The sequence below is a fragment of the Orbilia oligospora genome, assembly GCF_000225545.1.
Source record: "Orbilia oligospora ATCC 24927 unplaced genomic scaffold scaffold00097, whole genome shotgun sequence".
In the NCBI taxonomy this organism is placed as follows: Eukaryota; Fungi; Ascomycota; class Orbiliomycetes; order Orbiliales; family Orbiliaceae; genus Orbilia; species Orbilia oligospora.
In genome coordinates, this window is record NW_011645654.1 from 1,774,090 (window position 1) to 1,909,770 (window position 135,681).

At 45.1% G+C, this 135,681-nt stretch overlaps 44 protein-coding genes across 44 annotated transcripts; 14 read left to right on the forward strand and 30 right to left on the reverse strand.

Moving 5' to 3' along the window:
• Positions 1–2,590: 2,590 nt before the first annotated feature.
• On the reverse strand, positions 2,591–5,752 carry AOL_s00097g515 (uncharacterized protein; the record flags this gene model as incomplete). The annotated part of the gene is made up of 7 exons (XM_011126348.1): positions 2,591–2,925; positions 2,982–3,498; positions 3,582–3,731; positions 3,793–4,798; positions 5,254–5,382; positions 5,449–5,642; positions 5,708–5,752. 7 exons carry the CDS (start codon positions 5,750–5,752, stop codon positions 2,591–2,593), a joined length of 2,376 nt encoding a protein of 791 aa, XP_011124650.1.
• A 603-nt stretch (positions 5,753–6,355) lies between these two features.
• Positions 6,356–8,922, reverse strand: AOL_s00097g516 (uncharacterized protein; the record flags this gene model as incomplete). Its single annotated transcript, XM_011126349.1, has 5 exons — positions 6,356–6,482; positions 6,560–7,681; positions 7,753–7,905; positions 7,971–8,510; positions 8,609–8,922. 5 exons carry the CDS (start codon positions 8,920–8,922, stop codon positions 6,356–6,358), a joined length of 2,256 nt encoding a protein of 751 aa, XP_011124651.1.
• Positions 8,923–10,534: 1,612 nt separating this feature from the next.
• Positions 10,535–11,562, reverse strand: AOL_s00097g517 (uncharacterized protein; the record flags this gene model as incomplete). The annotated part of the gene is made up of 2 exons (XM_011126350.1): positions 10,535–11,367; positions 11,541–11,562. The coding sequence occupies 2 exons, from the start codon at positions 11,560–11,562 to the stop codon at positions 10,535–10,537; spliced, it is 855 nt and encodes a 284-aa protein (XP_011124652.1).
• A 2,239-nt stretch (positions 11,563–13,801) lies between these two features.
• AOL_s00097g518 (uncharacterized protein) lies at positions 13,802–15,525 on the forward strand (the record flags this gene model as incomplete). The annotated part of the gene is made up of 6 exons (XM_011126351.1): positions 13,802–13,844; positions 13,922–13,965; positions 14,056–14,995; positions 15,073–15,120; positions 15,208–15,330; positions 15,389–15,525. The coding sequence occupies 6 exons, from the start codon at positions 13,802–13,804 to the stop codon at positions 15,523–15,525; spliced, it is 1,335 nt and encodes a 444-aa protein (XP_011124653.1).
• A 1,154-nt stretch (positions 15,526–16,679) lies between these two features.
• On the forward strand, positions 16,680–18,339 carry AOL_s00097g519 (uncharacterized protein; the record flags this gene model as incomplete). The annotated part of the gene is made up of 2 exons (XM_011126352.1): positions 16,680–16,709; positions 16,777–18,339. 2 exons carry the CDS (start codon positions 16,680–16,682, stop codon positions 18,337–18,339), a joined length of 1,593 nt encoding a protein of 530 aa, XP_011124654.1.
• A 712-nt stretch (positions 18,340–19,051) lies between these two features.
• Positions 19,052–20,358, reverse strand: AOL_s00097g520 (uncharacterized protein; the record flags this gene model as incomplete). Its single annotated transcript, XM_011126353.1, has 2 exons — positions 19,052–19,825; positions 19,888–20,358. The coding sequence occupies 2 exons, from the start codon at positions 20,356–20,358 to the stop codon at positions 19,052–19,054; spliced, it is 1,245 nt and encodes a 414-aa protein (XP_011124655.1).
• A 1,531-nt stretch (positions 20,359–21,889) lies between these two features.
• On the reverse strand, positions 21,890–22,813 carry AOL_s00097g521 (uncharacterized protein; the record flags this gene model as incomplete). The annotated part of the gene is made up of 3 exons (XM_011126354.1): positions 21,890–22,147; positions 22,218–22,597; positions 22,696–22,813. 3 exons carry the CDS (start codon positions 22,811–22,813, stop codon positions 21,890–21,892), a joined length of 756 nt encoding a protein of 251 aa, XP_011124656.1.
• A 1,391-nt stretch (positions 22,814–24,204) lies between these two features.
• AOL_s00097g522 (uncharacterized protein) lies at positions 24,205–26,807 on the forward strand (the record flags this gene model as incomplete). The annotated part of the gene is made up of 4 exons (XM_011126355.1): positions 24,205–24,376; positions 24,457–24,810; positions 24,874–25,971; positions 26,035–26,807. The coding sequence occupies 4 exons, from the start codon at positions 24,205–24,207 to the stop codon at positions 26,805–26,807; spliced, it is 2,397 nt and encodes a 798-aa protein (XP_011124657.1).
• A 934-nt stretch (positions 26,808–27,741) lies between these two features.
• On the forward strand, positions 27,742–30,650 carry AOL_s00097g523 (uncharacterized protein; the record flags this gene model as incomplete). Its single annotated transcript, XM_011126356.1, has 5 exons — positions 27,742–28,095; positions 28,161–28,194; positions 28,265–28,392; positions 28,452–28,536; positions 28,597–30,650. The coding sequence occupies 5 exons, from the start codon at positions 27,742–27,744 to the stop codon at positions 30,648–30,650; spliced, it is 2,655 nt and encodes an 884-aa protein (XP_011124658.1).
• A 2,661-nt stretch (positions 30,651–33,311) lies between these two features.
• Positions 33,312–33,927, reverse strand: AOL_s00097g524 (uncharacterized protein; the record flags this gene model as incomplete). Its single annotated transcript, XM_011126357.1, has 2 exons — positions 33,312–33,579; positions 33,722–33,927. 2 exons carry the CDS (start codon positions 33,925–33,927, stop codon positions 33,312–33,314), a joined length of 474 nt encoding a protein of 157 aa, XP_011124659.1.
• A 5,989-nt stretch (positions 33,928–39,916) lies between these two features.
• AOL_s00097g525 (uncharacterized protein) lies at positions 39,917–40,870 on the reverse strand (the record flags this gene model as incomplete). Its single annotated transcript, XM_011126358.1, has 1 exon — positions 39,917–40,870. The coding sequence occupies one exon, from the start codon at positions 40,868–40,870 to the stop codon at positions 39,917–39,919; it is 954 nt and encodes a 317-aa protein (XP_011124660.1).
• Positions 40,871–43,617: 2,747 nt separating this feature from the next.
• Positions 43,618–44,645, reverse strand: AOL_s00097g526 (uncharacterized protein; the record flags this gene model as incomplete). The annotated part of the gene is made up of 3 exons (XM_011126359.1): positions 43,618–44,061; positions 44,136–44,246; positions 44,313–44,645. The coding sequence occupies 3 exons, from the start codon at positions 44,643–44,645 to the stop codon at positions 43,618–43,620; spliced, it is 888 nt and encodes a 295-aa protein (XP_011124661.1).
• Positions 44,646–45,140: 495 nt separating this feature from the next.
• AOL_s00097g527 (uncharacterized protein) lies at positions 45,141–47,024 on the reverse strand (the record flags this gene model as incomplete). Its single annotated transcript, XM_011126360.1, has 4 exons — positions 45,141–45,279; positions 45,350–46,205; positions 46,269–46,399; positions 46,465–47,024. The coding sequence occupies 4 exons, from the start codon at positions 47,022–47,024 to the stop codon at positions 45,141–45,143; spliced, it is 1,686 nt and encodes a 561-aa protein (XP_011124662.1).
• Positions 47,025–48,552: 1,528 nt separating this feature from the next.
• AOL_s00097g528 (uncharacterized protein) lies at positions 48,553–49,061 on the forward strand (the record flags this gene model as incomplete). Its single annotated transcript, XM_011126361.1, has 2 exons — positions 48,553–48,555; positions 48,633–49,061. The coding sequence occupies 2 exons, from the start codon at positions 48,553–48,555 to the stop codon at positions 49,059–49,061; spliced, it is 432 nt and encodes a 143-aa protein (XP_011124663.1).
• Positions 49,062–50,088: 1,027 nt separating this feature from the next.
• AOL_s00097g529 (uncharacterized protein) lies at positions 50,089–51,228 on the forward strand (the record flags this gene model as incomplete). Its single annotated transcript, XM_011126362.1, has 1 exon — positions 50,089–51,228. The coding sequence occupies one exon, from the start codon at positions 50,089–50,091 to the stop codon at positions 51,226–51,228; it is 1,140 nt and encodes a 379-aa protein (XP_011124664.1).
• Positions 51,229–51,531: 303 nt separating this feature from the next.
• Positions 51,532–52,649, reverse strand: AOL_s00097g530 (uncharacterized protein; the record flags this gene model as incomplete). Its single annotated transcript, XM_011126363.1, has 5 exons — positions 51,532–51,543; positions 51,603–51,730; positions 51,791–52,428; positions 52,486–52,549; positions 52,628–52,649. The coding sequence occupies 5 exons, from the start codon at positions 52,647–52,649 to the stop codon at positions 51,532–51,534; spliced, it is 864 nt and encodes a 287-aa protein (XP_011124665.1).
• Positions 52,650–53,823: 1,174 nt separating this feature from the next.
• Positions 53,824–54,816, reverse strand: AOL_s00097g531 (uncharacterized protein; the record flags this gene model as incomplete). The annotated part of the gene is made up of 1 exon (XM_011126364.1): positions 53,824–54,816. The coding sequence occupies one exon, from the start codon at positions 54,814–54,816 to the stop codon at positions 53,824–53,826; it is 993 nt and encodes a 330-aa protein (XP_011124666.1).
• Positions 54,817–56,783: 1,967 nt separating this feature from the next.
• AOL_s00097g532 (uncharacterized protein) lies at positions 56,784–57,698 on the reverse strand (the record flags this gene model as incomplete). The annotated part of the gene is made up of 3 exons (XM_011126365.1): positions 56,784–57,088; positions 57,164–57,274; positions 57,386–57,698. The coding sequence occupies 3 exons, from the start codon at positions 57,696–57,698 to the stop codon at positions 56,784–56,786; spliced, it is 729 nt and encodes a 242-aa protein (XP_011124667.1).
• A 3,389-nt stretch (positions 57,699–61,087) lies between these two features.
• Positions 61,088–63,456, forward strand: AOL_s00097g533 (uncharacterized protein; the record flags this gene model as incomplete). Its single annotated transcript, XM_011126366.1, has 3 exons — positions 61,088–61,433; positions 61,512–61,585; positions 61,657–63,456. The coding sequence occupies 3 exons, from the start codon at positions 61,088–61,090 to the stop codon at positions 63,454–63,456; spliced, it is 2,220 nt and encodes a 739-aa protein (XP_011124668.1).
• A 1,024-nt stretch (positions 63,457–64,480) lies between these two features.
• Positions 64,481–64,934, reverse strand: AOL_s00097g534 (uncharacterized protein; the record flags this gene model as incomplete). The annotated part of the gene is made up of 3 exons (XM_011126367.1): positions 64,481–64,617; positions 64,717–64,810; positions 64,899–64,934. 3 exons carry the CDS (start codon positions 64,932–64,934, stop codon positions 64,481–64,483), a joined length of 267 nt encoding a protein of 88 aa, XP_011124669.1.
• A 550-nt stretch (positions 64,935–65,484) lies between these two features.
• AOL_s00097g535 (uncharacterized protein) lies at positions 65,485–66,226 on the forward strand (the record flags this gene model as incomplete). The annotated part of the gene is made up of 2 exons (XM_011126368.1): positions 65,485–65,838; positions 65,912–66,226. 2 exons carry the CDS (start codon positions 65,485–65,487, stop codon positions 66,224–66,226), a joined length of 669 nt encoding a protein of 222 aa, XP_011124670.1.
• A 148-nt stretch (positions 66,227–66,374) lies between these two features.
• On the reverse strand, positions 66,375–68,001 carry AOL_s00097g536 (uncharacterized protein; the record flags this gene model as incomplete). The annotated part of the gene is made up of 2 exons (XM_011126369.1): positions 66,375–67,352; positions 67,468–68,001. 2 exons carry the CDS (start codon positions 67,999–68,001, stop codon positions 66,375–66,377), a joined length of 1,512 nt encoding a protein of 503 aa, XP_011124671.1.
• Positions 68,002–70,016: 2,015 nt separating this feature from the next.
• Positions 70,017–70,253, reverse strand: AOL_s00097g537 (uncharacterized protein; the record flags this gene model as incomplete). Its single annotated transcript, XM_011126370.1, has 1 exon — positions 70,017–70,253. The coding sequence occupies one exon, from the start codon at positions 70,251–70,253 to the stop codon at positions 70,017–70,019; it is 237 nt and encodes a 78-aa protein (XP_011124672.1).
• A 2,522-nt stretch (positions 70,254–72,775) lies between these two features.
• On the reverse strand, positions 72,776–74,273 carry AOL_s00097g538 (uncharacterized protein; the record flags this gene model as incomplete). Its single annotated transcript, XM_011126371.1, has 3 exons — positions 72,776–72,932; positions 73,011–73,142; positions 73,222–74,273. 3 exons carry the CDS (start codon positions 74,271–74,273, stop codon positions 72,776–72,778), a joined length of 1,341 nt encoding a protein of 446 aa, XP_011124673.1.
• Positions 74,274–78,780: 4,507 nt separating this feature from the next.
• Positions 78,781–79,611, reverse strand: AOL_s00097g539 (uncharacterized protein; the record flags this gene model as incomplete). Its single annotated transcript, XM_011126372.1, has 3 exons — positions 78,781–78,914; positions 78,983–79,232; positions 79,330–79,611. 3 exons carry the CDS (start codon positions 79,609–79,611, stop codon positions 78,781–78,783), a joined length of 666 nt encoding a protein of 221 aa, XP_011124674.1.
• A 655-nt stretch (positions 79,612–80,266) lies between these two features.
• Positions 80,267–81,288, reverse strand: AOL_s00097g540 (uncharacterized protein; the record flags this gene model as incomplete). The annotated part of the gene is made up of 3 exons (XM_011126373.1): positions 80,267–80,761; positions 80,844–80,917; positions 81,018–81,288. 3 exons carry the CDS (start codon positions 81,286–81,288, stop codon positions 80,267–80,269), a joined length of 840 nt encoding a protein of 279 aa, XP_011124675.1.
• Positions 81,289–81,967: 679 nt separating this feature from the next.
• On the forward strand, positions 81,968–82,882 carry AOL_s00097g541 (uncharacterized protein; the record flags this gene model as incomplete). Its single annotated transcript, XM_011126374.1, has 2 exons — positions 81,968–82,261; positions 82,676–82,882. 2 exons carry the CDS (start codon positions 81,968–81,970, stop codon positions 82,880–82,882), a joined length of 501 nt encoding a protein of 166 aa, XP_011124676.1.
• Positions 82,883–84,558: 1,676 nt separating this feature from the next.
• AOL_s00097g542 (uncharacterized protein) lies at positions 84,559–87,291 on the reverse strand (the record flags this gene model as incomplete). The annotated part of the gene is made up of 7 exons (XM_011126375.1): positions 84,559–84,831; positions 84,889–84,976; positions 85,034–85,493; positions 85,553–85,900; positions 85,961–86,039; positions 86,211–86,909; positions 87,163–87,291. 7 exons carry the CDS (start codon positions 87,289–87,291, stop codon positions 84,559–84,561), a joined length of 2,076 nt encoding a protein of 691 aa, XP_011124677.1.
• Positions 87,292–98,258: 10,967 nt separating this feature from the next.
• AOL_s00097g543 (uncharacterized protein) lies at positions 98,259–99,990 on the forward strand (the record flags this gene model as incomplete). Its single annotated transcript, XM_011126376.1, has 2 exons — positions 98,259–98,774; positions 98,881–99,990. 2 exons carry the CDS (start codon positions 98,259–98,261, stop codon positions 99,988–99,990), a joined length of 1,626 nt encoding a protein of 541 aa, XP_011124678.1.
• A 1,110-nt stretch (positions 99,991–101,100) lies between these two features.
• AOL_s00097g544 (uncharacterized protein) lies at positions 101,101–102,531 on the reverse strand (the record flags this gene model as incomplete). The annotated part of the gene is made up of 2 exons (XM_011126377.1): positions 101,101–101,735; positions 101,802–102,531. 2 exons carry the CDS (start codon positions 102,529–102,531, stop codon positions 101,101–101,103), a joined length of 1,365 nt encoding a protein of 454 aa, XP_011124679.1.
• Positions 102,532–103,337: 806 nt separating this feature from the next.
• Positions 103,338–104,546, reverse strand: AOL_s00097g545 (uncharacterized protein; the record flags this gene model as incomplete). The annotated part of the gene is made up of 3 exons (XM_011126378.1): positions 103,338–103,635; positions 103,698–104,365; positions 104,430–104,546. The coding sequence occupies 3 exons, from the start codon at positions 104,544–104,546 to the stop codon at positions 103,338–103,340; spliced, it is 1,083 nt and encodes a 360-aa protein (XP_011124680.1).
• An 854-nt stretch (positions 104,547–105,400) lies between these two features.
• Positions 105,401–106,204, reverse strand: AOL_s00097g546 (uncharacterized protein; the record flags this gene model as incomplete). The annotated part of the gene is made up of 2 exons (XM_011126379.1): positions 105,401–105,949; positions 106,049–106,204. 2 exons carry the CDS (start codon positions 106,202–106,204, stop codon positions 105,401–105,403), a joined length of 705 nt encoding a protein of 234 aa, XP_011124681.1.
• Positions 106,205–107,494: 1,290 nt separating this feature from the next.
• AOL_s00097g547 (uncharacterized protein) lies at positions 107,495–108,770 on the reverse strand (the record flags this gene model as incomplete). Its single annotated transcript, XM_011126380.1, has 4 exons — positions 107,495–107,757; positions 107,815–108,328; positions 108,568–108,659; positions 108,725–108,770. The coding sequence occupies 4 exons, from the start codon at positions 108,768–108,770 to the stop codon at positions 107,495–107,497; spliced, it is 915 nt and encodes a 304-aa protein (XP_011124682.1).
• A 539-nt stretch (positions 108,771–109,309) lies between these two features.
• AOL_s00097g548 (uncharacterized protein) lies at positions 109,310–112,990 on the forward strand (the record flags this gene model as incomplete). Its single annotated transcript, XM_011126381.1, has 8 exons — positions 109,310–109,360; positions 109,437–109,591; positions 109,718–109,878; positions 109,943–110,044; positions 110,108–110,168; positions 110,264–110,348; positions 110,406–110,719; positions 111,961–112,990. The coding sequence occupies 8 exons, from the start codon at positions 109,310–109,312 to the stop codon at positions 112,988–112,990; spliced, it is 1,959 nt and encodes a 652-aa protein (XP_011124683.1).
• A 1,492-nt stretch (positions 112,991–114,482) lies between these two features.
• Positions 114,483–115,795, reverse strand: AOL_s00097g549 (uncharacterized protein; the record flags this gene model as incomplete). Its single annotated transcript, XM_011126382.1, has 2 exons — positions 114,483–115,032; positions 115,095–115,795. 2 exons carry the CDS (start codon positions 115,793–115,795, stop codon positions 114,483–114,485), a joined length of 1,251 nt encoding a protein of 416 aa, XP_011124684.1.
• A 951-nt stretch (positions 115,796–116,746) lies between these two features.
• Positions 116,747–117,475, forward strand: AOL_s00097g550 (uncharacterized protein; the record flags this gene model as incomplete). The annotated part of the gene is made up of 1 exon (XM_011126383.1): positions 116,747–117,475. The coding sequence occupies one exon, from the start codon at positions 116,747–116,749 to the stop codon at positions 117,473–117,475; it is 729 nt and encodes a 242-aa protein (XP_011124685.1).
• A 500-nt stretch (positions 117,476–117,975) lies between these two features.
• On the reverse strand, positions 117,976–119,773 carry AOL_s00097g551 (uncharacterized protein; the record flags this gene model as incomplete). Its single annotated transcript, XM_011126384.1, has 7 exons — positions 117,976–118,451; positions 118,507–118,624; positions 118,678–119,070; positions 119,129–119,199; positions 119,257–119,417; positions 119,502–119,667; positions 119,728–119,773. 7 exons carry the CDS (start codon positions 119,771–119,773, stop codon positions 117,976–117,978), a joined length of 1,431 nt encoding a protein of 476 aa, XP_011124686.1.
• Positions 119,774–121,609: 1,836 nt separating this feature from the next.
• Positions 121,610–122,233, forward strand: AOL_s00097g552 (uncharacterized protein; the record flags this gene model as incomplete). The annotated part of the gene is made up of 1 exon (XM_011126385.1): positions 121,610–122,233. One exon carries the CDS (start codon positions 121,610–121,612, stop codon positions 122,231–122,233), a length of 624 nt encoding a protein of 207 aa, XP_011124687.1.
• A 749-nt stretch (positions 122,234–122,982) lies between these two features.
• On the forward strand, positions 122,983–123,702 carry AOL_s00097g553 (uncharacterized protein; the record flags this gene model as incomplete). Its single annotated transcript, XM_011126386.1, has 1 exon — positions 122,983–123,702. One exon carries the CDS (start codon positions 122,983–122,985, stop codon positions 123,700–123,702), a length of 720 nt encoding a protein of 239 aa, XP_011124688.1.
• A 139-nt stretch (positions 123,703–123,841) lies between these two features.
• Positions 123,842–125,149, reverse strand: AOL_s00097g554 (uncharacterized protein; the record flags this gene model as incomplete). The annotated part of the gene is made up of 2 exons (XM_011126387.1): positions 123,842–124,652; positions 124,758–125,149. 2 exons carry the CDS (start codon positions 125,147–125,149, stop codon positions 123,842–123,844), a joined length of 1,203 nt encoding a protein of 400 aa, XP_011124689.1.
• A 1,280-nt stretch (positions 125,150–126,429) lies between these two features.
• On the reverse strand, positions 126,430–126,816 carry AOL_s00097g555 (uncharacterized protein; the record flags this gene model as incomplete). Its single annotated transcript, XM_011126388.1, has 2 exons — positions 126,430–126,551; positions 126,666–126,816. 2 exons carry the CDS (start codon positions 126,814–126,816, stop codon positions 126,430–126,432), a joined length of 273 nt encoding a protein of 90 aa, XP_011124690.1.
• An 847-nt stretch (positions 126,817–127,663) lies between these two features.
• On the reverse strand, positions 127,664–129,106 carry AOL_s00097g556 (uncharacterized protein; the record flags this gene model as incomplete). Its single annotated transcript, XM_011126389.1, has 3 exons — positions 127,664–128,037; positions 128,121–128,631; positions 128,699–129,106. The coding sequence occupies 3 exons, from the start codon at positions 129,104–129,106 to the stop codon at positions 127,664–127,666; spliced, it is 1,293 nt and encodes a 430-aa protein (XP_011124691.1).
• Positions 129,107–129,784: 678 nt separating this feature from the next.
• AOL_s00097g557 (uncharacterized protein) lies at positions 129,785–130,958 on the reverse strand (the record flags this gene model as incomplete). The annotated part of the gene is made up of 3 exons (XM_011126390.1): positions 129,785–129,995; positions 130,067–130,574; positions 130,706–130,958. The coding sequence occupies 3 exons, from the start codon at positions 130,956–130,958 to the stop codon at positions 129,785–129,787; spliced, it is 972 nt and encodes a 323-aa protein (XP_011124692.1).
• Positions 130,959–132,650: 1,692 nt separating this feature from the next.
• On the reverse strand, positions 132,651–134,291 carry AOL_s00097g558 (uncharacterized protein; the record flags this gene model as incomplete). Its single annotated transcript, XM_011126391.1, has 6 exons — positions 132,651–132,814; positions 132,905–132,947; positions 133,060–133,586; positions 133,666–133,842; positions 133,925–134,111; positions 134,184–134,291. 6 exons carry the CDS (start codon positions 134,289–134,291, stop codon positions 132,651–132,653), a joined length of 1,206 nt encoding a protein of 401 aa, XP_011124693.1.
• Positions 134,292–135,681: the final 1,390 nt, after the last annotated feature.

The following is a 135,681-nucleotide window of genomic DNA, read 5'->3' on the forward strand; positions in this document are numbered from 1 at the left end:
AATTGCCATTTTTTCGAAATTTCGATTATAGCGTCACCATTTCAACTCCATTTAGAATTCTTGTATATATTGGACTTTCGTTTTTCCGGGTCCGAGTGTCTAAGATTCAGGCGTACATACATACCCGCTAGTTTCTTTTCGAGTGCTAGAGCGTGGCCTTACTTTTGAATCGAGGGTCTCCATATGGCCATTAATTCAACCTAGGAAAGCTTGAATTCCGGCTCAAAATGTGATAGAAAAAAAACATGCTCGGTTTGCAGCGTGTTTACTGACGTGCATAAGGCCCAGCCCAGCCGGATCTAAGATCCATCTTCGTCCCGCTAGCACATTTATCTCACGGCCGGACAACGTTAACATATCCCTCACCATTTTCGAGGGCGTGCAGTATACAGCATGCAAGCTAGCATATCTAAAAGTAACGAGATATAACTGTACCTGCTATTACCAACATCAACAAGTTCAGTTATTATAATACTACCTCACGGCTGAACTTTCTACAGTATGCCAAATGCACATTTGTTGCATACATTCAAAGAAGCAAGCTATATCTCGAGCAGGGTCTACGTACGTCCTTAGCGTTCTCGGGCTTCAGACGCTCAACATTCGTCCACACACGCAGTCCGGATTTCTAATATCAATAAAATACCTGAGATATGGTCCAGTGTCACAATTGCAAGCAGATTTGAGAAATTTTAACTTTTTCTGGAGTGCATAGTTTGTATGCGGAACCCGGATCTGTATGGTGTACAGGTATACAAGATTTGCTACGAAAAGATAATAAAAAAAACCAGAGTAAGGTTTCTTAAGCGCTGAAGTACAAGAGACCTGTACCGTTTCCCTGCCATACGAATTAGGATATTTCGGCGACCTCTAATTCTTCAAACGTTAGATCTGGTTTTTGAGACCATAAGATACCACGGTTGAAGTCAAGAAGCCATCTTCAAGCCTTGTTTTTTTGTTTGTTTTTTTTTTTTAAAAAAAAAAGATAACTAACCCCATAATGATCATCCTGTGCCTCGGCTTTCTTAGTCTGGGGCGGCTTTCTCCACCTTGAATATGCAGGTGCATGAAAACGTCTGGATATCTAAAGTCCAAAACTAGAGCCAGAGGCGGGCTATTTGAGTGCATGGCTGACAGTATCAGTGGTCCCGGCGGTAAGGCTGTTACACATAATCATGTTAATTCAATCAAATGGTCACCGACTTTGCCCAAAATTGATCGCAGGACCGCTAAAACAAGCCTATGTACGCACCGGCAGGTCCGCCGGCTGACGGATCCTGTAGGTAGTCTGGGGTGGAGGTGCAAACGAGGCTAGAAGAGTTAACTTCCCCCACATAATTATGTTGCCCCTCTGTCGTGATTCGTCACTTTCCCCGCTTCTTCCCGAAGGCTTGGTACTGCATACAAAGTGCATACATTTGTAATGCATCTACAGAGTTTGCATAAGCTGTAGCTATGAATCATGAAAGTAGTTGATTTATGTGAGCTTCCCTGATCGGAGCTTCCCTTGTGAGAAATCCTCTCGAATTCGCGAGTACAAAGAGGCTGTAGAGTTGTCATGTCATTGGCTTGCTTGGATCCGGGAGGTCTCATGCCGGCAATGGCGGAGTTAAAGATTTTTAATTTTTGTCCTCTACATATATGCTTACATACATACAGACATACATACGTACGTACATGTATACACACATTGCATTCAGCTACATATTGGTTCTTGTGATCGAATGATGCACATCTCGAGCTTGAGATTCGAATATTCCGGCCGTGTTTTGGCCGATCGAATTATCAATCGATCAGTCAGTCGGGTCCTCCTCCTGTGGATACTTACTGTGTAGGTACAGAACCGTACCAACATCCGATGCTCATGCAGCTCGGTGACGCTCCAATTAAATGTTGAGATTGAACGAATAGCTTCCAATGGGATGCTTCTAATTGCCGATCTCAGTCCGAGTCTAACCTGATAGATGAAAATAATATCTGACAACAGCTAGACAACGAAAAGGCAAACTAGTCTTAGCTGCATCTCAATATACAGTTGCAGTTGAATATTGCAGAAAACAGCTTTTTTGAGGCCACAATTGGATTAGTTATACGAAAATTGTCGACGAGGGAGTCCATTTTTCGTGCATAGACACCCATACGATATCAAACCAAGGGACCCTTCACCTATAATCTAGGGTGTCATCGAAGGCAAAAGGATATTCTTGTTACGTGAGTATCGACGCAAGATTCCGAGGTCTAACAACCTGCCGTTGGTTTCCAAGGCACAGGGTTACAACGATGGCTGGTCGATTTGAGGTTGCACAACCGCAGGCCCGAGTTGGCAAATATGCGGCGACTGTCTTGTGTTACACAGTTAACAGGGGTCTACATTCAATTCTAAACGGCCACTGCAGTGAATATCTTTCTCATGATCAAGTCGCTCCAGTTCCTTCTCTATTCCGTCTATCGTACATGCTCAAAAATAACGAGGTTTGATGCCGAGCAAATTGGGATATTCCAAGCAGGATGTTTTGGACCTGTGGGCAAAGATATGCCTCGTGACGATATGCGGCTTCTCTGCAGAAACCATGCATACCGGATGCGCATTCTAGTGGCCGACCTGGAGGTCTACAAATGGCGCAACCGTGTCAATTGCTCTCTCAAGGACAGCCATAATTCTTTGACGAAGTGCCTCAAACTTGCATTCAACTTCCAGAGGGTCGAATCGAACAATGGCTAGGTGTTCGTCAACTTGGATTCGTAGTTTGAGGTTAACCTTGCCTTTTGCAAGGTCGATTTCGTCCCCGTCGGGTTCGATAGGTTGAACTCCGTCTCCGAATTGGGCCTCCAAAAACCAGAGGATCCTATCAAGGCGGGTCGATAAATCAATATTGGCGTGGTCTGAAGGAAGGTCATGATTGTGACTATGTGGCTTTGTAGAATCTAGCGTCATGGTTAGCTTGCAGCCTTACCAACTGGAATAATCTCATAGAGCTTACACTTGACACTCGCTGGTGCACTTTCAATGCTTAGAAGAATCGCCAAAATAGCGTCCGCAATTCCATCGTTGTGGATGTTCCCTTCCCACTCGAGTTCAACATATCCAGAGCGGCAGGATACCGTGACACAGTCCATTACCCTGAAGGTTTCCTCCCGCGAGGCTTGGTCTTTTACATTTTTCTGCTCCCCATTTGCTTCTTTCGAACCTTCATCTTCGTCTTCAATATACCCGTTTGTTCTTTCTTTCTTAACGGTGACAATTCCTCCGAACATGCTCTCTAAACTCCATCGAACGAGGCCGGCACCTGCGGTGCTCAGTGGAACCCGTTGCTTGCACATCACTGTTGTTGTAGTAAGACCTGCGTATTCTCGTAGATCATCAGGGGACATCAACGATAATTTGAAGTCGTTCTGTACAAGGACACCAGCGAATATCTGTTCCTGGCCAGTCTTGACCAATGCTTTGTCGACGTCTTTTGATGGATGAGGGGGGTGTTTTGCGAGCTTGCCTACAACCTATTTGTTTTGTCTTCGTTAGATTGTGTGAAGGGTCGCGATCGCGTTGCTACTACCGTAGGGCCGAGATGAAATAGACTCACATTTGCAATTTTTTCTCCTTTAAATGGTATATTAAGTTCCTCGCAATTCTTTGGGTTGTAGATTCTTGGTTTATCCTTTCTATCGTGATATTTGCTTAACAGGGCGCTCTTCAGCCTGCCCATAGCATTCGTTTCTCCATGTACCAAGATCTATACCAATTAGTATTCTATAGTGGAGAATTCGTAGCTTGAGACCATCGACACCACTTACAATGACTTTCGCACCAACTTCTTCGATGAACGAGCTGTTTTGACCATAGTCAACATGTGCAGCAAAACTCAGTTCATCAATACTGCACCGTCTCGGGATCATAACCCTATCAGCTTCCTCTCTGCCGCTTCGACGACTCGTGTGCTCCTTCTTGAACGCTTGGATCTCCGTTGGCTCGTTCAAGATGCTCTTTGCCAAAGTCCCCTCGACAGAGTAGCCTGTCAATATGACACCGTTCTTCGGGTCTGGGCACCACCTTTCAAGTAGCTCTCTAGAAACTCCGTTTTGCATCATACCAGGAGCAGCCAGCATGACACATCCACCAACATCATCGAAGCGATCTAAGGATTTCAATGATCTAACCCATCTCATTTCGAATGGATTTGTGCCACCAATGACTTGGCCATCTTTCCCAGCAGCTTCGCCAATCGCAGCCATTTTGCTTCGGAAAAGTGCCTTGATGTTGTCATTCATGGCATGAATATATGTTTGGTATACAGACATACACCGTCTCGCCAATGAAGATGCGTAGTAGATTGGGTACTGTCTATATCTCTCATGGACTTCCCAATATTCTTCCAATATCAGAAGGAGTTCTTGAGCCCGCCCTAGCGCAAACACTGGCATGAGCACTCTACCACCACGATCTAGGATACTCGTGACCAGCGATATAAAGCGAGCCTCTTTCTCCGGTCGCGGCATATGCGAAGCTGTGCCGTATGTACTCTCCGTGATGAGAATATCAGGTTTGATATGCTTAGGCAGGCTCGCAGAAACGAGATGCCTATCGTCCTCGCGAGAGTAGTCCCCTGTAAACAAAATCTTAAGACCTGCAATTTCGATAAGAAACATCGCCGCACCAAGAACATGGCCGGCGGGGTATGGTGTAATCGCAATCGAAGAATGATGAAGTGTTTGGTAATAATCGATCGCCGATATTTGGGAAAACGAGGAAAGATGGTCGGTTTCGGAAAATAACTGGGTCGTTTGCTCTGATGTTGTGTTACTACATCATACATCGTCAGATATGGGATCAAGGAATATAATACTATACGGAAGGTCGGATGGTCCAGTTCCATATGCTATAGTGTACATGTACGGGAAGCTTCATATGACATTTCCGGGTTGGAATCATTGTATTCTTTGGCTGATACTACTAAGATACACTCTCTGGGGTTGGAGATGTGATTGGGAGGGGGGTGTATAATGTGAGAATTGTGACGGCAAAAGAAACAAGGACTGAACCTCCAGAGAGTCTTTTCCAACGCTAAAGAACGGACGAGTTCGCTAGGTAATAGTGCAGGATTGGATGGAAAGCAAGAGTTCCGAGGCTTCGGCAGCTCTTGGTTGTGATCGTAAAAGAAAGTAACAAAGAGCAATAATAAACGATGGAATATCTGACCATAACCTCCAAAAGATCGCTTTATACAGAGTAAAAATGAAAGAACTGTATAAACGTACCTAACACGAACGCTGTCGCTCATCAACCACTTGTATATCGCCTTTGTCGGGTGGGTCATAAACACTCTACCCCGGAAGTTCGTTTTCGTAAGGACATATGGGAGGGACCCAGCATGATCAAGATGGAAACTGTGAAAGTAATCGATAAATTAGTTCTCATGTTTAATCGTAACTTCATGGCCGGCCGGTACATACTGGGATATGAGCAAAATATCGACTGTACTAAGGTCGAAATCGTCGTAGAATGGCAAGCTGGAGATTCCGTCGTATGCTGGATGGACTCCAGCGTCCAACATCACCGTCTTTCCTTTGTATTGGACGATATGACAAGACCGACCGACTTCACTGCCTCCTCCAAGACATATAAACGAGAGCATATCGCTTGGGTCCTAGATATCAAAAGCGCCGCGTTAGAGATGGTAGCGAATACTCAGGTATGACCCCTTGGACTTACAAGCACCTCGTCAACCGACGCGTCCGCCTTACGTTTATTCGCCATGGTATCGATGGATACGAGAATTGTGTTTAGAAATCTAAGCTAGGTGATCCGGAATATGAGCTATACAGCTAGCTAGAACTGTATCTCCGAGGCATCGATGGTTGGGAGTCGTGCGACTTGGTGCGATGGTTCGTGGCGATCGAGGAGAAGAATGCTCAAGCAATTTAGACCTTAGTCTCGAGGCAGGAATACGCGAGACATTTCCAACGCTGGCAACACATCTTCATGTCAAGATCCAACACTTTTGAGTCTCCACAGCCTCTTGTGTTGGCCTACCTAGGTACATATCAGCCTCCCGAGACTACGCAAGGGTATCTTAGATACTAAGTAGCGGTACTTGATACTTATTATATTGCCAAACTCCATTTTTATCTTGTAATAAAGGCCACTGGTGGTTTTTGGATTGCAATTAGGTTTTAGCACGAGCATTGTGTACCTTTCGAACCCAGCATCTAAATTTAGCTAAATGATATATTGCTCAGCTAGATATTAACTACATGCTAAGTACGTAGGTACTTAAGATACTAGTAACTCCCTAAGTAGTATTCCGAACGGGGTCTCGGGACCGCAAAGACTTCATGATACTGTAAAATTTCAAGACTTCTACAGCTTTGACTTTGTTTCAGACCCTTCCTCCTTTAAGATATCAAGCACGATACCACGGGCCACCCACTCCGCCAAACCTTGGGTCGTTATCATCGGGTTTACACCTGAACTAGCAGGCATTAAACTAGTTTTTCGAAACAGCGGTTAGAAACAATATCCGGCATAAATATGGCTCGTATGGGGGAGTGGTAAAGAACGAACCTAGCATCTGCAACATAAAGCCCATTTCTTTCCCATACTTTGCCCTTCTCATTACAGGCACCCATTCGTGGTGTAGGTCCCATGCGGCAAGTTCCCATCTGATGGGCGCTTCCGTACGAACATCCATCATTAGTAAGTCCGATCTTTCTCAACTTCGCAACAACATCATCGAAAGCCTTTTTATCTTCGTCTTTGTCGTCGAGTCTCTCATATATTGGCCCGGCGACAACCGGTGTATATATCTTCTGGGCGCCCGCAGCATGATTGATTTTCATAGCAGCGACAAGTGATTCCATTAAGTGACTCTTGTCGAATTCTGAAACAGTGTATTCTACTCTTGCCTTTCCAGACTTGGGGTCCAGGATGATTCGCCCGGAATCTCGATCACGACAGATCACAACCAGGTTAGTTAGATGATTGTATCGAAGCATTCTCTTCTTGAAGTCGAGGGAGCTCTTCCAAGGTAAAACCGCAGTTCCAAGCCCTGGCAGCATGAGCATGCCCTCAATAACAGCACCATGCCCATCATTGTCTAGGTTTGTATGTTCAGTATTAGCGACGCTAATGATAGAGCCCTCCCATGGCCGAGTCTCTTCCTCCCACTCAGCCAAGCAGAAAACGACTGGGTGAAGATGGAGGTTTCTTCCGATCCACCAGTTACTTAATCCGCTTTTTTGTAGAATCACAGGGGTATTCAGAGTACCGCCGCTGACAACGACCTTCTTTGCGCTGATGAAGACCTTCCTCCCGGTTCCTGCCGGCTCACTTGGGTCAGCTCTCCACAAACCCTCAGCACCAGTCACGTTTCCCCTCTTATCAAATACCAACTTGGTGACATCGAACCCCTGCAAAAACCTAGCACCCCGTTCCCGGGCATCTGCAAGGTAAGTTTTGGTGACAGCCACTTTACCCCCACGACCCGCGATGTTGGCACCTGAGCCCTTGCACGTTAGTGCGCAGAACGCACCACAAATCTTGTTATGGGCATCCGCATCGCCAACAATATTTTGAGGGACGGTGACACATGCTTCTCCCAAACGATGGCTACCGTTGACAATTACCATATTAGAGGAATTATGTTCATTTTCCTTCCAAGTCTGAACCTTCCCCACATTCGAGACACTGCGGATATCTTTGTTAGTTTGATATCAATACTAAACCGACCGACTTTTCTCCAGTGGGTATTGACATACTAGTCGAGGCAATCCTGAAACTCCGGCGACTCTGCAAATTGAAGCCCATACTTTTTATTCCACTCTCTTCTTGTTCGAGCTGGTAGCTGCCAGGAAACTCCCCAGTTGATTGACGAACCACCTCCCCAGGTGCTACCGGCGAAAACTGCTAAGCTAAAACGGTGTCAGCCACAGACTTCTACTCTAATCATGGGCTCGGCCGTTCGAAATGCGGATACCTTCCATCATTGCTTTGTAAGGTGCCACCTTCTTCGTAAAGCTTGCTCAGACCATCTCTTTCGTTCACAGGCGCCTTATGTTTTGGATACCAGAAACCCTTCTCAACTACCATCAATTGGTGGTGTGGGAGCGCTTTTGCTAGGTGGCCAGCTACAACACCGCCGCCACATCCTGACCCGATAATCAATATCGAAGTTGACAATTGGATGGCCCCGTCAGCTGAAGGTGCCCTATGGCTTAGATCCTCGAAGACAAACTCTGGACTAGCCTCCGCCGTCGCAGCAGATTCCATTGTAACCTTTAACTCCTCCTCTCCTTCTTTCGAGAATGGGTAACCTGGAAACCCAGCTGCCGCATGCCAGGAAGCACTAGATCGAGCCCAAAGTAGGCGAGCGATTGTCGCAAATGCTTTGAAAACCTTTCGCAGCGCCGCCATCCTAGCTGTTGACCAACCAGAGATGATCTCTTCTCTTTCCTGTCTCGTTTTCTGATATAGCGGGATTGTCGTTCCTGTAAACGCGAGGGCACCAAGCCGTGTGCTACAAACGGCCACTCTGGTTAGGAAAGCTTTCACCAACATAAATGATAGATTTTGATACATCCCCATCGACAGAGGGTGCCGAAGGGCCGTACATACTCAAGGATATTTAACACAGTCTTGATCTCCGCAACTTTATCGGCTGGAACATGATTCTGAAATACGCAATCAACATCTTCCAAGAATTCAGGAAGATCCAACGCCGACTCTCGAGCATAAGCCTCCAAGAGCTTTTCATCGGCAGGATTTTTGGCGTGCTTATAGTAGTCTTTCTTAAGTTCCTCGGTCTCTTCGGGGGTTAATCCTGCGACGAATGTCTCGAATATATGTGCTAACATATTCCACTGCGCAGCATCGAACACGCATTTGTCCGAAGGACGTTTAAAGCGATATGTTGGTGTTTCGCTTGCCATTTTTTCTCTTTTTCTTCTTTTTTCTTTTCAAATACTAGTTTTAGCTCCTGCGACTTTAAATCTCTTAAAAGGGTTCGATTTGGGTTTGGAAGGTATTGACTCGGCCCACGAAACTTAAAGGCGGGAGCTAAGAGAATATATAGCTGATCGCCCACAGCTTCCTTCTTTGCCAGTTTAACGGGGTCGGGGTGTTGCCAACTTTCTGGCAAGATAGTCTGGGGTATAGTATCAGCCATTGCGGGGCCCTATGCTCATCCATGGACCCTATTATCCCTGCTGGTTAGAGCGAAACTGCGCGCCCTTGCACATGAAATTCCATGCCCATGCCGCTGAAGAATGCCACGGCACAATTACTACAGAGCCATCCATGCACACCGCTTGAACGCCGGGCCTCAGGGTACCCTCACTGACTCGAGATGTTCCAGCGAAGTTTGGGTGTAGATTTTCCGGTCGAAGTATTTATTAATATATAATAATACAAGTTCTATCCTATCATTCGATATGCCATTTATGAAGGATCCTGCAAGCCATCCGATTGCGACCCGCCTGTCAGTCATGGATGCAACGACTAAGCATTAAGTCTTCAAGAAATCCGAGATCGAAGGCTCCGCGGTCAGACGAAAGTCTCCGAGCATCTTTTCGCATTATTCGGAGAGAATGGGGGCACCATAAAATAGCGGTTGAAAATTCAAGATCTTGGACCCAGCTGAAGTTACCAAGTTCAATGCAATTGGTGTTTCGGAATTAATTTCCAACCTCCATCCACATATATAGCACGCCTCGTGAATCGATACGATCGTCACACCACCTTTACGTTTGTTAATACGACGATGATTGTACGTCCATAAATTCACATGCGGGGAATTGGGGTATTCGGCTCTGGGTTTCTGGGGCGGTATAGGGGCCCAAGCGGCGCCGACACAAGGTTCTTTCGCTACCGACGTATAGGCTTGTCGAATTTAGATCAACTTACGAGAGTTAGACGGCGGGATGCGAACGATATATATTGCGCAGGCATAGGTACATTCTATATATCGGTAATATATAAAATCAATCAGGTAAAGAAGCAAATTCCGCTCAAGGGTTTTCCTTGAAGTCTAGTTCAGAATCTGGTAGCGAAAGTCAGTGCTAGCTAAGCTACCCTGGCACTTAACCATGGGAATCAAGTCCCACCAACAATAACCAACACACCTTTCGATCGAGCTGGCCATTCATGAACTCACCATCTTCTCCCGGAGCATTCGAGTCCACATACTAATTCTGAAAGAGCATGGTTCGAATCAGGGTTTCTGTATGGTCCGACGTTATATTATAGCCCACTCCTATATTATATTTGTAAATGTGGGGACCTCGCAAGTAATTGACGACTTGGTCGACTGTCATCGAATATTTGTTATGCAATTACAAAGGCCACATATGCGCATTTGTGCAAAGTTGATTGGAATCCGATAACAGGCTCCAAAAAACGTTTCACTATCTTATCTGATAAGATAAACTAAGTAATTATTAAGTCTGACATGATTTTATAAGCACTTATCTGCGGTTATATGTTAAGCCATGGGATTCCCACCATATATGTGACTACATCTTGACATGTATGTTCCGGCGGCCCTTATACATCAAGCTGATTCCAGATATGTATGTTCCAGGATATTACCCATAGATATATTTCAAGTTTCAGGAGACCTAAAAGAATGAGCGAAAGTCCGAGAACCCGAATTGGCCATAGAATATATGGGTCCGCATGCGGCGGTTCCTCCAAATGGTGTCTGGTTATCACTGGCCTTGTTTGAACTTCTACGACTGGCTGATCAATCTTGGTAACTGCTTCTAATCGACCCTGTGGCTTTGGAATTGGGTTCATTTTGTCGGCGCCGGGTTTCTTAGGTGATTCGACTACAGGCGTCGAGATCACAGGCTCTTTTGGCTTTACAGGCTTCATCCACGGACTAGCTCTCGCGGGGCTCGCCTTTTTATGTTCATCTTCTCTCAACTTGGTTTTCTCTATATCTTCTTTCATTCGACTGACATTGCCGATAGTCCCGACCGGCTTCAGCTTTGCAATTTTACCGGGCATCTCCGCTTTCATCTCATCCAAGAGAGTTGGTGACTTTCGAGGCGGTTCTCTTTTGGGTTCTTCAAATTTTCTAAGCACCTTCTTCCCGAAACGCTGCTTAAGCTCATCCAACATGGCTGCTTGTGGAGGCATGTTCAATTTCGCTAAAGGTTTCGCTGGGACATTAGGATCCTTAGGCTTCTTCGGAGGAAGCTTAAATACTTCACGTTCGATATTTAGTATTGGAGCATCACCGGGAGGCGGGGGCGGAGGCGGGATTCCCTTGAAATCGCCATGTGCCATTGGGACTGCAGGATGTGGTCTTGGTCGGAGACCAACAGCCAAATCTGTAGGGGTTTCCTTCGTTACTGATGCAAGGTTTTTATTTTCTATAGATAATTAATCAAAACGTATTAGTCCATGTATTTTAGAGGAAATGAGCCTGCATTTATCTCGTAAACCAGAATTAATTGCTGTTGCGCAGCAACCTTTGGCGCTAATTTACCACCGCCATCTTTATTCTCTACAATTGGCCTATTATCCAAAGTTCCACCTAACTTACTTCCCGGTTGCGCTGGGGTCATAGCCACGGTTGATACCTAGCTTATAATATTGCCGGAATTTTTCCGTTAAGGTGAGATGTCTTAGATTCCTTTTCGAGGCTTACGTCCAAAGATCTAGTAGAAAAGAAGTTCTACTATGCAAGGATGGGTACGGCGGTATTCTGATTACTCGATGCTCTTAGGTTGTTTAGAATTACCACAAGTCATTTCGATCTATCCTGGGGTCCTTGTGAATGGAACTGTTTCTAAATGCTCTTTGAAAAGGCTGACACTGGGATGTAGGCTATAGCTAAGGTGAGACTCCGACAAGCGTGGCGATGTTGGTCCTGATATCGATGTGGCGAATAACTTCCCTAAAGTAGTTTCCCATCAAAAATATTTACTTTCTTTGAGCAATGGTATTTGCGTGCTTGCATCCAAAGTTTCATCTACCATTATACGATTTGTTTGCGAGCTTGAGTATTAGTAGCCGGGCCCATTTCAATTTCATGAATATTCGAATTCAAGGCAAACAAAATCTTAATATTATAGCACCCTTCGAAATTATGATAGATAGATGATGAAGCACAATAAAACAGAATTGATAACTGGCCTTGAGACAAATGATAGCCCACACGGTCTTTGCCACCCCCTCAAACAAATAACAGGGTTTCCGGGGCCTTGCATGCCCCGTAATCTGAATTTAGAAGCCGGAGTTTCTTTGTTCTCCAGCCGAGCCAATTACTACTAGTTATTACAAACTTGAACACACGGCTCTGTTTGTTTGACCCTTCGAATTCAGGCTGACTTCCCGACGTGAACGTGCAGGCAGGAACTTACAAGGTCGGTTATATATAGCCAGCAGATAATTGAACCTAAGACTCACAGGCCCATATACCGTTTCGATTTTTGATCAATCCTCGATACGAGCCGTCACCCCAGACTAGAGCTGTCAGAGCCTTGTAGTTAGCCAATCCTGGTCTCGTTGCCAATCCTATGACCATGTAACATTAGTCACGGCCTTGGTTACACAAGGGGGAACAACACGATATATCGACAAAATACAACATACTGCTGATTCACGTGACGTTTTTGGGTGACAGAATGGTTTTTTCGCAATCTGCGGAGCCGCTGAAATATGGCTTAAAAGATGCGCTAGCTTTTAGGGATTCTATTGATGCTAAAATAAATTGATTTGGAGTAGAATTGATCAATGCGGCGCTGGTTTTGTAGATTTTTTCTGGGATGCTGCAGGTTTTGATGGGTCAAGACCCTTACAATTGAAAGTCGCTCACAAACCTCTACAGCTCTAGCTCTGAACACTTCTATCATTCTACCCGATCACTTTTTTTTCCCCTTAAATCTACTTTTTTTTCATTATCTGGTCATATCCTGTAGAATCCCGGAGAGAAGGACTAGCCTCTTTATAGGACAGCGCGCAGGCCGCTATGCGTACATGTACTGCTGGCATCTCCAAAAGCATGTAGCAGTACAAGAACAAGAGCCTTGTGCAACCTGGCGTCCCTCCCCGCGGCCCGGACTCCTAAAATCTTAATACCAGCGATTGCCCACCGGGAGCAAGCATGACAGCAAACATGGTCTTTTTGTTTCTAGCTATTTCTTTCTTTTATACCAGGACGCTTTACCTAACAGTTTTATTCCGCTCAAGCCTCTATCCTTCCTTCCTCCCTTTTTGTTTTCCCAGGGAAAGTTTCTGAGCTTTTGTTCTGCAAATTGTATCAAAATTGTATCTATTTTCGTTCCTAAGCGTACAGTCTGGTGCTAAGCTTTACAAAGGACGGTGTATCGGACTCATTGATACATAGAGTATATATTATATCGCAGCTATCTTTAGCATCAACAGAAATTAGACTGCCTTCTTTTTCTTCTCTCGTTACTTTTTAATAGACCTAATCTGGTTTTCTTTTACTTTGCAAAATTTGTCTGCGGAATTGGTATTGGCTCGTAGACTAGTACTGGTTGAAGCTTCTCTTATACCTTACCATCCCATCAACATTATCCCCACTCACCCAAATTTAAATCTCAACTTCTCCTCTGTTCTAATCCACAGAACCTCCGGACCTCAGCTAACATCTGCATTCCATATCGCGAATAACCCATCGAACCACCCCAAAACCCACACCCTATCAATACGAGATCCAAAAAGAGAGATAAAGTTGGAAATAACTTCCCCCTATCGACACCTCCATCTCAATTTCTAGCTATCCGCCACCTCAAAAGTCTATACATCTATCCCTCACGACATCAAGAACGAAGAACAATGGGTCCAAAAGGCTCTGTCGCCACTCCTGCAGGAGGACCTTGTAAGTTTAATCTCAAAAGCAAAAGAAAAAGGAAAAGTCATTACATAGCCCCTCTAATACTACCGTTGTATACACAGCCAAACCAACCATGGAACCAATCAGGCGGTCTACAAGGAATAAAGTACGTCCTCTCCCCCCTCCATCTTTCGAAAAGGCTTCTCGAGAAGAGAGATTTGGAGATTTTATACAAAATACTAAAAAGACTGTATAGGGTGCAAGCACTGAAAAGAAGAAGCAACAGGAAGAGGAACGAGCAAAAGCCTCGGCAGGCAAAGCAAAACCCAAACCTGCAGCTGGCAAGTCAGCTACAGGTATACAGGGAACCCAGTCTCGTAGCAATGGCCGTGGCCGCGGTGCAAAGAAAATAGCACCAGAAGAAGAACTTACAGACGTACCCGCGAAAAAAAATTCTACTGCTACACGAAAGCCTGCACCGAAAAAAGGAACAATTCCCGCTAATAAGCCAAACACTAAGAAACCTAGAAAGAGCAAGAAGCAAGTTCTGTTTGAACAGGAGGGAGAGGATGGAGAAGAGTCCGCTGAAGAAAGTACGGATGGAGAAGAGTCCGCTGAAGAAAGTACGGATGGAGAAGAAGTAGCTCCTGCTCCTGTGAAGAAGAAGAAGAAGAAGGTAGAAAGGCTTAAGTCCGCTCCCACTCAACAAGGGAGGAAGAGGAAGTCGGGGGCAGCTGCAGCATCCCAGCCTGCTGTCAAAAGGCGAAAGATTGCTGTACCAAAAAGTGGCAAGGGCAAAGGCAATCGGGAGTCCGATTCATCTCCAGAGCTTGATGAAGACGAAGAATCGGATGAGGAGCCAGAGGAAAGTGACAAAGGGGAGGAAGGGGAAGTAGAAGAAGAGGAGCAGGTCCAAGAACAGCCCGCCAAAAGGCCTAAGAACAAGGGTAAAATTGCCCATACCGGTAGAAAGAATCCGCGCGTAACTCGCCCCAAGGACGAAGAAGACGAGGAAGATATCCACTACCTCCCCGATTTCAAAACCGCAGACGACTTCGACAAAACTTCTCCCGGAATCACTTATAATTCGTCACCATCAGAGGAAGTCCCGAATGTCACCATTCCGGTCGGATTCAGGGTTAAAGTCACGGCCTTCGAAATCACACGAATTGAGTCGAAGACTGAGAGTTCACTGTGTGAGTAAACCCTAAGGTTCAATCGAGTATGCAAAGCATTACCATGCATTTATCTAACTGGGGTGAAATTTTTATAGTCGAGTGTAACTGCAAGCAATACAAAAGCTGCACATTTCTCAAGACATGTAGGTAATCCTAAGGAAGTGCCACCTAATTTGTTACAAAAGAGATTTCGTATCTTGACTAATGGTCATATTACTACGCGTGGACAGGCAAGCACCTCCTCCTTATTAATGGCCCGCGCTTCGAAAAGAAGCGCTTGAATGAGATAAAGGCGAAGCTGGATGGTAAAAACTCTAGCGACGTCACCCAAGAAGGCCTCGAGGTGGCGCCCGGTAAGTCTACTATCCTAAAGTTTTTAAAGATAGTTTTCAATAGTTGACATTTCTGCAGCCAAATCTACAGAGACAATTGAGGGCCCAGCGGCCGCAGGTGGCCAGCCACCCTCAGAATCCCCTCCTGCAGTCGAGGACGAGGAATCCACACAAATGGACGTAGACGGCGAGGAGGATGGCATTTCGGGTCAGTAGACCCAGAATGATTTGACCATAACGCAAACTCACCTTTTTTCCGAGGAATACTATGCTGAGCGTATAATTTTGAGGAATAGAGGGGGTTGAAGAAGAATTCTTAAATGCAAGCATGATCACGGATAGATGTTCGTTGGGATGAATGTATTTTTTTTGTTTCGCTTTTTTTGTTACTTATTGATTTCTTTATTGTTTTTTGTTTTTCTCCCATCCCTGCAGGCCTGCGGAACGAATCCCCAATTGGTGTCATTTCAGATATCTCGAACGAAGTCGAGTCGGGTCAAGGAGGACGTTCGTCGCAGAGGAAGCAGGAAATGATGTGGTGTTTTTTGTATGTTATGGAAAATAAACGCGTTGTGGCGTTGTCCGCCATGATCTGCATTAAGACCCAGGCCAGGCCGTCTGCAGTTGTGCCGGCGGCGCAAAGGAGGGCCTTAGTGGTAGCTGCAAATCACCTGAGTAAACCGGCGATTCGACGAGGATAGGACAATTCGATGCCCTGCTACTATTATTTTACTCGGTTCCAATATGAGTTCCTTTCCTTCTTAATCGATATTTTCTTTTCTGCAGTTAACGTTAACTAATTTGGGTTTGTCGTTGACTCACCAAATCCCTGCCACCGACATCAGCCTCAAGAAATGACTTGCATTCTCTAGTTCCACCAAACGCAACTTAAGCAGGGATGTCTCTGTATACATACCTTTTGACTCATTACTTCTTGTAATTTCAAACGAAGTCATGGGATTACGCATTTATCGCGCGACGTGGGGGCAAGTTGTAATACGAGGTCGCGAAATGAGACCGCCTTGCGGTTTGCATTTGTCGCGAAGCTTGACGGGATCAACAGTCAATTGGACCTACCGGATTTAGAAGTCTGACTGACAGACCGACTCATATTTGAATAAAACATAACATTCATTTCAACTTGAAGGAAATGGATAAATAGAGGGTGTACGGACCTCAATTCACAATATCCATCTTTTTGTGATATATATACTGGAGTAAAGAAGACACAATTGACCGGTTGGCTCTCAGTATTATCAATTGATCGATTCATCTATTATATTCGGAACTTCAGTTACTTTATCACAACAACCTACTGTACTTTGTTAATTGGTATAAATATAATTACTTCTCTCTACATATAAGCGAAAATGTCAGAGTTCGACGAGCTCTCGGAAATAGTACGTCACTAGCCCGCCATGCGCGCTATCATATTTAAACCTATTTCATGGCTAATCAATTCTGCAGAACGGCGTAAAACCCCTCCTTCACCTCACCGATGGTGAAACTCACACCGTCGACTCTCAAACTTCTTCCTCGAATTACACCATAAAACGCACATATGACCACTTCTACTGCACCTGTCCCGGGTGGCGTATCAATGGTGGCCCTGTCAATGCGCGGACGTGTAAACATCTGAAGGCAGCTTTGGGGGAGAAGTTTGAGTGGGAAAGGGTTGAGGCTAAGAATCCCGGGGTGCAAAAGCCCTTGGTTGCTAAAGGCGGGGATAAGAAGAGTAAAACGAAGGAGGTGAAGAAAGCGGAGAAGGGGAAAGGAAAGGTTAAGAAGGAAGAAAAAGACGACGAAGAGACTGCGTCTTCATCTTCGTCTTCGTCGTCTTCTTCTTCATCGTCATCCGGTAGTGATGATGGCGAAGAGGAAGACATTGAAATGACGTTCTCAGATCTGGACGAAATGGGCACTGAACAATTGGCAATCGAAAAGGATATGATGGAACGAAGAATGGAAAGAATAAATGCCTTATTGAGGGCCGCAAAGGCAAAGGGCAAAAAAAGAGCAAGCAGAAAAGAAGTCCGCACCGCAAGAGCCCTACAAGTAGCAAAAGATGCAAAAGTCGCAAAGATTAAAGCAAAGATTAAGGCAAAAAGGACAATAACTGGGCAGGTACCGAGAAATAAACCCTGGGATGACGAAGAAGAAGAGGAGGAACCAGAAGCGGAAGAAGACGAAGACGAAGACGATAACGGCGCCGAACCCCCACAGCCTCCAAACTCTAAAATACGACCTCAACTCCTCCTCGCCGAGAAATGGGACCTAGAAAAAGGAATTGACCCAACAGGTTGGTGGATGTCCGAAAAGCTCGACGGCGTGCGTGCATACTGGAACGGGACAACCTTCCTATCCCGTGAAGGTAACAAATTCTACGCGCCGGACTGGTTCATCAAGAAATTCCCGAAGGATATAACCCTCGATGGAGAACTCACCTGCGGGCGTGGGAAATTTATCGATACCGTTAGTATCGTAAAAACCATTAACGCAGGCGACAGATGGAAGTTTAGCGTTGAGTATCATGTTTTTGATATTCCTAGTATGGGGAATAAGAAGTTTGAACAAAGACAAGAGCATTTGAAGAAATTATTGGCCGAGAGGAGGATAAAATGGGTGAAATATGTGGAACAGACGGAAGTGGAGGATAAAGAACATGTTCTGGAGGAACTTGAGAAGGTTACAGAGCAAGGAGGGGAGGGGCTGATGCTAAGAGAGCCAGAAAGCGTATACGTCCAGAAACGGTCGAAGACTTGTTTGAAGGTTAAGACGTTCCACGATGCAGAGGCAAAGGTTATTGGACATGAAGAAGGGAAGGGAAGAAATGAAGGACGTTGCGGAGCATTGAAATGCGAAATGATGGATGGTACCGGCAAGAAGTTTAAAGTTGGCACCGGGTTGGACGATAACATGAGGAAGAACCCGCCAAAGATTGGATCAGTTATTACTTATCGTTATTTCGAATTGACGAAGGATGGGGTTCCGAGATTTCCTAGCTTTTTAAGGGTCTTTAAAGGACATTGAATAGTAGGTATTAATATAGATTTGGGAAAGGGGTTCTTGTATTGATTTAATATGGTCTTAAGTTGAGGATATTGCGATATGTCCGACGACACCTTTCATTTGCTTGTTGGAGCATAGCTTATGGTTTGATGATTTTGATGATATAAATTTCTTAACTTTCGAATTCAATGTTAGCACCATTGTATGCTCTTTGTTATTTTGGTAAAAGAAGATAAATTTTTAAAAAAAAAGGATGTTCAGGCCGCACTCTCCAAAAATAAAAAATAAACTCCATGCACGCGTAAGGGATAAACCACACATGGCAAATGCGAAGAATGTATACAGCGAAGACCAAAAAAAAATGTATATCTGCATTTTAGATTGTGAGAGGAGTGAGTAGCGATGGGAGACGGTAAGGTAGAGCGAAACAGCAGTCCAAGAACGTTGGAAAACACAGGCTGGAGAAAGTGTACGCCATCTTGAATTTCATACGGGTCAATTCTATTCCGTTCGAAGAACAAAAAAGAACAAAGAAAATAAAAAGAATAACAATAACAATAACAAAAAACAAGGCATGGGTGTCAAAGCACTAAAGGATGAACAATGGGGAAGAATGAGAATTGAGCTCATGCAAAGTGGGAGCGCAAACTACCGCCTTGCGGGTGGCAATATGATGGCTTTATAGCAATGGGTACGAGGGGGACAGAAAGAAGGCTGGTGGTATAGTAACCATTCACGGCTCCCCACTCTTAAGATCAGTTTCCGGCTTGGTCTCCTTTTCTTTTTCACTTGACGGGGTTCCAGTGACGTTAACACCAGACAAAGCCTTCTCCAACTCTCGGATCTTCTCCTTGAGCTTTTCATTCTCCTTCTTGACATTCTCCAATTCGTTACGAGCTGTCAGGACCTCCTCATATCGAGGATGTCCACCGGCTGAGCTAGAATAGCTGACACCTAGGCCCCTCTCTGAGCCCCCTGCCTCACTACCAGCATACTCGGCTCTCTCTCGCTCTCGCGAGTGGTGGTGATTGTGCAAATGAGCCATGCCAGCGTTATCCTTCCAGCTGCTGCTTCCGAGTGGGGCATGTGGCGAAGCGTAGTAGTATTGGGAACCAAAATACGGGTATGGACTATCTGACTCTCCTAGAGCTGGCGAGTTTCGGCCACTGGCCCTCGAACCAGAAATGCTACGAACGGAACTCTGGCGAGACATAGGGATAGGGGCCGGGCGAGTTGGAACTGGAGCTGATGCAGCAGTAGGGTCGCCTCTAGCGGCGGAGAGGGATTGGATACTGCTCTGGCGCGAGAGTGAGCTTCCTGCCATGGTACTGCCGATTGTAGCGGCATTAGTAAGAGCGGTAGAGGCATTCGATGATGTTCGACGGCTACGTGGAGAAAGGTAAGTGGAAGGGTAAGTGCCGCTAAGGTCGTCCGAAATTGGGTGAGAGGTGGGTGACATGGTTTGTTGTGCTCGAAGTATGGAGAGCTGTCGAGTAAGACGGTTGACCTAGCGGCACCAATACGGTTAGCTTTGAGACACTACTTTCCAATAGGATGCTGAATACTCACAGCGGCCTCTTGCTCCTTCTCTACTTCAGCATAGATCTCAGCGGGCGACAACTGGTGGGGCAGACGGGTAGGACCTGGTCCGCTTCCAACACCAATATCGCTGCCGCTAATGCTGCTTACGCTCCTGATACTTCCGCCAGGCGATGGCGGTTGTGCGAAGGGCGGTTGGGTAAGAGGTGCCGGTGGAGGAAGCATCCTCTGTTCTGAGTGACGACGGGAAGAGCTCGGATCCCGCGCATCGGATAGAGAAGATGAGGGACGACGGGCGACGCTGGCAGCGGAAGTAGCAGAAATCTGTCGCAAACGAGGCGAAGGAGGGACGCCACCTGGAGTAGCCATAGGGAGGCCGGTCGACGATGTCTGTTGGGATGGAGCCGTGATTGTAGCGGTGGTGGTAGTAGTAGTGGTGATAGGAGCAGCAACTGAAGTAGCCTTTTCCTCGGCTGTTGTTGGAGCAGTGGTGGTCGTCATTGTGCCTGGTAGATGACCGGACCAGCTAGTAGAACCACAAAGGAGAAACCCTTGGTATTTAAGAACTGGCCTGGGGGGTCGGGCGGATTGTAAACAAGAAAGCAAGCAGGCAGGTGGAATTGTCGTAACGATGACAAGGCTTGTAGCGGACGTGTTTCGGGGCAGGGCGTAGGCTGTTGGAGCTGGTTCGTCGGCGCTGCGCTTTGGGGGTAAGTGAACTAGGCCCAAAAAATTGAAACGAAACCGAACAAGCCAGACGCAGACAAGTTTCCGGAGACTAGTTGATCGGGGCTAACTACTCGTGATTGTCTTGTTTTTGAGATTGTGGAATATGCAGGGTAAAGTTTGCTTGAACAGAGGCAGGAAGGTGGCAAAATGCAGGGTGATGGTGGATGATTCAATTGTAGGGTGGTGGTGATGATGTTGGTTGGTGTTGTTGGGAGAGGATGAGCCGACAAAGAGGGAATTCTAAATTAATGGGAGAGCCAACTATACTTAGGTTCGTAGGTATCTACAAGTCATTCAGACCAGTACCGATGCAGACTGAGGACACAGTCAACTTTATATACTTTGAATTTCTATTTTAATATCTTCGGTAGGCTTCTCTTGATACATACAACAGCCTCAGTAATATAATATAATGCATGTTAATCAAGTGACCGGTTCTGGCCCGGATATCGCCTCCGATAGCGTGAGTGCCTGAAAATCAGCAATCCCCTGGAATGCAAACTTTCTGGGAGTCTGGACGCCTGCCTGTCTGCCTGTCACATATACATACCAAATTTGCGAATACACATCATACCCAAGCATTTGTCTTGAGTAGCAAGAATATAATTTCCCAAAGCACGAGCACGCTAGAATTGATTGAGATAGATCGCCCAACTCGCTGTTTTGCTGTTTTGTTCCAATTCGATGACAAGAAAGAGTATATACATAAGTACATGGTAACGAGGCTGGTCGTCATATCATTATTATTACTAAGTACTTAACTGGAAAGGTGAACAACAAGCATTTGGTATGAAAAGAAGGGAAGGGGAATATTACAATGGAAGTATGTAGTCATGATATGAACAAAGCTGTTAAAAATGAAATAAACTAGACCAGGGAAATGGGAAAGGGAAAAAAAAGGAGGTATTAAAGATATGAAGAACGAGAGACCGCGGTGGTGAACGCCTCTAAACGGGGGTGCGAATATCGACAAGAAAAGGAATATAACGAGAGAAAAAAACAAGGGGAAAAAGGTTGTCCGCCATACACACAACTTGGAATATGGTATGGGCGCGAACTCGGGTTCATATGTTGTAAAGAAGAATAAGAAGGAGAAGGAGAAGGAGAAGAAGGCATCAAATACTTCCGACCATCACACCAGGTTTGCTTTCACATTCCTAGAGTGCTAGATTTCTTCGCGAGATTCATCAACGACAGCATCAACATCCAGACTTAACCACTCCCTTCAAGCGGTTGTTTTTGCCCCCCCAAAAAAGAACTCCACGGCAAAAACTTGTCCATTTCGCATATTCCCGGTCCTTTTTTATTCCTTCTTCTCGCCATTCAGCTGGTGTGATAGCTGCCTGCTCTCTTTGTCGATGTTGACGAGGGTTTCGGCAGCTCTGGCCATCTGGACGAAGTTGATGATCTGCTTTCCGAAGCAGATAGGAAAGGTGACGTAGGCCATACCCTTGATGAAGGGTAGAATGGCATCTCTGGCAGCCGATGGTGATGGGAAGGAAAGGAGGTATAAGGAGACAAAGTGGAGTTCGTTGGCGGCACAAAATGTGAACAAGACAGCCTATTTTATCAGCCAAGTTAGAAGATATACACAACATTTATCGATGAGCCCGGTCTAGTTATGGTGGTACCTTATTTGTGTAATAGAGATTCAGGATCTTGCTTTGTTCTCTATCTACGCTCTTGTGGCTGCCAGCTCCCTTCTCCATCATCGCGTACATGTGCATATAGTGACTGGCAAGATCTAGAGATAGCAAGAACTGAAAGAGAATCTTCAAGCCGGGATGTTCGGGGTAGGCAGCGCTTAAGAACATGAGCAGACAGCTGGTTGTACAACGATCGGTAACCATGTCGAGAACGGCACCAAACTTGGTCGATTGGGAGAATTTGCGAGCAGCATATCCGTCGAGAGCATCCAAGATGCATGAAACGCCGTATAGGATGGTACATGTTAACGGGTGGATAGGCATGTAGACCAATGAAATAGAAGCAAGGACAATACGAGCATAACCTGTAAGCAAAGGGGCACGGTTAGTGAGCTAGATTCCAACATTGACGGAAATGAAGCCGACAAGGAGCAACGGTAATAAGAAGAGATGAAGAACGTACCGATGAGATTAGGGACAAAAAGATAAACGTTATTTGTTCGCAGCCACCGTGGCAGGGGATTTGGTTGTGATTGTGGTTTTGTGGAGGACCCGTTGGCGACGACCTTTTGAGACGCCATCGTGAACGTGATTTTAGATGGATCCTGAAGGCTTGGGTAGGTAGGTAAGGGGGGAAGACGCAAGTCGCAAGAGAGTTGTTTAGGAGGGGTTGGAATATATCTTAGGATAAGATCGATCTGGGTGTATGTATTCGCGCTGTAGACTACTTTCTCTAATAATTGGGATTGGAGAGGGGGAGTTAAAGGGATCCTGGGAGTCAAAGGTTGGAAGGGCTGAAGATGGCTTCGGGAACAGTCGGATGCGAGGGAGCCGGACAAGAAGAGTTTCTGACGCTGAACGGGAAGAAGAAGATCGGTAGGTTATCTGCAGCAACTGGTTATCTGCCGGTGGATACCTAAGCAAGGACCTACTGAAGGCAGTGAGATAGATGTACAAGTAGGTGGATAGATGGAGGACGAGGTTGAAGGCGAGGCGGAGGAGTGTCGTGTGGGAATGTCTTGATTGAAAGGCGAATATTGTAACTACCTCCTACTATTCCCTAGGTAACTGGGTGCTTAAGTATTTTGTATGAAGTACCCTGAGCAACAGTATCTGAATCGAATTGAATCGAAAGGGGATGAAGTACAGTCCTAGCTAAGCCCAATGTGAGTATATATGGTAATATAGTTGGTACCTAGTACCCTAGTTACGGCCTCGGGCGGCCGGGCTAACTGGCTGGCCTTGGTTTAGAGTTAGCCTCAGCCAGAATGCACCTAACTGGAGCTGCGTGTGCGTGTGGTCTGTGTGTGTGTGTGTGTGTGTGGGTGTTGCGTGGAAATGAAGTTGACAGTTATGATGGCGGCCCCGTCTCGGAAGCAACGGACTCCGTGCTACGATATGCCATATGTAAGGTAGGAAGTAAGTACGAAGAATGTAATATTATTGGCCCGGCCGCGGGCTTCAGATCAGTCCGATCCCCTTTAAAATAGGTTCGGTGTGTCCTTGTCGGTCGCGTCTACACGGTAAGAAGATACATACGTAACGGTCCCCGGGAGCACATCTCTCGCACCGAGGATCCCGGTGGACTGGGCCAACGCGGGGCTCCCAGGGAAACATCAATTTTGCGACACCCCAAAACGACTCATTGTTCGTGCTGCTCCAGTAATATATCCCCCACTACACTTAACAGGTACTTTCTTAGGTATCAACGAAAAAAGAAAATCAATTAGACACAATATCAGCACTTGGTACTTTACTTACTCCATTTCATCGTGCGACGGAGCTGTTATAATCAATTCTTATCTATTGAGGGGGTGGCCAGGTACTTCATTTCATGCACAGTATACCTGGTGGGGGGGTTTTTTAGCTCTTTGATTCGACTCCAGCCTTTGCGACTTCATTCAGCCACAACGACAACTACATCACCATCATTACCATCGTCCTATCATCGCCCTTTCGATCACCCGTCGCCATGCCGTCCTCCCATCATGCATTGGGCCTGACGGTCATCATCCTCTGTGGCGAGGGATCTGACCTCAAGCCAATCTCAAGCTCCATCAAGCTCCCAAAAGCCCTGCTCCCCATCGCCAACAAGCCAATGATACAATACCCTCTCGAATGGGCCCTCGATGCTGGACTGGACAGTACTTCTCCCTTGTCAACTTCAGATACTCACTATTCTACTGGTTGAAAATTCGAACTGTCGCTAACCGAACCTTTGTAGCAATTGTTATCGTCTGCCTGTCCGGCCAGGAAACAGCTATTCGTACAGCAGTAAATGAAATCTACGCCACTCGAGAACCCCACCCATCCGCTGGAAAAAACCCAAAACCCCTCCAGAAACCGAAGATTGTTGGTGCTGCTTCACCCGGCTCCAGAACCGGTACAGCCGATGTCTTACGTCACCCACAAGTCTACAATCACATCAAGAAGGACTTCATGATCCTTTCCTGCGACTCAATTTGCGAAATACCTGCGACAACCATCATCAAAGAATGGATGCTCCTCCCAGAGACCGTCGGCGATAAGAAGGGCGCTCTCGGAGTCTGGTATGAAGTCAAGAAGGAAAAGGGCGTTGGTATGTCAAACACCTATATTCCCACATATGAGAGAGAATATACATGTTAATACCTAGCGATAGAACGGGATACTATTATTACCGGGCCGGTCCCACGTTATGACCTAGAGTCTCATCTCAGAACAACAGAAGCTCGCACAGATCCAACCACAGAACTTACGTACCTTCTCCAGAATTTTGGCTCTAGGACCGATGATGGTAAGGGCGACATCGAGATCAGAAGATCATTGTTCAAACACCATCCCAAGGTCATGTACCACAGCCTTTACAGAGACGCCCACATCTACATTTTCCCAGCTTGGTCCCTCAAATTCATACTCAACAACCCTCGTAGCAAACTCAAGAGCATCAAAGACGATGTTCTCACTTGGTGGGCCAAAGCCGGCTGGCAAGGCTCCGGCTTGCAAGCCCACAACCTAGGAATACTGGACATCCTCTCAGGTGAGGACGGCGATGATGGCAGGAAATCCGATAGTCTTAGTATGGCTAGCTATCACGACGACGAAGTCACCGAAGCCGATGTCGAGAAGTTTCTCGGACTGTCTTCAATGGGGCAGTCTGGTTATTCCACCACACCAGGTGCAGGCAAGAGAAAGGAGATCAACACTCGAGGGTGGTTCCCAACCAAGAACAAGATTCCTTCACCAGCTGATAGCCCAATCAGCAATTCCAGCGAGGAGAAGGTATTCAAAAAGATCAAGAAACCTGCATACAACGGGTTATTCTGTCCTGGTGTCGCGGTTTTCAAACCCAAAATGACAATCACCCCGCTCGCAACTACTCCGCTTATTAGGAGGGTCGACACATTACCTCTCTATCTGTCTACCTGTCTAGAGCTTGCTAGGAATCCCACTTACAATACGAAGCCTATTCACTCCAGCGCAGTTATCGACAGCAAAGCCAATGTCTCGAATATTGACAGCATGGTTGGGTCCGGTACCAAAGTTGAAGGTAAAGTCCTTGTCAAACGCTCTGTCATAGGGAAGGACGTCAAAATCGGTGCTTCAGCGAAAATCCAGGGCTGTGTTATTCTCGATGGGGCACAAATCGGGGCCGGCTGTAAGCTTGAAGGTTGCATTATCGGAAGGCATGCCACCATTGGGGAAAACAGCACCCTAACATCCTGCCAAGTAGTTGAGGATATCTATCTTCGCAATGGAAGTAAGTTTGAACCTGAATGTCTGTAATAGGAATGGTTTATCACTAATCTATATGCTCCTGTAGCCGTCGAGAAGAATCAGTTGATCACCGAAAGTTCTCTACCAGAATCTGACGAAGAAATGGACGATGTTTTCGATGGTGGCAACGACGGTGCAGGAGATGGAGAGTATGAGTCGTCAGAAGAAGATGACGATGATGACGATGATGAAGAGGAGGACGATGATGATGCTACAACGACACAGTCGATTCCTACTACAACCAAGTCGATTCCCACTACCTCCAAGGAGCATGTTACCCAACTCTCTGCGGTTGCTCCTGCCCCAAAAACCTTTGATGCCAATTATTCGATTCAAGAAACTCCAGACCCCAAGAAGACGGTTGTCGAAATTTCAGGAATGAAGGATAAGCAAATTGAGCAAACAGAAACTGAGGCTGGTGAAGAAGAAAGTGGGCCCACTGTCCCATTCTCCCGGCTAGAACTCCAAGGGGAAGAAGATGATGAGGAAGATGATTTTGAACCGGATAGCGATGATAGTAGCTTCTGCGCGGAGGAGTACGACTCCAACTTTGAATCAGATGGCCTAGTATCAGGCGACGACACTGGTAATCTCAGCGGCCCTGAGGAAGATGGTGGGCCTTTAAAGAGCCCGAAACGAATCTCTGGGAACTTCTCTCGGGACATGTCACAGAGTATGGCACAAATGGCTTCGATGAATCTCAGTGCTGTTATGGGTGGAGCGGATAAGATAGATGAATCGAAGAAGGAGAGCTTACCACAAGTGACCGAAGTTAGTGAGGTCAAGAAGGATGTTGAGATTACATCTTCTAACAACTAGTAGCAAGGCTTATCTTTTCCAACCCTGAATCGGTTCTCAACAATTCTATTCTCAGAGTCTCTAACTTTTATTTATTCTCCCTCTCTTTGGTTTCCCAGGGAGTTTCTTATACCCATTTCCTTGAACCTGCCATGCATTTTGATTTTGCGCGCCTGCATACTACATTGACGTCCCTACTACCAGACAAGGACAGCTACCCAAAAGACCAATAATTCTATTACCGTCGCGAATAGCCAAATGTACAAATTAATTTAATTTACATGGAACTGTAAATACACTAAATATGAAGCGCACGTACATTCTGCACATATGTGGCTGGTGCCTGGCCGGTTAACGTTCTTTGTGTTGTGGCTGAGCCGGAATCCTGATTCGGCTGTTGGTCTGTGTGAGGCCCGTCAACCTCCTATCAACAACCTCCTCAACACCCACGCCTACACCTCCACCAGACGGCTGCCCGTCCTTGCTCCCAGAACTTCATCAATATCGCCAGAAATTTTATCGCTTACGTCGTCTTTGTCGGCTGTCTTGTATCTGTCACTGATTTTCGCCGCTTCTCTTGCTTCCGAATAGCGCCAATTTCCAGCGAAAGGGAGTGCGCGTGTTTGCCATCAGACGCTACCAGGACCGATATATATCGCCGCTGGTCCATCGCGTTTGCACCGACTAAACTCCATCGCAACCCCCCTGCTCCACCTTCAACCATATCGCACCCCCTCGCCGCACTCGTTTCGTGTGAGCAACATAGCTTCGAGGCTTTCTGTAACCGTCATCTTCCTGGCACACCTCGTAGCAATAACACACACATATACACATACGCATACGTCCACAAACAGACCCAAAAATAACACAGACTACCCGACATATCGTCAATCCGCACAACGGATAGGCTTTCGGCAACCATCGGCGGCCCGTTCGCCTTCCTCAACGGTTGGCCATGGCCACGGCCATATATCCTAAGATCAAGCTGAGCACTCCGAAGGCCCCACTAGGAGGCGTCTTGTCTACGGCTTCTGCCGTAAATCATGCGATCCCCCGCCCTTCGCCCACACCCTCTAAGACTCTACCTTCTCCGACAATGTCATCCACCGCTATAACTACTTCGTCGTCCATAAACGGGACTGGTTCGGCCTCTTCTAGTTCGAATAACGTTCGGACTAGCGAACGAAGGCGGAATGCTCCCAATAAGTTCGGATCCGACCTAGCTGCGCATGGAAGGATTAAGAAAGATCGAGGGGCAGATCTTGATGAAGATGGAGATTCTCTAGCACTAAACCAACCCCCTAGGAAGGTATGTGGCGGCACCTCGCCTGCTTTGATATTTGGGCGACCGCTAACAATACGTTGTCCTTCTAGAAACTAAAAGCTATGCCTAGAGGTATCCCCACCGGTACATGTTGCAATCGCACCCGAGTGTATAGACAAAATTGATGCTCATGCGCTTTTCTTCTTATTTTTAGTGATCACGACTCAGTACATACTCGACAAGTACAAAGATAAACCGCCGTCGTTAACGCTACACATGCACCCTACCCATTTCCGTTTCGATCAACAAGATGGGACATTTAATTATAACAGTGCTATGAGGGTGCGCGAGCAATGTGAAAGATCCCATGGGGTTTGAAAGTTTGCTAACTTGGGTAACAGAGCATACTAGAGTATATCGCGCAAGAAACCATACCGGCTGATGCTGTCGAGGTGTTTCGTGATGCTCGGCTTCTATTTTACGAAGGTATTGTCCAAAAAGCGAGCTCCAAATTTGAGTCAAGTCTAACATGATGTGATGCTCAAGGACGTCTCATTGTACACATACATGACCACCGAACAGCTGCTAAAGGCGTAGATGGTGCACCCACAAAACCGAAGAACGATATGCTATTCTCTTTAAACCGATGGAACGAACACCTCACACCTTCGCCGTTTGCGCCCTACCCCGCTCAAAAACCAGGGGACGCCAAAGAAGAACCTGTAGTAAATGGCGACATCAAACCGATGGATATCGACTCCTCCTCGAAACCAGGAGAAAACAAGAGGGTCTTCAAAACAGTCCTACACCCGACACCATCATCCCTACATGCCGAAATATGCCTGTTAGCATTAACGCCCTTACCACCTACTGCACGAGGACGCAATGCATCTGTTGTACAAACCCCCGCCACACCAGCCTCAGCTCATCCCTTGACGGTTTCTACGGCACCCAACACTAAACTCCCGACTATATTGAACGATAAGACTTCCTTAACATTTGAAGCAGACTATCTGTTATCGACAGGGCCTTCGCTAGTATTAACACCCGCAGAGTCACCCGAACATGCAGCAGCGATAATAGATGCACTGAAACATCCCTTGCATTCACGGCCTGTTCCGCCGAAGAAGACAAGGAAGAGGACCGTCAAAGAAATGGCGGTTGACGAGGCGAAGGCAGCGGAGGAGGAGAGACTGATGTTGATTATGGACGAACGCCACCAGCCATCGACAGTTGGTGCAGCAGATGATGGACCGGTTGGCACTGGTGGCTTTGAGCCCTCATTTAAGAGATGGAAGGCTCTCGAGTCGATCAAACAGAAGCATGAGGAAGATAGGATTAAAAAGGAACAGGAGAAGAGACAGCAACAAGAGGAAGAGCGCCGGAAAGCTGCCAAAGAACCGAGGCCAGAGCCTTCGATAAGGACCCCGGTCTCTGCCACACCGGTGGAGCAATCACCACTCGACAATAAGGGATCATTGAGGGATATGATTGCGAGGAATGGTGCTATACAACAAGCTCAGCAGCAACAAAGGGAACATCTTGCACAACAAGCTGCTGCTGCACAGGCCCAAGCTGCTGCACAGGCGCAGGCGCAGGCTGCGGCACAAGCTCAGCGTCAGCAACATGACGCTGCTGCTGCTGCTTCCGCCGCCCAAGCAGCCCAGGCGCAAAGGGAGGCACAGGCACAGGCGAGGGAGCAGCAACATGCTGCACAAGTTGCGGCTCAGGCACAAGCACATGCGGCCGCAGCGCAGACACCCACAAGCGCTCCCCAACAGACGTCAGCCACGCAAGGTAGCCCAATAGCAGCTGCTTCGTCTCCTTTTGCTCACCAAGGCTCCCCTCCTATGCCAACACGAACATCCACCCACTCCTCACAACCAGGATCTCGCCAGCAATCGCCACACATGTCTACTGTTCAGTCCATTCAGCACCAGCACAACCAACCAATGCCAGGCTCCCCAGCGATGCATGCATCGCCAATGATGCGTGTGACGACGTCGCAGCCAATGCACGGTTCACCAGCTATGGCTCAAGGGAGCCCACTTGCTCGAAACGTTGGTATGATGCAAGGTGGGCATGTCATGAACCAGGCTCAGGCCATGGCCCATCAAATGATGATGGCTGGCGCCCGAAATCCTATGGTCATGAACAAAGCGGCACATCAGATGGCACTTGGGCAAAACCCTGAGCAGCAGAAGATAATGATGCAACGCGCCTTTTTAATGCGGCAAGCGCAGCAGCAGCAACATCATCAGCAGCAGCTTCTTGCTGCCCAACACGCAGCTGCGCAGCAACATCAACAGCCACAAATGATGGACGGCATGGGCGGTGTTGCTGGTATGCACCCTGGTATGGCCGGAAGAGGCTTTATGGGCGGTATGCCTGGCGGTGGTGGGATGCATATGAATGGCATGATGGGCGGCATGCAAATGGGCATGAATGGATATCCTCAGATGATGGTCGCCAATGGAATGGCTGGCGGCGGCGGGATGCCCATAGGTATGATGAATGGAGCAGCACTGCAAGGGTACAGCCCTGCGCAGATTAATATGCTTATGGCTAGAGGGAGAGGCCAGCCGCCTCAGGGTCAGTGAAGAGCGTGGCCCTAGTTGGTGGGTATGCTGGAATTTGCGCTCCCCTTTACCCTAGGATCTTCAACGCTTTACGATTTATCAACTGGGTTTTTTTGTTTAATTTTTGTCTATCGTTATGAAGGGGTGCGGAATCCTGGGAGTTCAACGTCTTTGCTTTGCTTGTTTTCGTCATTTTATTTATTCCGCTGGTTTCAAAGGTTCCTGTTTTCGGTTTCTTTTCTTTGAGGGGATAAATGAAACTGGAAAATCGATATATTCGCGATACCACGTGGGTCTTGTTTTGTATCCCCGCCCTTCCGGGTACTTAGGCCCACTCACCTCTCTATTTTCTCCAACACCATTTCTCCTTCTCTCCCTCTTCCAATATATGTCTATCTGGCCTTTCTATGGTCTTGTATATACCCCGGAGGAACACAATGTCGGTAGCGAAGTGGGCTTCTTTATGGGAACGTGCTGGCTTTTATCTGTCTCCTCTGGCTTTTTCTCTCTCCTTGTTTTGTTGAGTTGGGACCGATATCAATTCTGCTCGTTCCTCCCTGTTGCCAACGTGCAAATCATCACCCTTTGCTTTATTTTGCGATATCCTGCTCCATACCATTGTCGCGGCGTTAAACTTCTATTTCTCCAGTCTTGTTTTTGATCCGTGCACTAAATACCACCCCGTCTTTTTTATTTCCAGATTATTTACCCTATTTTTTGAACGGTAGCCTCCATTTTCCTTTTGAGTTTCCTCCCCTGCGCACGTACGTGCACATTTTATCCTAGCCTTTTGCACATATACTACTTACGTACTTCTTACCATCCCCTTTTGACCGTTGATGGCCTGGATGATGCAAGACAGATAACGTTCTTCCCCTTATATTATCCTTTGATCGTTTTCTAACGTCAAAACCTCCTTTTTTTTTTTTCTATATAAATTTTTTCATCCTTTGACGTCGATCCCTTTATAAGCTAGGTTGTAGGCAGCCTTCTTACTCTTTTTTTCTCTTTCCTTTAAGTCCTCTTGAACGAATTTCATTTCAATTATTATTACTTTGTTTTCCTTCTGACACCATATATTCCCTCGCCCCCTACCATTCGAACTTTTCTCCCTTCCTTGGCCTTCCTCAATTTTCATGGAAATTTAAGATTCTTGAATGATTTTATTTGAAATTATTATTCATATTATTGTCCCTATCATTTAAAATCGTGAGATTGGGTGGCTGGGGTCGGCTTCGGAGGGCTTGTAGTGTGAAGCGTTTTCGAAGTTACAATTGCCAGTAAGAAGAGAGGAACGCTTAGATGAAACCTCAACCTTACGTATACGGCCATTATTGTGATTTAAGCCTTTATGAAAGGTTGAGGTTGCTATCGTGATGATAGTTGTGGTAGACGTTCATGTGTAAGAGTAGTGTAAGATCCTTTATACCTGCTACCTATTCACGGGCGTAACTGATCGATTAGGGAAATATGTAAATCATCATTTACTAGCATGTATAAGCAATATATAAACTCATACAATGCTTCCATAAACTACTTAAGTACCTTATCATTACAGCTCTCAGCCACTCGGACCAGGTCTGTTGAGAATCGGACCACTCGTGTTGGTGGACCTTGCTCCACACACGGCTAGCTATCTAGAATCTTTCGTGTTTAGAGCTCCTGCCTAACTATCTATAATCCAAACTGGTTAGTTAATTAGCTTAAGAGCTAAGACAATTGCTTCTTCCTCCATGCGAGTAATCGTTACATGTACATACATGAAAAAAAGTCACGCAATAAGCTGCAAGTCGTTATCATAGCCTGTCCTGGTGGGTATACCACATCCCGGCCTGGACCGTGACTTCCTTTTTTATTTTATTTCATTTTACGCTCCTCCAGACTGCAGAGCCCCATAATGCCAGGTAGTCATATTCGCGTCAAAGACCAGAGCCTTATCACACCGCATGGGAAATGTGATGGTAACGCCCTGTAATGCATACGGGGTGACAAGACATACATCATGAAAGCCCCAAATGCCATGGGTTGTGCAGGGTTCTGAAGACATCAGGCAACACATTTCGAACTAGAATTGACACAATTTACATTGACAAAGTTAGGAAGTTCTGCATTAAATTCAATGAGGATGAGGGAATAGTAAATATAAGTAGTGTACCTTATTGTGATGTATACATATAATCGATTGTCCTATCCCTTTCTTTTGGAAAAATTGGAAAGGTTAATGTTCGTATCCAGCCAGAAAAATAGTTCCTTTAAAATACAACAAGACGGACGGCCGGTCAACCAGGGCCACCGCTGGTTTTTTGTCTTTCCTCTTTTTTCACGAGTAGCTATTTAAATTTCGAATCGGGGCTATATATATATATATCTTGAATTTTGGCTTCTATAGAGTTTAAAGCAATACACATACAAAAAAAGATTTGACAGGAAGATATGTTTGTTAGGTAAAACAACTCTCATAAAAGTAGCGGAAACAATTGACCTTCAAGATAATATATAACCGTTTTATATAATACCGCCCATTATGCCCTTCTCTTCCTCTAAATTTAAAACACCTCTTCCAACCTTTGTACTTTGACGCTTTCCAGTTTGTATGACGTGATGTGGAACCGAGCATATTTCGCTACCGTTGGGATTGGCCTTACTGGTAGAGATTCAATCGCAATAACTGCTTCTGTGAAGCTAAGGAGAAGCGGGCAAGCCCTCATTTGGAGTCCGCAAGTTTGCAGCTAAGTGTCCTTCGGTAGTTTTGGGGTCGCGGCTAGGGCCACGGTTAGGACCACGAGGGTCCTGAGGAGCACCAGATTCAGGCCCTTTATTCTTGTCGGTACCCATACAGCAAGAGCCAGGACTAGTGCTCTTCGAACCGGCGGGGTTGGTTGGCTTAGGAGGTTTTGGTTGCCCGGCGGGTGGGCCGTTGCCCATGGACACAGATACTGGTTCACCGTTACTGTATTACAACGATTTATAATGTCAGTTACAGCTCTTCTTTTTTTTTTTGCGTTTCATTAATTCAGCTTAATGGGGTTATCTTCAAGGATATAGGAGGTGGAGGAGGTGGAGGAGGAGGAGGAGGAGGAAGAAGCACGTACGCATCTTTGTTCATGGCCGCCGCAATCTGGTTTGCGAAATCTTCGCCCCGTGTCTCTTTGGCGTGTTTGTAGTTTGCGTTCTCTGCTAGAGTCTTCGACCCACAATAAGGGCCGGAGCAAAAGCAGCCCGCAGCTGTGCAGATGCACACGGAGCCACCGAATGCGCACCTGCAGATCGGTTGCTGGAGAACTTGAACGGTAGACATGCTGGTTGTTTTTTCTGATATTAATATCTATGATGTTGAACGGCGGTTTATTTAGTAAATTTGCAAAACTGCTAAACAGATAAATCTAAAGCTATGTATAATGAATACCTGGTAAAATTTGGAGTTTTTGAAGTTTGAAGTTGCAAAATTGGAAATGTTATTAAGAGAGAAGATTGTTTATAGAGCTGATTGATGATTGTGATTGATTGACCTGGTGATTTCAAACTTCAACGAGGAGATGTCGCCGCCTCTTTATAGAAGAATTTGCTCCATGACCGATAATGATCATAGTGAACAGAGGACTTAATTGCAGTCCTTTGCAATGGATTCGTCTTTGTTACTGTGATGACATTGCTATCTCGACATCTGCACAGACAGTTACTAAATCTGTCCTTGAAGCTGGAATTCCCAAACCGTCCATTTCGCGTTTTTTTACAAATTCGAATTCGGAAGTTCGATCCACCTGTTTAGTCAATGGCGAGGCAATTATAGGTCTTAGACTATCTTAAAAAATCTATCTTTGTCGTCGTCCGATACATCAAGCTAGCAAGTTTTGTCTGTTGACCTTGAGGGGAGAAATTTAAAAATTACAACGCATTGTACGACGACAATATGCAACAAGTTCGAAAGTTATCACACAGAAACTCCCAGGGTGGAATAGATTGCTTTGTCTAATTGGACGGGCCTTAATATGCGGCTGCTATAATAAAGGGTACACGTGCATGTGGTGTACATTTCCATTGTTAGCAGATGTGTGTACCCAAGCTGGATGTATACATGTATATGTACATGTATGGCAGCAGCAAAGGCCGCCGTCAGAGATGTTTTTTCCCTTGTTGGCTACACACACCGTAACTCTCAGTGCGCCCAGGCGACAAATTGAAACGCTTGCGAAAGTAGAAAAGTGGCGACGGGCGTTACGCATCTGTGCATTAGTTCGAAAAGTGCTTTTTTTTAGGGGAGAAGGCACACACACTTGGTTCCCGCTACCCTCCCGGGGCTATTCTACTTTGGAAGAGCCTTTGGACGAAACGATGTTAATCATTTTTGATTGTTTTTTTTTGAATTCCTTTCTTCTCTTTTCCTTGGAAATATTTAGTAGGTGGAATCATGACAACAGGCGCCTGATGCAAATACATGTGCCTTGGGGTTCTTCCTGTCACACGTGCACATCCTTCCGCAGCATATAACTCAAGAAGAAGAAAAAAACATTTAGATGGTTAGAAATTATTTTTTAGAAAAAAGATTTTGCGCCCACTGATGTTGCATAATTTGTACGTGCTGGCGCTGCTGCAGGGAGCAAAGATGTACATATGTATGTGGAGATGGGACGATTGACACTGTCATTGCAAGCAGCCGCACCCCAAGGCCGTTGTCTGAAATTTCAGAAATACGGAATTCCCCCTTTCGATTCATCTGTCCTTTTTCTCTAATTGGTCTAAGATTCCATATCAACCATTTGTTCAAAAGCTTCTGGCCTATAGCCCCAGGCTTTTAGTTGAAAGGTCGAGACTGTTATGATGTTGTTGAATCCGAGAGCCAAAACTAAAAGGTGTTTGCTCTTTAATTTACTTGGACTTCATCGTCCCGTCTGAATTCAATCTGTTCATTCAATCTTCTGCCCCGCTTGAAAATACCCAACGGTGACATATGCATGTATATGATAGCCATCGTTCATCTATATCGCATCTATAACCTACTTCGGTTGTGGCAAGGCTGGCCACCTACAGAATGACCCAGATCCTACCTCAAATCTGCAGCTTAAAGCTGCATTCGATTTAACTTGACAGCTCACGATACGATAATTCATAGCAAGGCCAGCTCTCCACGAGTAGCTCTCGCGAAATCGAATCAAATTCAACAGAAAATATTGAAACTGCCGATGAATGTGAAATTTCTATCATTCCAGTTACTGAACTGCGGCCCCGATCTGCCAGCGCTGCAGCGCGACATCTGCGCGAGTCTGTACAGCATGTCTATAGCTCTTTTCAGGGTTAGCTCTTCATGTCCTCCCTGTCTTCGTTCTTCTCTCTCTATCTTTTTTTTTCAATGGCATCATGAGTATATGAGCTATATACTTGCAGCAAACCTGGTTGCATTTTCCTTCTTGAGTGTGAATCTGATGCGCATATATGCAGTTTCCATAGTTCTTCACTGTGACTGTCTATGAGGAACGTGCATCTTTTTTCAAATGGCTCCTCTAGGGTATATCTGAATTGAGTCCATGGCAATGATCCTGATATTTGTATCTATACTTCGTCCCTAGACCTAAAACCTGTATGTTCCCGTGAGCTCACAAAACTACGAAACTACGTTATCGAAATATCACAAATCTCGCCATCTGCGAGTGTCAGGTGTTTGTTGTTAATTTTAATTTGTTTGTATAACATTACTTTACGGCACGTAGACGGTAGACGCTATTTTGTCTGATGTTTCTCTAAGCGCTGCTTAGAGCTTACGATATGTAGGGGTATTCGGCTCCATGCATTCATGTTTGCTCTTTAACTAGGTAGACGAGCTGACCGGTACCGCCTTTTTGGAGACTAAGTTAGTACACACCCAAACATCTCCATAGATAGACGGCCGTCTACGAGATTGTCAGGGATAAGTCGATCTCGTGTTTCCAACTGGCATTTCTTACAGCCCTCTTTTCTTTCTCTTTCTATATAAAGCATTTTCTAGATTTATAAATTATTTAATTGGCCAGGAATCTAGAGCTCTAAGCTGGTTTCGAGAGTGGGTGTGTTTAAAGAGCTCAATATGCACAGTACGTCGTCCTATCCCCAGACTCTCGGGACTGACGTCTACGTACTATTTGTCCTGTGGAAAAAAAGTGACCTGCAACACAGGGAGCTCACACTATACAACCATGTGATTCCGTACCTCGACCAGCAGGTTTTGATTGGACTCGCGCGCGTAGTTATTTATGCATTTTCTTTCTTGGGATTGTTTGTGTCCATTGGGGTCGACTGTGTCCTTTTTTTGGTGAAATGATATAGCCTTCGGAAGAACCGATACTTGATTTTTTATGTGGTTGTGGAATCCATGGTTTGATATACTATGCGAGGCATTCATCGCTCTCTCTCTCTCTTTTTTTGATTATCATTTCTTGACAGCTTGCATATCCCTTTTTAGCTTATGACGAAACTAGTCAAGCTGTATTGTTATATAATATAGCATGCGTTCTTTTAAGGTTTATTCAGATCAGCTCATTGTACTGTACGTCAAATATACATATCTATACGTAGATGTACTGTACTGTGCCCCTAACTTGCTTCAATACAACAATGCGAAGAGCTGATGGGTGCCTTTCAAAACGAAACTGTTGAGAAACAGCTAGCTTATTTTGGTAACCGTCGTTTGATAGAAGACTGACATGTATAATGCTATAGTATAATATGCATCGACGCGAAAGGAGATATCTTTTTTTCCTTTTTCTTGTTCTTTCTTCCTGCCCACGATGGTATATGAGATGAGAGTTATTATAATAACTGTAGATGCATGAACGCGACATAATTGATGACTTGTCGAAGTGCGCGCGAACGGAGTGCATATGCACAAGAGAGTGGGTATCCGGATGTTCACGGTGTTTGGAACGTTAGGGGGTAGGGGGAAGGGCATGGTTGATATCCCTTTGTGTATAGGCAAGCTGCTGCTTGTATCAGCTGCCTGAAGTATCCTTGACCTCAATTACTACCGTTTGAGAGAAATGGGGCTGAAAAAAAGGAAAGAAAAGAAAACGGTGAAGATCCTGATGAAGTGTTCTTGAAAGATTTTTTCTTTCTTTCTTTCTTTCTTTCTTTTATTACTTGCATAGGTGGCCAGCGGGAGGCCTTGCGAGAGGTCATAGCTTGCATGTAAGTGCCACTTCTTTCCTTTTGGTCAGCTGTCATGTTATTCCCAGAAGGTCATTTCTTTTTCCTATCTTTTCCAAGTTGCTCTAGTCGAGGTTTTGTATAGCGCATACGAATATTTTTGAGCAGAAACGGATGCTTAACCAAATTTGCTATGTGGCATACAGCTTCTGTGCCAAAACCCCCTTCGTTGTTTATGGAATGACTGTGGGTAGCAAGTTAGCCCATAGATCCAGTCCACCTTGCGATACTCTTTAATTATCGGGATTTTATAACTTCACAAAATCTATGTTTCATTCAAAATGATTACAGCTTTCGCAGAGATGATGAAGCTAGACACTATTACAATCATAACATTGTGGTATCAAATTTTCAGTCGACTAATGTTAGTCTTTTGATTCCTCATCTGGTTTGTACGAATTAACTTCTATTCTAATTGGAACTTCTTTGGTCAATCGAGGGACTCTCTAAGGAATTTGCTAACATGAATTTTAAAGCTGAAGGAAGAATAACCACCAAGATACACAGCTTGATACGAGCATAAACTCAATTATACATTTATCCCTAGTCGCCGCCGCGAATTCATCCAATACACTGTCAATCTTCAATATATCCCAAGATTCTAAAATGCTCGAAGCTCGTTGTCAACATCGACGCTTCAGTATACCAATATTGCGTTGTCGCAACAATATACAACAAAGAGTTCGCTGGCATTCTAATCCACCAACTGAGATCCTAAACATCTCTAAACCTATCTTAACTTCAAATACCTCTCTCCAGTCCCTCCAGTCCATCAAGAAATCAAATCCCGAAGATCTCGAAGAATAAAAACCTATTTCGTCGGGGTTTACAAGCTTCATACCATGGATGGTCACCCCAGCATGAACCTGCATATATGCCCAACATCATGAGGCTTGACGGCATCGAACGCCACACCCAACGATTTTCCCGAGCTGCATGACAGCTGGAGTCGGCCGCCACAATCTGGAAATCATGGCATCAAGGGAGGAAAAGCAACCTCTTTTCAGGCCACTTTTTTACACCCGAGATTGTTGCGGAAGCTTCAACCGAAGAAGGAAGGATAAACTTCAGGCTCTAATCTTCCGAGATTTCCGATATCGATAAACGATGTTTTGACTCTCGCGTTTTTTTTGTTTTTTCGTTTCTTCTTTGTGCTGCGCCTTGCCTTGCGTTCAACCTTAAAAGAACGCATGAAATTCAACAACGTGAAGGATTGCTTGTATTGCGTATTCTTCAAGAATGAGGGGCGAAAGAAAAGGAATATCACCTCTCTAGACCCTTTGGAAATTTGGTTTTCAAAGTCAAGAGAAAAAAAAGAGCGACGAAGAAACTACTTACTCAAGCGGAAAACCGCCTGGCGGTTTGAAAATTCCAAAATGGCATCGGATTGCGGGCTTGGAGACGTATTGTTGAGAGGCAACTAGTCAACGATTTTACGAGGTAAGTGCTTTAAGGAAGGATAAGGGCTTTTTTTTAATTTTTTTTTCGGTCGTCTTCTGAGGCAAGAGATAGATGGCTAAGCTAACAGGAATGATAGGTAGTTTAAACGAAAAAGGGCACAAGACTTGACATATAATCCGTCACGCTCAAAACTAAAGAAAATAAAATCGGAGGGAAGAAACGAAAGAGCCTGCTTGCTCAATGATCAGACCGGCTGTGTAAAGTGAAGTGCACAAGCGCAAAAGTAGTAGAATCAAAAGGAAAAAAAAAGACAAAAAAGGCCATGAAATTGAAAAGCAAAGTTAGTGCATGTCCCAAATACTATCCCAGAGCTATGTAAAACCCACAATAAAAACAGAAGGTGGCATACTATGTGCTAATTCGGGGGAAGATATAGAAGAAAATCAAGTTGAAGCAACCATATCGTGAACCTCTGAAACGCCCCCAAAAAACCATTTCCTGAATGACAAAAACCATTCATGAACAAGGCAGTGAAGTATATATATCAAGGAACGTTTCAATAATAAGGGAGAGTTTCTCTGTAAGGGAATAAATCCATTAGCTCCCACTAGCGAACGGAATGAGGAGGCGTCTGTCGTTCAAAAGAACAAGATATTCGAAGTTCCGGATTCGGTTAATTCTTGTCCATGGGAGAGAATATCTATGGCGGGCGCCTAGTAAGGGGAGGGATGAACATGGTTGTGCTGGCTATAGTGGTGGTATTGGTTCGGGGCCTGTGGCGGTGGGTATATTCCGGGAGGCACCTGCGAGTTGTAGCCATAGGCCTGCTCTGGTGGGGACTGGTACTGAACTGGCTGCGGCGGCATATAGCCGCTTTGCTCGCTAGGGACAGAGCGTATTTGCTCACCCGGTGCATCTTGGTGAGATAGCCCTTTTGTGAGAACCTTTACCTTTCGCGGCAACTTTCTCCACGCCATAGCTGCTTGGGTATATGGCTTTTGGGCTGGTGGGTGGAAGACACCGCCATAAACGTCAGCGGCGTGGCACAAGCCCATACCGTGGTAATACTTCAACCAAGTGAGATCTTCCTGAATATCCTCTGGCCGTCCATAGTGGTTCTTGAAGTGTCCGAATATGTGCGCTAATTTTGCATCCCACAAAGTTCGATGATCATCATTCCTAAAAACGGTTTCGCAGCCGCGAAACCTGCATGTCCACGATGTAGGTGTGTGTCCAAGATCCAATTTGTCAGGCATCCCCGGGAATTCTTCTGATTTGAAGTGGTCATAGTAAATGTGCTGGGCCCAATCGTCGTGATCGCCAGCCTTGAACTGACAGTTTATCCAATAGAATATGCACCGCTGGCCAGCCTGGACCGGGGTAAGGTCCTCTTCTGGTGCGGTTCGAGAGCTTAGATTCCGGCTTACGGTATCCCACCCTCTGGAGAAGCTGGTTGAAGCGTTGGAACTAAGCTGAGAATCGTATTCGGGGTGCGAGAAGTGGTCTTCGGGGGGGTAGTAGTGGCCCGAGTGGTCGGCGTCTCCAGAATCATTTAGCCTTTTGCTTGCATCGTGAGGTAACGGTGGGTGACTTACAATGATCATTCTGGTGTTCTGGACTATCGATTTCGATTTCGAGCTGACTTGGATACAGATTATAGTTGCCATGAACTGTCCCGGGGTGATAAGGAGTATGATAACGAGGGTCGTTGGGATCCATGCCTGGATATCGCTCAAAGTCAGCGTTTGTGCAGCCTCGCCGGCTTTCTTTGGGAGATGCTAACCTTCCCGACCACCAAGATTATTATAAGGATAGTCCATCGCTTAATCGCAGGAGATGGTACTCGGATTTGCGGGGCTTTACTTGTCTCGGCCCAAGAGAAGTTGATGAGTGAAGAAGATAACGAAAAGCAAGAGGATCGCGAAATATATATATCTTTCAAAATAAATCCGAAGCAACAGACCAGGTGCAAGCTAAGCCTAGCCAGCGAATGCAAAGGAGGAGTGGGGACAAGTACTTCAGTCCGCCTTAAGAGAAGGAGAAGAAAAAAAACGGCCGGGATTAGACCCCCAAGCTTCAAGCCAGGATTTTGCTACTAGACTTTAATGGACATCCGGGTTTCGGAATACAAAAGGGTAAAAAGAGGGTGCGCGATATTACAGACACAAAGGTCCGACAGGCCATCTGATTTTGGGTTTTGCGGCTTCGACTGAGCGGGCCAAGGCGAAAGAATGTCTCGCTGCCACAAATAGGGCCTGACTTTGAACTGGTCTCAGTCGAGGGCCCACCAGGACCTATTCTAGCGGCCGAACCACGACTTATCGCATTGAATCTCTAAATAGATCAAACACCTTTATTTTTATACCTTTGAGCTACCCCAATTTCTTTTTTCTTCTCTTCTTCTTTATTTTTGCAGACCATTTTTTACATCGTGATAACTAACCATAACATTTTTTAGGATCAGTACGAAGGGCAACGCAAGTGCGCAAGCCAACGTGATGTTACTTACCAGTTAGTCTAAGACGCTATTTCCTGCAGACTAACGTCTGCAGACATCGGTCTTCACCTGCTGGGTCGCATTTGGGGACGCGGGTAACGACTTGGGCTTGACAAGCTAATGCCGGAAGCCTTGTGCGAGAAAAACCCTCTTGTCCTTGATTTGACAGCGGGAAGTTTAGCGGGCCCAATCCACCACAGCTCTCATGCGCGGGCGGTTCCACCTGGGTCGCGAATTCTCGGCGACATGTCGAAGGCCTCTAGATTTCAGAACTTCAAATCTAGCGGCCTATCGAGCAGCCTGATCTATGGCGTCCGTGCGACGCATGTACGTTCCTAATCGATCGTCTTATCCACATCATCTACCATCGTGATTCGTTGCAACGACCCGACCAGGTCTTTCCAGAGATCTTGGATATGAATTGGATATTACAATTTCGAAGTTTCGCTCCCTCAGCTAAGCGAAGGATCCGGAACTACTACAAGTTAACCTTGAATTCACTAGCTTCCTTCACCTAAAAAAACATTCATTGGACCGGACTGGGCGACCAAATTTTGTGTGTGACTTATGTACGTCGCTATTGCAGATAACATATGAACCGCTTGCATGGGAACATATCCTGTCGATGATAATTAATTACCACCGATCTAACCGTTTCTTTGACCGCCTTACGTACGCTGCCCTACAGGAAGGAGCGGCGACGGCAGTAGGAGATACCGAAAGAAATCCAAATGTCGACTTACTTATACATATTGCATACACTACAATTTTATTTCAGGATCCGTCGCCCTTCCCTTCCCTTCCATTGGGCGACTCGGCTAGCTACGTTGGCGATGCATGGCTGTATAAGCTAAAACTTTACTTCTTTTTCTTCCTCTTTTTTCTTCTTCTTCTGATAATATATCTTTGCACATTTGGCACCGGTCTTCCCTGATCGAGAAGATGAGCATTATTTATCCATATCACGCAGGATTAGCAATCGGCAATTATTCTTATTATGATTATTATGTACTCCACCTGACATGTAGGTACATGTACCATTGTGGGTCTTGGAGATGTGTTCATCCTAGAGATCGATGCTTCTTAGCATAAAAAGCAAGCTCTTGAAGCTAACTACAACTGATCAGCTGGGCCAGGTACGGGCTGATAATAGAAAGAAAAAAAAGTTAGGATTCACGAAGCTTGCGTATACATGTATACAATTTCTAATCCTTTTTCGCCTCACGGGCCCTTATTCATTATAACTACAAGGTTCTTATTTGTCTTATTTGTTTTTTTATTTTATTTTTATTTTTATTTTTATCCATTTTATTTCGGGAAGATCGAAATGCGTCTATGCATGTCTAACGGAAGACATTGTCGATGATTGCGATTACGAACATGTCGCGTAATCATGTGAAGGAATTCATCACATCCACGACGGCGTCGACGAGTTTTTTTCTTAACAAAAACAAAAAAAAAATCTTGCAAAGGATAATCTCATGTTAACTTAAAGCGTTAACTCCATTACTTTTTTCTTTCTTCTCTCTTCCTGCTCTAAACCAAAAAGGTCCCATGGTAAAAAAAAATATAGTAACAACCAAATCCCAAAATGAAACTGTAAAAGAACAAAGAAGAAGGAAGCATCGGCTCTCGTAGTGGACATTCCGGAGATAATGAAGAGGGAAATAATAAAAAAAGGTTACTATATACAAAAAAAGGAGGAAGACATTCTCTTCATCTAATGCCAACCTTAGTCTCCCCGTGGCTACCCACTTACCTTACCTATTATATCAGACATTCACCCTGCTCTTCAAAAGAGAAAAGAGAAATACCACTTCGACATTTAAGAAAAGAAGCAGATGATGTCTTCAGAAGAACCAATCCCACGAAACTAGGTCATCCCCCCAAACATAGAACCCTTCCAGTCATCCCCGCTTAAGCTCCCCTCGCTCCTTCCACTGCCTTTGCGATCTTAGAAGCCGCATTAGCCAGTTGCTGCTGCTGCTGCCCGGCCCCACCCCCTCTACTACTGAAAATACTCATAATCCCAAAGACACAGTAAAACAATACCAACGGATACGCCACCAACAATCTCATATCCCTAACCCTCAATACCGCCACAAACATTGCCGAACTACTGTATGTACACCAACCGATCGCTACACTTGTGATAGCGAATCCAATCATACCGTCCATGGGGAATGCGACGCCGAAGAAGGAAACAAATACTAGTGGTAATAGACAGTACCCTAGGACGGAGGCGGATCGGATGTAGTTTATATTGATGCCAGGGAGGGCCATGAGGTTTAGGATCCAGTGGAGGGTTAGGGAACCGAAGAAGGCGCAGCCGTAAATATAACCAAAATGGACTCTTCCTGACTGTTAAATCATATTTATTAGTATATATATAAATAAAATAATGTCGTAGAAGATGAGATTTGAGGGTGTCATACGAGAAGTAAGAATGTGCCGAATAAGAAACAGAAGAGGATCGGACCCGCCAGGTCGCTGTCGTCCATGATATGCTGGTCTATCGATGCAAGCGGGTTAAGGACTATTAATGTCTACAAAGGTCCATTCTTATTAGCCACTGTCAATCAATACCGAATAACCTTGATAACATATCCTACCTTCATCTTAATATGTCCAAAGTTAATCCCCAACTCCTCCAACAACGGTGGCTCATCATCATAACCTCCCGTTCCAAACGCCGCAAGTAACCCAGGTTGTAACTGTCGATTCGGATCTTGCCCACCTACAGGTCCTACACCTCCAAAGCCTTGTGACATGCCAGACATGCCATAGTTGGCATATGCGCCCTGCGCAGGTGTCGTGTGGCCGGAGACTCGGCCTGTGGGGTCACCGTACGAAGAGGTGTAGAATTGAAGGTTTTGAGCGGCGGAAGAGGGAGGATTCGAGGATGGGTTGGCGCCGTAGCCGCCGTAGCCGGTGTTGTAGGCCATGGTTTTTGTGGATGATGTGGTGATGATGCGGTGATGATGTTGAAGAGAAGTGGAGGGATTGGAAGGGGGTAGCTTTGTTACGTCGTTAATTTGGGGTTGAATTGGGCGACGTGAAGCTGAATGCGTAATTGGAGCTTTCGTGGCTACAACGGCAACGCAAGAGAACACCACAGCACCACAGTTACTTGTCTTACGTTCATATGCATACGCTCATAAGCACATGCCGAATACTGCCCTTTGGTCAAATGACCCTGGGTTCAATCCAACCTTTGACTTGACTTCTATAGTATGAGATGGAGATATGCGAATTATTTACGCTTAATACTCTGTATTGTGGATAGATAAGTAAGTACTTAAGTACTAAGTATGTATATCGGTGTATATTTGGGAATCGTTATCAAAAATCAAAATCCATAGCTATAGATTCTAACTCTCGCTCAAAAACGCCATGATCCCATAACGAAAGAAAGAAACCCAAGTAATTACATTTCCTATCTACTTACTCGGAGCCTCTTCAGTCTCCGTGATTGTAGTCTCATTTGTCGCAGAAGTGTTATTCGTTGTAGCGATGCTTTCCGTGCCCGTGTCATCATCTTCTGCGTCATCTTCGACCAGCTCTGCGTTACGATACCACCTGTTTATTGCAGCTGTTAGCTTCTCTTTTCATTTTTGAATATAGCCAGATGGAAAAATATTTAACATACCTTCTTCGTCTCGTATACGCACTCCAACTATCTACTCCCCTCTTTCCATTCCTCCACTTATTATCATAATAGACCCATCCGTTCCCTGCCTTCTTCCCATCCTCTTCACCTTCAACCTGCCATTTCTGTGACTCCACCCACCGCCACTTCATCCCATTCTTCGCTTCAGGTAAGTAAAAGTCTTCCACTGGCGGGCAGGCACTCAAATGCTCATCCGTCCACGCCGGCCTCTCATATGCAAACAAACTCGAAGTCCACCCGACCCCTAACCATCGTCTCTGATTCTCATATATAGAGAAGGTAAACCTAACACCTGGTGCAGTTCCACGGTTTTGATTCAGATTACCCAATGGAGACGATTTATTCATAAAATGTGATGCTACGACTGATGAAGGTGTTCGCTTATGAGCACCTGATTTATCGTCAGATCCCTTTCTGCTCAGAGCATTAGCCCTTGGTGGCAGAGGTGGCGGCTCTGGAGCCTCCTGCGGTGTTAAGTTAAGACCTGTGATTCTTTCGCAGATGTCACGGATCATTGCTGAGCGCCAGAGGATTGTACGGGTCACACGGGCTGGACGGGAGTGCCACGATAGGAATGTTGTTCCTACAAACATGACGACTCTACGTGGGGTAATTATACGGAACGGTGAAGAACAAAGAGTTATCCAGATCGGAGAGACGAAGAGGATTCGGATGAAGAGGGTGATTAGAGTAGGCCCCATAGTGGCAGTTGTGGGAGATTGGCCAACGGATAAGAAAGCGGCAAGGCTTGAGAAAGGATCTGTGAGGACCGCGAGGCGAGCAGATAGCAGTTGAAGGGTATCCAGGATATCGTCGAGAGAAGGGTGTTCGTCCTCTAATTTGAATTATTTAGTATCATATTTATCATATGAAATAATTTGAAGAAGTGGTAAATTACTTCGAGTCTGATTACGGGCGAACATGCCCAGTGCCAGAACCAGCACTATAAGAATGTTTCCAAACCATTTTATCACAAGGTCGCCATAAAGCGTAACAGCCCAGAACGCGGCTACCAACAGAAAGCTCTCCCTACACATAAGCTAGTATGTCAGAAAGCAATCCACCAAATACAATCGTCTTTCGGGGAAACGAACCAAGGATCTTCTGTCGTCCAGGTTAACAGTCCCGCGAATTGATTCGCAAATTTGGCATATGGATAAACCTGCGAAAGCGCTTTTGTAACTTGTGGTGGGGTGCTGACCAGCAAGGGCGATTTCTGGAAGACTTGATGGTACGATGCTCGTTCGGACGGCGAGGGCGATTTTGAGAAAGGTGCGACAGTGGGCGGATTGGGGTCGTTATTTGCAGCATCCGGAGGGGCTAGATAGCTACCACTAGCTCCACCGGATGAGGATGGACGACGGGATTGTTGGTTCGGGGTACTCATGTATGATAGCCAAGGTACTTCTGAAGGAACAGCAGCATTTTCCGGGACCCGATCCGGGGAAGGGAATTTCTGAGAGTTAGCCCTCTGCGCTAATGCTAGTAGGGGAGAATCTCTAGCGAGAGACCGGGGGATGGCGCTGATGTCGAGGTTGAGGTCGAAATGGTGGTGGTGGTGATAGTGGGTAACTTCAACAGCCACATGTTTGCACTTGGCTGGGGAAGGCTTGTGGACTACCGCAGCCGGGGCTGCAGGCACCATAACCACCATTTCGAACGAACATGAACACCACGCGCTCACAAAAGCACAAACCAGAAGGTATATTCTAGCTAGTGGTTTTTTTTCTACAGGTGCAGGAAAGAAAGAAGACGAAAGGAAAGGAAAGAGAATATAACTCACCAAGTGCTGCCATACATTATGCGGATATATACTCGGAGAGAAAAGGTTGGAGGCCAAACCTACAAGTTCGCAACGGTTAGCCAGAGTCGGCGGGAAAGAAGAGGGAATATATATAAGAGATGTCGGATGGGAGCATCTGGACTCGGGTGCAACAGCTGCAGCTGGAGGGTTTGGATTTCTTGCGACGAACGGGGAAGCTTAGCGCTAGTTAGAGGTCATGGCGGACCCATGACGACAACATGCGTACCTTTTCTTGCCGACAAACACGTTTCGACCAGGTTATACAAATACAAATTCTGTACCGTATGTACAGTACAGTATTGTATTGTATTGTGTCGTATCGTAGATTTTCGTCGATGGTATTAGTCTACTTCGATAGAAGGACGGGAATGAGCGGAGAGTCGATAACGAATGTGACGGTTGAATATACAATAAGGTTGCTGCCGCCGCCAGGAATTCGAGGGATACGTAGGAAGGGAAGAAGGATAAGAATAAGAATAAGAATAAAGATATAAGACAGAAATTAGAGAGAGAAAGAATGAGGGAATGAGAGCTGACACGGAGAGATGCGATGAGGTCTTCGCTACAGCCAACTAGAAAGTGGCCGTGATGACATGTGATAGTACTGCAAAGTACCTGCTTGGGCACTCGCTCGTTTGCTGTAACTGGAACAAATTATAATTACAATTGCCAACAACAGAACGTTAACAGTATACTAGTCCCTTGAAATGAAAATGACTGTTGAACGAGGTGGAAGCCGATGTTTATTACCAGCATAAGAGATGAACAAAAAAGAAGATGTAGTCAAGATATCCTGTAGGTTGTATGATATGATCATGTAGACAGGTATAGTTTCCAATATAATCAAGGACATCTTCCACTTTAAATGCTTTGACCAAAAGTGTTGTGGAGTGTGTTGTTGATGTCGGGAGCCTCCCCCCGTGGTCCAGGGAACACCTCCCGGTAGCAACCCGGAGCCTCCCCCGGTAACAGTAGCCAATTCAAGATCGAAAATTCGATCTGATTCGGCTTCAACTTCAAATTCTATCCGTCGTTCTTGTAACGTTCCATTCGCATATCATATTCCAACATCATCACCATATCCAAACAGCCCTCCAGTCTCACACCCTCAAACAAGCAGGAGAGATATAGAGATATACTAGACTCTCACCAGCTTTATCAAGGAACTTATCCTGCCACTTACGCTCTCTAATATCTCTTCCTTCTCTCCGGCACCATCCAACAGTATCACTCCGACTCCCGCCCAATTATCAAGAAAAAGAAACATCAAGCTTCAACGGATTAAATAGACATATCGTAACATTACGAACACTTCAAATCCGACTCTCGCCCGTCCGGGCACCCCCCGTTAATACCCTCTCACAGACCCTCTTTCACAATGGTATGCACATAATCCTTTTCTTTCCCTCCTTCCTTCCCACTATGGTTCCAATATCTAACGCTAGATTAAAAAACCAGGCCCACCGCATAATCTTCCAGATCGTAACCACCGGCTCTCGTGTCGTCGGCCGCGCCTTCGCCGAAGCCTACAAACAAGCCAACGCTTCCCACAAATATGCCGCTGCAACCGCTGCATCTGGTACCGCTAATAGCTTCGCCGACCGTGGTTTTTCAGGCCTCTCGATCGACGAGGCATGTCGAATACTTAACGTGAAGACTCCGGATGGGAATGGAAAACTTACGGGCTTGACAATGGAAGAAGTAGCGGCGCAATATAAACGACTTTATGATGCGAACGATCCAGCGAAAGGGGGTAGTTTTTATATCCAAAGTAAGGTTTATAGAGCGAAGGAACGGATAACATCACAACTTGGGAAAGCTGAAATGGTGAACGAGGAGATGGCTGCGGCGAGGGAAACGCCGAAGGTCTATAAAGACAAAGTATGATAGTAAATACCTTTTAACTATCAGTACGAGATATTCGTGGTAAAATAAGGAGATGAAAGATGAAAAATCCCTGATAAACAGCATATCCCCCGGCGTTATTCCGTTGACCCCATACTACTACTACTACTACTACTACTACTACTACTACTACTACTACTACTACTACTACTACTACTACTACTACTACTACTACTACTACTACTACTACTACTACTACTACTACTACTACTACTACTACGATACAATAATGTCGAATTGCAAGCAATTCCATTCACAAGAGCAAAATTTAAAGAAGAAGAACAAGGGGAAGAAGAGAGAGGAAGAGAAAGAAAGACGGTAAGTAAACAAGCATAGCCGAAGTAGAGCTGTCACGCTTGACACTATCATCTTCCTCGTTTCATATAATTTTCAATTCCCTGTATCTATCTAGGCTTTCCCCCGTTATTTCCTTTTGATATATGGTTTCTCACCTCTCAACTGTACATATACTTTCCTTTTCAAATGCAGAATATCTGCTAGGACCTACCATATTCCCGCTCATTTTCTTCTCTCCTGATAGAAATAATGAATAACCTAAGTTGATACACATATTGAGGTGCTCAGTGCTTATAACCTACAGATATGTATTTAGATCTAGATAGCTTAATATTCAGATTTAGATCAGCGAGGCTATAGATCGGTCTAAGATATAGATAAGATAGCATTTAAAAGTCATCCGAAATATCCATGTCATATTAACTAGTGCATGCAGAGCAAGGAAAAAAGTGTCAACCGCATCCGATTCATCATACTTTTCCTATTTCTAATTCTATTTCTAATCCTTCGGAATGTCGCAATTCATCATGTCCCCACCCTCTTTCTTCCTCTACAGAGTCCCATAACTCATCTTCCTCTCTTGCTATTAATCGTAATCCATAACCTCCGTCATATACCTAAACACCTCTAGGTAATAACATAAACTGTAGCTACAACAACCAGCTCGACTATATAAGCTATAGCTAGCTAGCTAGCTATCACGAAGAAGACGATGACGGCACGACCACCACCCCTCTCCCAAACCCTCCCCCCTCTCCTCCTCGGCTCCGCAACTTTCAACTCCCAATACAATAAATCACCTTTCAACCTCCCCTTCACCTCTATAATCCGACACTTCCTCTCCTCTTCTCCAAAAGTCGGTTTCGACACATCACCTTACTACGGTCCCGCCGAAATCCTACTAGGGCATAGTCTAAAACTCCTCTCCCCACCTCGTAATACCTACTTCCTCGCCACCAAAATCGGTAGAATCGCAAGTAGCGAATTCGATTACTCCCCGGAATGGATCAGAAGGAGTATAAACAGAAGCCTAACCCGTCTGGGAGTTGAAAAGTTAGATTTAGTCTACTGTCATGACATAGAATTCGTTAGTTTTGACGAAGTAATTTCAGCGGTCAATACCCTTCGAGAATTGAGGTCCGAAGGTAAAATAGACTATATCGGAATATCTGGTTATCCTGTTGATCTACTATCCCAAACAGCTGAAAAGATATATAAGATTACGGGAGAAGGGTTGGATGCTGTGATGTCCTATTCGAATTATACTATTCAAAATACGAGACTGGCGTCGAATGGTCTACAACGTCTTACAAACGGGGGGAAGGTTGAGTGTGTTATCAATGCTAGTCTTTTGGGAATGGGATTATTGAGGACTCAGGGTGTTCCTGTTGGGGATATGGGTGATTTCCACCCCAGCAGTGATGGATTAAGGAAGGTCTGCAGTGACGCTGCAGGGTTCGTGGCAAGCAGGGGGAAGAAATTAGAGGAGGTAGCTTACAGATGGGCACTTGAAAATTGGGCGGACGAAGGGGGGGTTGCGGGGACAAGTATTCTTCCAGGGGAAGAGGGGAAGAAGGTGGGGGTTAGTGTTATCGGTGTATCGTATTTAGAAGAGTTGGAGAGTATATTGAATACTTGGGAGGACGTTGTGAAGGCCAGGGATGGGGACACACAGGCGGCAGGGAGGAGGAAGGAGAACGACGATTTAGTAGAAGAATTGAAGGGTGTGTTTGGAGAATGGTATGACGATATTTGGGGGAGTCCAGGAGAAGACTATGTTAGGGAAGAAGTCAAGCCGGAGAGGTTACTGGATGATGAGGAGTTATGGCCAGAGATGAAGCTGTTGAAGTAGAGGTTCATGTTTTACGACCTTTGATACCCCAAATACCATAGACATATAGAACGGAGGGAGATAACTCTAATTTTAAGACTCGAAATCACATCTAATCATACTTTGAATTTCGATTCTCTAACTCAATTCAATTCAATTCAATTCAATCCAATTCATTCATTTATTTCATGCTATAGCCTGCCCGCCAAACTCCTAATTTTAAGTAAACAGCAAAATGACTTGTCGATCAAGAAAAGGGAATATCAAATTCCATGCAAGAGAGCCTCATCTCTCAAAAACAAAAGAATCCATCAAAAAGTCGATTTACTGGTAAGTCTTATACCCGTTAGCAAAAAACACTAGAATAACAGAAAAATTTAAGGTTGGAAACTTACAACTTTCTCGGAAGTAGAGGTGGAAGCACCGGCACCAGACTCATAGCTGGGAGGAGGGACTTCTCCAGACTTCTCAGTGCTAGATGCACCGACTTTCTTGCATCCATCGCAAGTGCATGAACCAGGAGCTACAAAACCAAGATTAGCCAAAATATTACCCACAAATAGAAATAAAACGGTAAACTCACCACAATGGCACTCTCCATTTGGCCCTGCAGTAGCACAAGTACATTTTGTTTCCTGCTTCTCTTTGATTTCCTTAAGTCTAACTGCCTCATTATGAATATCCACAACCTGTTTCTTCCCATCCAAATAGAACTTATGAATCTTCTGTCCCGTGGGGGTATTCAAAGCTCCATCGAAGTATCTCGTAACAGTATTCAACCCGGTATTAGCTCGATTTGTGATCTGATATGATTCATCCATAGCACGGGATTTATCAGAAACTTTATGTTTGCTATCCAAGTCGAAGATAAATTTTCTGAATTTAGCGGAGATACCGCGTTTTTCGTCGAATTCAATACCACGTTGGAGAATTTGATCCCCGAGGTGATAGCCCTCTGCCAGGTATTCGGCGAAGATGGCAGTACGTGGTTTATCTTCTTGGCTTGGGTGTTCTATTTCGGTGGCTTGGTGTTCGGCTTCATGTTGAAGGTCGGAGAGAGAAGCTGGGGCAGAGACCTGAATCGGAACACCAGAGAGCTGGGTGTTATCAAGAAGGAGGGCAGTACGAGCTGCAGATGGTTGTTCGAAGGTGATGGCGGCGGTAAGAGAAGCGTTGGCATCACCTGAAGCAGGAGTGGACGAGAACTCCTTGATTTTTCCGCTACAACCGGCATTAGTATACTCGTGCTTCAAGCTTAGTATTTAGCTAGATACATACCAGAAGCTGAAGAAGTCACGAATCTCCTTCTCCGTGGTCTTTGAGGAGATGTTACTAACGTGGACTATATGCACACCAATTAGCCATACTCAATATCGCCCAAGGCTGTAACCACGAAAGTATATTTAAAAAAAGGACATACCTGTGGCGTTTTCGGCAGACATCTTTAATTAATATCGGATGAACTCGAAAGGTAGTATCAAGTAATGTTGACTTTGTAGTATGGAATGGAATGGAATGGACAGTAGTTTTGGATTAAACTTGGTGATGGTGACGTTTTTTTAAAAGAAGTTGGAGGGGCAGTATTTAGCGGGGGGGAAGAGAGAAATATATATCCCCACGACAAGCCGGCCTAACTAGTCCAAAGCCCTGCAGCTAACTAACTGTCCACAAAATTCTATCCTCACAGGAGAAACCAGAAAGCTTGACACCTGATATTTGCAGTCGGGCCTTCCCATTCCAGATTACGCAGGCTTTTTTGTTATGGTATCAGCGTTTCGAGCATGCTCGAGCATGCGCTGGAAGGGCATTTCGTGTGCATGTTAGATGCGGGTGGCGATATCTTATGACGTAGGCGACAGGGCCCCTCCCCGCCATCAGGGATTGGCTGTTGCACCGCCACAGATCCACGAATGCGCCGCGAATGGGAGCTTTTTGGAGCATGTGAAAGGAATCTCGATGGCTCATGGGCCGGGCACTGCATCATACATATATATATACACATGGATTACTTGAATATTTATTGGGGCGGCAGTTGGATATATCTCAAGAAAAGAAAATATATTGATAGTACTAACATTCGATCATGATCAGATCGAAAATAAACGTTATAAACGACGTACGTTTCAAACCGGGACCATACTAGCTATAGAGTTTATATACAAGCAAGAGAATACTAGAAACTATAAAGGAGAAAAACGCCATTTATCCATAGCTTGGCCTAGCCATTGCATAGCATAACAAGTACGTACTGAACAGGGACAATAATAAAAACCGTTCGGACAGAAAAACGTCATCCCCTTGGGTATCACAATCAATTAAAAGAGAAAGGATCGAAAGAGCGAATGTGCAGTTTCCAGCCCATCTTGGGGAGATTTTAAGACTCCGATAACGCCTTGTAATGCAGTTTGTCTTTCATGTTTCCCTTTCCTAAGCTCGTGCTGTGAGGGAATGACCATAAAAATAATAAAAAGCGATAGGAAAAAAAGGAAAGGATTGAAACAGCAGAGGAGGGGGGGAAAGTAGTGCCAGCTCTAATATCATAAAACTTCGTAAAAGGCATCAACGATAGACAAATATCTGGTTGGGAATAAGAAGGGAAACGTTCAAGTTTCTAGTTTAAAACTTTTTACGGTCAAGCCTCTTGTTGACCGCACCCAGAACAACCTTGAGCATTCTCTCACCCTCCAAACTTCCCGTCCATGGTACCGTATCGACCATATCTCTGACATCTCTCATTTCGCCCAGCGAGTCATCAAGCTCCCTAAGCGCAATGGTAGCCTCTGGGTCGCTTCCAATCTGGAAAAACTGGATGCCAACCTGAGTTAGATCAGCATCGAGCCTATCCAACTTCTTCGCATACTTGACGATATGGCTTTCAACATCATCGGTAGGGACACCATCGGTGATAACGATAATGTTCAACGGCTTGACACGATTAGGATTTCGCTCATATTTCTCCATATATGGCTCCAAAATACGTTTTAGGGCTCGTCCGGTGGGTGTAGAGCCTTGAGGTCTAACCGTGCCGAAGATTTCCATGACTTGGGCTGGTGTCCTGATATTGTGATTATGAGGTCTGTCTGGTGCATTTAGGAAATAAACATCGATACCGTCCGAATCGTAGAATGTGATGATTGGAACTACAGCGCTCAGAGCAGCAGCAGTTTGATTCCAGCGACCACCAGACATACTGCCGGAATCGTCGACAACGACGACTGTATCAAAATCCCGGAGAAAGGTATACGGATCATCTGCTCCCATGTTCGGATTCATAGACGGGAGAGGAAGAGTATTAGGGTTTATCAAGGGATTTGGAGTAGAATGCATCGGTGGTTGAGGCTGCTGCGGTTGCATCATTGGAGGAGCTTGCTGGTAATTTTGCGAAGGCTGAATGGGTGGGTATTGCGGTTGTGGGGTATTTCCATAGTAGCTTGCAGCGGCTCCAACAGGGGTGTATGGAGGTGGCCCGTTGGCGCTAGGCTTGGAGAATGGGTTGGTAGGAGGAGCAGCGCCTGCACGGGTGGAATGGCCATATTGATGGCTTGAGGATGAAGAGGACGAGTAGTCACTCTCTTGTAAAGATTTCCTGATCTTTCTGAATATGGACATCTCTTCTTCTCTTTTCTCTTTTTCTTGAAAGGTTGTAATGTAAATTTAAATTGGTGGTGATGCGATGTGATGTGATGTGATGAGATGAGATGAGGTAGGTGTTTGCTCTGCTTGGTGGGAAGGTTAGTTCCTTTTAATAGTCTGGGTTGGTGTACCGCTAGTGCTGGTGCTGGTGTTAAGTCTTTATTCTTTGTTCTTGGATTGCGTAAGCTGTCTTCGAGAATCAAATACCGGATCGAGTACTTATTTTATCTTACATCCAAAGGAGGGGGGAACACTGCGTATTTATAATTCTAGCCGATGTCCCAAAGCGATCTGATGGAAACGTCTAGTCTGACTAGGCAGAATGACGATATTATGGAATGGCTGAGTACGCTAATTTGTTCGTTTGCCTTTGAGTCTGATCTGATTCAATTTCAATCCGAATTCTAATACTAATTCTAATTCTACTCCGTAATTCTACACTTGTTACACTCGCATCCAGTCACAACTTAACTCTCTCAAACTGAGTCCAATATTGTGGCTTAGCAGCAAGTCAATACCGATTCATCTACCTCGATGAAGGGTTCATGATACGATCCTCCCCTCCGAGCCCGACCCTAGAAGAGGCTATCAATCTCAGTAACATGATCTGAGCGTATACGTATACGGACGCTTGCAATTGTATTCGGCGATATGCCTTAGACCAGATACATGTTAAAAGCCCTATGGATGGCCCTGCACATGGCCCATGGGCCTGGCATGCATGCGACCTGCGAAAAATGCCTTCTTGGTCTTGCCGCTCCGGCAAGCTGATCCGAATGAGTAGGGTCCCGATCTTAGCCTAGTGTGTCGACGAAATGACGTCGACTGCGCCTTGGCCTGAGCCCGGCTGTGCAGTTATATACATGTGTGCATGTGTCGATTATACACTGCAGGGCAGCGCCCGTCGGATCACAAACCCACCATTTCTCGCACGACGGCACTTCGCCCTACCGAGTAATCCGATAGGTCTATCATGCGATTCCTTCTTTTCTTCCTTCTGTTTTCAGCTATTCGATATATTCCTGGAAATCCTGCAAAAGGTGGGTTAGACCAATGAGGACTCGAGATGGGATCAGTCATGGATCTGGATTTCGGTACCAGCACAACCACCGACCTAACCTATTATTAGCTGACCTAAGTATTTCCCTATTGAGCAGGGATAACGATAATATAAAGTCTGCCAAACCCATTTCCTCGGAATTCGAGAGTTCAAAAAGGAACCATCCAGAGATGCTTTTTAGTCAGACGGCGTTTCTAGACTCCCCATTTTGTAATTACCTACCTTCTAACAATACAAGGCGCATCCCCAACTAACTGAGACGCAAACGGAGATGCAACTTAACTGCAACTGCAAATGCAACTGCGACCCACAACACACCTCGGACGTGCCCTGCTTGCTTATGTCCTATAGCAAAGGTGCTAGTTAGATGATTTCTGAGAGGCTCCTTCCAGGCTAAAGCTTAAGCGTCTTCAATACAGTCTGAACTTCGAAGGCGCAGTTGCTGTACAACACAACGTTCCCGTCGACCTTGACGAAACTGAGCGTGAAGAGACCGTCCTGATTGGCCAGATGCCATGCCAAGCCTTCTTCGGCCTCCACAGCTTATGGCCGCAGCAGCTTGAGCAATTGAGCTCGAGCTCCGTCTCGTCTACAATCCCACCTGTACGCTCCGTTCAATTCTACAGTATACGCGCTGTCTTCAGGAGATCTTACAACAATGGTTTCATCATACCTAATTAGCCCCTTTCCGCGCCTATGCACGCATACATATATACATGGATGCAATATTAATACTAATATCAATATCAACTGGTCGGTTCTACAGATGTTGTATTATGCTACCTATAGTTGAGCAGATTGCGATTGATATCAATCCGTAACGGCAGAAAGCCACCTTCAGCTACGCCTTGTATTGTATTACCATCTATACACATTAAGATTTCTATCTCTTAACGTCCGGGTTCTTCCACATCAATATCGGCGACGGTATCGGCTGTCCGTCCGATCCCTTGACCTTCATCATGTAGGTATCGAGCACCTCAAATCCCTTCGACTGATAGACAGGCAATCCCATAGGGCTAGCTTCGAGGCTGGCATCACAGCCGTCCCGTTTCGCTCGTTCAACACCTAGCTCAACTAGTCTTCCTCCTATCCCTCGCCTCCTGGCTATCGAATGGACGGCCAGAAGTTGGAGGTGCCACCTGTCGTGCTCCTTCCCGTCTTTGAACCAGAATTTATGTTCCATTTCTTTTTTTTCGTTTTTATCCGACGGTCAGTATGAGAAATACGAGAACAATGGGATAAGATTCGAAGGGGCCATACCTGTGAAGTCTTCCATGAACCTCGCTACGGCTTCTGGGTCCGAGGCTGTTTCCTTTGGTTGGAACCATGAGTAGGCCCAGTCTTGAAATCCAATTAACCTACTGCCAGCAGCTATTCACCAAGATGTCACCAATGTCAGTATCATCTCTCCCACTACTTAGGTAAGTACTTCCATATCAAAGGATATGCAACATTATACCAAATTTTTTTAAAAACAATTACCTTTATAAACACTCCATCCGGTTTCAACACTCGGCTTGCCAAACTTCTGCCACTGCGCCATACCGACAACCTTCAATATCTCCTTTCCATTCTCTTGGACGGGCATCTCCGAGATCAATGTAACAACAGTATGATCGAGGATGCGCTCCCTGGCACGGCCTCGGAAATACCCTACGAATTGGTCTGGGTACTCCTTTCGGCGGGGCCAGAGGGCACCGAAAAGATCATCTTCCATCATTGCTTCGGCTGCACATTCGGCAATACCGTCGACGTCGGCCAGGGTTGCGACGCGGAATGTTGGAGGGGTTGACATGTTGGATTTTCTTCCTTTCCTTTCCTTCCTTTTCTTTCTTTATTGATTTAGTATATTCTATATTCTATTTATTTTGGAATAGAATATGCGACTATTGCATTGGTTGGTGGATTGATTTATTGACGTTGGCGGGCAAGCGGACGTTAATTTATAGTTTTTTCTCTCTCTCTCTCTTAAATAAGACAAAACAGGTACTTATATGTCTGAAGTTTAGATCTCTACGAGCTCAGAAAAAAAATGATTGTACAGATCTAAAAATACCAAAAAATTCAGAGATATCATAGAATTCTTCCAGGGTATTGACGCCGAAGACGTCAGGTTTATATGAATGAATCATCCTGTTGTTTCTGTTACGAAGTCAAAATATGGGGTCCGACGCCAAAGACCGATTCGCTTCGGGAAGGTGAAAAAAGGCTTAGAAAGCAAAATGTTCGGACCGATGCTTTTCTTTCGCGCGCCAGGACCGCGGGAAATCATAATTCCTTAGCTTAGCTAACAGGTTCAATGTAAAACAAACAAATAAGAAAAAAAAGATAAAAAAGATGAGTCTTTCGCGGATGTCTACCTGCTTGGAGTTAAATCTCCTTCTGGATTCTGCAGATCTGAGGACAGTACTAACTGTACTTTGGACTTCGGACTTTCCAACATGTTGAATGTAATTCACTCACGCATTTAATATTTAGTAGTTAGTATTCATAACTTACCTCAGAGTATGCATCTTGGATTATAGTGGTAGCAGAGGTGTAAAGGTTTAAAGGAGGGGCGGTATGTAAACCAACATGCCATGATTAAGGACTCTGATGGCGAAATGCGAAGTGCATTGTATGTAAGTACATGTCCTCGGGATCCACCAGCAGCGGAAGACAGAAAAAACGTGGGTCACGCAGACGACCTGTATGATAGTCTAGATGATAAGCCCCGGCCGTGCCAGCCGGCCGCGTGATGGTCCAGTTAGCGAGGAATCCGAGGACTTAACTTACCCTGGCATACTATAGACTTTTTGCCTCATTTCTCAGTTCCAGCGCTGGATCTGCCATAGTGAAGTAGCTATAAGTAGCTATATACATAAAACCATTATCGTGGATGCGATTTGAGAGTAAAGTAATTAATCAATAGAGGAGCCATGATGCATGGGCATGTGCATGTACATGTGAAAGGTTGAAGTTCACTTGCAGTACTTGGCTCAAGATCAATATCAGCAGTGAAACCCGTGCCAAGACCGCCGTTATCGACATCATGAGACCCGATCGATAAGATTGGATATAACATGTTAACAATACTCACAACAGTATCGATTCATCATTTAATTTAAATTTATCAAGTATTTGTAGTTCAGGCAATACGTGAAGAAGTTGATTTAAAGTGTTTAAAGGCTGGCATTTGTCCTGATCTGATCTGATCCGATTTGCATTCCTGGGAGCCATACGGTATATAATCAACTTCCTCTTCTGGCTTCCAGACTACCCTGTATTTGCCCGGCCCTTGCAGCCAGTACTAGTTCGGATTCGCCACCGACATTACATTCACACAGATCGAGCCCGGATAACTTCGAAGTCGAAGGCTGAGTTTGCATTGCATTCATTCGATTTTATACTTCGCTTCTTTATTGCCGTAAGTTAGTTAGCTAGGTAATTAATATTAATCCAGTATGTTGCATTCCTGACGATGCATACACAGGTATTATCTTATAAGGGAGCTTTAAGCATATCACACTACACTGTACATGTAAGTACCTAAACTATCAATCAGATCATCATCACCATCACCATCACCATCACCATTGCATCCATCCTGCCATCTCTTTTTTTTGATTTTTGATTTTTACTTTTTTAGTCGCACTTCCCCGCTCTTTCTCTGCTCTTTGATTTAATTCCCCCGCTAGGTACGTACATACATGGACATTCTCATGGTATCAATTGTTTATATACTTAAGATGTAAGCTCTTCCCTGATTTGTAGAAACCGTCCTGTGCATTTAGCCAGAACTGAAGCTGTGCCTGCTGGATTCGAACTCCGTCTCGTTCCGTTTCTCCCTCTTTTCCATTCGTACTCGTTGAATTAAGATACACTCTCATTGGTGCTTTTTCTTCAGCTTCCGGATATCCCTTGTTTTTAACTTCTTCATCTTCGTTAACCACTTAAGTAGCTAGCAGCTTTAGTTACGAGCTGCTACTTATAAGTAACATTGATTACTTCTAGTGCTATCACGGGATATCCATCATCAAAAATTAGCCTCGACCGAGGCTGACGAGTACAAAACATCCTTCGACACTCGAACCCTCGTCGTTCATCCGGTCCACATCCCTCCCATCCCATCAATCAACCAGTTCGATTCAACCAGTCAATCAATCGAACGTCTTATGCCCTGCCTGCCTACCTGCATACGTTATAGTATATTTACAAACTGTGCATGAGGCTGCTGCTTGCTGCTTGCTACTCGACTGGCTCGCAAAAACCACGCATTCCAACTGGTCGCCTCGAACCCGAACGTTGCGTTCTGCTTGATCAGATTGATCCTCTTTTATCCAAGAAGTTCTTGGGTATTACTTTCGCAGACCCGTTTTCGCTGCACCAAACGGCCAATCGACCCAAATTTAAACTGACTTTTTTTTTTTTTGATCGGAAAGTCTGACGACCCCGAAACTGGCCGCCAATTGAAATCAAAATCCCCCAATTCGACAATTGGGGAAGTCTGCCGGAGAATTTTGCTTTGTTCTGTTCTTCTAGAAGCTTAGCTTGTCGTCGTTCGGTGCTTGGTTATCGCACTGGCACGCACAGGCCAAATTATTACTGCCACTTGCGGTCGCTTGTCGCTCTCTCTCACTCTCTCACTTGGGGATCTCCCTCTTTCTCTCCTCATCCATCTCTCCTTCTTTACCTCTCCCGGGACGCCTTCTTCGGAATCCCTACTATTTACAGACATTCGTTCTCGATTCTCCCGCCTTCCGGGATTCAATTCGATCACTCCGATTTTGAACAACCGACTCCCATTTATTTTTATTTGGTGACATCAGCGACGTTTTGCTTTTGCCCGGTTTTTTGTTTCACAAGCTGTGCTGCCCCCCCAAATATCACTCAAAGGGTACTTCCTGGTACCTACAAGCTAACTAACCACTGACAAAATCACACCCAACCTCACCGCTTTTATCTATTTTTCCCTCTCTTGTCCTTTTCTTGTCCTGCATCATCTCTTCTTGTCACGAAATCACTGTCCCTCTTTCCCTCTTTTACACCAATCTTCCTTTTATCAACCAGCATTACTATCCTTCCTTTCCTTCAAGTGTTTCAACCGATATACTAATTCTTCCGGTCTCGCCAAAAAATAATCTCCGTCCCTCTTCAAGGGATTTTTATTCCTACAACTAGCAGCTCTCCGTTAGTTCACCAATAATGGGAAACACATCGACAAAGGAGAGCAGGGGGGCCTCGCCACCCCCGCACCACCAGCACCGCAATTCGCGAAGCTTCTCGGGTCCTTCTTCATCTGCTTATGCACCCGACATGGAACGTGCCGGCTCGTCGTCGCTGAGACTCGGTAGACGGCACAGAGGCGAGAATTTTGAAGCCGCCCTCCTGGGATTGAATTTGGCCCAACATCGAGACAGGGAGCGCGAACGGGAAAGGGAGGAAGGTCCCTACAAAACAAGAGAAGAAAGAAGAGCAGAGAAGGAGGCAGAGCGACGGAAAGAGAGAGAAAAGGAGAGGGAGAGGAGTATGGCTGAAGAGAGTGTTGACGGTACGGTTTTTGTTCTCACGTGATATCACGATTTATGGATTATGGGGGGGCTAATTGTGAGGGATGATTTTCGTTTAGGTGGATATCTCGTAACCGTTGGTGTTTATACCGGTCCTGAAGATTATAACTTGAAAGTTGTCCGGCAGTTACAGGTGGGCGCTATCTTTGAGTTATATATACCTGACAAAAACGTGGCTAACGTTAGTCTAAACGTTATTGACAGATCGAACGTCGGCTGGCTCCTTTCTGGAAGGGAATACCGGATCACGAATCCGATTGGACTGACGCCCAACTTGTAGCCGCAGCCCAAGGAAAGGATATTCCAGACGCAGATGCCGTAATCCCGCCGTCCCCCACGAAGCCCGCAAATGAAGATCTCAATCGCCTTACAGTTCCTATGGCCACAAGGTCCAGATCACAATCGTACGGCTCCGATGCTTCCCCTTCATCTTCTACTGGACGGTTGTCGAGTCTTTCTCTTTCCTCCTCCCCCTTGGCTGGTTTCTCGAGACCTCGTTCTAAGACCTTAGGATTCTCCAGAAGTAGCTCGTCGAACTCCGCCCCCGTCGAGACGAACATCCCGTCCAAGACCGTGAATAACAGACCGATTGAAGCTGTCCTTTACGAAAATGCCTCGGAGTGCCCGATTTGCTTTTTGTACTATCCACCGCATCTCAACCGAACTCGGTGCTGCGACCAACCGATATGCTCCGAATGTTTCGTGCAGATAAAGCGAGCGGATCCGCACATTCCTGAACACTCGCCTCCAGGGTCGCCTGCTCCACAGCCAGTGGATCAGGATAGACGAGCCCATGCTGGAGACCAGTTGGTATCAGAGCCCGCATCCTGCCCGTTCTGCAAGCAGCCAGAGCTCGGTGTCGTCTTCACTGCTCTCCCATGGCGCCGCGGCCTCGTGTATGCGAATCAAACACATCCATATGGCATCCAACAGCAATCGCATTTGTCCCATAGCTCGAATACATCTTCGACATCATCCCTTCCTGTTCCAGGAACACCGACTCGGAAAAAGACCTCATACGCCGTTAACGCACCCGAAGTCATCACTACGGACCGTATTAGACCAGACTGGGCGACGAAACTAGCACATGCAAAGAACCAGGCCGCCAGAAGAGCCGCCGCTGCTACGGCGTTGCATACAGCGGCATATTTGATGCACAATATGAGCAACCAAACTAGCAGCGCCAGCAGCAATCCGTTCTCTTCAAGGCGCATCCTCCGCAGGATGAATAATTCTAGCGGATCAATGACGCCTAATGGAGGAAGTGGAACTGTTACTCCAGCTGCAGCTTCCAGCACTACGAACATCGTACCGGAGGTGCCGGAACCCACTCCTGCAGCACCGGCTACGCAGAGTGCGGCGCTTCAGAATGTACTCAGACGGGCAAGGATGGTTGATTTGGAAGAAATGATGTTGATGGAAGCTATTAGGCTGAGTCTCGCGGAGGAAGAGGAGAGGAAGCGGAAAGAAGAGAAGGAAAAGAAGGAGAAAGAAGAGGCTAACGCCGAAGCGGAACGTGCAGCCGCTAGGCTCGCTACTTCAGCACCGGAGCCATCAAGGATGGATCTAGGAAAGGGAAAGGGACTGGCGCCCAGAGTTGACACCATCAGTATTGGAAGACGTAGCGAGGACGCGCAGAGTTCCCCGACGATTGGCTTTGGAACCTCATCACACCATTTAAAGATACAGAGAGCGACATCAGATGTCTCATCTTCAGCTTCCAGCATGAAGGAGCCAGAGGCAGGAAACAGTGACGAAGACGATGGCACGGAGCCCATATTTAACTTCCAAAGTTTAGCGCAAACGCTCATGGAGGCTGAAGACGGGGAGGCGAATGGGAATAATGTGGCTGGAAAAGGAAAACAGGCTGAGAATGTTGAAAATGTGGCACCTCTGAAGAAAGAGGCCGATACCACTGCGACTGGGGAGGAACCAGATACTGCGGATTCAAAAACTGCTGTGAGACATGAGAGTGTACGAGTACTTGGTCAGGAGACTGCATAGCGCTTTCCTCTTCGTTTTTCGTTATTTGCTATTATCCCCCCCACCACCTACCTCTTCCTCTTCAACCCTTTTCTCTTTCCTGGGCTCATCTCCACTTTTATGAGAAAAAGGTAGTAGATATACCTACGTCAATTGCAAGCGTTTTTTTTTCTTTCCCGTTCGTTCCTGCTTCCATTATCACATCTGCATTTATTAGTCTACATGCGAGCATCACTTCTCTTATTTTGTTCTGCGTTCTCTCTCGGATTTCGATATCACTCCCCGTTGTGTTTCTCTCTGCACTTCGAGATTTTTTCTCTCTTTCCTGTTTCTTTTTTTTTACTAGAATTCACCACCCGGATTACGTACCTTGTTTTCCTTTTAGCAGGCAGCATACACTCCTTTTTGTCTTTCAGCCTTCTTTTCGGATCGGGGCTCTTCTTTTTTTTTTTTACATATGCGATGGGAGTTGAGAGGGATCAGGTTCTTTTTATTGTTGTGTGTGTAGGGTTTGTATATACACACTCCTTTACAAGTGTTCTTTATTTTCTTCATTTTTTTCCTTCTCTAGCTACCTTTTCCAGTTGTGAATCCGAAGTGTGTATTCATATGTATTTAGGCGCTGGACGGAGGGGTTTTTTACTGACAGGCATCCATATGAAATTGAAGAGGTGTGTATATGTAAGACTGAAGATTAAGATAGGCGTATGAAATAACTATTTCTATTCTTCGATATATTTTTTTTCTTGTGAAAAAGGAAGGAAAGGAGAGGAAAGGGAACGTAAGAAATAAGTGACGGTCTAATTAAGCATTTCATTCATGACAACCTTTTTTCTTTTCTGTTCAATGCACATGCAATCCCATTGACACACTAGTATCTTCCGTTCAATGTAGCAAGTTAATTACTCAACTACTCCCTTCCAATGGAGGGATCGATTACAAAGAGAGACAGACAAAGGTATACAATACAGTGCATAAGTGATTATCCATAATCGTTATTTATGAATAGGAAAAAAAAAGACCTCCCCAAAACAAAAATGATAATTTACAATCCATCAAGCATCTTGCTTGGCTTCCTAGTCTTCAAATCGGCAGTTGGGTCCATGGGGGCTATAGGATTGCTAGGAAGTCTTCTGAGGGTTTCTTGGTTTTCAGCTCTTTGGTCGGTTGTCGATGTTTGGCCTTTTGCAGATACATTATTATCATCGTTAGTATATTGTTCTTAGAAAGGTAATATATGTAGAAGTGTGTATGAGGGGATTTAGGAGGGAATATTCTCACCTGAGCTGGAGGCACCCAATTGCTTTGAAGACTGACGTTCGGGAGGAGGGGATTCACCGCCCTTACGTTCCGGTGTTTCGGAGGCAGTGGATTTCTATCGTATAGTAATGTTAGACTTTGACTTAAAATATATACACTCATACCTTAAAGAGAAAAAAGTCAGAGAGAAAGAATATACATACGGTGAGTGGGTTCTGGAGGTTAGTGACGAGCGGCATTTTGTTTCTGTTTGTATTTGGATTTTATTTTTAATTTTCAAAAGTAGTTTTTTTTTTAATTTTAATAAACTTGTGAGTTCTGAAGTCGAATAGCCTCTCGAATAGAAAAAAAAATGGGGATCAGAGAAAGGGGAGTGGCTTTTTATAACAAAGTCGGGGTGATGTCATGTCAGGCCAGCCAGTTTTTTGTCACAGACTAAGCTTTTTAGTGATGTGATTCGGGGGTCACCGATGATCTCACCGCAACGCAGTTTCGACAATTTTCATCCGTGTTGGCCACATAACAAAATCCAACAAAGAAGATGGGGGTTTTCCCGATGCGGCAAGCGGAAGGTGTGTCACGTGGATACGGGGAGCTCATCGCGTTTTTGAGTCACGTCTGGATTGCTGAGTCAGCGGCTTTCCTTCCCTTCCCTTCCCCAGATATAACGCAGGTCGATAGGGGGGTTATATGCTGTTTCCTTCTTTTTCTTCTATCTTGTTTGATGATAATTACTTCTCTATACTATCTCCACCGTATTCAAGAGTTTTTATTCCGTTGAAAGTAACAATGCCAGCAGTCAGAACCCTCGCGTCTCTCCCATCGAGAACCAGGAAACCCTTGGCCACAGCTTGTGGAATGGATGTATCTATCGCGACCGCCGGACCAGCCAGTCAAAAGAAAGGGTCGAGGGCAGTACAATGGGCGCCTATTACACTCCCTTCGAGGTCGAAGAGCTTGAAGAGTATGGCTGACAATAAACTTCGTACTTCGACATTTGCTACTACCTCAAAAACTACAACAATGAAGACTGTTAAGACTAGCTCGCAGGAGGATGAAGGGAAAGATCTTAACATCGGACCGGCACATCCTGAAAATACATTTTTGATTCCGGGGGATACGGATATTACAGACTATCAAAAGGTACAGAACATCTATCTAGAAAAATGTCATAGCAAAATTTAAAGGAGACTAACATTAAATTTTGTAAATATAGAAAGTCTATGCTCTCCTCCTCCAAATCCCACCAGGCAGAATCTCAACCTATGCTCACCTATCCGCTGCACTTTCTTCATCACCTAGAGCAGTCGGTAATGCTCTGCGCCGCAACCCATATGCGCCAGATGTACCATGTCACAGAGTAATTGCTACAACAGGGTATATAGGCGGATTCAAAGGTGACTGGAACGATGCGCCTAGTGGCATTAACATCGAACTAAAGATGGAGCTATTGAAAGACGAGGGTGTCACGTTTGATAAGAACGGTTTCATCGAAGAGAAAGGGAAGATATGGAAGGATTTTGACGTTTAAAAAGAGACAAGAGAATTTCCCAAAAAATTGGCGTTATCAAAGGTGCTGGCTGTATAATCATCGATGTAATAGGTATCCTAATATCAAACAAAATCATTAATCATTGCATGTATGATGCTTTTTATAAATTGACCCAGCACCTGCTAGTTTAGTTTTCATCCCAGAGCCTCCTAAGTCCTTTGCTGAGTCCGTCTTTTTCCACTTTCGATCCCGTGGTCCCCTCTTCGGCTTTGATCTTTTCCACCAGCCGTTTGGCCTTGCTCTTCCAGAACTCCTCAATTCCCACAGTCATCTCCGCCACGCCCGTCCACACTACCAAACCCAACCCGGACCCGATCACACCTCCCCCTCCACCACTCTTTTCAGAATCCCTCCCCCATTCTACACTCTCCATAATTCGTATGAAACTATCCAAGAACTCCTCTGCTTGAGAATGTTCCGGCGCCGGAAAGTTCTCAAACAGCTGTTTCAAATGCCTTCTCCACATCCTCGCCGGTTGTCCATACTTCTGTCCTTTCACCACGAATTCCGTTTCGGGTGGTACAAAACTCGTAAAATCCCTATTTCTGAGAAAAATAATAGCAAGCTGTTGGAGAGCCTTTAGTTGAAACCGTGGGATATCGCGGTTTACGGCTTCGTGGGCTAAAGCTGAAAGCTTTGCTAACTTATCCGAGTCGCTCATCTTATGCGATTTATGGACAGACGGCAAGCAAATTTTATGAAAACGAACGAGCCAACGGAGATCAACTCCTCTGCCTTCTTCCCCTGGGTGCATTTCCCCGTCTGATCTTAGACATTCTTCTATTTCTGAAAGCTTCTCGATCGCAAGGTCCGTGTGGCCGTTTGATATGTAGATATCGAATAGTATCAACCGTGTTCTTGCTTCCACGAGCTTTATCTCTGGGTGGGCGGCGAGGTGAGGGAAGTACTCGAGCATTATATTTGTGAATGTGGGATCTTTGGGGTCCAGGACTTTATTGCGGACTTGGAGGATGGCGAGGGTGGAGGTGAAGGATTGGGCATCCATATGGGAGGCAATTAGAGAGTCGGTATTTGCGATCCATTCTCGGGTGGCGACATTGCCAGTTGTGGATGTTATGTGGTGGATGAGTTCGTAAAGGAGGGACTACCATTTGATACCCACGATCATTGAATGTTAGTTAATCATATCAACCTTGTGAGAAGTACTTAAGTTCTCAAGATGAAGAAGGGATTAAGATTTGGGGGTGGGGGGTGCTTACATGCACCTCGGAATAACTCTCCATCTGCGTCCATTCACACCAATTCTTCCATGCCCTCATAGCCTCCGCAGTTCCTTCCTTCCGTCGTGACTCCGACATACCATCTTCATCCCAATACAACAGTCTAATCCATAACTTCCACGTATCCCTCATCATCTCCTCCCCCGCCTCCAACCTCTCTTTCTCCCCTCCGCTCTTCCCACCTCTCCCCACCTTAGCACTGCCATTGGTACCAATACTATTCAACTCCGCCTCCTTCTCATCGATAACCTCCACGTTTTCATATAATACTCGGATAGCATTATGGTAATAACCCTGCGCGAGAAGAATACGGACCCGCAGGATGACGTATGACGGGTGGTTATTATGTTCGCTTGGGATCGATAGTAAAGTAGCCGATGAAGTTGCGAATTGGCCGTGTGTGAAGTGAGTATTGGCTTGGGCGTAGGTCGGTTGATGTTGTGGGGGGAGCGGGGGGAATGTTGGCACGCGGCGGTGTTGCATGTGCGCGATCATGTGTTCCATCAGTGACATGATGAGAGTCTTCTTCTTCTTTTTTGTCTCCTCACTACTTTTATTTTGAAAAAAAAGATGGGGTAGGAGTAATTGAATTGAAGCAAAAGGGTATATGATATATATAAATAAGGGGTATCTACGGTGGGTAGACGTGGTAAGAGTATGATGGAGAAGGAGGATAAGAAGAAGAGCTGTCGCGATATAAAATGTAGCAACTGCGCATGGTTAATAAAGAAAGGCTGCAAGGTTTTAGAAATGGGGATTCGTAACTCAAGTGCTTTGTATTAATAGCCAATGCTAAACTGGAACTACTAGCGGCGGAGAGCTTTTTTGCTAAGATTAGCAAGTTCTGATGCATGCTAAGACGGCAAGCTGGGGTGGGTTTTTACAAGGGGCGTTTGTTTCTGCCAAAGCAATGCTGGGGGCTGGATTTCGGTACGTAACTCGAGTACCTAGCTGGCTCTGTGCTTATGGTGGGACTGAACAATTTGAGATGTTCGGTTGTTAGAACCGGTTGAGGCTCTATATATATCCATAGCTTGTGTGAAGGTCGCGAGAAATTGGAGATGGTTGAGGTCGGGGTTGTGTATATTGACAGTAGTATTTTAGGGGGTTATAAGTCGCACTAGTACTATAGCATGCGGAATATATTAATATCATCCGCAGACTGCGAAGCTTCAATATGTATCCCCTTGACTCGAGCATCATGACATGGCCTAAAGAAATCCAACAGTTTCCAACGCGCGCAGAGGTACTATCGACATCCAGAAGAGAAACTCTAGAAAAGAAACCCTACTAAATCTAAAAATTATCTACAAGACGATTGCGCTTTTAATGTAAAGATGACTTCGAGGTTCTGGGAAAACGGTGTATTTTTTATGTCGGAATACGTCAGGGTAGTTTGAAAAAACTGACATTTTGCTGATAAGTACAAAGCAAATCGGAACAAAGACTGGATACCAGGCTGTCGAACTTTCATAAATTTATTTACATATTAACTTTCCGCGATTGGCGGTTAATGGGATCGATTTAATTCAACAGAGTACCAATTTCATCTATTCGAAACTTTCCTCCGGTTTGCTTTTCTTAGATCCCATCCCTCAGTTCACGTTTCACAGAAACTGCTGAAAGAACTTTAGCTCTTGTTATAAATGATTTTTAAAGGGCGGGGCCAGACTAACAAGCCATGGGGAACTAAATACTGGGACGATCGTGCGTGCGACGTTATATATATCAAGAAAGGTGGAAGATATATTGTAAATATAGATTGAATGAAACGAACTACTACCGTACAAAGTCATGTTGAACGGATAGGGGCCGTGTAGGGAGATCAAAGAAAGCTAGAAGAACTCGATAGAGTTGATAAGAATATTTGTGAAGAAGAAAATGGCAGGAATACACCAAGAAAACATAGGCTCCGGAACTCAAGACATGATATAGGAAGGATATAGTTTGCGGTATATTAATAAGATGAGATGATATAGCTGACTCAACTTATTGGAGGAATATAGTTGTAAGGATAGTGATGGATATAGATTGGAAGGATATCGATACTGAAGGAGATAGATTGGAAGGATAAGTAAAGGAAGGATACGAGTTTTAAGTATAAAAAGGATAGAGTCTGTAAGGATATCAAAAGGATGAAGCCTGGAATGATATAAGAGGACTATGGCGGCGATAGGATCTGTAATGATAGATCAGATGAATATAGCGTTACAAGCCTCGGGATGCTGAAAATATAGAAAGAATAAAAAACCGAATTATAGCGTAAGAATAATGAAGGTAGTAAAAAGACTTTGCTGCAAACTAATGGGTTCCAAAGAATAAATAGACTGTTCTGACAATCAATGCCTTGGGTTTCAATAGTACTCTCCATGGATTGGTGACTACCTAAAACTATCTGTATAATTTACTAGTCAGAATTCGAAGTCTCTAAAAAATTGCTTTACTCCTTCGCATGGGCCATTTTAGTACCCAAAAGATTGGTATGGTAGTCAATAGGATACTAACCGAAAAGTGCCATGATATCGCCCCTAATTTGGTACAACAATAGGAACACTACCACCAGGTGACCTGGCAAAGTTACTACCAACAGCAATTCTTGACGTATCTCTTCGAACCCTCTGGGACTTCGTGAACGCTGGGCGGCGGACTAACATTTCCCTTTGCGCGGTTCCAACAGTGTTTGGATCCTGTTGGGCCATGGTAAATGGCACCGTGCTTGCGATAGAGAGGACAGCGAGTACGAAGAAGAAGGCGTGAATGTGCATTTTCACGTGTTAGATCCCAGGTTTGTGATATGATATCTAGTTATTTGGTTGAGCGATGCGTATTGGATTTTTGGTTGGAAAGGAAGGGGCGTATTTATAGTAAGCACAATAGCTAACCCCTGTTTAGGCCTGGATTGCATATATAAGTATATAAGTACCTAGGCCCAGTTATATATCGATCGATTATAATTATAATTATTCATCGCCCTTTCCCCACTTTTGACATAACTATCATCAATTACCAATTCCTGGAAACAAGATTGCGCTTGTTTGCCTAAATACCCCACTATAAAACTATAAAACTCCGAGAGCGGTTGTGGGATACATCGATATAATCTGTCAGTATGAGTTTTGATGTCAGGGGCTTGTTCCACTCACGCTAAGTTCTGCGTTGAAAGCTCAAATTACCACACGGTCGATATATCGATATATCGTAACCTCGTGGACATGGACCACTTGAGCTTGATGAGGCAATTTTAAATAAATTTACGCATGGCATTTTGAGGTTTCATTGCATTGTTCATTAATCGCAAGGTTGGTATTAGTCTAGTGGTTGGTATTAGAAAAGCCTAGTACTCATTTAAAAAGGTACGAATTGAAGCTTCGAAGTAATGGTTATCTAATGAAATCATCATCTCCTGGAAAGGTTGTCACTGTGAAATGTTAACATGTTGTCCTTCTTAAAATACATAATCACATCAATGGCTAGTTTCGAGATATTAGAGACCGTAACATTTAGGCCAAGACACTTCAAGCATAAAGTATCAATTGGGAGTATACAGAAGAGTGATAATTGGATAGATATAGATTTATGGTAACCTCATTATTAACATGCAATATGCGTGCATATATACCGAATCCATATTACAAGTAATTAATTATAACCTAGCCTTGATCAGACCATAACCCACTCGAAAGGAAAAGACACAGTGATGTCGACGATATGAAATTCTCTTTGAAGAGCCACAGCAGCTTCGTACTACCCGCAATATGCTCTACAGCCTTCCTAAATTCTTGCAAGATCTAGCCCGCGATAGATCATGATATTATTTGCCATCAGCTCTCGTATTAGCATTCCTATTCTCATCTATAGTTATATATCCAAGAGTGTTAGATTTTTACTGTTACCCCTGTTCCCAAATTATACTATACGTAAGCCAATCAGCTAGGTCTGTTGATATTTACTTACGGGTATCGGTATCAAGGTCAAAATTAAGTAATTGAATCTTGCTCAAGACGTTCGGATTGTTTAGAGTCCCATCGATGACTCTTTTTTTCAATCGCCCGTCTGGTTGTTTAGGGATAGTAAATGCGTTTTTTAGATTTGCGGGCGCGACGGCAGCTAGATAAATACAGATAGTAGAAAGTTATAACGTCAGTGACCGTTTACAATTAATTTATCAAATGGATTAATTTGTCGAATTTACGGATCTCTCCCACAAAACTCAAGTACAAGAGCATGCCCTTTGAAATTCGTTCGAAAAACCGGATGATTGCAAACTAGAGTTAAAATGAGAGTGACGTCTACATACCTAAGTCCTGTACCCTAGAGCCCACTGGAGCAGCAAATACATGAGCGCTAAGGGCCGAGAGGCTAGCCAGAACATATAAGGAATCTCGAATAGACACCATCTTTCAGGATGAAGGGCTTGAGATAAACTGGGTTGCAATACAAGTTGCGTTTGTAGGAAAAGTGAGTCTAGGCGGTCTGGTTTATACCTTTTCCATGGTGATAAGGTACTCTGGTATCGAGCGACCCCGACCCTACTGTTTGGTATTTATTCTTCCCGATTCTTGACAATCCGAAGCCATTTAAAGATATAGACCTATAACAAAAGAAAAAAAGAAATGATGTACTTACATATGTAGTAGCCTACTGGTGGCGTTGAGGCCCGAGAATATAAGATGCAGCCTGACGCAAGGAGCGATCTAGTCAATTAAGCTTAAATTAGGCCTTCAGATCGAAATCGTGTTTTAAATTACGGCCCGATTTTGTGCTTGGAAAAACCCTCGCCTGAACTGCGGCAAGCGGTTTCTCGCTAAGTATTAATATTTGGAAAGAGAGATTTATCATACCAATAATTAGAAATCTATCTAATAGAATCACTTGATCAAGATTTTGTGAAGAAGAGAAGGGTTGAGAGGTTTCATTGGTCGAGGTCGTGAAGATCGTAAAACATCAAGTAATAGCTAAGATACAGAAGAAGAGAAGAAGGAGAAGGATAAAAGTAGTAATCAAACGCAGTTAACAAACCCAGGTAAAATCAGAATTCCCCGACGCCGGTAAATGATGAGTTAAAAGCAAAGCGAGAAGTAGAGCTTTGAAAACAAAAAAAGAATAAGAAGGAAAAGGAAAAATATATACAAACGCCATTAGAAGATAAAAGAAAAAAATAGAACGGAAATGACAATGGTGATAATATTAAATATCAGTAGAAGTAGAAGGAGAACCGACGTCGCGCAATATCTGGCGCATGTAGCGGGGCTTCAAGTTCAAATGCATACAGAGAAGAGAACGGGTATCAGATGGGACTCTGGTTGAGAGTACCAGCTGGACCGGCAGCAGATAGTTGGATTTTAGTTTTGAGAATTGCGTTTTCGTTCCGACTCGGCCTTTCGGCGAAGCCATTGTCGCCTTCTTTTTTGTGTCGTAGTCTTCTAGACATGGCACCAATCGCACTATTAAGATCGAGGATGTTAGTATTTTTTTTTCATTCTGTAAATAAGGGAAATAAGATAAAAATATTCGCGACTTACGTAGAGTTCGGAGGCGCCGACGTCGTGAAGGGCGCAGAAATTGGTCTTGCAGCTTCTGCAGCTTCGCATGGTATCTTTCTTGCAATCAAAGCAGGTTCTACCGCAGTCATAGCAATCGAGAAGTACACCTCCCTGTGAAATTGCGGTATTAGTATCGAAGTTTATATTTTACAGCTGTACGTGTGCAGTTCTCACCTTTTGGATACCACACATCTTTCCCATTCCAACGCTATAGCAGCTCTCGCACCACCATTTACCGCAGCACTCGCAAAGTCTCTCCTTTGTGCAGTCGTCGCACATGTCGACCTCAACCTTTTCTCCAACACGTGGACGACAGGCAATCTTGATATCGCTGGTCAAAATTGGAACAGGTCCATAGAGCTTGCTAGAACACCCGGTTGGTGGTGTACCGCATCCTTCACATCGACCCAAGATTCTCTTGTTCGCGAGTTTTGGTGCCATTTGTGGTGGCATCCAATCGCCCTCTCCAGCAGAGGTGGATGTGACGCTGCTTTGTTCCGAATCTTGACCCGACCACGCGAACGATGCAAATCCGGATCCAACGGAAACTGGGGTACTTCCAAGCTCGATCTCAGCAGCCGCAGCAGCGACAGCATTCAAGTCGTCCTCGAATGGCGAAAGTGTCATGTGCTTCGACCCCTTGCATAGTCCGATGTCGAAGACGATCTTTCCTTCGCAGGCTTGGACGGTTTCGGCCCACCCTTCGATGAACTCGACTTCTCCAACGCGTTGTCTTTGCCATCTATTCTTGCTTCTGGGTGCGCCATTGCTCTTACCGAAGACATAAACACCCTTGAGAGGAGACGTAGAACCAGGACGAACCAAGAAGTGGAGTGTCTGCATAAACCTGGGCTGGTTAAACCCACAGTCTCGGACGCTCAAGATCGAGATTCGCTGATTAGGAGAGACGAGAAGGTTGAAAAGAGTATCAAAGTTCATGGGGAGGCCATCTAGGATGAGTGTTTGAGTGTTCTTCCCTAGTAAGGCCGAAGAGAGGAAGTCTGTGTAACTTCGTCGGAGAGAAACTTGCTGCTGGGACTGGTTGACGGGGACGAGGGCTGATAGGGAAAGGTCAACATGGCGAAAGGCACCAGCCTGTTTGAACAGAATCTTATGAAAACTCTTGGAGCACAGCCCTAAATTGAGGATTTCATGGGGGAGAAGGTAAGGTGTGAACTCGTCGAGGATAACATGAATTCTGAGCAAGCTGAAGAGGCCGGAAACGTGTGTTGCAGTGTGCATTTTCCAACAGAGTCTGGATGTGGTTAGAAGAACGAGGCAAGGCCTGCAAGCGAGGTCACTGGCTAGATCCAGAACCTCTTTGGCTAATCTGAAGCTAATTAGCTAATAGCAGCGATGTCGCGAGTCGAGGGCCGGACAAGGGCTAGTTAGACACAGAGACGATGATGGGGTGGTCTGTTTATATGGCCAGGCAGACAGGCAGACCCAAATGAGGAGGCAAAGACGATGGAATAAGGTGAGGCAGTGAGATCTGAGGTTGATCTTAAGTTTTGTTTGGAAGAATCGAAAGGAAGAATCGGAATGGCTATAATCTAACGGTCGCTCTGCTTGTGCTTCTTGGTAGTTATAACTGATTCCTGGTATTCGACTGGGAATGGTGTCTTTGGGCTGATATAAAATTTGGATCTGGTACGTATACTCGAATATGAAGATGCAAGATAATATAGTATATAAAATTGATAACCCCCAGTGCAGTACTTTGAACGTGAACTCGAAACTTGAACTCGCAAGCTTTAAGTTTTTTTTTCTATGACAGGTATTTCGAATATTTCGAATATTTCGACAGGAAGAAGGAATGGTCCTAGGGAAGTGGGAAAGATATGGGAAAGATATGGAGAGGGAGTCGCGACATGGTGGCCAGATATTATAATTATATTCCGCCCTGCCCTGCCCTGCCGCCGCCAATGTGGTAATAAGAACATCTCACAGGAATTTCTTGGAGGAGTGTGTCTCAACCTCAAAAGGTGAGGAGGAGGAGGAGGAGGAGGTCCTGCAAGAGATCGAAGTAGATCAGCCTGCTAACTACTGCCTACCTACTACCCTGCCAGCCCCCGGGAGACGACATGTATGTACTGTATGCAAGTACAAGACGGCCAAGGTGGGTCGGCGTCCTTCAGGGTCAACGAACAATTGCAGATGAATGCAGATGGAACGCCGCGAAACCTGCTGAAAGGGATGCTAGTACAAAGCTTGGCCTTTGCAATCGCTGTCTGGTCGGTACCGTCAGATCCGGATTGCCTTTCTTTGCCAGCTGCACGCCGCCAATAGTAATTTAAACGGTGGTGGGTGGTGGTCTGTATCGAATCATCCATCCCTCTCCGGCAAAAGGGCCACGAGCGACACTAGCTGCCGTCAATCAGGTCAATCAGAAAACCATAACGTATGTATGTAAGTACAGTAACTTGCCGACATAGTGCGTGCTTCCCATCGAGCCAACTGGAAGTGAAGCCTCATGTTTAGGGTGGGTCACTTCGCAGCTAGCTGGTGAGCGCCGCCGCCGTCCCATCTTACCCTCAACAGAACATAAACAGTCCGCCGGATCTCTCGCTTTAGTCAGTACGAGCCGGCCGCCGGAGTTTATCTGGGTTCCCAGCCGCAAAGTCCAACATAACCCCAGCAAGTTTATACCACAACAGCGGTAGGTGTTATGTACAAGTAGCTTATTTCAAGTTCGAGCTCCATGGTTATGGCATTTGCCTTCCTTCCCCCACCTTTAACTTTTGCAGTTTCGCTTATGATGGCTCCGTGCATCGGTGGCAGGGCATGGGGCATAGGATTCATATGAGCTTCTCATAGCCCTACCTTATAAAGCATATATTGCATTTACTTCAAGTAATACTTACATACTACTGAATCCAGTACTTACCAAAATCCGGACTCGATTATCAGGAGTATGCTAGGAGAAAGGGGAAACAAAAGGTATACACCATCACGACAAAGGAGAATGCTGTGTAATTTTCTTTCGCGATAATGAAATGCTTGGCCCGGTCACAAGCTGGCTCATATGCTCATACCCTCCTCCTCCCTTCCCCCGTCTTGTCATGTCGATATCTCGTGTCAACTTGCAACTTGCAAAACTTGACTGACGTATATATAACCTTTCCTCGGACCACCTCCAAAAACAAAGCATACGAGATACAAAATATGTGAAATCGAATTTAAACTTAAGCTTACTACCACTTGAATATGATCAATCCCCCCCCGCCGAAACGACGGTTTACACGAAACTTAACAGGTCCTTGCGTCCCTTTCGTGTACGAGTGGTCCTGGTTACGTTGCCCCCATGACACATCCGACCGGTCCTCCGTTCGGACCTATCAATTGAACTCGTGTGTCCGGGTTCTTCGCCTTCATACATCGTACATCCCTCTAAACTCAACCTAGTTTGGAGTTCCTTTTTTCTTCTCTTTGAATTTCAAAATATGTTTTCTTCTTTTCATTCTTCCTAGAGATATGATGTTATATGTACCAACATTGAAACCACACCTTTACCCCGCAAAAACCCACCCCAAGTTGATAAGCAGGCGACCATCAGGACCGACCGACGACGTGCGCGGTGCTTTTAGGTTAAAGAACGGCGCCCCTGCGAGACGAGTGCCATGCTGCTGCTCTGCATTCGTCAGTCCGTGCTTGCTGCTTGGTTGCTTGTCGCATGCATGAATTCCTTCTATTCAATAATCACCCCATGCCAACTTGTCCTCTTTTTTTCTTCTTCTTCGACGTCTCTTGCTAAGCTTGGTTTCCCTTGATGACTTTCTTTTTTCTGTTCCCTTTCAATCAAATCACCAACCTTAAATGCATCTTGATCATGATTTGCCCAGACATACATACATACATCTACCCCAAACCCATGATAATGATGCAGGCAATTAATTGTAATTTCATTCCCCCAATTCTAAGCCCTTGTCAAGATAAGCTACAGCCTTCTTTTTTGCCATCCACTTTGCGTAAGTTCGCCAAGTTTGGCGTTGGGGTTCCTCCTCCTCCTCATTTTTCTTCTTGTTCTCTTCTGTTCCTTCTTCGCCCCCCACAGTTTTTCCCTTTCCTTTTCAAGCGGGGACGAGGAAGAGAAAGAAGCTAAAGTGGAAATCGAGGCGCTCTTCAAAAAAAGTTTGAAATCATATTTTGATACAATCACTACACCACCACCACCAATTGGCGATAATCTGCACCTTTTGCCTAATACTTTGGGCAGGCGCATCCGTCTACGGCACGCTTCACCCCGCTTTGTTCTCACTAATCAAATCAAATAGACCCTTTTTTTTTTGGTAAAGAAAACATGTATAAGTAACGTGTGTATGTGGACATATGTAGATGGTCAAGTGACCATACCATCCAAGAAACCGACGAGTCGACGACGTCCAATGATAATTATAATTTACCCAACTTCAAAAATTCAGCTTCCGGACCTGTCGAAAGAAAACGAACAAAAGGGAGGTCTCGACTCACGCGGTCATGCAAGGTATCCCCGAAACCCGCATTCCGTGTTTCTATTTCTTTCATCAGAGACAGCGGAGCAACTTTAACTCTAATCTTTCCTCTACCTGACTGACTGACTGACGCACGCACTGCACGCACGATTCATGACGCTCATTCATATCGTACCTACTCCACATCGACCAATATAAATTCGCAAAGAAAAAAACAAAAAGGCCGAAGGGCTGACTATCAATACCTCTCGTATGTACCCTCATGCATACATGTACATGTATATGGTGTATTGATGTGAAATTTAACATTCCACCAAGCATATCCGCCAAGCCCTGACAATCACACAGCCAGCCGATTTCATACTGCAAGCTCCGGCTCCCAAGATTCTTGAGTCTCACAGAAATCGGAGTCCGGAAACCCTTTTTCTGTCTATTTCACACGCTGTTCTTTAACTTAAAATCTTGATATACTTACACAAGAAGGAGGGGAAAGGGTGGCTTAGAAGGATGGGTGTCACAAACCAATTACAGCTGCATCTTCGTGAACTCAAGCTTTTTGAACCGACGTATGCTTACGGAACTGAATCCCTACTTCAGTTCAGAAAAGTACTTACTTACTTACTTACTTACTTAAGTACACAAATTGATCATACTGCATGACAGAAGTATTAATCTTGCGCTTTCTGAGAGAACCGACCAATTATCACTTTTCTCTCTCTTTCCACTTGAACGGGGCTGGTTGTGCTTTATCGGATGTATCCATCGGCTTCTTCCTGCCTACTTTCGAGCTACGGATCCGATCAAGGAGATGTAAAATGCACACGGAGTATTATTCTTATTATTTTATTACGAGTTACATTCCGCCATCTATCCTTTTCATCAAAAAAGGGATATCCTCTGTTTCCCCTCCCCAGAAATCTCGTGTAACGGGAACAAATATACATGATTAGTGAAGTGTCCGATGTAGCAGTATCTTGATGCATACACGTCTATGACCTAGTGACCCGAAAGAAAAATACAGCCAGCCGCTCTAAAAAGAAAAACGCCAGACTTTTTTACCCCTCATTTCATGACGATGATCAAAATTAGAATACGTGGAACAGAAAGGATGCCGGGTTCTGATGTTGCCCCCCGTTCTCATCCTCTATTCCCAGTGTGTCTCTCGTGGTCTATAGCTTTTTTTTTTTTTTTGAAAAGCAAAAGAAACCAGGGTCGAATGCAATAACGCGTAGATCATATAGATCTAAAAAAAAACGACACTTTTTCTTTTCATCAATTCGTCGACGATGGTGCATGATTTAGAGCTTTCCTTGGAGCAAGTTCAACCCCATATGTCTAGCTGTGATCAAGACAGTACGTGCAAATGACTGGTAATCCATTGTCGACGTGACAGCTTCTAAGAATCCGAAGGGAAGCATGCATGGGATACATCCTAAGAAAGAGAAAAAATATCAATTAACAACCGTCCTTTTTTTTTACTGAAAGGATTCGGAATCATACCTTGAGCAAGCTCCAATGCAAAACCGTTAAGAGCATACTGCGCCTTGTCACCTCGAACCATGTGGTTTTGGTCACCTGGGTTGAAGACCCTTTTCTCGACATCACCGGCATAGTAGAAGGTCTGTTGGCCGCTCAAGATGGTGAAGTAGTCATGGGCCATGTGGATACCGGTGTGACCTTCAGTGCCAACAGGGGTGCCAAAGATGATAAGGTATTCGGAGACGGAAGCATGGAGAAGAACCATTCCTCCCTAAAGATCCAAAGTACACCCATGTTAGCTCACAAGCTCTTTTTAATCTTCTATCAAAGGACAATTAGGAGGAAAACAGAGAGAAAAAAAAGCTTACCATGGCATTTCCAGCATTGTTGAACACCCACTCGTCCCACTTGAGCTCTGTCACATACTTTGGATACTCCTTCTGCAATCTCGCGGCAAGGTCATTGAACAACAGCTTACGGTCGTAATTGGGGCTTTCGTCGCCGTATAGCTCAATTGACTCCTTGCATATCTCCTGTAGTCGTTTAGGATCGAAAATATGGAACTTGGGGAGAACGTAGCGGTCAAGGACGCTGAAGACGATGGTGATATAGACGATAATTCGTCCTATGTTGAGAACGTCGAACTTCATCGTGGCAGGGATGAAGACACAGGAGATACCGGTCGCAGATATGAAGGGAGGAGTATGAGTACGAGTACGAGTATGAGGACGTAGATTGGTAGTGGTAGTGGTAGTAATGGGGATCGAGCAATTGGATGATAGCAGTCTACTGTGGACTTTTAAGTGAATTCTGTCAGGGCGCGCCGGATACCGAAGTCCCACAGCAAAGTTCACGTCTGTTTCGTTCGGAGTCGCGAAATTAATTCAACCGAAGCAAAATGTGGTTTGGCGGTTCCTGAGAACTCTTGGCAGGGTTCCCTCTCGGCCGTCCCGCGGACCCGTCATATGCCGTCAGATACGCCGTCAGATACCGACATTTGAATATTAATATTTTATATTCATATTCATATTGGTATCGATGGATGATATCATAGGTCGTTCTGGTGACCATGGCAGATTACAACAATGCTCGACGTTAGTATTAACTACTACTTAAGGCTATGTACAGGATATATATATACGTGTTCCTCGCGGAGAGTTTGTGTGCCCAATATGTGACAAGTGAAGATTCCGACAACCCCCAGATAGCTTCTGACAGAAGACCAATTTGTATGTACAATACCTACCATACAAGATACAGCCATTCCTTCTCAGTCCCATGTCATATTTCCTATTTCATAGGGCATCACACCCTCCCTCCGGAAACTAGACTTCTCAAAGTGCCCCAATACCCCTTCCCTTCAGACTTGACCGCCTGTGCTGTCTCCTTCACATCCTTCGCGGGAACCGTAGGTACGATACCATCTACGGCAGCTGCAATGGCCGTAACCCCGGTAATCGTCGCCAACTCCTCGTCATCTTCATCCTCATCCTTCTTCGGTAGTTCCAACCCTCTCTTCTCATAAAACTCCTTTTGAAGCTTCTGGAATACCTGCTTTTGCACCCTTCCATCGTGTAATTCGTATCGTGACATATAAGTCTCCTCCGCAGGGGTCAACCCACCGTACGCCCAGGTCTTTAAACGTCCCCATACCGTCTTGGATTTCCGTCGCTTCTCTTCGGATTCATCGAATAATCTGGCGGCTTCTTCGGGTTCTATCCCAGTCGCTACGATTTCATCGATCTCAGACTGCCGCCAGCTTTGCCATTGCCTTTCTTGTTCAGATGCTAATTCTGCCATCTATGATGATCCCGAGCAACCCATTAGTCTCCGACCTTAAAAAGCTTGAGCATTGTCCCAATTGACTTTTAGTGATCCTTACATATTCTCTCCGATTCGATCGACCCTGTCCAATCATTCCATAAACTGAATAAACCGTAATACCCACCGTCACAGCTACCCCCCCAAAAATTAGCCTCCGTATGTAAAAATATAAAATAAAATAAAAACCATCTCCAATTGAGCCCTCTAGAAGAAAAAGAATAAAGATATATACCAGAGAAACCCATGATAGTAAACACCGTCGCTCGATGCAAATTATCCGCCCACCGTCGTCCATGATGTACAACCTTATCAAACGTTGTGACCTGGTTCATCCGCTCCCGTCTCGCAGCTTCACGTAACCGTGCCACTCTTTGCTGCGCTGTTTCGCCATTACCAGGTACCGGAGGACTTCGTATGTTCTGTGCGAACCGGGTAGCATCGGCGCGATTCTTGACGTTTTGGACGAAACGAGCGCCGTCGGCTACACGGCGGGCAGCCGGCATTGTTTCTTTTGTTTTTTTGGTTTCTTTTTTTTCTTTCTTCTTTCTTTTCTTCTTTTCGTTTCTTGTCTCGTTGGCTTGTGAAATTGGTAGGTTTGGGGTCGTGGAGTATTTAGTAATTCGAGGGTAGAATTATAGATGGTATGGCACGGGTGGATGGATGAATTGATTGATTGATTGATTGGGGGGGTATGGTAGGTTTGGCCAGTGGTGTGGTAGTGGGGTTACATAAGAGATTGTCCCCTCATGAGCTCCCTCTCCGTCGACTTCTTTCTTTCGATCGGGCCGTGCTTATCTCTCGAATTCTTATAACCGGGAATATCGGGACATGCACAATGTCGTCGTGGTGGTCGTGGTCGTTGCCGTCGGTGGAGATAGTCTATGCCGGCTACTATCCATCGCAGGGCGGGCCGGTCGAGGTTGATATTCGATGGTGCCACAGTCGGATGAGCTTTTCGAGCAAAAAAATCTCGAAACGAACGAAACGAACCGGTCCATGTTTGGCGGGAGCAATTCGAGACGACGGGTCCAACACATCCAACACACGAAAACACGTCCAACGACCTCAACTTTATGTGACAGAGCTAAGGTCGACTCGCGATATCTGACGTGCTCATGACATCTGATATCGAAGACATGTAAAGATAGGCTTCTGGGCTATCATTATCATTAATATCAAAGAATGGATCCACATCTCGCTCAGGTCCTCAAGGCCCTTCAGGAGACTACTTCGGGCTCACAGCCTCAAAATCATCAACTCTCCCAGCAGTCCTACGATCCACGTCGGATCTATCAGCCTGACATCCCACTGCCTCAGCCAGTACAGGCCCCTCAAGCATATATTCAACATGCTTCTCCTCCTCTTCCAGCTTCTGAACGTGTAGACCCGCGTACTATTACTCAATGGCCGGCAGCTTTGAAGTATATAACCACAGTCATAACAACAAATCCAGCTGCTATGGAAAGGCTGAAAAAAGTATGTATATATAATAACTTCATTGCATTGATCCAGTGCAGATTCTATGTTACCTGTTTCTTTTTTCTTTTTTTAACTTTGCTAAGATAAAATACTAACAAATATATTGAAAATTACTACATTATCTATAACAGATGAAACTTCATCAAAAAGACCACGAGAAACAATGGTGGCGTAGTCGAGAGGTGATCTTACAACGTCATTCAAAAAGCTCTGATAATCGCGTGGCCATGGACTCGGTGCTGTAATACATAACCTTCCATTTTTATGCCAAAGGCTACCAGAAGACTAAACTAAAATTATTATCGCTACTTAGGAAGAGTTTTGGAGTATCAACCTCATCCGCAGAATTGGTATTATATAATCACCCTTTAAGGAGCACCAGATGTAAAATACTAATATACATGCCGAAAGACCCCAGAAACAAAACTCCAAGAACTCCAAACATACGACGAAAAGGTCTACCGCGCATCAGTCCAAATGTATGGATCCATGGCTGAAGACCTCAAGTCTCTCGGAATCCCATTCTTTGTTATCACGGAAGAAGAGTTTCCAGGTGATAAAGATTCATTCTTAGAAGCTAGGAAGAAAGTTATCGAGTTGATTGACGATTTAACATAATCCAATCTAAAGTTAACACTAGCGACATACGAACGACAATATTAATCTTTTTGTGTGTGTGGGAGGGGCACTCTCCAGGCGTTCGAAGGGGGGGTATGCGGTTGGGTTTATTGGCATAAAGGAGCAATGCTCGCATCTAAATTTGTAACATTTAGCGTTTAGTGAACGGTATATCAGGCACTTTTAATGAACCAGATTGATACTTAAATACGCATATATATCATGTAGAACTTGTTCTAGTCAACTTGTTTAGCACATTAGCTAACGGAAAGACCTACACCGTCCACGCCGGTAATACCATGATCACACAAGCAATATTATGACTACATGCACTAGCTTAGGCACATTTGAGCATTGCCAAGCTGTCGAGTAGATATCATCATTCTAATATCAATAGTTTGTATATACATTCTTCTCGTCTCTTCCTTTCTCTTCTCCTCTTTGTTCCTTCAATCCTCAAGTCTCTTTGCGCCGATATATAATTCTTTCAGAAGGGCGAAAGAGGAAGGAAAGAAAGACAATTGAACGCCAGAATCCACTTAAACCGGATCTCGCCATAGCAAACAAAAAAAATAAAATAATAGGGCATATCCAGCCAGCAGCCGGGCTCAGTACGCAGTACCCAATACCCATAAATTATGCAAAGGGACAAAAAAGGAGTATTTGACCGATCCTTTCAACAAACAAATGTAAGAATGTACAAAGAAGCAGGGTCTGACTAGGTATATATATGAAAACCAGAATTCGCAAATTTTGAAGAAAGAACACCGGAAAGTAAAGATAAAACGAAAGTTGACGCCGTATATATATACTAAAAGGATGTAAGGAAAAACGTCATAAACGTTGACAAGAGAAGTAACAGTATGTAAGACTGTATGATATGGTTAATAGGGCCCATGCATGGTTTGGATATCAAATCGATCCTACATCGATCCAAGCCGTTGCAAGAAGAAGAAAAATAAAGCCTATATAAAAGGCGTATACACATACGCTAGATAGTAGTGTAGTATGCCCGCCCTCTAGCCGGCAAAACAAGCTTGCTTTTGTCTCAGAAGCTATCAACACTAGAAGCAAGTAAGAACAGGCGTGCGTGGGTGAAAAAGTAAGTAGGTGACGACTGAGCCAAGCATTGTGTCATAATCTGTAAAGCGAGGAGAGAGGGAGAAAAAAAAGAAGCCTCGAAGCACGCTCTGTAGGTTGAGAGGAATATGAGATATTCTGTAAAAAAAAAAGACAAAAGAAAGAGAAAAGTAGAGCGCAATATGATTAACCATTAGAGAAGATAAAAAAAAAACAATAAAACCCATTTAACCACCGAGTTTGTTTTCGCCTCATAGATATTTACCCAGGTCGTGCATGATCATTATGTCGAAAAAAAGTGAAAAGAAAAAAAAGTTGTGATGGGGGATAAAGATGAACAGGAATAGAAGTAGGAAGGAAAGAAAGGGGAGGAAAGCTGCAGAAGAAAAACAGACATGTGAATGCTCGAAGAAAACCAGGAATATAAGATATGTCTGTGCCTGCAGCAAAGAGTAACAACAAAAAAGAGCACATATATCCTTTGTAGGAGCACTGTGCAACTAAAGCATAAGATGGCGTTTTTTGATGATGATTATGATGATGTGAACTTCATCTTCAAGGGTATCAGAGGTCCTCGTTATATGGCCGAGATTGGTTTACTCGTCTTCTCCCTCGGCCTCCGTCTCGTCATCCTCCGGCTCTGTGTCGCTATTTCCCTCACGTCTCCTCCTTAATTCCCTCTCCATTTCGACGCCCCTGTCGATACGCATTTGAGCCACGGTGATTCCTTCGTCTCTAATAACTTCATTGAACCATGGATGCTTGAGGGCATCTCGGGCAGTGATTCGCTTCGATGGGTCGTATACAAAGATTTTCTTGAGAAGATCGAGCAGTTGTCGGTAGAAGCTACATGTTTGAGGTATCATTTCCTACGCTTCGTTAGCTATTTATTCAAGACCTGTGAGATTGAGACCGGTGGGGATTACATCCAAACGACGCATAGCTTTGACGTAACGTCGTGAAGTTTTGGTAGTCTCAGTGTTGGGATAGTCGAGTCTATTGTTGCGGAAGAATCTATACACCAGTTAGCCCCCGCATCAAAACACTCCCTTTTATTTGGTGAAAGCATACCTAGAGGCAGGACTGTTGGAATTCTGTGTTTTGGTGATGGCCTGTCGGACAAGTCGAGTTTCTATGTCGGAATTGCAGACAGTTTTCATCATGGCAAGATGCTCGAGATTATCATGCGTCTGGAATAATGCATCACCAGTGTAGAATTCGACAAGGATGCACCCGATGCTCCAAATATCACAAGGGAAGCTCCAGCCGAGACCGAGAATAATCTCCGGAGCCCGGTAGTGTCGGGTGGAGACAACCGACGAGTGGTATTCGTCGTCAAAGGTGGCAGATCCAAAATCAATCAGTCTAATATCGGTGTCCAAAAGAATCTTGCGGGTCTGAGCCTTCCTAGGGTTAGAATGTGTAGATGATGGTATGACCCTATTGTAAGTAAATGTTTCTGAGGTGTTGTGCATGAGAAGAATGTTTTCCGGCTTCAAATCGGTGTGGATCAGGTTCAAATCATGAAGGACTGCCACCATGTTAGCACGTGTCCGAAGATCCTGCGAGTAGACGACGGTCAAAACTTACAGGCGACACTTGTGAAGAGTTGTCGAGCAAAGGATTGGATTTGACTGCTGGGGAAGGGAGTAAAGGAGTTTGATTTGAGAAAGTCAAAGACAGACATGCCGAGCAGGTCGGTGACTATGCAAATATGATTCCTATAATCGAAGCAATCACGTAGGTGAATGCATTTGTTCCTGTTGTCTGAATCATTTTTACCGAGGGTCGACAGAACACGAAGTTCAATCTTAGATGCGTCGCGATACTTTTGCACGGATCGGATGATCTTGATGGCACAGTACTCATTTTTCTGACTATCGAAGGCCTGTACAACCTTACCAAAGGTTCCCTGACCGAGCAGCTTGATAATTCGATCTAGGAGGATTGTCAGTAAACCTACTTGATATGAAGGGAAAAGGAGAAGCGAAGGCTTACATCGGTTAGTGAGATATGCACCGGGTGTTACAATGTAGTGACCCTCATCGTCATCAACTTTCTGATTTGTCTTAGGGCTCTGCGGACGTTGTGTTAGCTCTATGTTTCCCCAGATAAAAAAAAGCCAAGTGACCTCGAATGTCGAGATATCATCCCCGCATTTTTTTTTTTTCTTTTATTTCCTTTTTTTTTTCTTCCTTTTTTTTTTTTTTTTGGTCTGAGGTTTTAGGAGAATTGAGGGGGAACCTACATCTTCAACTTTTCTCACAACTACCTCCTTCGCTTTGATTGGAGGATGTGGAGGAGGTTGATAGTGAGCAAATGCGTCCGTCTGTTTCTTCGCCATGCTACCTCGCGTAACTCTCTTCCGCTTCGTTCCAGCGATAGAGGCCGAATCTCCAATGGTTGAGGCTAAAGATGTAGCGGCAGTCTCGGTACCATTGTTGTAACCTCTGGACGAAGCACTGGCCGTATTAGCGCTAGACCCCTGAGACGCGTAGGCCGGAGTCTGAGTCACAGAGTACGGCGTAGATGCGTATGGATCGTGATTCGTTTCATACCGATTTACAGCAGCGGTTGTTGTGCCGTTCGCAGCGATTTTGCGTCTCTTAGATGGTTGCGATGTTGTCGCAGTCGATGCCTGTGAAGAAACTGGGTTGTGGACTCGAGCGTTGAGAGAAGCGTTCTGTGAGATAGGTCGAGGAACTCGGCTGGCAGTGACATTTGTTCGAGCGTTGCGTTTGGGAGTAGGTTCCGGTGGAGGAGTGTCATCAATGACGATGATCTCCTTAGGAACACCGTTCTTGTAGAATTCTTTCCAGTCTGGCGTTTGCTTTCGACGTCTTTTTCCGGTGACAGAAGGCGTTGGAGCTGCCGAGCTGGCGACGGACCCAGAGGGCCTCATCTCGGTGCTGTATCTTTGACTTTGTGGTTGATATGATGGTTGAGGCTAGGGAGGATTCGATTTGATGTCAGCAGGTAGGTTCCTGCAGGTTGTGTATGTGTTTGTGCGTTTGTGGGTGTGTGCGGGAGAAGAGGACAATGGGTTTCCAGAAAGAACAGAAATGGCGATTCACGGAAAAGGAAAAGTAGCAGAAGAAGAAGGAAAAGAAGAACACACTACGAAGAGAAAAGAAAAAAAGAACTGGAGAAGGAGAAGGAGAGGAAGAAAAAGAAGAAGAAGTTAGAGAAAAATGACATACCTGTTGAGTGCCGGAGTTCGACCGGTAGTAAAGGCTAGTATGTTGGGGAATAGCATTTAGATAGCCGTATGGTGGAGATTGGTGAGGGTGGTGAGGGTAGTGGAGTGTTGCAGTGGAAGGAACCGACATGTTGTTGGATGGAGGGAGATGATGATGTAGGGAGACCCTGATTTAACAGGACTTTGAATATGAACGCAGAAGGATAAGAGAGTAAAGGAAAAGAAAAAAGAAAAAGAAAGGGAAAGAGACAGACAGCCGCCTATGAAGGCAATCGGAAGTTGAATATCAGTCGTTCACCCGTTCCCGGAGTCGGCGGTTGTCCAGGCAGGCAGGCGGATATGATATGTTGACGAATAGTCCTCCGCTGTAGGATGGGTTTTTGGTGTTGCCCGCTGTTGCAAGGAGAAAACGGACAGACGAAGTCGTGGATGGAGATTCTGATGGAAAAGAAAAAAAAGCCAACTCGAGAGTCCCTTCGCGTTTATGAATAAACGGGTGGCAGAAAGGGAGGGAAGAGGGGTCAGTGGCTCATGAGGTGCGATGATGACGGAGAAGTCGTATGCTTTAAGTGTTTTTTTCGTAGAGTATTATTGTATTTGGAGGTAGTGGCTACTAAAAATTCTTCGCGTGTGAGTTTCTTTCCGGCGATTCTCTTTTTTTTTTTTAATTTTTTTTTAATTTTTAAGATGAAGGCATATACAACTCGAATCTGAGTATCAGGACAAGATGAAGGGGCCAAGCTTGTGACTTTTTTCCCCTTCCCCTCGACTTGGTGAAAAAGAAAATAAGAAAGTAGGGAATCCGTAGGAAGAAGATGTAGAAGCCGAAGTAGAAGTAGAGGAAGAAGGGGAAGAAGGGAAGCACAAGAAAACAGAGAAGTGAAGTAAAAAATAGAAAAATAAAATAAAATAATTCTGATAAACTTCCTGCGAGAGGGTGAGGAAATTCCGAAGGATGGGGGATTGGAATTGGGGGAAATCTGTGGGTGGGTTTGGAGTGAGGATAAGGATATATCGCCAAACACCGACTGAATTGAAGCCGGGTCTGATGCCCCTGCTGGCTTGCTTAGTTGCTTGCTTTCAAACAACCAGACACACCGACTGGCAGAAATCTAGATAGAATGGAATTCTGGGTAGATGTGCGATCCAGCTATTGGTCGAAGTCCAAGATCTCCGTTCCCTCTTTCCTGGTGGAGAAGAATAGAAGGAGAAAGAAAGAAAGAAAAATGATGATGATAATGAGGGAGAAGAAGATGGAGGTGGCCCGTCCGAACACACACAGGCAGGCGGGCGGGCAGGCGGGCAAGCAGGCAGGCAGGGAGGGCAGGGCAGGCAAGAGGCAGGGCAAAAGGCAGGCAGGTGCAGGCAGGTGGATCAAACGAGGACCTTATTCTTTTGGCGCAAAGGACTCGGAAGAGACAAACAAAAGAGCCGGACCAACAGCAAGCACAACTTACATATGATGATTCGGACAGACTCGAGTAGTAACGACGATGACAGATGGGTGGAGGATGAAGGGAAAGTGGTGACGATGGTGGTGACGGTGATGGCGATGGAGATGAGGGAGATGGTGAGATGGTGAGATGATGAAGAAGTAAATCTAGTTGAATGAATGAATGAATGTCAGTCCCGTCGAAATATAATTAATTTCAGATCTGTTTTTTTGAAGGGACGTTCGGATGCACCTTTTTAGGCACTTTGATTCCTTCTCCAGACAGCCCAGACCAGAACCGAATAAGAACAAGAATAAGAACAGAACGTACAGAACGGTTTCCAAGGGTCAAACCTTTCTTTCCCTTGAGCCCTGTCTCTCCATCCAATTCTATGTATGGAACGGGGGGGAGGAAGGAAGGAACAGAAATAAAGAAAGGAAGAAAAGAAAGAAAGAAAGAAAGAAAGAAAGAACCACACACCAAAGGAAAATTAATGAATTCGAAATGAAATCGAAATGAAATATTCAAAATGAAAGGACAAAACAAGACTACCTCGAAGAATTGCAATTGGATTGCAAACGATCACAAAATATGGACTTGCCCTGTAACTGCAGCTGCTTACACCTTTTCGATCTTCCTCTTTTTTTTTGTGTGTGTAAGGAGGAATTCCCACTATCGATAGAAGGGAGAATAGAAAGAAAAAAAAGAAAGAGAAGGGATGAATAAAAATCAATAAAATAAGAGAGAGAAGAGAGAAAAAAAAAACTTACATTCACTGGAGTTCTAGGAATAGTTGGTAGTCGTAAAAGGTCGAATACCCCGGCAATAGGCTAAGGCAAAGTGTTTCCGACGGGTGGACACGAGGATGAATTCGAATCTCAAATGTCCAGACAGGACAAGAAAGCTAGAGGGAAAAAAGAGAGGACTGACGAATTGACAGACAAAAATATATGAAACAACCTCCAGAAAGCGAGAAAGAAAAGTAAGAAAGAGAGGAATATGGAGATGGAGATGGAGATGGAGATGGAGATAAAGATAGAGAGGGAGCGAGAGAGAAGGAGAGAGGGAAGGGAAAATAGGATGTATGAGTAGACGAGACGAGACGAGAGCGGCGGGCTGTACAGACTCCGCAATGCACTGGCACTGACGCTGACACCGACAACCAGATGGGATGGGGATATATTTGAAGTTTCGAACCTGGGAAACAAGCAAGTCGGCTTGGACGTTCGGTGCGGTGCAGTGCAGCGTGCGCAGTCTATGCGAATTATTAATATAGCTAGGTCTGATATATATAAGTATCTACTGTAACATATATCGATCTTCGAACGACAACGATAATATTGATACCGGTGAATAAAACAGAGAGATGGAGGGAGTAATAATAATAATAATAATAATAAGAATACGGGGAATGGATAATATAATGAATGATCACGGGCTTCACAACGGCATCCCGTCGATTTAGCGACGACGCTAGTTTCGTCCGCCCTCGGAAACGGTAATGGTCTGGTTACAGATGATTTTATTACACGATCTAACTCTTGCGGGGCACCCGGTCTCATCTTCATCTTCATCTTCATCTTTATCTCTCTACCCTTCTTAACTAACTTTTATAACTAAGTGCATAATTAACCAATTTTCTACTAATTTACTTCATGATCTCATGGAGTTGATGTAAATATAATATCGAACTAACAAAAAGTTGGTTCCTGGCTGCCGCCGCCGTCAGTTCCCTGCGCCTGCGTCCTTTCCCGTTCGGTCAGCTGGGGTGGCTTCCCTTTCTGCCTGGCTGCCATGCCATCATCGCCGCCTATTAATTATCAAACCCGAGTGCAAGTACCCTCATGACATTGGGGGCAAAGCATACATCTATCTATCTATACATACATAATATACTACTATTCGCATTTTAAGTTTATGAAGTATACAGAGTCGAGCAAGATGTGCATGTGTAGAGTTGATTTAATTACCCCCAGTGTCATCTCTGGAAACATCATCCGTCCCAAGGCAAATCCGTTACAGGAATCGCTGTTTGTCATTAGTCGGAGCCCGTCCTTGTCATGTTTCCAGTACTTCCTCCTTAAGCTTTGCCCGTGCCAAAAAAAACATTCCGGAACGCTGTTGTAAGGGGCTGAACAATAAAATAAAATAAAATCAAAAAAAGGGCGGTACCTGATCACTAACTACATGTATTTTACATATTGACAGAGATCCTGTCCCGTGAAAGAAGGCTATCAGTATCCGATTCAACCCAACCCAATCGAATTCGCAATCGACGCGTTGGACATACATAACTGAATCACTCAAGTTTATACTTACATACATACTAAGTACTTGCATGCTTAGAGTTATATCCTATCCATGGAAAACGGGCGGCGGATCCCGTAATGTGTGAGTGTGTGTGTGCTTGTGCGTGTGCGGGTATACTAGTTAGTAATTATCACCACAGCATCCCATCAAAAAAACGTGTTCGAACACGAAACGAATAAAGGAGGGGAAAGAGAACATCATGAACGTGAACATGAACGTGAACATCTCTCCATCTCTCCGTTCTTCCATCCGCTGCTACGTAGTAAACCAACTAGATCTGTAATATCATATGTGGGTTCATGCATTCCTTTTCGCCAATTGCGGGAAATGCACAATTACATCTTCCATCGAGCGAGTTGTCGATACATGCATACATACCATACTAGTGCCTACAGGTACCGCTCGACTATATTCCTTGCGGTATACGTATCGACACTTAATTATAACTGGAATCCCCAGATTGTCGTATGATCCTCATATCTTCGGATCAGAAGGATCCAGACCTACATATCATCATCATCTACACAGTATACATCCCATCTGACCCTAAAATACAATAGCCTCTTTCACCCTTAGTCCTCCGTATAACCGTAAAGAAAAAGACCTGTCGTCCAAAATACCCTTTCGTTCAGCCCTTTTTTCCCACCCAATTAGTTTACTGCATTCGGTCCACCTGCATGGCGTTATGCGGGAGAAGGTGGATATGTGTGGGCAACCACTCACTTTAAACATTAACACTCGCAGGACCGCATGGCATAACCCCTTCTTCTTCTTCTTCTTCTCCTCCTCCTCCTCCTCCCCACGCCTCATACGGTACAACGTACAACATATGTAATTAGTATGTATGTATGTATGTATGCGTATATATATGTGTGTGTGTGTGTGTGTGTGTGTGTGTGTGTGTGTATGCTGTGAACCCCAAGCGTAGGAGCGTTTAAATGTAGTATGTGCGCGAACCGAAAAAGAAAAGAAAAGAAAGAACTACTTTCTTTCTTACAAGGTCAAAAAACTGCATAAACCACCCTCTTTTCGTCTCTTCTTTCCATTTGACAGAAGAAATACCTATACCGTGCGATATAAGGCAAAGAAACTGGACATCTGGTTTTTTTATTTAAATTTCTCAAACAATAATCCCCATATGTAAGTAAGTACTTAGTTAAGTATCTAAATTACGTAGATTTCGGAACATTCCAGAGGCAAGGCTAGTTAGACAAGAAGTGAATTTCGCGTCGAAGTATCGCTATCGATAACGTGCTTTTCTTGCCATCTTGTCCTGAGCCCTAGCTAGCATGGAAAAGCCATATGGCTTGACCTCCTTGTTTAAATGTTTCTAGGTTCTTATTTTCTTACTTCACCAGCCTTTTTCCGAGAAGAGAGAGCTACCGGCGCAAACCCGGGCCTTGCTTACTCGAAATATCATATACTCCGAGAGAGAAAAAAGCAGCCTCCTGCTAATGCAAAATGTTAACATCTAGAACCTTTTTATTTTTTTGGTTCCCCTTCCGTTTCGTATGTAAAAGAGGAAAGCCGAGGAATTTAGATAGATAAAACCCGGATTCTGACGGATGAAAGGTTGACAGGATCAGGATCAGGATACACTCCCTTTTGCTTCACATTTTACACATCTGCCGCCCGGAATTCAAAGTAGTAGTAGACGTACATCGCCTATCTTTGCTCACTTACTTACTACCTACCTAGGTATCTCGACAATTTTTTACAATTTCGAACATGTCAAAGATGGTAGAACTCCCCGGAGTTTCGGAGCTTCGTAGCTTTCTTTCGCTGAATTCATGAAATAAATCGTTTGAAGTTCTGCAGCCAGAGGCAATACCGTTCACATCTTTGACCATTACCAAGACTTCGCACTCGTGCGGATGGCATATTCCGCACAGCTTCGATCAATAAAAAAAAAAAAAACGGTGCTAACTAACGTAACCAACCAAACCCTCTCGCTTTTTGGCGTTATCCATTTTTTGTTTCAACATCCAACTCTCAAAGGAAGGTCCCTGACATGTCGACAGCCGCCTCTTCTTCTTCTTTTTTTTCCCTCGTTTTCCCCACTTGCAATTGTAACCCGCGGGCAACAATAGATAAGTTAACAACGGGGATTCGTATATTTCGCGAAATTCGCTCCGTAGAAGGGGGGGTCACAGGTCATGTCAGGTCAAAGAGCATGAGCAAGGACGAAGCGGACACGGATTTTTCTTCTTTCTTTCTTGGATTTCTAATACCCAGTACCTTGATGGATGGACGGCAACCGCTTCTATTGGTGACAAGAAGTAATTATAACTAGGAAGTCGGTAGGATCGAGCACATACATAGTACTCCGTATGTAAAAAGTAGTTACTTTATAGCCAGCAAGACTCGAGTTTCGAGTTCCTGAGGGGACCAAAAAAAAACCATACGATCGCCCCCCAAACGACAGCGCTGGTTTTTACCACCTTGTCTTTCCAAAAAATCCAAAAATGCATATGAGATATCTCCAAAATCGGTTTAATCAACCGTTACGACTTATCATCAGAAAGAAAAAAAAGGGTTCCTATGTAAAGAAATTCCACGGCATAAAAAAAAACATCCATCCGCCAAGAAGAATAGTTGAAAAGGTAAAAACGGTCCAAAAGGGTAGATGGCGTCGATACACCGTATCGAATCGAATCTATCCAACCTTCCGTATCATGCAGAAGCTAGCCGAAGCAAACCCCACATTCGGAGAGCTAGAGCTGGAAAACCCATCATCTGATATCCCAGCTAGCATAAACCCATTAAAAACAAAAGATATGAATAGCGATCTGGTAGAAAGGAAAAAAACACCATGAGCTCTGGAAAAAAATCTAGCTAAGAGCGCTACATCCCCGTCGAGCTCTATCCAAGCTTCGAAAGCTTGAAAACTGAACCATGGCACTTGCAATGGAACATTGACACTGGAAGCTCCATATCATGCATTAGAATCAAAATGCAAGAATTTCGTTCCGAAAACCCTTCAAACGGCTAGGGAAAGAAAGGAAGATCAAATTGCAAGGTAATTTTAGCCGTTTGTTCCAAGATCAAGTTCCGTAAAAGAAAGAACGATCAATATTAATATTCCAGCATTAAGCATGATACATACACACTTAGCGCCTTCACCGTCCGGCGTCCACAGAAAATTACACTACATCGTCAGACAGTAAAATCACACAGTACTTGCGGTGCAGTGTAGTGCAGTGCAGTGTAGGCGAAACGTGCCCATCTCTCTTTCATTTCAAAGAGGACCCTGGTTTCGTCCCTTGATCAGAATAATTAATAATACCTACCATACCATAGTACTCCGTAGATCTCCATGAAACGGAAAATCCCACCATCTTCTAACACAGTTAAACGGTGAGGTCAGAAAGTAATCATCGTTCTTTTTGCCTCCCAAAAAAGCCAATCTGACGTTTTCGTCGTCCACGGAATGCGAATATGTGCGGGAAGCTTCGATTCTCGTTTCAACCGTACCGTACACACTCGACCCATCAACCAAACATCATGGTAAGTTATATACACGGTACTTAAAGAAATCTCTGTGTAAAATGTATCACGGTGGCGGAAACCCACAGCCCATCATCATCATCATCATTATTAGCAGCAGCAGCAGCATTCGCTTGTGTCGCCCGTTTCTAATTCGAGTATACACGCACACACCTTTTTACCGCGTATACCGATAGCCTCGCTGCCTATCCTCACCTCACCTCACCTCACCTCACCTCACCTGGCCATCCACATAAAATATTAAGCTGGACGTGTGTGCATACATACAAACGCATAAGCCCCGGAGATTCGGATGTAAGAAAAATAGAGAGGAGAGGAGAGAGAGAGAGAGAGGAAACATGCCTCTTTCTTCCCCCCTATAATTTTCCCGACTGCGGTTCCCGTATACTGTTACAAAGATGATGGCATTATGGCACATGGCACGAATTCGCATGCAAACGGTTCCAAACCCCGACGTGCAATCGTAGACACATGGTAAAAAAAAAAAAAAAGAGAGAGAGAGAGAGGTACACAATAGGTAGGGAAACAGGGAAAAACTCGGGGATAGGTACAAAAAAGAACACCGTTATTCAAATCAAAGAAGGAACATCCCGCCCCCCCGCCACATGGGTTTATCCTTTTCCCCCATCGAACTGCTGCAAGGAAGAGCTGATATCGTGCACATTACACAGCATTTGTCCACGAGCTGCTGCTGCTGCTGCTGCTGCTACACAGGTAGAGATGTCACAAATGGAGCTGGAAAACTTCTCAAAACAGAAAGTTTCGCCGTGTGTCGTTCGGGTGGAAAAAAATGTAAGGCTGAATACCTATGATATGTCACCGAAAAGAGGGGGGGGAAGAGGAAAACGGTACAGACGCATCTTGAGAAAATTTAGAAAAAATGCCTCCCCCGAGGGAATATACTTCTACCCATACCTATTGATTCTCCGTACCTATCGGTACCATCGGCCAAAGCAGCAATCTATCAGGGGCGTGTTGATCATCCGCGATACACCTATCCCGGAAAAACAACCAAGCAAAACAGAATCTCCTCTTGTCTCCACAAGCACGGGTAACCAAATAACTGAATATTTCTGGGAAAGATTGCTTTCTTCACGGCACATATACAACATGCGTGAGGTCGAGCGTTGGTAGGATAAATCCCACTATCTCTTGGTATGAAAGATGGATGTATGAATACTAGTGTATGGCCGCTTCCGGCATATGGTTTTTTTGATGATTTTTATCTTCCCAAAATATGACTTCAGTTTGGTACCGGGTATCTCATGGTGAGAAAAAGAGGTCCTCTCTTGCTCAATTTGATTCCGGGATAATGTGTATTGATTTGGATTAAAGATCGTGGGCAATCAACACACCTCTGATAGGTCAGAAGCCTTCGCGGAGAAAGGAAAGGAAAAAAAGAAGACTAGAAAATCAGACAATCATAGCTTCTTCTGATAGGTTAGCTACTTTAAGAACGTTAGTAGTGATGACACGCATCCACATACGTATAGGCGTACGGTTGTGAAAGGATAGTTCGGTATGGTGGGGGGGGGAAGGAAGAGAGGGAAAAGAGGGATGCCGCCTGTGAGAAGATTTAAATGCCGGAAAGAGGGGAAGGCCAATTTATAATTATACCTGTCGGGCCAAGGTTGAGAGACTTTGGTATCAAGTATTCGTACCCATCGGAAACACAAGCCCGGACGAGCCGCGGTCCCATACGAAGTATACTTGCTTATACCAGGCGATCAATAGAACGCAGATTTCTGCTCATGAATGTCAAGCTTAAGCCGGGTAAATTGTGTGAAATGCGCGAGATTGAGATGCTTTTTGGGCAGTTGCTGATGGGGAATGTTGATGGACAGGAATCGGAGAAGTTCGAGGTTAAGAGGAAAGAAGAGAGGAGAAGAGTTCTTAGCTGGGGCGAAATATACCACACACCCAACGCACTTTTGTGGATCCTTTTATAGGATTCGAATGAGTCCTTTCTTGCCTCATATTGGCTTGTAATAGATATATAATATTGACTGTTCTCAGAATATTCACGAATTAAAACTAGAGAGAACACTCTTAATTCGATTTCGAGGCGACATGCAACTAACCAGCAATGGAGGCAATATTTGTTCCAGTAATAATGCAAGGGATATCGTGCCTCGATGTCGAAAAAAAACAGACGTCTTCAGCGCTGCCTGAAGATGACGCACATAAATCAAGGCTACGAAATAACCATATTTCTACTAAGGAAGAAAGTGACAAGCATGCGCATTCGTTATGAATTAGCTACAGGCGTCGGTCTCATCCCACTAGAAAAAAATTAGGTCCGTATGTACCTATTCCCTCGGAGTTAACTACTTATCGGCTAGCTTTAGCATCTGGGGACAGGTATGTATTTCTGTCTTTAGTAAGTATCAAACCATAAGCTGCCTTACTTCATTTCCCCTCAAACACGAGCAATTAGGGTCGGTTATTAGGGACAGCGATGTCGGAGGCCTGGTGTGATGTTCATGTTTCCCTCCAGTCGATCCTGAAACATATCCCGTCAAATATCGTGGCGTCCTAAGCGATCTAGGAACATAATAGTCTCGTAACCACAAAGTTATATCTATCCTACAGATACGACATGGAGATTCACTCAGTGCAATGATCGAAACTTCTGGTGTCACAATTGATAGATTGAGCGGCAGACCGGAGAATGTGGTTTGAAGTGTACGATGGGGGACCAGGGTGGATGATTGAAGGCAGAACTAGTTTATAATTATAGAGGTCTGTCACTTATTGGAGCATATGATAGGTATAGATATAAGCATTATTTTGAAGGGTTCATTAATATTACAGTTATTTTATACTTAATCAAAGTCGTCTCTATAGATCTATTCCATTCCAGGCTTTGCAAGTAGTAAGTCCCGAAACCATTGTGGCTGCCGGCTGTTATGATGATCATGATGCAGAAAATTAGTTATATGTAGATACGTTGAGGTAGAAGGCAAAGAGAACGATGAATCTGAAGCTCGATATACTATGAAGAAGTATGCGAAAAAAAAAAAAACGAGAACTAGAAGTAGTCGTTGGATGCACATACGTCCGTACTCTGATGCTAGATAGGGTAGAGCCGACCTAGTATATTAGAGCCATGGGACGCTGCGTGTAGGTATACGGTGGATGTTCATGATCCCAGCACCAGAAAATTACTTAACTAAATACCTAACGCCAGTACACCACATCTTAATTAAATTAACATCTCCTCTTTATATAATCGCGATATGATGTATACACACACGACTGAGTACGGTGACCACGAAAGTCGCTCGGCAGAAAAAAAAAGAACAAAATGAGGATATGGATAACCGAGCGGAGAATTTGGGTGGCGGGCAGCGAATGATAGGTTGAAGCACCGCCGGCCGTCATGTGGAAACGTCACGCCCAGCCACCTGAACACTGCAGAGTTGAGTCCGGCCTTCCCTTTTCCATCAACCATCTCTAACTAAGTAACTATCACCAACCCGGCATCATCTCTGCTCTGAATTTTCTTATTTTAATTTCATTTCATTTCATTTCATCTCGCTCCATTCTTCAAGATTCCAGATCGCATCTAGTCTGATATGTGATGTAAAGATACTAATTAATCACTATCACCGGCTGCCTTCCGAACAAGCAAATTCACCCGGCGCCGTCCTTTGACAACAACAAACACAACGACCGCGCCCTGTTGGACCGTACTGGCTGTGCATGTACCTTACAGGCTCGACCAGCACTTAGCCGCGCATAAACATCAATCAATCAATCACAATCAACCAACAACCCCTACCCTGTTACACTTGTCTACTTTCCTACCATCGACAATCACGACTCCAAATTCTCGAAATTCACAATGGCCCGAGGCCGAAGAGACCCCTCGCGAGCCCGCTGGCTCTTGCCCGCTGCTCTAACCCTTACCGCTGCCGTCGCTACAGCTGGAGTCTATTTCTGGCGAGAAATGGAAGATCATGAAGCTGCGACCGGCTTTCGCTCCGAAGACGAGGAGACCGCTGATGAGAAGCGGAAAACGCGCGGGATGACCGGCAGGAGCTTTGGCAATAACTCTGCCTCTGCAACTGGACCGGGGATCACAGGGCGAGTCAGCGAGATATGGAAGGAGTTCTTCCAGGGCAGCAGCGACGAATCCGACGGAGGTCGTAAAAGTCGAGCCGGCCCGTCCATGAGCGGTCCTCCTCGTCCCTCTTCGTCCGGAGCCTCGAGTAGCAGTCTCGGGAGGAACAGTCTGCCCCGATCCGTCATACCGGATCCAGTAGCCAGCGTACCCATCCTTGGAAACTCCCAAGAGATAGACTGGGAAAAGAAGAGAATCATTGCCCTTGTTATATCTGGCAACGAAGAACTCGACGAGGTACTTACATCCATTTCCCCGAAGTGTTTATATTTACATACAAACACTTAGGATATATACACATATAAAGATAACAAGTTGCTAACAATATGGATATCATCTGTAGTCCCTCCTCCTCTCCCTCCCCACCCCTGTAGACATCTCCCGCTGGATCCTCTTAATCTTCGTGTACGCTCCTCCACCACCTCCATCCCCTTCACTCGTCAATCTTTCCCCACGGCCAATGCACCGTTCCCCTTCTCCGGCCTTGTCCATGAAATCATATACTTCCTCAAAATCCTTTGCTAGAACCCAACCTTCCCCCCCTGAACACTCTCCCGAAACTTCCCCATCTCTAGTCCCCATCCTTCGTACTCCCCTAACCTCAGGCCGTACCTCGCGCGCCGGAGACGGCGTCTTCATTGATGATGATGACTTGGCAGATCATCTCACCTCCACTGCATCGCTAACTTCCAGCCGACTACGCCTGAGCTCGTTCTCTAGGAAATCCAGATCCAATAGCTATAACCACGGATACTCATCAATGTCCGAACTCGATGCTCCAACGCCCTCGGCATCATCTACCTTTGCAAAGCGACTTAGTGGTTCATTCCGCCGTGGTCGCCGAGGCGGTACAGACGATTCCTCTGATCTATCCGAAGAAACATCAGTAGATAACTCCGTCACAATGCCCGGATTGATCCTAAAAACCTTTGGAAGAGATTTCCCTCATCAACAGGTTATGCATTACTCTACTCCCAAGGGTGTGGTTCATATGCTCCGTCACCTTGGTGTCTCGATCGTTTTCCTTTCCGAATCGTGCGCTTCAATCCCTTCTGCAGAAAATAACACTACCTCTTCATCAGATGAAGCCCCATCTAGCATGCCCGGCTCTCTTGCCGTTTCTCCACCGCCAGGAACGGCCGCTTCCGTAGGCGGTGGTGAAATTGTAGGACTGCTAAAAGACTGGGTTGGAGAAATTGTGCTCGTCTTGGACGAAGAAGAAGATGACAGCGCACCGGTCCTACCTAGTGCCGTTAGTGGCGGTGAGGATGACTACGGTGAGAGAAGAAGAAGGATGAAGGGGAAGGATAAATACGCAGGAGCCGTCAACGAATCCACCGGACGAAAGAGACGTTGGTTGAAGGATAAGAATGTTGCTAGGAGTATAACCATCTGCGATAGGCAGGGACTAAAGGGTATCTGGAGGGCGAAGGTGGAGGGAGTTAGGCCGTAAAAATCGCCCCATGAACTTCTGGAACATATAGGTAGCAGTTCGGGTCTCATTGGCAGTTGGGATTTTGTTCATTTTTCTTTGGCTTTTCGTTTCTTCGGAGGGAGTAATTTCCGGCTTTACTTTTTTTTTTCTTAACCTTCTGCACCGTTGCATTCATTCACTCATCTTTCACTTGCTTTGTTAATAAGCGTTGATCGTGTATAATACAATTCTCTGCCTTCATTGAGCCAGCCAGCCAGCCAGCCAGCACGTCAGACAGCCCATTTCTATTGGGACTATTTTTCCTTTTTCTTCTTTTTTTACCTACATATTCTAGTGCTGTTAATTTAGATATCACGGAGAGAAAGATATACTTTTGTCATGTAGCATACGATTTATTACCAAATGTTTATACGATAGAAAAAAATGCATGTTTTTCACGAAGGGTTTCTTCCATTCTCTTCTTTGTTTCGAAAAATATTAATATTTTCTTGCCCGCCGTTCATCCTCTTCTATTCCGAAAGCCACCATAAAATTTCGACCTTGATCTAATAGCGAAGTAATTCTTTTTTGAGAATTGGTAAAAAGAAAAGGGGGGAAAGAAAGGAACGGTATAAAACCTCAAGATGACACAGCGTGAAAACAAGGAGAAAAAGAGAAACAGGAAACAGGAAAAAGAACAGCAAGTTGAAAGACCAACAATAGAAGAACGCACAGAACGCCGGTTGATCTGGTATTTTGTGAATATACAGTCTTTTTTTTAATAAAAACAACCCTTCCATTTCAATGCTCATTAGTAGTAGTGGATAATAAAAGATGTCATCTGAGTCTTGCTAACATCCATTGATCAGGTTGATCAAGAAAAAAACATGGAGAAGAAAGGCGAGGATGACAAAGAAACTAGAAAGGTTACATGTAGCCCTTCAATTGAGAGAGGGGTGGAGGATTAAAGGGTAATGTGGTTATGGATATGAAATATAGCGGGTAATTTTTGGATACTTCATCGAGGTGGTCAGCCCGAATAAGATATGTATCTTCCTAGATGGTAAGGGGGTGAGAAGAAGGTTTAGAAAAGATAAAGAAATGGATATATCTGCGGGAGTGAAAGGGCTGGCGGAAGGTTAAAGAAGTTCACTTGAGTTTCAGGTACGCCTTTTGTAGAGTTTTAGTTTCCCTACCATCCTGCTCAAGAGCCTGAATCCAGTCTCTTATCTGGATACCCTTCCCTCTGTCGCCTTGTTCGCTCCACTCGCCCATCCTTTTGCCCCAGTACATAGTTGGGACATTAGTTGTGACCGTCGCAGCAGTCGCAGCAGGTGTCCCACCAGCTGCATTGGAGTTTCCCGGCAATCTGTTTGGTGTGCTAGCTCCGCTACCACCGCCACCGCCACCACCTGCCGACATCCATGAGTACTTCTTTTTTCGACCTCCTCCTAACATGAGACTAGCAGTCTCGTTGGCAGCTTTATGGGATTGAATCTCATCGAGTCTTGAGTTCTGCGCCTTTTTAGCTTCTTTTGCAGTCATACGTTTCTCCGGTTCTGGAGCAACGCTTCCTGGGAGAGGATTCGTAGTCTCGCCTGTTCCTCCATCTGCAGCTGGTGTTCCAGTTTTTGTGCCGTTCAGTCGTGTTAAGCGTGCTGCGGCACGGGCTTCTTCGATCATTCGCTCGTCCATCGCTAGAGCTCGGATTGACTTAGCAGTTTCGGAGAGCAGGGACGGGGTTCGCGGTAATATTGATGAAGAGTTAGCTTGGGCAAATGATCCTGTGTATCCAAGTCAGTCAAAAAAGGCCCTTCCCAACCCCACAGCTACCCACATAGGATACATACGTTTTCTCGAAACGCTGCCAGAAGGAGAATCAATGTTCTCTCCCTCAGAAAGTTCTGTTTTCAAACGCCCATCACGACCCTCACTCTCCCCAAACGCTATATCAGCCCAATCTCCCATACCCTTGACGGTATTGCCCCTTCTCCGATACTGGGCATACTGGGTTGCAGTTGTGAGCAGTTCCCTGATATGTTCCTGAGCAGCAATACTTAGGAGTTCGGCTAGCGCGGTATGATCAGCATTGGAGCTAATCCTCTCCTTTACTAACTTCTGGTGTGTCTGGCCCAGCAGCTTCTCCCTATGAAGAAATGGATCCTGTCCGTGTCGAAGTTTCCCTGAGGCCTCAGCTTCCTGTCTGTTAAGCGCTCTTTCCTCGGCAGAAACACCGCCAGAGAGTGATGAATGAAGGCCAGCGAAAGATGCAGCAGGTGTATCGTTATAGAGGTATTGTTCTTCGGCTTGCAGGTCGACACCGGTTGAAAACAGGACGTCGGTCAAGTCCTTCGTATCGACGGGCTTCTGAATCGGCGAAGTAGAGGACGGCGGCGGCATCGACATTGAGGCAGCGAAAGCAGCAGAGGGATGAGGGATAGGTGTACCGGGACCTGGCGAGTTTGTTCCAGACACAGGTTCCAACCTGGCGCGCTTTGTCGGTGGCATCTGTGGGTTTAGAATGGGAGGAGATACGGCTGGAGCCAGTATCGGATACTGGTGGCTCGTTTGTTTACTCATGATGGCGATTATGATGATAGGTTTCTAGGAGTAGATTTCTATGGGATGATGTCTGTGAGTGGTCGAATGGTTGGTGATGGTGATGGTTAGAATCTAGGATGAAGCTGTTTGCATGTGCATATGCATGGCGAGACCAAGTGCAGGGCAGGGAAGAGCACAACAGGACAGGACAGAGGGAGATTGGATAGCGGTACACGCGGGTGCCCGCGTCGCGAGAGATTGTGGTGAAGCCCTCCAGGCGGGTGGTGGTGATGCTGGTGATGGAGCAGACCAGCAATTGGTGGATGAAGCCGATGAGAGATGTCGGAGATGTCGGAGATGTTTTGTTGAAACGAATGTTGGTGGACGTTAGCAGTGATGGCCTGGCAGAAGACTGAGAAGCCGGCCGCCACGAGAACCTGGCAACCTACCCAACCGCGGGCGCAACACACAAATCAGGCTTAGCTTACTCCGTACAAAACACCATGAATCAAACTCCGTGGGCATGCCGACCAGCTGGTACCAGCTAGACGTCGACACTACTTCGATAAAATATAATATAGATGACGATAATGGCATTAATCTATTCTATAAGAGCAAGAGCAGAGATAATCCGAGATATGACGCTCCAAACGACCCAGCAAAGTTGAAGAAAGAAAAAAAACTCCCCGGCCCAGAATCAATCCAGCAGCAAATTAACATGAACAAAAAATATATATACAAACGAATTGAATACGAACCGGCCCTCAATCTGACATATTATGTCATATCACGCCGTGCCGTGCCATGTTATATCATGTCACATGTATGCATGCATATCAATGGAATCACTGGCTAAACCCTTCCCTCTCGGCTTGCTTTCTCCTCCTTTCCTCCTCTCTGACTGCTCCTCCGCTGGCCTTCCACCAGATATCCCCTCCATACCTGATTCCTAGCTCGAATAGCGCCCTTGGCCGATCAATAGCTGGCCGGACATCCAGGTAGAAAATGGACTCCCCTGTGGGCCCGGTTTCTCCAGCATAGTAATCAATTACATATCTAACCTCCTCTTTGTTCCCATCCGTTCCTTCAGATTCTGATGTAGATCTCTGAACATACCAATCATGTCTGTCAAATGGCATATTCCTATCCATAATCATTAGCATATATTATACCACAATAAATAAAGGATTTGAAAGAATGCTCACCCAAATTGTGGAAATACCATTCCCAAATAGTGGTACATCCTCGCCTTGGGACTCAAATCCCCAGGGCGTCCTTGGAACCTCAATAGCCTCGGCCTAGCCTGTACTTCCACTTCCCGACTCACATTATTTTCAAACACCCCACCCTCCTCTTCCTTATCTGCCGTACCTAAACCCCCTTTCCCGGCAATCTTTACGCCCCTCCAGATACTTCCCGCGAACTGTTTCTCCCACCCCACAATCTCCTGCCAAGCACCTTCATTCAAGAAATTATGAACATCAACCATATCCTCCACCGCATCTTCGGGTGTATCATCGTATCCTTTCCTTAACATTGCATTATACATCTGCTGGGGGGATGGATACTCCCAGTTCCCCTCCGAAGGGTGGGTTCCCTTTGGTATTGACGATATGATACGAGAGGTAGGCAGTGAGCTCTTTTGTTGCGGTGCAGGAGTATTGGAGAGTTTAGGCATCATGTTTAGAGGGTTTAAGTAGGACGACCAAGGACGGGAAGCTGTTGGTTCGGCATGCTGTTCTACTGGCTGAAGTTCAGATATAGCGTCTGATGAGTGCGTTTGGAAGGATGTGGAGAGTATGTTATTCGTTGGTGGAGGTGGTGGTGGGGCAGTGGCAGCGGGGTCTTTAGGTCGGTGCATTGGACATTCTGGCTGGATATCGCACATTCCGTAAGTATATTATCAGGACAAGCGATATAAGTGGGAGATAACTTACAGGAATATCCATGTTTCCTGCCATTTTATGCGGGTGATGAGGTGGTTTGGCTGTCTGCGACGCTGAAGTCGAAGCTGAAGCCGATGACGTCGGCGCATCTGCCCAAAACCAACCCATTTCTGATAGCTATGATGTCGACGGGAGAAGATAGAGTGGGGTGGTATAATTTGCGAGTAAAGATACTAATTTTTGCAGCAGCCTGGAAGATAGATTGTGGCTTGTCGGTAATATAATAATAGAGCTGAGCAAAATTCAAGAAAGAAAGGAAGGGAGAAAGATGAAAAAAAAAAGGAAGGAAAGAAAGATTTCAGATCGGTAAAAAATTTGGCGCTAAATGGCAAAGAAAACTCGGGAAGCCGCCACCCTTGCACAATGCCGAAGTCCTTCCGTCCACATGCCCGAACCCGACTCTTCACCTGACAGGGGTGCTTTTAACGCCCTCTAATTGGGCCAGCACCATTGACAATTATTAATACAGAGAAAATTATTAGAAAGTAATGTGCGATATAAGTACCAATCGCAAGGTAATTGGTTTAGTTCGTCAAGTCGTTACTGCTAGTATACAAATGCACAAACGGTAGGCAATAATAAGTATTGTTAACACCTCCTCCATAAACGCCAGTCAGTTGCAGTCAGTCAGTTACAATAATCAGGCAAATTCTCCTCCCGGAAAGCACGTCGCAGTACGTCGCAGTACGTATGGTTTGGTAGTAAGAATGCTCACTCGAAGAAAGAAAAGGAAAAAAACGCCATGAAAACGCCGTATTAAAGCATATTTGCGATGCTCGAACAAAATAACACACCCATATTGTATGACGGCTTGGAAAGAGAACGAAGGGGGGAAGAGAAGAAGAAGGACAAGGACAAGGACAAGGACAAGAAGAAGAAGAAGAAGAAGAAGAAGAAGAAGAAACAGAAAACCCTTCCCTTGGCGTCGCCTGTAAGCCTGTATCTGTAAATGAAGAAAATAATCAAAAAGTAGGAGGATGGGCATAATGTCCTGGTACTCTATTCCTGCACTTCTCGCAGTCGGCCCTGTACCCCATCGTAAATCGTCCCTTCGAGGTAGCAATTCCCGAGTCCCCGGCTTCGTCTTGTTGATGTCGCTTTTGTTGCATGGTTTCCCCGACCGCTGTCATTCCCATCCATCCACGGCTCTGGATCTCACTAGACGGACTAACCTCCAACCTTGTCATGTCCCTCATGATGATCCCTGGAGTATGTGGCCGTTGAATATGGTTATCCTGATCCTCGGCGTCAAGCATGCTAATAATACTAAGGTTCGACTCCTGCTGAACAAAAGAAGGGATATGGGGATCCACGTATGAGTCCCAATCATTCTGGCTAGCCGGTTGGGAATCTGCCATATCCAAGTCTTCCATCGCAACGTCCGAAACCTGACGTCGAGGCATCGGGGTAGGGGTGACGGGAGGGGAGATAAACGCATTCATGGCAACATTCGGGTGGGATGGAAGGAACGACGATGTTTGGTTTGTGTCTATGGAGGATGTACGTGGTTTCTATATTCAAGGATAGCGAGGTTAGTAATTTGAAGTGTAAGTAAGGCATGTATATTAGGAAATGCCCATGAGCTGGAATATGAGTAGTAGCGATAATACCTTGCACCCGAGAGCCATCAATCCATCATCTTCTTCCTCTTGGTCGCTATCAGCATAGCGAGCGGACCGTTTACGGGTTCCTTGACCAAACTGGCCTACGCCAAAAGCATTAGGCCAGTCAGGAGTGTCATAGGTAGAGTGGGCTGTACCAAACATCTTTGGTCCCTTCCTTTTCTTTCCCTAGACCCTACTTCAATCTATTGTCTTATGAAAAGTGGGTTGTGAAGGTACGGTGGTTTCTGTAGGAAAGAGGTGGTATGATATGGTATGATATGGTATGATGTGACTGTAGCGGTGTACTGTCGACTGGGGTTGAGAGCGACACAATATAATATTGAATACGAATTGAATTAATAATCGGAATAAGGTCCAAAACGCGTTCGAGCTGACGAAGTTAACAGATCGGCAGAATTTTGGTACTCGCGTGGAAGTCCGAGAACGTGGTAGAAAATCTATGGTGCCAGGTGATGAGGGCGATTCTATTGACGGTACTGGTAGATAGGTCGATTAAGTCGGGATTGAGATATGTAGCGGTCCGCCTGTCTATGTGATATTATGACATCTACTCCCTTCGACGAAATGGTCAAAAATGGTGATGGTGATGGGAGGATACAAAGTCGGCTGGCTGAAAGGACCATGAGCTGATTGTAAAATCCTCCCCTCAATTGCGGGTTTTAGAGAGTTGATGCCATCACGATGAGGGTGAAGGGAGAAAGAAGAAGGAAGGAAAAGGATCCTAGGATTCTGGCTGGCTGGCTTTGGGCTGTTTGGGCTGGAACTCAGGCTGGTCGGGTCAGGGTTGGTCTTGCGGTGGTTGCCCAAGCTAAGAGCCAAAATGGTCTCACTCGGAAACAGACAAGGAAGTCTAACAAACAAGGGTCGCTGCCATTAATACATTACATACTTAGTAAGTAAGTACTTCTCATATAGAAAAACGCTCATTGTCATCGTCATCATTGCATTGGTATAAATTTCGTTTCTATGATTGCGAGTATTGATATCTAATACTCGTGAGTGTAATATTACAGGTGAGATATTCCGCTCGCTGGATAACCAGCTGAGTGGGATCGATGGTTCAATAAAATAGTGGTATCATGATAAACATTCGAAGAAGATGAAGAAGAGGAGGGGGAAAAAAGAAAGGGAAAAAAGGACATTCATTCCGGAGATTAGAGGAAAGAAGAAAGACAGAATATGCAAAGAGAAGCAGCGAAGCCTAGACTAAGGAATCAGACTCAGAATCGACAAGGAAAAGACCGCGTTAGCTAGCGAATTCATGCCATGCCATGTACCCAAGAACGCCCGTTTCGATAACGACAACAGTGATAAGAAGAACAAGCCAGAGCAAGAAGAGAAAAGGCAGTATGTAATGGCTCCTGCTAGCCACACATGTGGGCATCAAGCAACATTGAGAGACCTAAATCGTAAAGATAATCAATACGGCTTCTAGCGTGTTGACCCTTGATTTCGTCCTCTGGTCTGCCTCCTTGACCCGGAGGCAACCATCGCATCGCTATATAGGCCGGACCCCGCATTTCGGGGTGCCGAGAATCCATATTTCCCATCTATGACAACATGGGAGGCACCGCCCTTAGGGCCGGTGGGAATATGTTGGACGACCGGTTGCGCCTGTGTCTGGAGGTTGCCGCGGGGCTTGGTTGGAATGGGCAGTTGTGGCGTGTCCTTTAGCATGAAATGGAGGAGCCGATCTGTAACGTTCAAATTTAGAACCCATGAAACCTGTTGGGTAGATGGATTGTACTTACTATCTCCTAGCTTGTTGTTGAACATCTCTACACACCTCTCGGCTTCCTCACGGGTTTCGAAGAGGAATTCCGCAATAACTGTGGGACTCGCGCTGAGGATCCCACAGTTAATTGGGGAAAGTCCAAACTTCTCCAGAATCGAGCGAATGTCTGAAGCTGTAGTGCCAGGAGCGAAGTTGGACCCCTGGACGGCGAAAGGGCCAGCGCTGCCCTTGATGGTGATTCCACCATTAATATTTTTGGGTTTGGCAGCACCACGGATGTTGACACCAAGGTCGCTAGCCGTTGGCTTCCCAGCATCACCTGCACCGTGTAAAGCCTCGAAGAGGCGGTTGCTAGCCAGCTTTTTGGCAACCTTCTGGCTGATCACAACGGGTGCCTTAGCTCCATTCGTGGCATCGGTTGACTTGGAGATTTTGGTGGGTCTGGGCTCTCGAGTGTTTGAAACGGAGGCATGAAGATCGTGAGTCCATTTTCCGTTCAGAGAGGCAGGTGGTTGTGAGACGTTCTTCCTCTGAAGAAGGAGTGAGTTCAGTAAGAAAGTGTCCAGCAATGAGAAGAGGCAAGTGAAATCAAGGGATATTTCGAGGCACAGTCGTTCCCGCCGAAGAGATCCGGAGAAGTGAAGGATATCGAACGGAAGAATGGGGGAAACGAAGAGTCCAACAAGAATATAGAAGTGATAGAAGACGAAAGTTGCCCGAGATTCCAAGTAACAATTCGTGACTAGAGGACCGGAGAATGAATCTGTACCTTCTGAATACCAGCTCGAGGTCCCGTCGGGATAGCGACGACACCTTTGCCATTGGCGCCTTTTCCGGATTGATTGGCACGTTTTTTGCGATCTAGAAATGGAGGTTAGTTAAGAGATAACCCTTTTGATAAGGTTGGTGAATACTCAGCAACGGACCTGCCTGGAGCATCTTATCAAGATCCTTTTCTTTCGTCTTCGCCATGATGTTAGATTATAATAGATGTGAGTGCGAGTGTAAGTGTATGAGAGAGGGAATGAATAGCGAAATGTGAGTGAGCGAGATCTCGTGGTTCTGAGGGATTGTTGATGAAGTTTGGGAGGTTGTTCGTGGAGGATTGAAGGGAAGGTCAAGTCGCAGATGGAAAGGCTGATGAAGTTGGAGGAAGGAATGGCGGCGGGTCAACGCGTGAAGAATGTTTGCCGCACAACACGCAGCCACAATGCACAGCCACAACACGAAACTGTTGCACAACACCACAACACCACAACACATTCAAGACAACATCCCAATCAAGATCCAATTACACGCTGGCTAGCAGGCGCAGGTGCAATAAATTGAACATGGACCCCGCCACACGTGCAGTACTTGTACTTATACTTTGACCTTTCACTTGCATTCGATACCTTACATCGATATACTATCATACGTATACCCCTAAAGCTCACAGTTGAGGACTCTGGCGACGAGACAAGTTAACTATAGCCCTACATTGAATTGCATTGCATTACCAAACAGCCAAAATGCAAACTCCTAGCCCCTGGCTTGAGGAATACCCAGCGCTTTCAGACGAGGTATATCCCGATACCAAGTTTTTCGTGACCTGAATAATAGCGGCGTAGTTTAGTAGTGGGCTAATATTAGAACTAGATCGTTCGTGAGCCTTGCGATTACGTCAAGGGGTTACCGTCTAAGAAGACATTGAGCCTTCTTATTGATGGACTCAATATCTGGTACAATGCCCCTTCACCACAAGTCGACATTATCAAGTCAATATGCGAAATGTTGCATAGGGTATCTTTGGTGTACGTTATCAATCTCATTAACTTCGCCGATCGATCCAATCCAGATATTTAGCCTGTTGGGTTATCATATATATGGGGAGAAAGAAGCTTGCATCGATACAGATCATGGCTAATATGATACCTTAGAATCGATGATATGCAAGACAATTCCGATTTACGCCGTGGAGAGCCAGCTGCCCACATGGTGTTCGGCGTACCACAAACAATGAACTCGGCAACCTACTTGCTGATAAAATGTGTCGAGGAAGCCGCTAGGCTTTCCCCATCTGCGATCACAGTTATTACCCGTATGTCTATTGAACTAATTTTAAAGTGTTCCATTTGTTGATAAAGTATCCATGATTCCTCTAGAGGGTGTCAGTAAGATTCACATAGGGCAAGGATACGATCTCCATTGGACTTTCCATGGAGAGATCCCATCCGAGAGGGAATATATTAGAATGATCGATGGGAGTCAGTTTACACCTTTAGCCAATATCATTTTGCGACATCTTAGTACCTAACGAACATGCACAGAAACCGGAGGATTTTTTCCAATTGCTGCTCGCCTGCTAAGGGATGAGGCTACTCAGAACAAGTATACACCCTTTCAATCATCCCCGACCTCCTAGGCTCGCTCGGTTCTATGCATAGTTGTATGTTCAATATCGGCTAATCGAACTTATAATATAGAGACCTTTACGTCGAGGATCTTCTCCTAATCATCGGGCGATTCTACCAAATCCGCGATGATTACATGAACCTCACTTCCCAAGAGGTATATATACATATCCCGCCATGTATTATACGATATGCATGACCTAATAGAAACTAGTACACAAACTCAAAAGGGCACCTTTCCGATCTCGATGAAGGAAAATATTCTTTAATGCTCATACACGCATTAAACAATACTACGGAAGGAACAAAACTGAAAAGCCTCCTTACTATTCGATCTCGGCAAGGCAATCTATCAGCAGAACAGAAGAATATTGTGATGAAGACTTTGGTGCAGACAAAAAGTATGGAATATGCCTTCAGTGTTCTAGAACAACTACAAAAAGAAATGAAAAGTCGACTGGTCAGCATTGAAAATCAAGTTGGAGAGAGCAAGATATTTCAAGCTATTTTGGAGAAATTACGAGTGGTGTAGGTGGAACACACACCCGTTTTACCTCGATGTATCCATTTCCTCGACCAAAGAACCTTTCCGCACAAACTTCAGACTCATCGCGAACCGGAATAACCCACCGTATGATACATTGTTTGATTAAATGGCTTCAGCTCAGTGGCACAGCTTTTTATTAAACAGCGGTCTGATCTCCCGCAGGGTCATCTGCACATCTCGTGTCTATGCGCGGATCCGTGAAGTCATGTACCTATTTACAACTTAAAAGGGACCAAATATAGCAAGACATAGTATAACGGCAATCTGAATCTCGACCTCGAATTTTTGATTTTACGTACTAGAAGCGATCCAACCAATACGGCATATGTCCGTTTCCGTCGAGGGTCTGAGCAAGAATCATGAAAAACAATCAAGTTACGTCCTCCCGCTTAAACTCTATTCCCATCTCGGATGCCGCAACATCATATGCCCATCGATCGCGAGGTTGGTAAAGACGACCTCCGATTTCATCTTTCTACCTGATCCTATTTTTTTCTATCTCGAACCCTTTTTTTTCCTAATCTAGAACCTCCAAGAAAACCGAAAGCACGCTAGCCCGCCTTCCACCCCCCTCCAAATTCCAACACTATACAACACCACGCCGCATCCAGCAAAGGAATTTTCACATTCTATGCTTTTAGTAATATTAATAACCTTCACATGCCTATTTCGCCTCAAAAGCCATGGTTCCGCCTAAGGAACGCCGGCCTAGATGGCGAGATACTCACACGGGCATCGTCATCCTTGTCATGTTCTTAATCTGTGCGCCAACCTTGCAACGATTATTATCGTATCTGTCAGGTGTGGTAACGTACGTTTCAATTTCTCCCCCTACCACGTTTGAGATATATAACCACGGTTTTATTTTCCCCTTTCTTCGATTCTCAGCCTCATGGAATCCTTCTATGGCTTCCTTCTTATATCTTATACCCACTTTTATAATACTGATCGAAGTATAGGTACGTTTTAATACCGATCGCTATTTTATTTAAGATCCTGGACATATATCTCCTCAATACCCGTCCTCTAAATCGCATCGTCGCTCGAATGCTGGAAATTGACAATATCGAGTCAGTAAAAATCTACCTGACGGTCGAAAGGTATCATCACTGTCTCACCTCATTCCCATGCTTCAAATATTCAAATTCCCTAGAGAGTTAGAATTCAGTCGAAATTTATCCAAAAGCTTGCTGACGTAGACATATACAAAATATTTCCCCAGCGACGATATTACTCCAGAAATAATTGACGATCCCGGCCCCTTCGAACTCCCAAATAACACCATTACCACCATTACCACCACTTCCAAAGGAACTGATACAATGTCCTCCTCACCAGTTCACATTCCGTCTCGCAGTCCTTCTCCTTCAGATACCGACAGCTACGACCGCCTCTCCGATATAAGTCCACATTCCTCGCCCACGATGGCGCATTCCGCGAAGTGGAGCGGTGGGAGCATCGTAAGCGATGATCACTTCACAACAACCAATTCCATTCCAGTAGTGGAAAGTCCTGTATATAAAACGGAAACAGGATCAGGAACAAGATCAATAAAGCCTGATATCAAAATCGAGCCACCGCCGCGGTTTCCTGTGCTACCGACGGAAGTAATGATCGAACCGAATTCCGCGACGGCACCACAACCCGTCGAAATGATGTCTTGGAACAGAAACTCATTTTCGAATCCCGCGATCCAAGATAAGCTGAGGCAACAATCTGTTCTATATCACCAAATACATGATCTGCTGGCAGAGCGTACGAGAAACAGGAGTGTCGTCGAAGGTAAGATCATCGCAGCCACGAAATGCAATAGAATAACGACTGACAGAGAAGCAGGCAACAACCTAAAACTCGCTGGAAATTTAAACCAAATAAGGGCGCCTCTAAGCCCTATCCCAGAACCAACATATAAAGTTGAAGGCGTTGACCACGCTAAAATCCAGGCGCTGAAAAACAAGTACCCGAATAAGCAGGCACTTCACAAGCACTTGGATTCCTTCTCTGCCATTATGAGTAGATTCATGGCGCTAAGTGCGCCCGATGTCTCGATCTTGGATCTTAAGGATCCGGTTTTCGATGAAAAGAAGCAGACGGCGGGAAGAGAGACGGATAAAGCTCGTAGGAGCCCGCGGTCTTCCCCAAGGATGGATAGACCTATAATAGTCTCAGATAGCCCAACACTACCGCCGCTTACGAGGCCGAGCTGGCATTTGGCGGATATACCAGAAGAAAAGTTGGTTGATGGGGTATAAATCTTGGATCAAGTTCTGTTATTGGCGTTTTTGAAGGGGAAACCTCGCGAGAGTACCAACTGGGTTGGGTCGTTTTTTTAAAAAATTGGAGTACTAGTAATTTTTGTAACTTACGAATACCACGGGACGGAGTCTATTCAATGAAATCGATGAAGTCGATGAAGTCGATGAAGTCAACAATACCGCTAATATGGTTAGCTTTGTAGCTCGGTAGAGTGTTTCAGGTATTTCGCAAAGTTCCATAGTCCAGGGTTTTGTATGATATCGCGGGTCCAAAAACACGTCGAGGGGTACGGAGCACTAATCACGGCAAGTTATCGATACCATGATAATTACCTATTATATAAATGACAGGGTACATGACACAGGATAATATACGGCAATAAGCTTTAGTATATCCTCAGGTCAAAAACTTCGGGCAAATCCCTTAAAAAGAAGATTCTGATGCAAGCTCTCTGGTGCCAGTATACTACATTGCTGGAGAGTACGAGAACGATCAATACACACCTACACAACCATTGCATTATGCAAATCTTTATATTTAGAAAGACAAATTCATTCAAAAAAAAATAAAAAAAATTAGAGCTACAAATAGCAAAAAGATATTTTGATCTACAGCATCCGAAATTCCCGGACCGTCACCGATTCCAGTACTACTCTGACAGTAAGAGGCTTAAGTAAGGCAGAGCGGACGGGATACCCTGTGCTCCTCTTCCTATGGCTGTAGATATCAATTCTACTCACTCAGTATTATTTATCCTCGACTTTTTTGCAAATTTTGTAGCGTGGGTGTTAACGTGCCATATCCTATTTGGGAACTTCAAGGTAAATAGGGTTTGTTGGCTTGGCAGGCGTTGGAGATTCTGTGTTGTTTCTACGCGATTCTTTGTATGTCGTCGAGTTTTAAAGATGAAAGTGATCAGGTGATGAGGATTTCTGGCGGAGGTCCACACCTTTCCTTGTATTTTCTAAGGCCCCATAATAATCATGTAGCTTATGCTGCTGCTGGGAAGTTTGACTCGAGACTACTTGAGGCTTCTACAAATATAAAGTCCCTCTTTTGAGGGTGTTTCTGCATTTTTAGGTCAAAATTGTCATGTGATTGGAAGGTAACATGGCGAGTGGGAGAACCCTCAAACGTTGACTCTCATATATTTGAAGCCCAAAGTCATCATGTGACCAAGAGTGTCAAAGCTCTTAATGGTGGTAGGGACTACTAAGTTGCTTAACCCTAACCTAAGGGATACGAGACTAACCTAAGGGGAGAGAATGGGAAGCGTATCTTTGCCTGGAGGAGAATATTGCTATTAAGTGCTACTTTACAAGTGAAGAGAAAAAAAACAGAGACTCAAACTCCTGCCAAATGCAATGAAACTCGTTAAAGCGTAGAAACAAAAAAGCAATGGTATCATAAAACATAGGCAACCAGTCCTCTTCAAGGCCCTGGTCCCTTCCTCTTCCTTTCTTCCTTTCTTTCTTTATTTCTATTTTATTACAGGTTTCCTCGCTCCGCCTGTTCTCTTTCAATAGCCTCAAACAACGATCTAAAGTTGCCTGCTCCGAATCCACCAAAGTTATTCCTCTGGATAATCTCAATGAAAACGGTGGGTCTATCCATCAATGGCTTCGTGAACAGTTGCAAAAGATATCCACCCTCGTCGAAGTCAATCAAAATATTCAACCTCCTAAGGGTCTCAAAGTCTTCCTCAAGCTTCATTCCCTGCTTGGCAAGTCTCTCTTTCATAGCAGCGTAGTATGTCTCTGGAACGGAGATGAACTCAATACCACGGTTTTTCATAGCCGTGACGGTATCGATCACGCTCTTAGTACGGAGGGCGATATGTTGAATACCAGGACCGTTGTAGAAGTCTACGTATTCTTCGATCTGAGACTTCTTCTTTCCAGGAGCGGGTTCATTGACTGGCATTTTGACGAGCTCGTTGGGGGAAGCCATGACGACGGATCGAAGGGCTGAGTAATCGGTGCAGATATCCTTGTCATCGACGGACCAGAAGCGGTGGAAGCCGAGACACTTCTCGTAGCTATAAAGAGTCTGTTAGATATCGGCTCAATAATGCCAAAGCATAAAAGAAAAATAACTTACTATTCGCAGACTTTGTTCATCTGATCCCAATCTTGGTTGCCGACACAATGATCGATAGCTTCCAATTCAATGCCGGGAAGGAGACCGGATAGTGGATCCTCCACAGTCGAGGCTCGATATCCGGGCATGAAGCTTCCAGTATAGCTGCTTCGATCGATTAAAGTATGTGTAGTCTCGCCGTATGTCTGGATAGTAGCAGTGACAACGCTTCCGAACTCGGTATCCTCTGTTCTCTTTGGTGGTGTGACGGGGATGGCACCGTTCTTAACGGCCTGGTTGTAAACGGCGTAGACATCATCGACTTCGAACGAGACATCCTTGACGGCATCACCGTGCTTCTCAAGGTGATCATGCATCTCCTTTAGTAATTTCTTGTCCTCATCGGTTGCATTTCTGATTTCCCTTGGTCGGAGTGGGGAAACCAAGACGAATTTCACGCCCCCGTTGGAGACGACGTGGGAAGCAAAGACTCGAGAACCGGTTTCGAGGCCGCTGTAGGCGAGGTGCTTGAAGCCCATACGGGTAACGTAGAAAGATGCTGCTTGTTTGGCATTGCCGACCCACCAGAGGATGTGGTCGTAACCACGATAACCATAACCACCGGTGGAGGATTGGCCGGTGGAGCTGAGGACCTCACCGGTTTCTGTGAGGATTGCAGGCTGTGAAGGAGCGGAAACGACGGGCTGAGCGGATGGAGCCATTGTGATCGATGGTTTCTATTTTATCGAATTCCAATACTGTATGGTGAGTGGATACCGAGATGTTGAGAACTCGAGGCGTAGGTAAGCTACTCAGTATGTTAAGTTAATTTATCCTTATGGCATTAATGGAAGAAAGACTAAAGCAAGAACGGGACCAAGCAAGAACTTTATAAGATGTCCTTACGTCTTGTAACTGTCTGAGATTTTTTTTTTAGTTTTATGAACTATGAACTTAAGAGCATCCCGTTTGCAGGTCTCCATCCAACGGCAATGCAAATGCACGTATGTAACAGGTAATACTGACCCCAGTTACCTACAGAAATGAGGGTGCATCCAATGTTGTCCAGGCAAATGCAGCTTACAACCTGACTTTGGTTCCGACAAGCCTAGCAACAGGGCTGCCGGGTTCCAAGACACGCTTCCATGCACACGGCCATCGCGCTTTGTCCGGATCGGGTAATCTGTCTTCTTTAGGAATCCAGGATGACCGTTGATAGCCGGTGGTTACCGTCCATCCGCCAACAAAGGCAACGCATTAGTGGAACTCTCTCCTCGGATGGCCCTCGAAGAGGTTAGAGCCCGCTTCATCCGCCCGGCTATCCAAGGTCGAGTTAGAGGCCGCTGGCTGCAGTCGGCAAGAGCTTTGGGTTTGGGGTCCAGAACTTGCCGGTGAGAATGTCCGATGAGATGAGATGACATACGAATGGCAGGGGTCGGTGTCGAAGACAGTCTGGGGAAGCTGGTTTTCTGGTAGGGCTGGTTTATACTACTAACTATTTTACCTATTATATAGGCTATTCTTTGATCCTTTTTCTACTCTATTCTATTTAACAACTATCTTGACATCAAATACACCCCCTTCCTTACATTACTTTTGAGCAAAACATTACAATTGAAAAGGCTTCAAAGCTACGGTACTTAAGAAGTATATTGGTTATTGCAACTGTCAAAATGGCACCAGCTCACCTTCTCTCCTCCAACGACGCCACTGTCCTTGAGCAAATCTTCGACCCAGAATCTGCTCCAACCCCTTCTCCAGTCACAATCGACCGTTCTCTACCCACATTCCCTCACATCAAAGTCTACAGCACTCTTACATCCCTCCGTTCAACTGAAATCCTTGCCATCCGTGCTGCAGAATCAGGTGATATAAACAAAGCCCTTCAGCTACTCACCTCAGCCATCGATTCCACTCCGACATACTGCTCAGCATACAATAATAGAGCACAAGTTCATCGTATGACTGTGTCTCTTCAAGATGAAGTAGAAATGGATAATTTGTTCTCTCAGAACGAAGAGATCAGAGAGAAAGTTCTAAAGGCATACAAGGACCTTACTACTGCTATTTCGCTTGCTACTCCAAGGACAGCAACTGAACCTATCTCTCCACAAACCGCAAAAATGTTAGCAAATGCTCACACCCAGCGTGCTACTATCCTACATACCACATCAAAGCATTTTGCCGAACGGCCTAAGAACTTAGAAATCCCCAGGGAATTAGAATACCTCGGAAATGACCTTGGAGCCTGGGAGGAGGCTGCGTCGAGAGATTTTTTCTGGGGCGGGAGATATGGCAATGAACTTGCAAAGGCAATGGCCGTACACACAAACCCTTATGCTAAGCTTTGTGGGAGCATTGTTAAGGAGGCTATGAAGAAGGAAATCGGAGAGGCCTTCTAAAGTTTCTTTTTTTTTTGTGTTCAATCTTTCGCTTTGAAGGCGTTCCGGGGGGGTCATGATGCTATGAATTTGCAGTTATTACAGCGACTGTCTTTTTCCTCTAACTTTTTTCCCTGTATGATACCAGAACGAATACAAGTCGCTCTATATAATCAAATAATATATCATATTTAAAGAAATGTGTCATTTAAATTATATACATTGGACGCATCGTAGTTTGGTTACAAGACTGGGTTGAATCAATCTCGCAGTCTAGAAGATGGGCCCCAAGCTTGATACTACGCTAGTAGACAGTAATTTATATGTTCGAACCCGGTGTTAAATATTATAATCAATCAAGTATACATAGTAGCCGAGAAACATGGAGCGCCTGCATCTAGATGATATTATCTGCCTAGGTCTTTTACCAAACTTAAACTCTTTGTGATCGATCGTAGCTATAGATTATTGTATTCCCTATCGCTCTTATAATACATATGTCAAGGCCTCAAATAAACAAATCAACGCTTCACTGCCCCCTCTACTCCACTCGCAACCCCAATTTTCGGCAAACCGTGACTTCTAAAGTACGGCTCAAAGTCCTGCCAAACAGCATTGTAGTCCTCCTGCACTTTCCCACTCTCCTTAATCGCCCAAGTCGTAGTCGCAAGCTGTAAACTAGTCTCAAACATGATCGCCAAACTTCCATCTCCGACTTTCATCGGTTTCAAGTCCGCATTGCTAGCCTTCTCAAAGCTTTCCTTGTCTGGTCCGTGAGCGGTGTTGCAATTGTGTAAACTTGCACCACCGGGGAGGAATCCACCGGCTTTGGCGTCGTATTCACCGGTTACGTTGACCATAAATTCTGCCATAACATTGCGGTGGAACCATGGTGGGCGGAAAGTGTTTTCAGCGACGAGCCAGCGTGGTGGGAAGAGAACGAAGTCGGCAAGGGCGGTGCCGGGGGTAGCGTGGTTCTTCATAGTAAGAACGGTGACTATAGTTTCGTTAGCTGTGAATATTATGCAGCAAATAGCTTTCGTAAAACCTACAAATAGAAGGATCTGGGTGATCGAAGCCAATCGATCCAACCGGGCTAAACATGTGTAGCGAGTATTTATACGGTAGATAGTTTCCGTGGTACGCAACCACATCATAAGGGCAATGATTCTACAGATGTCAGATAGTGCTTCAAAATAATCGATAATAGATATCACACATACCTGCTTTGCCGAAAACAGCCCACCCATAAACTTATTCACGACTTCCCACTCCTCATCTTCATCTACGTATCTTGCAACAGGGTACTTAAAATCCCTATGATTTGCCAACCCATTCGCACCAATTGGGCCCAGATCTGGAAGCTCCCAATGTCCCGCACAATAGGTTTCAAGAATATATCCTCTACAACCCTTCTCCTTGCCGTCCGGAAGTTCGGGGATAGAAAATTTCATGCCCCTTGAAATCACACATATTTCACCGGGTGCGACAAGAAGGTTTCCGAATTCGGTGTGGATTGAGAGACGTCCAAGTTGTGGGAGGATGAGGTAGTCGCCATCTGAGTTATAGAACGATTTTCGAACCATAGGTTTGTTGAAGCCGTAGACATGAATTGCCTATTCCTTTCATTAGCCTTCCGAGTCCTAGCATATCGAACGAAATATATAGACGTACCAATCCATCCTTCGTCTGGGGCTGCCCGCTCCCCGACACAGATCTCAAAGAGTCGATGAAATCCTGTGATCCTGCAGAGGTATCGTGAGCATTACCATCCGCCTTGCCAACGGCTTCTACATTCCTACCAGTTGACTTATCGGTTATGCTATGCGACGAGGGTACATCGAACGGATTCCATCGTAACTGCGTGGGAGTAACATGGACATCTTGTGTATTCGACGGCGAGTAGTCACTGATAAGATATGGATGAGAGAGTTTGGTGAAACGGTCATGTTCTACCGATGGACTATAATTTTATACCCAAGTTAAAAATTATTATTTTTACTGATATCCCACAGACCCTTCAATGCAAAGGATGGGAAATTCATACCGAATACGATATAGCCATGTCCGCTGGTTATGTGGTCGGTCGACGGTAAAAGCGGTACCACTAAGTTGTTCGGCGTATAATCCGTATGCGCACTTTTGAGGATTGTTCCCAAGCTTTGGGAGAGCTCCTGGAACGGCTTCAGAGCAGAAGTGGTTCCCGAACCCCTCTAGATTATCGTTAGCTCCGGAGCATGCATTATATTACCATGATGACTCGGAAGACCTACCATGATAGAGGTTTGGATCCGCATTTTCAGGATCTCTCCAAACCATTGTGAAGATACGTATTATACTAGTACTGGATGGGTTTTGAAAAGGTTTAGAAGCTAGGCTCTCAGGCTCAGAAAATCAAGTTGAAAAGTTAAATCGCCGATATCGATAGTTGAAGTAAAGTCGTCTAAGAACAAACCAATAATATATAATATATGTCAATGAGGATGTGAAGCTTAAGAATGCAGCCTGTGGTTGAATTCGGCCTTAATCCGGCAAACCCCCCTGCGAAGCTAAGTCGGGGTCGCACGAGGAAGCGAGTTGTGAGAATGGATGATCCAGGGTTTCCAGTCGCGGTTCGGCTGCCGTCGGCATTTGAAATATACTCCGAACGTTACTGTTAGGTCAATGTTTCATAACATAGAATATCACGTCACCTCGATGTTTTGTACAGAGCTCCATCGCCGATGTCAAAGTCGTCGTCGGATATTCCCATTTAGGTAAGTACTTATGTAAGTTATTGCGAAAATATTCCACACGGTTGATACTTTGTTAAGTTATTGCCAAGTGCGGTGATATCCATACGTGCTGAATTGGCAGTGAAGCCATCAGTGGTTATCACGCGCGGTATCGTTTGTTACCTTGAAAATTTCTTCATTGATTCTACCTCCTGCTCAGTACTTGGAGTCTGTCAAAGTCGTTAATTCAAATGTACATATGTTGACGGCCTAATGTGGTCGTTTCTTCGGGTGTTCCGCCAATATCTGAACTCTAGCTCAGCTGATCACGAAGGCTAGTATCGATCTAGACTAACATCGGTGAGCTTGATGGGATATCTCGTCAAGATTAACGAGCAGAAAATTCAAAGGTCCCAATCGACCAATTGATCAAGATGAATAGTAGTCGAGTTGTTCAAGTCTTAGCTATCAAATGCGAGACTTAATATAAACCAGTCAGGATGTAAAAGACATCTGGGTAGTATGTACGGAGTATGTATGTACATGCAGATCAGAGCAGTGCAGTGCACTCTTTGTGGCTTGCAAGGTGGTTTAAGTATCAAGAAGTATCAAATGCTAAATACAATATAAGAATAGAAGAATATGTAGGCCCTCACTGGTGATTATATTGTGCCCACGCAGTCGTTCTTGAGATCTCATAGCTAGTGGAGACTTAAGCTTGTCGACTTACATTTACTATGTTCGAACATTCGTGTTGCCTGCCTGGTTGCATATTGTATACATGTATCTTATCTATTCCCTGCAATTGACTAGACTGCTGGGTATTGTATGTACCGATGCATGCATAAGAATATCAATTCGAGATATGGTTTCGAATTGAAAGAGGACCGGTGGACCTCATAAACATAAAATGAGCCGCGGCTCCAAGAGTTTTCATGCATTGGGCATCGAATCGAGTATATGCTCTCATATGCATCCAAAATATTAACGGCTTTCAATTCGATGAAGCCCGCCACATTATAAAGCATTTATTCTGCGACAGTCTACTTCTTCCGGAGCAGAAGAGTACCCTCTCTTGCTCAAAACCTACAACGCATCAGTCAACTTAGCTTGGTCTCGTTCCCAGACGTCACAAAGGGCAGCTGTTTAAAGATGGTCGCTATATATCAACGATGTGTGTATCACCAACACTAGGCAGTTCCGGGATTCAGGTATGGTATTGATCGAGACTTGTCGGTTGTATCAGAAGGCTGGTGCTGTGAATTCTCAAGCCAAGACTCGATTTATGATGTGGGGTCAGATTTCTTGTAAACGCGCTTGGAAACAAGTAGCTTAGACTTCTCCGCATCCAGCTTAGACTTCCCCGCATCCTACTATAGACTTAACACACAAAATCTTCCTCGACGAGTAGTTCTCCACATCCCCAGGCCCATCCTGAAAAATGAGCAGGGCTGTGGCAGGTTCGCAGGTACTCCTTCTGAACCTTTGCTATCAACCGTTCCTCGACGCAGCGTATAAATCGTTGTTCGACGGCCTTTCGGCAAAGGCTGATTTAAAAAGAGCGAATGGAAGGGCTGAAGCGTTGCGATATATGGAACTGAGCCGACCAGTCGCTATCATTGCAACTGACGAAGGCTTGACAAAGTCGGAGAATGGGCAAGTTGTGGAAGCGGTATTGCAATATGTTCGAAATGGAGGAATCTTAATTCTCGGTCTTGACTTTCCAAGCTCAATCCCAATGGATGAATTTGACAAATTCTTTCAACGCAAGTTGGGCCTCCCTTGGGCTAGTGGACACTATCATCGTGAGGATTTTGAAATCAATGCGGAGGGAGCTTTCCCGCCCTCTGGTGGGTCGCATGGGCATTTCCCTCAAAATTATAATATGAAGGCGCTTCATATTAAAAACGCATTGCCGGAGCAAAAGCTCTATATAGCGTCCGGTTGCGACCAGGCTGGGATTGTTGGCACCAGTTATGGTGAAGGGTACCTCACCTACATTGGCGATTGTAACGGCGAAGCAGAGATGAATGATTTCATCATGGGCTTGATAGGCCTGACGTAGCACGTGGCTATGGAAAGGTAACCAACCCTTGCCCACTGATGATAGTGGCTCGGATCCTCGTCAATTGGTTCGAAGAAACATCTGTCTTCTCCTTAATTTTGCCATGGTAGCATAATGTTCTTCGAGAGTTGAATTCGTGAAATTTAAGTTGCGAAGGATAGTGGAATCTCGCTCGGTTCTTCAGGGTCCCTTCAATTCAACCAAATCCAAACCCCTCGGTCAATTCTCCCAACAACGATCCCCCGATCCAAAGTCAGTTCTCTTCCCCTGTATTCACTGTTACTCTTTTTATTTCTTGAATCGCTTTTGGTAAACCGGGTACAAATACCCTGATTGTTCTGGATTTAACATCAGTACTAAGAATTATATATAGTATATAATACAAATTGTATTTAATTTATAAAATACAAGCAGTATAATATTAAATGTTATCTTGTTTCTCTCCTCTTTATTAGCCTTGTTGATAATAGATTTGGCCTTTCACAGATCAACCAGAGAAATTTCCAGGCTGAATACTTGGGTAGTACTAGGTACCTAGTAAGTAAGTACTTAATTAACCCGTAGATAAGCGAGGTTGTATGTACAGATTGGGAGATATTTATACTCTTTCGATTCCGCCGTTGCGACCTGGCCTGGTCAATTGTCAGAGTATTATATTACTGATGTCACTTCGTGAAGGCTAAGATATATTTATACTTACGACACTCTCCCTTTGCTATCATCGGGTTTAATATTTATATCACGACGACATGTCTTCCCAACCAAAGATAACACTGCATACGTACTTCCGCTCATCATGCAGCGCCCGAGTCCGTATGGCCCTCCATCTGAAGGGTCTCACATTCACACCAGTCTACATCCATCTTCTCAAAGATGATCAATTCTCCCAATCCTACGTCGCTCTGAACCCTTCCAAAGCGGTCCCTACGATCACATTTTCGCCAAATGAAAACGACACAGAATCAGAACCCGTCGCCTTCGTTTTGACCCAATCGGTGGCAATCTTGGAGTATTTAGACGAGAGGTTCCCAGCACCGGAGTATCCTGCACTTCTCCCCAAGAATCTCGAAGACAGAGCTCGGGTACGACAGTTGTCTCACATTGTCGCCTGTGACATACAACCCCTGACGAATCTAAAGATGTTGAAAGAAATCAAGAAGTTCGCCGGAGAGGCCGGGAAGAATCCTGACACTGCGGGTCCGGAATGGCAGAGGAGGAATCTGGCGGAAGGTTTGAGGGCATTCGAAGCCGTGGCTAGTAAGACGGCAGGGAAATACTGTGTGGGGGATACTGTCACTATGGCGGACTTTTGTTTGATACCGACGATTGATTCGGCCGTGAGGTTTGGAGTTGACATGGGTGAATTCGAGACCATTGGGAGAATATGGCGGGCTCTGGAGGAGGTGGAGGCGGTTCAGAAGGGGGGGTGGAGAACCCAAGGGGACACACCTGAAGAGTTCAGATGCTAGTTGATATCGATTATAATTTATGATATGAATCGATCCGTATATAAATGATATCGATATCAACATTCGAATCGAATTATCAATATTCTTTCATGAGAGGGGACAAGTACAGACATTATATTATGATGAGCGCATGTATAGACTAGCGCTTGAAGAGTGCGTATCTAATCATCTTAGCGTTTCCCGCAATGATTTCCCACAATACCAAACGATGATACCACCGATCAGCTATCTCCACCTCCCTCTTATTAGCACACCTGCCATATCGGTGCCGTTCCTTATTCTGCGCCAGATAGACCCCTCGACTGTGGATCCAACAAAAATCCCCTTCAACCTTCAGCTCTCGATACTGTTTCTCCTCTTCAGCCGTGACATTTGTCATTTCGGTGCATGATTCCATTATTTCTTCAGTCGATATATCCCCAAACTGTTCGACTATATGATTCGACATTGTGATTTTATATCTCCACGGCCCGAGCGTCAACGGCCAAATAGTCTCAAGAATTTCAAGATACATAGTTGGAGTCCTAAGTTCCCACTCTTCATTCAGAATCGGATCCACAGGTATAGCCGTAATCTCCACCTCTAACCCCTCACCGGCCGGCCCCAATAACTCCCTGAGCCGGTAACTGAAAGGCAAGAGTATCCTTCTTATCCGATCGTCGTTCGTTTGTAGTGTACCTCCCCTATGGAGGAACCTAGACCTTGCGATACGGATGTCAAACAAATCGATCCTTACGTGGCGGATAAGCTGTCGGTATGTCGGTGCCAGAAACGGGAAGTTACCATTCTTGGACTTTGGAACAGATCTCGCGCATCTATAGCAGACACAATCCCAGGTAGAAGGCCGAGGGCCATAGTAGTTATCAATACGGCCTCTCAAATTGCCGCACCGGTAATGTCGAGCATCACAATACTTCCCGATCGGTCTTTCGATGATAACCTTTTTACCTCTATAAGTATCTTTAGTCAGCATAATGCCTAAATACCTACTTAGATACCTACGTACTTACATACGTACCTCATGGATTTAACTAGGATAAGGGATATTGACTTACTTCCTCTTCGTCTTCACGTTAGGGCAGGTATACCCTACAATCTCCCATGGTGAACTAAGAATCGCATTATAAGTATCCACCTTCGGCCGCCTTATTCGACGATCGCCCGTACTACAATCCGTAGTAATCTGTATCAAGAATGTATTCCGACCATACAAAACCAGAGCCCCTTCATCGTGTATTTGTTTATTTACTTGAAGAAAATGAGGGTAGATTTCATACTCAGGCAAGTCGGCATTGTGGCTCTTATTAGCCCGTATACGTAGACGGCGGGATATGGTACCTGTTGGTGCTGGGACGGGAGGCGGAGGGAAGTAGAGGAGGCATGTATAGATCTGGTCTCGGAGCTCTCGAGGGAGACGGAGGAAGGGGAATATTCTGCTTGTGTCCATTCTTCCCCCCCTCTATATAAGTACTTACTAGGCGTATATACCTAGGTATATACTATGTATAGGTAGGTACTTATAAAAAAGGATCGCGGACTATAAGTATATATGATGATATGATGAAGGAACTGGGACTTCGAATTAATTGCATACGACCCAGTTACCCCTAGGCCTGCTAATCGGTCGGAATTTTTACGTTTCTTATACTCGGACTCTATATATTTCCTCAAATCACCGAATGTTATGCAAGAAACCAGTGCATTCCCGCATATCCTTTATTTTTATTTTTTTAATACTCCCTCACTTTAAAATCTATAATTCTTAAAATCTTAATTGGAGAGGATATGCGCAAGCAGACGAATGTGTTAATTGGTCCATGCACGTGCGCGGTGATACCTTATCTTCGATTTTCTCGATAGATAGATATATCGATATCGATAACACGAATCAGGTGGATTCCACGTGGGATTTTGGGTACCGCCGCCATTCTGAATTCTTTCTCAATGCATGTTCACGTTTTAGATTTAATATATATAAAGTGTGCAATGTAACATCGATATCGGCCTGGCGGAAGAAGTTTCAGATTATAACGGTTACCATGGATTAGAGTCGCAAGGTTGCAAGATTAGTCAACTTGACTTCGGTTAAATGATTAATGTGATATCTGTATACCTATACAGCTGAGATACCCATCCAGCCATGGAGGATAGGTGAGTTCGCTGGATACTTGCTGTAATATAAAAAAAAGAAAGAAAAGGACTGTACATGTAAAAATAGAAAGGCGGCTTTGATCGAATATCAGCAGAAGCAAGAATGAATAATGTCGTAGTCCGCACCGATTATCATTCCGAGAGCCCCGCGTGGGTCCGAATACATCCTCGACGCCCGCTCTAGCCTTATCGATTGTCAATGCAATGCAAGTTTGAAGCCTCATGACGGGTGTGTGACGACAACGTCGCACTGCAGTACATGTACATGTACATGTGTATAGCGTAGTGTAACTAGAAGTAGAGAGAAAGAGGAAGAAAGAAACATGAAAAAAAAAAAAAGAACCCGACCCGCAACCTCGATGTAAGGGATCCAATGCCACATCTCCACCGCCATGGCGCCAGTACGTAATGCCGCATCCATACGATATCGTAATAAACCCTCCTCAAAAACGCCAATATTCTCCGTAGAACGCACCCGAAAAGAAATCCCCACAGTCGACATGTAAAATCCGTCGTAACCATTGATTATCAAAGCGAAACGAAAGAGCAAAAAAAGGGTCAAAGTTGAAGCCCCTTTCAAATCCCATTGCCAAACACCTGAACCTTCTGCCCCGGCGAGATCCTAGGACTCATAAACCCCTGCTCCACTCCCGACGATATCTCGTATCCAGGTTTAAAGAGTGTTTCTCTCGCTTCGCCTATTATCCCTCCTTCGTTAGCTTAAATCCTGGTGACAATTCGAATTCCCTTTTTTTTTCTCTTAAGGCAATGTTGGAACTTCGTTTAGGGAGAGGAAAAAAAAAAAAACGTACCAACGACAGTACCCCTCGTGACCCTTTTTTTACCCCTCAAACTTCCCTCTGCCATCGCCGCCTCGAGCGCGGAAGCTTGTTCGATCGTTAATGTCATCTGCATGGTCTGCTGCTGTTGCTGTGAATGTTCGGTGTCTGATAATATGGCCATCGTTTGGTTCCTCCTGCTTGTTTAAATTTTCTTTCTTGTCCGGACCTGCTGATCCCAAAACTTTGGAGAAAGGGTGTTTGACGGTTGTTTAAGTAGAGTTTTTTTTTTACACTTTTCTCAAAATCTGTTTAAGACAAAGCAAAGATTAGTCCGAGGGAAGTCTATTTAGCCTTCTTAGCTAGCGAAATGGGGGGTCGGTAGACACTCTAGAACCCCGGGGAATGTTAAAGGGGAGAAAAGAAGTTTTGCTTACGTGAAAGTGGTTTAGACCGGCGGGGTGGTTGGTTGGTTGGTTGATTATAAGGTGCTGAGCGAGTCGAGTCAGGAGTGTGGCTGGAATGCTGTCGGTCTTATATGTGATAAAATATAATATATCTGAGGCAACTGGCCGGCGGGATATCTCCAACCACACTACAGTACTAGTCGGACTTGACTTTTTATTGGTTTTAACAAAGTTAACTTCGCAATTGGCCTCGTTCGGACTCAAAATATGCCCGGTACTTTGGAACTTCTAGAAGCTTTTCTTCCAGAGGGAAAAGGGAGGGCCTTTTAATACTTTTTATTTTGGTTGGCGACTCTGCTATTTGGGCGGCGGGATTACTGGCTGAAGCGCTCGAGCTTCAGTTGTATCATTGGTGCCAGCTTAACTAGTGCATGTCTCAGATATCAATCCTCAGCTGTGACTCGACTCGAACTATTGAAAATACCACACCCCCATCATTTTTTAGATTCATTTCATTATCGTACACTGTTATTATTATTCTTTTTCTTCTCAGATTTAGCGTATCGAATCATAAGGATCAAGAATAAACAGGTCCGTTCATTCGTTAGTCTGGATTCATTGAATTCACTCTTTTTTCATTCCAGTGACTTTACTCCACCTCCCCCACTCCGCCGGCAGAATCACACCGGAACACTCTCCAAACCCAACTCTGCCTTCTCCGCTGCCCGCATGCCCTCTCAAGATAACCTCATCTCCATCTTCTAACCATTTCCTCTTCACGCCGTTGATATCAATGTCTTCCTTACCGCCTTGTGTGGCTTCGAGGTAGCTTCCGACCGACGTTTTATCGGTGCCGGAGATGGTTCCCGACCCCAGTAAATCACCGGTACGCATGGCGCAACCAGTAATAGTGTGATGCGCAAGCATCTGCGAGAATGAGAAGAGTAGGTTCTTCGAGTTTGAAGTGAATACTCTTGAGAACTCCTGTTGTCCGGCCGCTATTTTACCAACGAAAAAGTCAATGGCCGTTTTAAAATAGTAAAGGTCAACAATCATAAATGCATAAGTAGAGATCACTCACGCTTGACGAGTACTTCAAGCTCGACATCGAACACCCCCTTTCCACTTCTCTTCTCGTCCTTCAAATACGGCAAAACCTCTCCACCCTCCAACTGTGCAGTCCTAAACCCCTCCAAAGCCTCATCGGTAACAATCCAGGCTCCAACGGTAGTCCCGAAGTTCTTGGCATTGAAAGGTCCAAGTGGGACATATTCCCAAGCCTGTATATCTCTAGCACTCCAATCGTTCATAAGACTGTATCCAAAGATGTGGTCTTCGGCATTGGCAATATCGACCGGACTGCCCATCTCATTTGGTCGGGAAACGTAACAAGCCATTTCGAGTTCGATGTCAAGTCTATTACATTGGTCGAAATTTGGGGTGGAGTTTGTAGGAGGGCAGGTTTGTCCAAGCGGGCGTCTGAGGGGTGTGCCGGAGACTACGACCGTGGAGGCTCGACCGTGATAACCGACTGGAAGGTGGGTATAGTTTGGCTGGAGGGCATTTGCTGGACCACGGAAGAGAACACCAACCTGTGATACCATCCTTATCAGTATTCGATGTATTTTCTATTTAAAATTAGGAGAGGGACAGCGGTACGTTGAAAGCATGGTTCTTCCCAGCATAGAAGTCAGTGTAATCTCCAATCTCCATTGGAAGATGCATCTTAGCATCTGCCATCTTAACCAATGCGCTTTCAACCTCAGACTGCCATTGCGAACCAGTCTTTACGGCTTCAATAATAGCATTTCGAACAGCAATTCGGGCGGTCCGTCCTAACGCTGCGAATGCGTTGAGCGTTGTTTTCTGAAGAGCACTACAGATTTCAGATGCATCTGAAGATAGGACCTTTGGTAGGATGGTAGATGATAGAGCGGAAAGGTCGAGAACATGATTTCCGATAGCTGTGCACGGACGAGGGGTGGAATTTGTGGAGGTGGAGAAGACGCCGAAGGGGATATTGGCGAGTGTGAAGTCGCTGTCTTGTGGGATTGTGATGAACGACATTGTGAATCGAGTAGAGGTCGCTTCAATTGATATCTTAGGACACAGGGTTTTCTTAAAAAATGATATTCAGTCCGACCGTGATTCTTGAATCTCAAGTGTACTTTGAAGTTATGATATCAACTCTGCTGATGAGAAGGCCAAGGTAACCCGGGGTAGACAGACAGACGGCTTTTTAAGAGTGTTGGAATTGATGATGCATGCCGAGGGTAGCCGCGCGATGAGCTCAAGCTGCCACCCGCGCAGGGTTCAGCCAGCTACCCATGGCCGTGGGGCCGGTTCCGTAATGTTGGTAATGCATCATGGCAGCTAGCAGCCGGCAGCGCGCTGGACTGGATAATTCTAAGTTGCTTAGCCTCGGTGATATTAATGATTCGTACCGTGTATGTAAGGACTTATGTAAGGACTTATGTATAGACAGACAGACAAATACACATTATCATGCAAAATGTATGATTACCCGCTCAATAACTCCTGTGAGGTATACTAAAGTATGATTCCAAACCCAGCATCCAAATTCCCGCAGTGCAGTGGTAGACTTTAAAGCGGAAAGGTAAAACAAAAATATAAATAGGGAAAAAATGGAAATGGAAATGAAAATGGAAATGAAAATGAAAGCGAGCAGTAAAAACAGCTTCTCATAACAGTCGTCACATCAGTCTCGTAAACCAGCTGCCATATTCATAGGAAAATTCCAGGCAAATTATCGCTAGTATCGGTATCTCTCTTCCAATTCTGCTTGGACGGACACTTTTTCGAATCTATGAAGCGTTCCGCGTCCATGGGTAACATCATTTTGATTTCGGGACAATACTCCCACATATTTTTCCGGAGTTCAGGTTTGCCCCAGACCCCGCCGTGGAGCCATTCTCCTCCATTCCCTGTGTGGAAGCTGTATCATCGTATTAGCCACCAGTAGCAATTATCAATGTGAGGTCAAAGGAAATGGATATAAATACTCACCCCATCGGCTTCTCACTAAATATCATCTCAGCCGAGAACTTCTGCTGCTCCGTTCCGTTCGCCAAATGCGCGCCGGGTAGTAGTCCCAACCTCGATGTCAACCACACATCTTCCGGCTCGGTATGCGGAATTCTGATCTGATTCTCTAAAATCCTTATAATCCTCGATACCCGTCGAATACTGAGGCCTCCGTTTCCTCCAAACCTGTCGCCGGTATTCCAACTAGCACCGACCCAATCGTACTCTAACCAATCATCTAGATTCTGCTTCGAGTTGGCACAAATCATAGCGTCGGTTTGGAAGACCAGTAGAAATTCGGCAGGATAGAGAACGTCGCGGTAGAATGTGAGGTTTGTGAACGTCTGAGAAGTTGCCTCCTGGCCATTCAGCGACAGGCCTTCGGGGAGTTGGGCAATGTCGAGTTTTCCATCGTTGATGTGGGCACGAACGACATGAGAACGGTTGAGCCGTTGGATGGCTTCTTCCGTACCAAAGAATTTAAATCTCCCTAGTATAATTATAAAAGAGTTTTAAATTAGCTTAGCTATATTTTCCCTTGCTATAGACCAAAGGACCCACAGAGGTCGTATTTATGAGAAAAGCAAACGAGAAAAAGAGGCGAGGGGAATTTCAACCTACAATCCGGTGGCACGACACTCATATAATGAAGTAGCAAGGGAGTGAGATGCGGCAAAGCTCTGCCTTCAATCAACAACGCAACCTTGGTCTCGTTGAAGGGCGACCGCGGCGTATGAGGGAACTCGAAGTTGACACGAGGTACTCGGGAGATCACTTCCCTGGAGGCATTGGGGAAGAGAACGAAGCACCAGGTGAAGAGCAGCAGAGCTATCGGGAGCAGCGCCCTCTTCGTGAATTTCGTGGACAGTTCCATATCGTAGATAGCGTGGTAATAGAATCTAGACTATTCTCGGTAAGATCAATATCTGCCCAGCGACTATTAATCGACTATCTTGACCCCAGGACGAGCAAAACAGATGATGATATGGTGATAATGATCGTGGCTCTCCGATAATAAGAGGGAGTAAGTTAAGCAGGCGAAGGGTAGGTAAGTAGCAGGTAAGAGGGAGGTAATAGGCAGATTAAGAGAAGGTTTATCAAAGTCCCCCGGTTCGAGAGCGTTTATGCAGAGCACGTTGTCTATCTATCGGCATGCATGATTGTATTCCCACAGAGCGCGCGATATCCTAGGATCTAGTCGGGAATCGAGGAATCGAGGAGGTGGAGTGAAGTGAAATGAAGTGTAAGATTCTTACACGACGGACTATGATCTAGTAGAAGTAAGTGATCAATTAATAGTAAGTGCACGCTTCCATTATAATTAATCATTCAACGCATGCGCATGCAGGGATTGATGGAACCTTAATGCAAGCCTATTGACGGTACCAGTTCATTGCGGTTAGCTTGCAATGCCTCCATACAGTACTTCTTATTTACTTGTAGGGGGTCAGGGATGGGCATATAATCGCATCTTCGAGATTCGAAATGATTCAAACCAGAATCAAAAGCGTTTCTGTCTGTATTTCCGAATGCATCGGTCGACTATCTCGAGAACGTCGAGGGTAGAGTTATTACCCGAACAGGGGATACGTACGCCCAGTTCAACATGAAACATCGCCGTACCCGAAGAAGTTCTATTCAGGAACCGAGAAGCTAAAGCTTATTGGGTACAAGCTACTGGCAAGGGAAAAAAAAAAAAAAGAAAGCTGGTCACTCGGACAAGGATTAGAATCGTTGTGTGCTCTGTACTCTGTAAGTACGGAGTACTAATCATGCATGAAGTTGGAACGGAAGGGAATGTTATCCGATAGATGTAAGTACTTACTTGAGTACCTAAACTAGACTACTCCGTAACTACTTAGGTGGATATCCACAAGTATGTTGGTTATATTGCTGGCGATTCGATATCGATACCGTAGAAATTAAACCTCAAATGTCAGTTAGCCCGGTTGGCAACGTTGGTGGCAAATTAATATCCGCAGACATACAGGTGGTACTGGGACTACTATATTACGGCACATTCCGACGAGAAGCTAATCATAACGAGCCAGAGAATTAATGTTCTACCGATATTCGCTCGTCCTTGTTTTCCGGGTATATCATGCATACTAGTAGGTATCTTGAGTTAACGATTGCGTCTTGACCCTTGCATTTGTCATGACTATAGCCTTATTTGATATCAGTTGATTGCTTGTCGTATGCGAAGCTTTCAGCCACACGGGAAATAACACGATAACATCATCTTGGTATTAATTTAAAGGCATCACCAGGAAGTTTCCATGCATTTCATACTCCAGAATTCGTGTCTCATAGCTAATCATAACGAGAATAAAAAGTAAACAGATATATCGGCAGGTAACAGGCTTGAAGAGAAGTAAAGGAAGAAATGAAGCTTCGAAGGGAGAACTAGGCCGACCGGTCATAACAGCGTTACAATCATAAGTGCATCAACATAATATACAATGGAAGTGAACGTAGAACTCGTGACATAAAAATCCACATCTCCAAGGGCTCAAGGTTAGATCCGGATTAACAGAGGCAGGAGGGCAGCGAAACTAAAGAGACCCTAAACCATATTCTGCTGCCAAACGTTCGGATTCTTCAACGTCGGCTCCGGTCTTGAAACAACCTCATGCACGCCCCCACTTGTACCTGCCGCCTCTTCATCATCTTCCTGAGCAGCCGGTCGGATTCTCTGCCTCCAACCCATAGCCGTACGTTCATTAAAACCTGGAGCAAAAAAGAATCCACATTAGCATCCCTGTCGTTCAAAAAGATGGGATGAAGCCGCTCTGTAGGAAGTGAGAGAAAAAGGCTTACCATAAACATGTGCATCGACGAAGCCATTAAACACCAAAAGCATCTAAAAATTGACAAGGGGCACCCGTAGTATTAGCCACAATATATTCTCGGAGCCAACCGTACCGAACATGCAAGGGAATCCAAAAGCAAAAAGGAAAGAGTAAAGGAAATACCTTAGCTAACCCCTCCACATGAATACTAACCCCCTCACCACCCCTCGCAACCTGAATAATCATAACAATCGTAGGAATAGCCCAAAGCACTGCGTAGGCTAATGGGTAAGAAATCATCTGAATGGCAATTTTTCTAACTTGCTTTTGCTGCTCGGCTTCCTCTTGTGCCCTTTCGGCTGCAGTTTGTATCTGCCCGGCAACAGCGGGATCATGGACAGTTTGTGTAAACCCAGTGGAAGAACCGGACCGTGACGTATCGAGGCTTGAAGAACCGTTCCCACTGGAAATTTCGTCGGGATTAACCTTTTCGGATTCGGGGTTTGTGGCTGGAGCCGTAGTGGTGACAGGCTGAGGAGGGGCCCTGTCGGATGCACGCCCGCGATAGGTCTTTTGGATATTTGCACGACGACGGGCATGGAGAATTAGACGATAGACGGCGATGTAAATAACCAGACAGACGAGTATGATGATCCAGCGGGGGATATAGTTGAAATACAACCGAATGTTACGGGATCCTAACCAACAAACTGTATAACTCGTTAGTATGCTCTTGTCCGCTCGATACTAGATCTAGATCTATAGAACGAAGCGTATATAGACACTTACATCCACCAACGTTCGCATAATCCCAAAACCCAAAGGCGAAGAAAGCGGCAATAAGGGAAACGAGCCATGGGAACAACCAAACAGCCCAAACGTTCTCTCGAATCCATTTTAAGACCATCGATGGCCCAGACAGCATAAGGAGCGTAATAAGGGCGATGCTAATTTGCCATACATCGACTATCCACCAATCCAGTTAGCTGTGGTCCTCAAACTTAAATATATATCTTTTTGAAAAAAATGAAAAAAAGCATATGCATACTTTGAGCGAAGAAAAGTTGCATAAGAAACCCATTGGCAGAGCAAAATCCTTCATTCCATGGTGATGAAATTTCCCGCCCTGTTACCATCGACAAGCTAGGAATAAAAAAGTTGAGGGCGAGTAGAAGGTCGCTGACTGCCAGGCCAAGAATCAATTTATGCCTGAAGGAGCGGCATTCTCGTAAAAACTAGTATATTCGCACCAGTAACCTTCGTAAGCTATGTGTTATAAAGAATATGTGTAAAAGAAGGGAACTTACGAAGAACCCTAGAATCATGTATAAAGACCCAACAATCGATAGCACCGATCCCGCAAGCACAACACCAGCTAGGTGGCGCTGACTCCATGCATCACCGAATGGCTGCATTGCGGCTTTTAAGTATAATTGAAGCGAATAGAAATATTATTGGGGAAAAACGGGGGGGAGGAGTTTAACTAGCTCCAGAGTATTTGGTTTGAGTAGCTAAACCTCTTGAAATACAAATAATAGTAAAAAGGTTGTCGAGATAGCGAGTAAGAAAAGTTTCCAAGTATAAATATTTTTCGAACAAGGGATAAGGATAAGAAGGATAGATATCGATAGCACGATATTATTTATGTGCGTATGTATGTATATAAGTATATGCAAAGTAGATCTATGCACCGACTAAACCGATTCGAGACTCTTAATTATAACAGGGAATGGAAGGGAAAGGGATCTTGATATCAAAGCTGGATAAGAAGGAAGTCTGAAAGAGGAGAGATGATCTCTTGCTAGAACGATGAGAGGAGACATGATAAAAAGATGAGGATCTATACCGGGAACTATATACCCGCAGAGAAGTGTTCTGGATGTCAATGAGGGGCGAGCAGAGCAATGGCCCTGCGCTTGGAGGCGTGAGTGCTACCGGGGTGCACGAGGGCTGGCATATGCTGCGGGTACATGTGTATCAGCCAGAACTGAAGCGAACCGTTGTGTACCGAGCAGTTAGTGTGCCACGGCGAGAATACCCTTTTTAATTTTGAAGAAGCAATTGCCTGATGCAGGGACCTTCGTTTCTTCTTTTCTTCTTTTCAAAATTTTGCAGTTTTGGAGACAAAGATCATGCCGAAGTGGGTTTGACAAATTGAACAGAATAAGAACAATGTATGAGGTAAGTGATATCTCAAAAAAGGAAAGAAGAAAATCTGCGTGAACTTCCACCTCCTTTGCCCCCAATAGATTTCGTACATGTCTAACAGATTGAACGAATCACAACCTTTCGCAGTTGAGGAGAGGTGCAGCTCTTCATATCGAAGCCAGGGGAGGCCGAGGTGTTAAACCAGCCACACGATGTGCTCTGTCGGCCCCGCACAGCGTGCCATGGCATGCATACCCAAGATTTGAACGCGGGAGGGAATCTGATACGAAAAAACCAGAAACGGGCTACGGAGGACAGTTACCAATCTATTATTCGTCGGACTTGGTTTAGTCTATTAATTTCAGAATAGGAAATTGGTGATATATGGAGAGAGGTAATCGATAGGGATGCTAGAAGTTAAAGGGGGTTACCTGCTATCCGAGTGAGAGTTAACGGCGTGATATTAGGCCACGGATACGCGCTACGTCGGAAGAAGAGATCCTTATCCGTCGATTGGCTTGAGAATAGATGAGGCGTTCGAATTAAGATCGCCATAATGGCGATGCTCTAAGTTAGTAGTAACCTTGTTTCGACGGATGTGAGTGAAGCTGCTTGCATTAGACAGAGCACTAGCAAGTTGGTGAGTACCTAAGTTCA